Source organism: Ochotona princeps, chromosome 11, assembly GCF_030435755.1.
Source record: "Ochotona princeps isolate mOchPri1 chromosome 11, mOchPri1.hap1, whole genome shotgun sequence".
Taxonomy (NCBI): Eukaryota; Metazoa; Chordata; class Mammalia; order Lagomorpha; family Ochotonidae; genus Ochotona; species Ochotona princeps.
The window spans coordinates 49,011,314-49,133,209 of record NC_080842.1 but is presented as its reverse complement, the minus strand read 5'-3'; the positions used below and the strand labels follow the sequence as shown (position 1 = coordinate 49,133,209).

General features: G+C 42.5%; 1 protein-coding gene and 1 pseudogene across 6 annotated transcripts; one reads left to right on the top strand and one right to left on the bottom strand.

The window, feature by feature from the left end:
* Nucleotides 1-22,270: 22,270 nt before the first annotated feature.
* N4BP2 (NEDD4 binding protein 2) lies at nucleotides 22,271-104,512 on the top strand. Of its 6 annotated transcripts, none has more exons than XM_058670179.1 (19): nucleotides 22,271-22,420; nucleotides 38,769-38,827; nucleotides 42,873-42,966; nucleotides 51,740-52,081; nucleotides 56,546-57,701; nucleotides 61,126-61,250; nucleotides 63,480-63,568; nucleotides 66,796-66,872; nucleotides 71,912-72,067; nucleotides 76,106-78,462; nucleotides 79,164-79,249; nucleotides 79,799-79,844; nucleotides 81,943-82,139; nucleotides 86,230-86,348; nucleotides 90,650-90,785; nucleotides 91,726-91,914; nucleotides 93,215-93,383; nucleotides 100,879-101,002; nucleotides 102,246-104,512. In XM_058670179.1, the coding sequence occupies exons 4-19, from the start codon at nucleotides 51,853-51,855 to the stop codon at nucleotides 102,289-102,291; spliced, it is 5,301 nt and encodes a 1,766-aa protein (XP_058526162.1). In that variant the 5' UTR covers nucleotides 22,271-22,420; nucleotides 38,769-38,827; nucleotides 42,873-42,966; nucleotides 51,740-51,852; the 3' UTR covers nucleotides 102,292-104,512. The 6 variants fall into 6 exon arrangements, with proteins under 6 accessions (XP_058526162.1, XP_004579198.2, XP_058526164.1 ...); XM_004579141.2 differs by having other exon boundaries at nucleotides 38,766-38,827; XM_058670181.1 differs by lacking the exon at nucleotides 51,740-52,081 and having other exon boundaries at nucleotides 38,766-38,827.
* LOC105942697 (cytochrome c oxidase subunit 7A-related protein, mitochondrial-like) lies at nucleotides 95,870-96,173 on the bottom strand (annotated as a pseudogene).
* Nucleotides 104,513-121,896: the final 17,384 nt, after the last annotated feature.

The window sequence follows — 121,896 nt, the reverse complement described above, 5'->3', positions numbered from 1 at the left end:
TTCATGGGCTGCTCTGCTTCCCATCCAGCTCCCTGCTTGTGGCCTGGGGAAGCAGCAGAGCATGGCCTAAGTCCTGGGGAAATGCACCTGTTTGAAGGACCTGGACGAGACTCTTGGCTCATTTCTGGCTCTTGCAAGTCACCTTTTGGGAATGAACTAGTAGATGGAAGACTGCTTTCTCTGTAAAAGTCTGCCTTTGAAATAAAAATACATAAATAGTTAGGAACATGAAAATATAAAAGTATATAAAATACATAATAAATCTGTAATTCATGTGCAGGAAAATTTTTACTCAAGTGTGTAATTCACTGGTTTTACTACGCTCACAGCACTGTGCAACCAGTGCGACAATCTAAGTTTAGAATGTTTCCTTACTCTAAAAAGACACCCTTTACCGTTTAGCTGTAACTAGCTCCTGTACTCTGCCCTGGACTTAGTCATCAACCACTAATCAACATTCGGTCGCTATGGACTTTTCTCCTCTTGGTTCTCACAGCAATCCCTGCCACTTAGAGGTTATTTTTTTTTCACATTAAAAAAATTATTTACTTGAAAGAGAGCGTCACACAAATTATTTACTTGAAAGAGAGCGTTACACAAAGAGTGGAAGACAGAGAGATTTTTAATGCACCGGTTCACTCTCCAATTGCCAGAATGGTTTGAACTGAGCCAGTCTCAAGCCAGAAGTCAGGAAGTTCCTACTGCCCTCCCTCATGAGTGCAGGGGAACCCATGAATTTGGGCAATCCTCTACTGCTTTCACAAGCACATTAGCATGGAACTGGATTAGAAGTAGACCAGGGCCCGGCAGCCTGGCCTAGCAGCTAAAGTCCTCGCCTTGAACGCCCTGGGATCCCATATGGGCGCCGGTTCTAATCCCTGCAGATCCACTTCCCGTTCAGCTCCCTACTTGTGGCCTGGGAAGGCAGTCGAGGACGGCCCAAAGCTTTGGGACACTGTACCTGCGTGGGAGACCTGGAAGAGTTTCCTGGTTCCTGGCTTCGGATCGGCGCTCACCGGCCCGTTGTGGCTCACTTGGGGAGTGAAACATCGGATGGAAGATCTTCCTCTCTGTCTCTCCTCCTCTGTATATCCGGCTTTCCAATAATAAATCTTTAAAAAAAAAAAAAAAGAAGTAGACCAGTTGTGACGTGGACCAGCACCCACATGGGATTTCAGTGTTGCAGGTAACAGCTTTACCTACTATACCACAGTGTCAACTCCCAGGGGATTATTTTATGTCACCATATCATTTGTTTGAAACACTTTTTTTTTCCTTTTTAAGATTTCTTTATTTTTCGGGCCCAGCATGATGGCCTGGCGGCTAAAGTCCTCACCTCGAACACGCCCAGGATCCCATATGGACACCGGTTCTAATCCCGGCAGCTCCACTTCTCATCCAGCTCCCTGCTTGTGGCCTGGGAAGGCAGTCGAGGATGGCCCAAAGATTTGGGACCCTGCACCCGTGTGGGAGACCCGGAGGAGGTTCCAGGTTCCTGGCTTCGGATCGGCACAGCACCGGCCATTGCAGTCACTTGGGGAGTGAATCACCGGATGGGAGATCTTCCTCTCTGTCTATCCTCCTCTCTGCAAATCTGACATTGTAATAAAATAAAGAAATCTTAAAAAAAAAATTGCCTTGTATCTGCTGCCTTGATTCCATATGGACACCGGTTCTAATATTGGGTGCTCTACTTCCCATCCAGCTCCCTGCTTGTGGCCTGGGAAAGCAGGTGAGGACAGCCCAAAGCCTTGGGGCCCTGCACCCGCGTGGGAGACCTGGAGGATGCTCCTGACTTCTGGCTTTAGATTGGCTCAGCTCCGGCCATTGTGTCTATCTGGGGAGTGAATCAACAAATGGAACATCTTCCTCTCTCTCCTCTTCTATGTATATCTGTCTTTCCAATTAAAAAATTAAATAAATCTTCATAAAAAGATATATTGGGGCCAGTGTTAATGGTGTGGTAATTTGCATCTCTCCTGAGCCACGGCCATCCCATGTGGGCACCAGTCTGAATCCCAGCTGTTCCACTTCCAATCCAGCTACCTGGTGCTGTGCCTGGGAGGGCAGCAGAGGATAACCTCTTCGGGCCCCCACACCCATTTGGGAGTCCTGGAGGAGGCTTCTTGCTCCTTTCAAGGAGCAGTTTTGGCCATTTTTTAGAGGTGGACCAGCAGATGGAGGATCTCTCTCTCTTAGCTCTCCTCTCTCTATAGCTTGGGTTTTCAAATAAAAATTAATAAATCTGAAACAAGTAAAAGATGTGTTTATTTATTTGAAGAGAAATGAAAAAGATAGTGAAACCTCTTATCTACTAGTTCACCTTCCAAATAGCAGCAACAGCTTGAGCTGGCCAGGCTGAGAGGCTGGAAGCCAGAACTCCCATCCAGATCTTTCTTGTCGTGGCAATGACTTTAGGACTTGAGCAAGCATCTGCCGCTTCCCAGGCGCGTTAGTGGCAGCTGGATCAAACATGGAGGGGTCAACACTGCAACCTGAACCATCCAAAGTGGTAGCTTAACCCTCACCAGCCTCCTCAAATATTTACTTACAGTTTATTTTATGTCAGGCACTATGTGTACCTTGTCAGCAATGTACACAGTGAGGGGGTTGCTGGTGCTGGGTGTTGCAATGAGCTAAGCTCCTGTCTACGACACCTGCATCCTGTAATGGAGCACTGGTTGGAGTCCTGGTTATTCAGTTCTCATCCACCTGCCTGCTACCATTCCTGGGAAAGCAGAGGATTGCTCAAGTGCTTGGGCCCTTCTCATCCATGTGGGAGACTTACAGCTCTTGGCTCCTGGCTTTGGCCTGGACCTGGGCCAGTCCCCGCTATTATAGTCATTTGGCAGAGTAAGTGGATGGAAAATCTCTCTCCCACTTTCTCCTTCAAATAAATAAGCAAATCTTAAAAAGCAAAAACAGGATACACATGGTCCTATTTTACTGAAATTAGAGTTTGGTGTACTAGTCTTTTGTTTAATTATATTTATTTATGTTTATCAGAAAGCAGATTTTTACAAAAGATTCACTTAGTTTTTATTTGATAGATTTATAGAAAGAAGGAGATACAGAAAGAAATCTTTCTTCTATTGATTCACTCGCCAAGTGAACAGTCCAAGTTGAACTGATCTGAAGCCAGGAGTCAGGGGCTTCTTGTAGGTCTCCCTCATGGGTGCAGGGTCCCAAGGCTTTGGCCCATCCTCTACAACTTTCCCAGGCCACAGATAGGGAGCTGGAGGGAAGTGGATCAGCCAGGATACAAACCAGCACCCACATGGGATCCCAGGATGTGCAAGGCAAAGATTTAGTCATTGAACCATCACGCGGAGCCCTGTAGATTAGCCTTACTAAAAATACATTTAAATGCTATGATAACAAGTAGTAGGGATACCTAATCAGTAGTTAAGAAAACTAAAAAATGATTTTGGAAACCAATGATGAGTATGGTTTGGTGAGGTACCAATTTGACCATTGAGCCATTGCAGCAGGCCTAAGGTTAGTGAGGTAGGGTAAACATCTTGTGATATTTTGCTTAAATATAATGGGTAGTGTAATATACCGTATTACTTATTTTTTAAGTCTCTGAATTTAGTAGCTTAAAAAACAGATATTTAACATCTCAATTTCTTTTTTCCTGTTAAAAGATTTATTTTTTTAAGATTTATTTCTTTTTATTGCAAAGTCTGATATATAGAGAGAGGAGAGACAGAGAGGAAGATCTTCCATATGATGCTTCACTCCCCAAGTGACCACAACAACAAGATCTGTGCCGATCCAAAGCCAGGAGCCAGGAGCTCTTCAGGGTCTCCCATGCAGGTGCAGGTTCCCAAGGCTTTGGGCTATCCTCGACTGCTTTCCCAGGCCACAAGCAGGGAGCTAGATGGGAAGCGGGGCTGCCAGGATTAGAACCTGCTCCTTTATGGGATCCAGGTGCGTTCAAGGTGAGGACTTTAGCTACCAGGCCATCGTGCTGGGCCCAAGATATTTAATATCTCAATTTCTGTGGATGGTTGGGAAGTGGTTTAATTGTGTGGTTCTGTTTCAGTGTGTTTCATAAGATTTCTCTGAAGATCCTGAGCAGGGCAGCCATCATTTGGAGACTTGGCAAAGCTTTCCCTCTGTGTGCTTCCAAGATGGCTTGTCTGTGTGGCATCTGGCAGGAGTCCTCATCACTACAAGAATTTTATTCAGAGATTCTTGAGTGTTCTTGACATCTAGTAGTATCCCCAAGAACAAGCCATCCAAGAGAACAAGTAGGAAGCCATGGCGCCCATTATGACCTATGTAAGAAGTCATGTGTCACTGCTTCTACTACATTCTGCATGATAGCAGTGAGTCACTAGGTCCACCCATGCTTTAGAGGAGAATTAGGCTTCAACTTTTTAAAAGTGGGAATATCAAAGGATTCATCAACAAATTTTAAAGCCATCACATGCATGCAGGGAAATGACCAAAGATGTTCACCATGGTTAGACTTAGCATGGAAGCAGGCTGATGAAGACAAAGCGGTGAGTCATGTTGGGAAAATCAGAAGTCATTACTTACTGTCCTCTTCATCAGGACACAAAAAGCCATCGAAGAGTGTTGAGTTTCTTTTTGGTAATGGATTTATTGAGATATAATTCATAAATCAATTCAAGCATTTTTAGTGATAAATTCAGTGGATTTTAATATATTCTCAGGAGTTTGCCTCTAGGGGTAGCTGTTGGGTGAAGGGTTTGGAATGCTGGCATTCTATATCTGATGCCTGGCTTAGAGTCCTGCCTCTGCAATTTCAGCTTACTGCTAAAGTGTACTTTGGGAGGCAGAGGTGATGACTCAGAGTGTTTGGATTCCTGCCACCCACATGGGAGATGCAGATTGAGGGCCGGGCTCTGGCTTCAGCCTGTCCCAGTGATGATTATTATGGGCATTGGAGTGAACCAGGGGGGTGGAACATCATTTGCCATTTCTGTTTCTAAATAAATAAATAAATAAATGGTATAGAAGACAATTTTTTAAAGATTTATTTATTTTTATTGGAAAGGCATATTTATACAAAGATCTTTCAATCACTGTTGGTTCACTCCTCGAGCGGCTGCAATTGCCAGAGCTGACCTTCAGCCAGGAGCTTCTTACACCCTTATGGGTGCAGGGTTCCAAGTCTTTGGGCCATCCTCCACTGCTTTCCCAGGCCACAAGCACAGAACTGGAAAGGAAGTAAAACAGCCAGGATACGAACCAGCGCCCATATGGGATCCTGGCAGCGTCAGGCAAGGCAAGGATTTTAGCCACTGGGTTACAACTCTGGGCCCGATAATTTTTAAAAAAGATTTATTTGTTTTAATTGGAAAAGCAGACATGCAGAGAAGACAGAGAGGAAGCTATTCCATCTGATGATTCATTCCCCAAGTGGCTGCAACGGCTAGAACTGAGCTGATCTGAAACCAGAAGCCTGGAGCTTTTTCCAGGTCTCCCACGTGGGTGCAGGGTCTCAAGGTTTTGGGTTGTCCTTGACTGCTTTCCCAGGCCACACGCAGGGAGCTGGATGGGAAGCTGGGCTGCCGGGATTAAAAATGGCACCCATATGGATTCTTGGCGTGTGCAAGGCGAGGACTTTAGCTGCTAAACTACCATGCGGAGCCCCTAATAATTTATAATAATAAAAAGTACAGTGCTTCAATTTGTACAATTTTAGGCAATTTTCCTTATCTCCCAAAGAAACAATATGTGCTAGCTGTTACCCCTCATCTTCATCTTTTTTTTTTTTGAAGATTTATTTATTTTTATTGGAAAGGCGGATATACAGAGAGGAGGAGAGACAGAGAGGAAGATGTTTGGTCTGATGGTTCACTTCCCAAGCAGCCACAATGGCTGGAGCTGAGCCAATCCTAAGTCAGGAGCCAGGAGCTCTTCTGGGCCTCCCACGTGGGTACAGGGTCCCAAAGCTTTGGGCTGTCCTCCACTGATTTCCCAGGCCACAAGCAGGGAGCTGGATGGGAACCTGGGCCACCAGGATTAGAACCCGCGACCATATGGAATCCCGGCGCGTGCAAGGCGAGTACCTTAACCACTATGCTATCACGCTGGGCCCCCTCATCTTAATCCTTCCTGTCTCTAGCCAACCATCATTCTACTTTCTGTCTCTATGTATGGGCCTATTCCAGATCCTTCTTAGATAGTCATATAACATGTGGTTCTTGGTGACTAGGTTTTCTTTTTTCATTTAGCTCACTCTTTTTCATGCTTATCCATGTTGCGCCATGGATTAATACTTATTCCTTTTTATAACTGAATAATAATCTCTTACATAGGTTTGCCTACATTTTATCTATTTTGCAGGGGAAGAAAAACTTTTCCTCCGCCTTTCCCTCATAGGCTAGAGGTCCTGTGGATTAAACTGACAAGACGGAGATGAGCAGGAGAGAAGCACGCACATTTATTCCTTTGTAATGCTGCATGCGCAAGGGCACCACCGAAGTAAGTGAACACCCAAAGGAGAGGGGGCGACTTGCAAGTTTCTGTTCAGCTTAATAGAGGAAAGGGAGGAGAGGGAAGAGGAGAGCAAAGGAATTCTAGGAAATAGGGGGAGGTATGATAGTCGGTGACAATTTCAAGCAGTGATGCCAACTCTGAGAAGACAGTGCAGGTGTCCTGTTGAGGGGTTATGCCACTTGAATTCTGTCAGGAGGTTCTACTTTAAGGCAGGGCACTTCAGGGACTAAAATGGCTTCAGCTCAAAATAATTCTTATGGCAAAGAGGCGAATTTTGCGATGGCACATTTCCATTGCATTCGTATTAGCGCACCACTTGATCGATATTTGGTTGCTTCATGATGAATAAGGTTATTATAGACAAAATGTTTTTTTAAGATTTATTTTATTGTTATTTTTATTGGAAAGGTAGATGTACAGAGAGATTTTTAAAAAAGATTTATTTTTATTGCAAAGGCAGATATAAACAGAGAGTAGGAGAGAAAGAGAGGAAGATTTCCTGTCCATTGATTCACTCTGCAAGTGGCCGCAACAGCGGAGCTGAGTTCATCTGAAGCCAGGAGCCAAGAGCCTGTTCTGGGTCTCTCTCCCATGCAAGGGTCCCAAGGCTTAGGGCCATCTTTAACTGCTCTCTCAGGCCATAAGCAGGGAGCTGGATGGGAAGCAGGGCTGCCGGGATTAGAACCAGTACCCATATGGGATCCTGGCATGTGCAAGGCGAGAACTTTAGCAGCTAGGCTGTCACACTGGGCATGAGAGAAAGATTTTCTTTTCTTTTTTTTTTTTTTTTTTTTTTTTTTTGAGAAAGATTTTCCATCTGCTTGTTCACTCCTCAAGTGGCCACAATGGTCTGAGCTGAGCCGATCTAAGGTCAGGAGTCAGGAGCTTCTTCCGGGTCTCCCATAGGGGTGCAGGGTCCTAAGACTTTGGGCCATCCTCTTCCAAGGCCACAAGCAGTGAGCTGGAAGGGTAATGGAGCAGCCAAGACATGAACCTGCAACCATATGGAATCCCAGTATGTGCAAGGTGAGAACTTTAGTCACTAGACTATTGAACTGGGCCCACAAAGTATATTTTTGTATTTCCTGGATGTGTACCAAGGAGTAGATTCGAGGTCCTATGGTAACTCTGTGTTTAACTCTTTGTGGAACTGTTTTCCTTTTTTTTTTAAGATTTATTTTTTATTACAATGTCAGATATACAGAGAGGAGGAGAGACAGAGAGGAAGATCTTCCATCCGATGTTTCACTCCCCAAGTGAGCTGCAATGGCCGGTGCTGCGCTGATTCGAAGCCAGGAACCTGGAACCTCTTACAGGTCTCCCACGCGGGTGCAGGGTCCCAAAGCTTTGGGCCGTCCTCAACTGCTTTCCCAGGCCACAAGCAGGGAGCTGGATGGGAAGTGGAGCTGCCGGGATTAGAACCAGTGTCCATATGGGATCCTGGGCGTTCAAGGCGAGGACTTTAGCTGCTAGGCCACGCCGCCAGGCCCAGGGGAACTGTTTTCCAATTGACTGCATTTCACTTTTTTTTTTATTATTGTTTTATGACACAGTTCCATAGGTTTTGGGATTTCTCTACTCCCTCCCCAAAAATCCTTCCCCCCCCCGATTTCCCCTATATTAATGCAGTAGTATAGTTCTTCATAAATAGTCATAGATCCATCTTTGCGGGCAGGGACAATTGCAGAGAGTCCAGCATCCTATTGTCAAGATACAGTTAACAGTTTCATTGGAAACCCATCTTTGATATGGAAGTAGAGATGCATATTGCATTTTACATTTCTGCTAGTAACGAAGAGGATTCCAGTATCTACCACTGGTTAATTCACCAAATGCCTACAACAGCTAGGGTGGGGCCAGGCTATACCCAGAAGACCAGGTTTTTGGTTTCCTCTCTGGGTAACAGAGCCAGAGAAGTTGAGTCATTACCTGCTGTCTCCTTGAATATGCATTAGCAGGAAGCCGGAGTTGGGAACAGAGACAGATCTGAAACCGAAACACTTTGCTGTGAGATGTGGGAATCACATGCACTGGCTTCCTTGCTGCACCGAACTCCTGTCCTGACCGTCTTTTTAAAAAGTATAGCCATGGTTGTGAATGTAACATGATTTCTTACTGCGTTTTTGATGTGCATTTCTGTCTTAAAAAGTAAACGTTTGCACTAATCTAATGTGGAAAGATCAACAAATTTGAAGATGATTGGCATTCAAATGATAGTTGTTAAGTTACAGATCCCACGAGGAGGGGAGGTGTTTGCAGGGGAGCAAACATCCAGGGAATTCCACCTGGCTGTGGAAAGGCAGGGGTGGGAGTGGGGGAATGAGTGGGAGATGAACAAGAGTCTTTATTGTGGCTTGTATAGTAAGAAACAGGCAAGGCAGGGCAAACAGGTTCAGAATTGGGTTATCTGAGTCATTTCAGCAGGGCTGAGGGGTTGTTGCAGTTCCTGGCTTCTTGGTCTCTGGCCCTGGGGGTATACTTAAGGCAAGGGAATAGTTTTCTGAAGTATAAAAGCCCAATCAAAGAGATGATTGGGTTTATGGGCTCTGAATTTTTAGGGTGTGAAAGTTCTGTTCACATTCAAGTTCTTTACTATTTCTAGGAATTGACTAATCATGGGACTGATGACAAGGATCTGCAAGGCTCCAAAATTTCCAAGTCTCAGCAGCACATAGTTAATCCAGTTTTCATGATAGTCACTGATGCTGAACAACATCTCTTGGGCTTATTGTTCATCTGTGTATTTCATTTGCAGAAGTGTCTATTTAGAGCCTTGTGTACTTAAAAGCTAGATTGTGTTTTTATTATTGAGATGCCATGTTTCTTTATATATTCTACATATGCCTTATTAGTTATGTGGAATGTAATTTCTCCAATTTGCAAGTTTTTTTTACGTTTTTACTTTGTTGATGGTATGTTTTGAAGTTCGAAAGGGAGAGTTTCATTTGGGAAATGTCGTAACCAGATTCACGTTTTAGAAAGAATAATTATAGATAATTGTTCATGATCGAGTAAGACAGGAGGAGTAAGATCAATTACTATGCAACTGCAATGATCTAAGGAAAAGACATTGGTGGCCAAGGACAGAGTAGTAGCACAATAACAGAAAGACATGAGGTTTAGTAGGAGCCACATTTCTGGAATTTGGAAATTCATTGCCTCTCGGTGAATTCAAGGATTATAATAAAGAATCATGAATGAATCTTTGGCTTAGACAAATTAGCCTAAGGAAAAGTCACCTTCTGCGGTGAGTAAAACACCCCCAAAATGAAGCGCATTTTTAAATCCATCAAGTAGCACAGTAAGATCTAAAGACGTGACATCTTCCATCTCATTCTGAGCGACCACTATAGATGGTTACGGCCGACGATGCAGAAAGAAAACCTTGGTCCTGCGAAATTATGTGGGGCCCAAAAATAAATCTTTAAAAGAATTTGAAGGAGCCTGGTGTATATGTATATGTAGCCAGGTATATGTACACATATTTTTCATAGAAAAATTTCATAGAAATTTTGTTTTGTGGGCCTGGCACAGTAGCTTTTTGGCTAAATCCTCACCTTGCATGCACTGGGATACTATGTGGGCGCCGGTTCATATCCTGGCTGCTCCATTTCCCTTCCAGCTCCCTGACTGTGGCCTGGGAAGGCAGAAGATGGCACAAAGCTTTGGGAACCTGACCCATGCGGGAGACTCAGAAGAAGCTCCTGGCTTTGGATCAGCTCCGCTGTAGCTGTTGAAGCCATTTGGGGAGTGAACCAGTGGATGCAAGATCTTTTTCTCTGTCTCTGTTGCTCTCTAAATAACTGCGTTTCCAACGAAAATAAATAAATCTTAAAAAAAGAATTTTAAGTGTAGTTACTTTCTGAATCACATTGCTTTCACACTATCAGAAAGTGGAAAAAATATAATCAAGATATTGTAAGTCAGGGATTGTACTAATACTTATAAAAATATGAAGGTTAGAAAGGAGAATAAAAACCTGAGGATTTGATATAGATTGTAGGAAGACCAATGAGAAACAACAATGAAATGCATTGTGAGATTCTGGACTGGATGTTCTAACAAAAATGACTTTAGGAAAAAAAATGGTAACATTTCAATGAGGTATATAATTATTTCATAGTAGGGTAGCAATGTTAACTTCCTGATTTTAATAATTGTGTTGTGGTTATGAAAGTTGTTAACAATCGGAGGAATGTGGTGAAGGATGCAGTGAATTCAACTATTTTTGTAATTTTTTGATCAGCATAAAATTGTTTGAAATTGGGCCCGGCAGCGTGGCCTAGCGGCTAAAGTCCTCGCCTTGAACGCGCCGGGATCCCATATGGGCTGCCGGTTCTAATCCCGGCAGCTCCACTTCCCATCCAGCTCCCTGCTTGTGGCCTGGGAAAGCAGTTGAGGACGGCCCAATGCATTGGGACACTGCACCCGCGTGGAAGACCCGGCTTCGGATTGGCGCGCACCGGCCCGTTGCGGCTCACTTGGGGAGTGAATCATCGGACGGAAGATCTTCCTCTCTGTCTCTCCTCCTCTGTGTATATCTGGCTGTAATAAAAAAATGAATAAATCTTAAAAAAAAATTGTTTGAAATAAAAAAGTAAGCAACAACAACAAAAGGACGATGGTGTTTGGTGTCGTGTTAAGACCTGCTTCATCTATTGGCGTGCTGGGTTTGAGTTTGTGATTCTGCTTCTGATCTCAGATTTAGTTCCTTGCTCCTGGCCTGGCCTCAGCTGACCAGCCCCAGTGATTATATGAATTAAATACATACATATGTATATTACTTATGTATTTTTAAAATATAATTGGGGCCTGTCATGATAGCATAGTAGTTAAAGTCCTCGCCTTGCATGCACCTGGATCCCATATGGGCGCCAGTTCTAATCCCGGTGGTCCCGCTTCCCATCCAGTTCCCTGCCTGTGGCCTGGGAAAGCAGTCTAGGATGGCCCAAAGTTTTGGGACTCTGCACCTGCATGGGAGACCCGGAAAAGCTCCCTGCTCCTGGCTTTGGATTGGCGCAGCACCGGCCATTGTGACCACTTGGGGAGTGAACCATCAGATGGAAGATCTTCCTCTCTGTATATCTGACTTTCCAATAAAGATAAATAAAAATCTTAAAAAATAATTGAAAGGCTGATGTTAGGAGCCAGAGACTTAGGGACTTAGACTTGGCCTACCTGACAGCCTGTTGTATTGCAAAAGCCTGCAGGCAGGGCTACAGCAAGCAGGATATTAGGCCAAAACATCCTCTGTAGAGCAAGCAGAATAGAACCTCCACCCTTGTTCCTGTTCAAATAATTAGTTCCTCCCCTGTTTCAATATAGATGATTAGTTCCTTCCCTGCTTCAGTGAAGATAATTACTCCCAGGAAACCCCTCCCTTTCTCCCCCTCCCCTAGAGAAGAAGGTATATATATGAGGAGTAAAAATAAAGAGGAGGCACTCTTTTCCACCAAGTACGAGTGTCCATGTGTTTCTTGGGCCAGCAGCCCGGCATTCCCAGTCCACCCTCAGGGTTTGAGCGTCGTGTCCTGCAGGTCGGGACAGGCTGAGTTACATAGATAGAGAGATTTTCCATCTGGTTGCAATGGCCAGAGCTGAGCTGATCCAAAGCCAGGAGCTAGGAGCGTCTTCCTGGTCTCCTATGTTGGTGCAGGATCCCAAGAACTTGGGCCATCCTCGACTGCTATCCCAGGCCAGAAGCAGGGAGCTGGATGGGAAGTGAAGCAGTTGGAACTCAAAATTGGTACTCATGAGGCATGCTGGCACTACACATGGAGGTTTCGCCTGTATGCTGCTGTGCTGGCTCTGTTGGGGGAATTTGATGATTGTACCAGCAGGTGACAGCACTCTAGCACTCTGTTAGAAACAGTATAGAAAGAGGACAATAAGGAGAGGCGAGATCTAGAGGAGGAGACATAGAAACCTTCCTCAGGAGGAGTGGTGTCTCACATGGAACCAAAAGAGCAAAGCATTCCTGGTCAAGTGGGTACTTGCTAGCCTGGTGATGGGAAGCAGAGTTCTTCAGTGGCACAGTGTGGCTGCACCTTTGGTGCCAGTTCACTGAACAATGTTTAATCAATTGAACTGGCTTCAGTTTGAGTCTTACGTACATTACAATCAATACATGTTCTAGCTTGGTGACATTTGGCAAGTTACCAATTCTGCTTGTGTCTCATTGTCCTCTGAAAATGGAGATTATAATCCTTTTGTTGGGCAGAGATTAGTTTGTACTCACTGAAATTTGTTTAGTTTTCTTTTTGCGCTTACAATGCTTTTTAGTCTCTAATTATGTAGGCCATATAGCTTACCGTTACTTTATTAATCCCCAGGTATGTTTGATGAAAGAGTAAAACAGTTGACTTGCTCCATGACAAACTTTATTTTGTTGCCAGTTCTATTCTGTCTTAATCTAAGATGACATCTTGTATGGCCCTGGAAGTAGTTAAGACCAAATGAAATGACTGGTTTTTACCTAGAGCTAATTGCTAATGACTAATCCTTCCCTTTTTAGGATCCTTTGAGAAAAGTAACTTTCTTAAAGTCTTTTGTTGTTAATTTGCTGACATCGGGCAGAACTGAAAGACAAAGGCAGTTGTGGAAAATTTTGCTAGAGTGTTTCTGCCACTTTTGGCCTCCACTCCCTAGCAGGGTTATGAGAGGTATGCTGTGGTTAGAGAATGGGAAAACTAAACTGCAACTAACAAGAAAATTGTAGGCCACTTAGAGTGGTCTAGGGTTGTAATAACTTGGGTTACTTGGCTCAGATTCTGAATTTCAGTTTTCCCAGCACAGTTACAATACCTTATATTAATTGAATCGAACAAATATAATCAATTAGTGGACTTATTAAAGATTTTTTTAAAAATTTTTATTGCAAAGTCAGATATACAGAGAGGAGGAGAGACAGAGGAAGATTCTCCGTCTGATGGTTCACTCCCCAAGTGACTGCAACGGCCGGTGCTTCACCGATCTGAAGCCAGGAGCCAGGACCCTCTTCCAGGTCTCCCATGCGGGTGCAGGGTCCCAAAGCTTTGGGCCGTCCTCAACTGCTTTCCCAGGCCACAAGCAGGGAGCTGGATGGGAAGTGGAGCTGCCGGGATTAGAACCGGTGCCCATATGGGATCCCGAGGCGTTCAAGGCGAGGACTTTAGCTGCTAGGCCACTGTGCCGGCCCCGAAACAGCATTCTTAATGTGCATCAAACACCTGCATTTTCTTTCTTGCTTTCTACTTTCAGATTTATTTTATTTGGGGGAATAGCACCATGGCTTAAGAAGCTAATCCTCCACCTGTAAGTACCAACATCCCATATAGGTGCCGGTTCATGTTCCAGCTGCTCCATTTCCAATCCAGCTTCCTCTTAATAGCTTGGGAAGGCAGTAGAGGATACCAAAAAACCCCTAGATCCTGCACCCACACCAGAGACCTGAAAGAAGCTCCTGGCTCCTGGCTTCAGATTGACTCAATTTTTATCATTGTGGCCATTTTGGGAGTGAACCAGCAGATGGAAGGTCTTCCTGTTTCTCTTTCTCTCTGAAAATCTGCATTTCAAAATAAAAAACAAGTATGTTTAAAAATAATTTAAAAAAAAGATTCATTTGATTTGATTTGAAAAGCAGAGTTATGGGGTGGGGGAATGTGTCGGGTGGTTCATTTCTCAAATGGCTGCAACAGCCAGGGCTCGGCCAGGCTGAAGGCAGGAATCAGGAGCTTCATTGGATCTCCCACATGGGATAGAGGCCCAGGTACGTGGCCCATCTTTTGTTGCTTTCCAAGTGCAGTAGCAGGGATCTGGAATGAATGCAGAACAGCCTGGACTAGGATCGATGTTGGTTGAAATAGTGTCTTAATGTGTCATGCCATTTAGCTAGGTTTTCTTTAGCTGTTACTATGAAAATAACTCAAGGGCCTAGCACAGTAGCCTAGTGGCTAAAGTTCTTACCTTGCATGCTTCAGGATCTCATATGCACACTGGTTTATATCCCGGTTGTTCCACTTCCAGCTCCCTGCTTGTTGTCTGGGAAAGCAGACAGGGATGGTCTTAAGTCTTGGGGCCCTGCACCCACGTGGGAGGCCTGGAGGAGGCTCCTGGCTCCTGGCTTCAGATCAGCTCAACTCAGCTCAGCTTTGGCCGTTGTGGCCACTTGGGGAGTGAAACATCAGATGGAAGATCTTCCTCTATGTCTCTCCTTCTCTCTGTAAATCTAACTTTCCAAAAAAAAAAAAAAAAATTCCTTAAAAAAAAAAAGAAAAAACCTCAACTTAACTTAAGCAAAAAGAGGAATGAGTTATTATTACATAAATATATGAATGTTTTGATGAAACTGAGGAAAGACATACAATTGGCTGCATGAAAACCTGGAACCATATTGTTGAGAGCCTGGACAGTATTTTTTTCTCCATTTCTTCCCTCTCTTTGCTTGTCTATTTCATTCTTCTCTAGAACAGCTTCCCTAGCTTCTGAGGACATATTGTGAGTTAACTCCATTTGGGCTTAGTAGCTCGCTCTCTCTCTCTCTCTCTCTCTCACACACACACACGCACACATACATACACACACCCCAGAATGTCTTTAAAATCTCCAAGTTTATCCTAACTTAAATGTTCAAATAATTTTTTTTTTTTTGACTCAACATTGGTACAGTGAGAAGTCTCTCCTCCCTTTCTTCTGGCCACCTAGTTTGCTCTCTCATACACAATGACCAGAACAGTTTGTTCCGGCCTGGCACAGTAGCCTAGTAGCTAAAAGTCCTTACCCTTGGTGGATACTTCTCCAGGTCTGATGGAAAAGAGGTCAGGGTTGTAGTGAAAATATACAGCCACAGTCACCACTGCAGTTGGGTAAAGCAGGGTAGAGATGCCTTGCTGTGGGCAAAGAAGAAGAAGCAGTTCTGTTTGGGCACCTGGGAAAACTTCATAGGGGAAGGGCACTTGAGCTGGGTGTTATAAAGATACAGAGAAGGGAAGATGAATGACCAGGCGGACAAAGTTCAGCACTATTGGGAGCAGGAAACACAAGGCAGTCTCAAATGGAAAATGAAAGCCAGCGACTGGAAGACATTGACAGTATGCTCACAAACATCAAGTTCCCTTATTGGCAAACAACATGAGATATGGCTTTCTCTAATATTACTCACAAAGATCGAGAACTGTTGGTTGCCATCTTACTTATGGAAAGAGGCTTGTCTCAGAAATAGGGAAGTTATTCTATGCATTATTTAAACAAACAAAAAACCTGGCTTTGCCAATTCCGTCTGTACCCTTTCCAGTCAAATTTGGACACGGCTTCCGGCCGACTCTGATGCAACCCCTCCCCCCCAGGGAAATTGGGTAAAACCAAGTTTAATTTTCCTTCTTTTCTTTTTTTAAGATTTATTATTTTTATTGGAAAGACAGATATACAGAGAGGAGTAGAGACAGAGAGGAATGATCTTCTGTGTGTTGATTCACTCCCCAAGTGGCCACAATGGCTGGAGCTGAGCTGATCTGAAGCCAGGAGTTAGGATTTTTCTTTCAGTTGCAGGGTTCCAAAGGCTTTGGGCTGTCCTCTACTTCTTTCCCAGGCCACCAGCAGGAAGTGCATGCAAGGCGAGGGCGTTAGTCACTAGGATATGGCGCTGGGCCCTAAGGTTAATTTTTCAACACATCCCTCAGTTCACCTGATTGTGAGGTCCATGAGGTCCCTTTGTTGCAGGAACAGTGGCAGGATTTGGAAGCATGAACAGACAGGTCTGGATTTTATTTTCAGGTGTACAGACAAGGGCCTCCACCCAGAGGATGAAAATATTTTTTATATCCTAACAGTGGGCATTTGGCACAGCTGTTCAGTCACCACTTAGGATGCTGCATCTCATGTTGGAGTGCCAGCATGCCATTTCTGGCTCCACTTTCAAATCCAGCTTCCTGCTAACGTGCGTGATGGGGGACAACAGGACATGGCTCAAGCACTAGGGCACCTGTCATCCACACAGCGGAGTTGTAAATTGAATTTCAGGCTCCTGGCTTCAGCCTGTCTCAGGACTGACTGTTGTTGGCATTTGGGGAATGAACCAGCAGATAGTAAGTCATTTTGCCTCTCTGCTTTTCAAATAAATAAAAGGCTGGAGTTTGCCTCTTGGCCCAGGATGGCTCTAGTCTTTGGGCTCCTGTATCTACTTGGGAGACCTAGAAGAAGCTCCTGATTTTGGACCAATCTAGCTGTGATGATTGGGCTATTAGCAGAGTGAATCAGGACATGGAAGATTTCTCTTTTGCTAGGTCTATCCGCCTCTGTAACTCTGCTTTTCAAATAAAAATAAATAAAATATTTAAAACTAACTAAATAAAAGAAACACTGTTAAGCAAACAAACCACACATCCTGAGACAGTCTCCATGAATAGGGGGATTCTGGTCAAGTGTGTTTGGAAATATTTACTACTCTATTTCTCTTCAGCTTTATAAGCACTTTGCCAACTTAAAATCTCTGAGACTTTGTTCAAACAGAAACCAGAATATAATGAGAAATCATTTAGCTTAAATTAGTGTGCACCTTCCTTTTTTTTTTTTTTAAGATCTATTTACTTTTTGTTTTAATTGGAAAGTCAGATATAGAGAGGAGGAAAAGCAGTGAGGAAGGTCTTCCACACACTGGTTCACTCTCCAAGTGGCCACAATGGCCAGAACTGAGCCAATCCGAAGCCAGGAGCCAGGAGCTTCCTCCATGTCTTCCAAGTGGCTGCAGGGTTTCAAGGCTTTGGGCCATCCTCAAATGCTTTTCCAGGCCACAATCAAGGAGCAGGATGAGAAGCAGTGCCACTGGGATTAGAACCAGCACACATATGGGATCCTGGTGCCTGCAAGGTGAAGACTTTAAAAAAAATTTTTCTTTTATTGCAAAGTCAGATATATATAGAGGAGGAGAGACAGAGAGGAAGATCTGCCACCCAATGATTCACTCCCCAAGTGACTGCAATGGCTGGTGCTGCGCCAGTCTGAAGCCAGAAGCCAGGAACTTCCTCCAGGTCTCCCACGTGGGTGCAGGGTCCCAAGGCTTTGGGCCGTCCTCATTGCTTTCCCAGGCCACAGGCAGGAATCTCATTTTTCAGCCATCACTTTTTGCTCCCAGAATGTACATTATCAAGGTGCTAGATCCCTGAGTTAGAGCCAAAGTTGACTCAGGCACTGCAAGGTGGGACACGTGCATTTTATTTATTTATTTTTTTTAAAGATTTATTTTCATTACAAAGTCAGATATACTGAGAGGAGGAGAGACAGAGAGGAAGTGGAGCTGCCGGGATTAGAACCAGCGGCCACATGGGATCAAGGCGAGGACCTTAGCCACTAGACCACGCTGCCGAGCCCGGACACGTGCATTTTAAAAAAAGATTTATTTGTTGGAGAGGCAGAGTTACAGAGAAAGATGTGGGAGACAGAGATCTTCCATCCACTGCTTTACTTCCCAGATGGGAGAGGGGAATTTCTCCCAGACCTCCCTCATGGGTGCAGAGAACTTGGAGCATCCTCTCCCGATTTCCTGAGCGCATTTGGGAGCTGGATCAGAAGTGGAGCATCTAGGACTTTACCTGCTGCCTGTCTGCAAAGCTGACACATCCTCATCTCAGGCCCGCAGCATGGGCGTCTTCCTCACGAGGGTCACTACCACCTTTGAGCTCCTTAGTTCTTAAATTTTCACCTTTCTGGGAAGATGTTCTTAGTCTTCCACTCCTTCTGTCAGGTAATTTAATGGTTATTATTATTTTAAGATTCATTTATGTATTGGAAAGTCAGATACACAGAGGCGGAGAGACAGAGAGGAAGATCTTCCATCCTATGATTCATTCCCCAAGTGACACAACGGCCGAAGCTGAGCTGATCTGAAGCCAGGAGCCAGGCGCTTCTTCATGGTCTCCCACGCAGGTGCAGGGTCCCAAGGCTTTGTGCTATCCTCCAGTGCTTTCCCAGGCCGCAAGCAGGGAGCTGGATGGGAAGTGGAGCTGCCAGGATTAGAACGGGCACCCATATGGGATCCCGGGGCTTTCAAGGTGAGGACTTTAGCCGCTAGGCTACTGCACCAGGCCCAGAGTAGATTGTTAGAAATGCCACTTATGAGACATAAAAACTGAGTATTAAGAATGTAAGTAATTTTCCCATGGCCACAGAGCTTGTAGCACCTGTTGAATGTAGTCTATATAAAGTCATTGAAACTTACTCGTTTTGGATAACAGCAATATTAGCTACTATCGTTATCCCGATTTAAGAATGATGGGGGGCCAGGTACGGCAGCCTTGCGGCTAAAGTCCTTGCATTGCATGTGCTGGGATTCCATATGGGTGCCTGTTCTAATCTTGGCAGCCCTGCTTCCCATCCAGCTCCCTGCTTGTGGCCTGGGAAAGCAGTTGAAGATGACCCAAAGCCTTGGGACCCTGCACCCGCGCGAGAGATCTGGAGGTAGTTCCTGGCTCCTGGCTTCAGATTGGCGCATCATCGGCCGTTGCGGTTACTTGGGGAGTAAATGAACGGAGAGAAGATCTTTCCCTCTCTCTCCTCTCTGTGCATCTGACTTTCCAATAAAGATAAAATATGGGGGGAAGGGAATCCCAGATGATACAGAATTGTACGATAAATTTCAGAAACAAAAAGAAAATAAAATTAAATAAAAATCTTGAAAAAGAAAAGGACTGAAATACATTGGGATTCCAGCATATGTTGGTTCTACTTTCTTTCAGCAACAATGCTATTCTGAAGTTTAATTGAGAATGAAAACAATTTGTCAGCCATTATGCAGAGGAGGAAAAAAAAATCCCTGAGACAGATTTTCTTGTGGTTTGCCATATGCTGTGTCATAGAACACTGCTCACTCATCCTGTCACTTATTAAACCTCCACGAGTGTTGATGTTTGTACAAGCTTCTGAAGTTGGCAATGAGGGACACAAAGCTGAGTGGGAAACAAACCTGTGTTTAAGGAATTTATTACCTAGTAAGGGGGATTGCAAAATATGTAAATACTTAAGCAGAATGCATCAAGTCAAAATCAAAGTAAAAAATACAATGGTGGTATTGATTACTTTTGTAAGAAAATCACGCTTACGTACTAAACATAAATAAACACATTTAGAGTTTTGCCACTAAATTTAGCTATCTGTTGAAATGCTGGCTTTTTAAAAATTCTTTAATTTAAAATTTTTTAGAACATTAAAAACCTGTTTTAATAAATATTTACGAGATCAGATATAATTTTAAGAACAAAATGACATTCTCCTTCTCCCTTCTATCCATCCTCCCCAGCTAAAGATAGCTTTTGATAAATATAACAGGCTTATTTTTTATACTGTGGCAATTTTATTTAGAAAATTCCAAGACCTTTCCCAATATATATAAATATATCATTTCCTTGAAAGCCAGAGTAAAACGCCAGGATTCACCTTAAGGTATTTTACTTTTTGCCATTCCCCAGATTCAAACTGCAGATTTGTATTTTCAGAAAGTGCAGTATGGATACTGTCACATAAAGCATATCCAGTCGTTGGGTCACCAATTAGAAGACCAGAGAGCAGAGTGGGAGTGGAAACAGCATTCCTAGATCATAGTCAATAATTCAAAGATTCCAGCATTTCTTTGAAATGAAGACACATGACTTCGATGAGAATGAGCCCGATAAACAATACATTTATCCCTTGTGTTAACTTAAGGCGAGGTCTCTGGCTTTCAAAGATGTGTTGTGTGCTTTTCCCATTGGCTTAGAATTTGAACCAATAAGGAAGGAGGAAAGCTTGATAAATATTCACAAAAGTGGGCTGGCTTTGGGAATGGAAGGATTGCTTTGTTCTTCATTGGAGCTTAATTTTGAGAGCTTTATGGTATTGTTTTTTGTTTTAATTGAAATAGTAAGCCGGCTTTTTGATATTCAGCCTGGGCTTTGTGCCTTGAAATACGTTCTCCAATAGTAACAACACCTTATTTCCTAATGTTTAAAGAAAAACCAAGAATTTAAATGCAAGTTTTTACTATTTTGCTTACCATATTTCCTATGAACAAAGTTCATATTAATTTGCGAGGCTCGTTTGAAGTTTATAATTATTAGGGTTCTTTAATTTTGAAAGTGGCATATATTACAGTTATTAGTCTCTTAATGGATGTTTAGAGTCAGAGTTAATGTTAGGTTCTCAGCACCAGCTGTTTATGTATCTTGAATCTAGGTTATTACTTTTTTTTTATTTAATAAAAGCATTAGTAAAGGTGTTCGCTTCGTAATTTCTTAGCACTGGAACTCAGAGGTCCTATAAAAGACCAAAAATAATACAAAGGTAAATTTCTCTGCTTTTAAGTTTCTCTGGATTGGTAATTTCATCACAAAATTGACCATCTTTAAGTGCTTAAATATTACTGAATTTCACTAAGTATGAGTAGGTGTTCCAGTTAGAACTAAAGCTAGGAAAAAAAAATCCACGGGCACTTTTTAGAATTTACACTAAGTTTAAAGTAGGCACCACTACAATAGTGATAGCTAATTTTTTTTTTCCACACAAGGGAATATTTTGGTTTAAGGTTATTTGAAATTTCTAGGAATAAACACTGAAAGTGGAATGAAAATGAACTGCAAAGGGAGGGGGCAAAGGACAAACCTGGCACCACCCCTCCCTATCCCGGAAAGCAGTGGGGGGAAATTTTCTGCGTACTTTGGAAACACTATAAATATGTAAGAACATTCGAAACAATGAACCAGAGAAAGCCGAGTTACTGGGGAACAAAAACGGAGCAGGCGTGGGGGCAGGCGGTCTATTAACTCTGCGATGGCAAGAAGAACACTATGGCTTTTTCTCGGCACCCTGAACTCCCGCTCTGACGCCGGGCAAAGGCCGGTGCCGGCAGCCCCACGAGCAAACGCGCACACCTCGCGGTGTCTGGGCCAGCGCGTTCCGGCCGCACCGGGGGGCGAGGGGCAGCCGTGATCCGGGCCGCCACGGCGGACTGCCCCTTTGTCTCCCCGCCGTGGACTCGGGGGCCCCCGAGCCAGCAAGCTGCCGTGGGGGGCCCAAGAGCTGAGGCCGCCAGGCTCTGTCCGCCGTCCCGCCGCGCGCTGGGCGTGCCTCCACCCTCCCCTAGAGAGCGGCTACTACGACGTTGTGTGTGTTTGTTTTGATTTTCGGGTTTGGGAGAGCGCGAGGAGGGCCAGAAAGCCGCCGTGGTTTACCGCGCTGTTTATTTTGGCAGAAAATTCCGACCCCCCTCCCTCCGGATCGCTACGTTCACCAGCCACCAAACACCTCCTTTGCCTTTCCCCAGAACATGACCTAGAGAATGGGGGCTCACTGCTTCCGAGCCGACTGCGAGGGACGAGGCAACACACGACAGGCCCTCCAACGCTGGCGCGCGCGTGTGTGTGTGTGTGTGTGTGTGTGTGTGTGTGGAAGCGTGCGCGCGCGAGCCGGGGGAGCCATTGCCGCAGAACCGGTCAGGCCGGGACTCGCTTTCCTGAGGGCGCGGGGACGAGGTCGCCGCGCCGGAGGGCTCGAGTCGTCCCGGCCGGCCCCGCGGGGCGGGCCGACGCGCCCTGACGGATCCCGGGGACGAACCAGAGGTCGAGGCGGGAAGCCGGAGGGCGTGGGGCAGGCGCGGAGGGCGGCGAGCCACCTGGGCGACGTGGCAGCCATTGCCGACTCCCCCAGACCCTCCCCGCTCGGCCGCCCACCCGCCCTCTCGCGGCTGGCTCCTGTCAGGCTGCTCTTCCCCAGCCCGACGGAGAGCGGCAGTGTCTCCCCGCCGGCCGCTCTCGCCGCGCGTCTCTTTTCCCCCCACCACGTCCCACCTCGCGGCCGCCCCTGCTCGCCGCCAGCCCTGCGCCGCGCAGGAGAGTGCAGTGGCGGCGGCGGCGGGAAAGGGCTTGCGGAGCCGCGGTGCCCGCGTCGCACACTCGACGACGCGGCCCGGGGCCTCGACGCCCTCCGTCCGTTCCAGAAGCAGGTAAAGGCGGCGGGTCTGAGGGGAGGGGAGAGGGCGCCCGGGGTCGAGGGGTGCAAGGAACGGGTCCCGGGGCGACGAGCTAAAGCGGATGGCCCTGAGGCTGCGGAGGCCACCGAGGTCCAAACACCCGAGCGTGGGGCACGGGCACGGGCACGGGCACGGGGCGCCTTTCGTCCGACCCGTGGGCCCCAGCAGCCCGGGCGGAAGGGAAGTGAGGCGTCGGCGAGAGGCGGGTCCTGGCGCGCAGCCGGAGGCCGGGCGAAGGTGGGGGCCGCGTTGGCGGCCGCTTCCCGGGCGTCTCCGGCCCGTGGACCTGCAGGCCCCGACACACCCCTTTCGTGCTCCTCCACCCCCGGGGCCTCTTTCCCCCGTTTGTTCCCTCCGGGACTTGACCTTGCGTCTCTCCGAGCGCCTTTTGGTGTTTTGGTTCTTGAGCGCGGAGTCCGAGCAGAGCTGTCTATTTACTCCTTCAAGCATCCAATACACCGCCCTGAACTCCGCGCGATTGGGGTTTGAGTGCTGCGGGACGGGAGTAGTGGGGGAAGACTTTGTTTTCTTTTCTTTTTTAAGATTTATTCATTTTATTACAGCCAGATATACACAGAGGAGGAGAGACAGAGAGGAAGATCTTCCCTCCGATGATTCACTCCCCAAGTGAGCTGCAACGGGTCGATGCACGCCGATCCGATGCCGGGAACCAGGAACCTCTTCCGGGTCTCCCACGCGGGTGCAGTGTCCCAAAGCATTGGGCCGTCCTCAACTGCTTTCCCAGGCCACAAGCAGGGAGCTGGATGGGAAGTGGAGCTGCCGGGATTAGAACCGGCGCCCACATGGGATCCCGGGGCTTTCAAGGCGAGGACTTTAGCCGCTAGGCCACGCCGCGGGCCCGAAGACTTTGTTTTCTGCTTGGATTGGTATTTCTCTGACCCTGGCTCCCCCAACCCTTCGGCAAGTTTGATTCTGCCTGGGACCCTCCTGGCTCGCTCTGGAGAAGTGCTTTGCTTGGAGTGAGTCATTTTGCCCCGGGGAGGGGTGTGTGTAGGGGTGGGCACAACTTATTCCTCAGGCTCTTTTCATTTCAAAACAAAATAGTTTTCTCCAGGGGAGAGGAGCGGGAGCAATTTGAGCCATGTGGAGGGCAGGGCACGGTCAGCCCGAGCTTAGCCCTACCTGTCGGTGACCACCTTTAGAACTGGGCGCCAGGGACGGGTGTGTACACATTCCCGCCCTGCAGTGGTCGCATGGTCTCCAGGGCACAGTTGCGCCTGGAAGGCAGGATTGGCCGGTTTTTCTCCTCGGCTTCTTTAAGCCAATCGGGAGGCGCTGCTTGCCCGGAGACTGCTTCGCTCCGGAGAGGCAGCGGATTGGTCGAGCCGGAGCGTGGACTCCAGGCGCGGAACCTGGCCCCTGGCAAAACAACGACTGCGCCCTCCTGTTTTGTTGTTTTAATCCCAACATCTGCATTTTCCAGTTCAGAGTTGGAGCGGTCTCTGGTGTTTTTTTTTTTCTCCTCCTGCGCTTTGGCTCTGTTGTGACTCAGGTTAGCTTGCTCTTCCTCCGCTCCTGTCCTCCAAGAATCCTTTGAAGAGAGAGAGCATGCGTTTTGTGTTCACTTTTATCTCGTCGTAGTTCTGCGTTTTGCTTAAGGGTAGAAGTGAGGGGCGAGTTTTAGTGTCTGTGCCTCCATGTTTATTAAAGTGCTGTTCCTGGGATGGGGGCAGGGCTGCTTGATGGGCAGTGGGACTGGTGGCAAGAATGGGAAAGAAGTGGTTGTGTCCCTGGAAGAGGCTACAGTGCAGTGAATCAGAGTAACCACAGAACAACAACAATCAGAACCCCTACAGACAGGCTTCCTCTTTCAAACAATCGATAGAAAGGGGAAGAGAAGGCCTGGATTTTATGGAAAAGTGGGCTTTTTTTGTCTGTTTGTATCCCTTGATCATCTGTTCAGGCTGTTAATCTTAGTGTCTTTTTTCCCTTGAAAATATATTTCTATAGTTTGCTGGTTTTTCGTTATTTTTAATTAACAGACATTTGAAATCTGTATACCCATATCTTTTTTATCTTTCTTTTGATTTATCATTCAGCATACTTCCAAGTTGAGAAGCATCTTCATTGAACAGTTGTGATAATCATTTATTACCTATTTTTTTTTAAAGATTTTATTATTATTGGAAAGCCGGATATATAGAGAGGAGGAGAGACAGAGAGGAAGATCTTCCATCCGGTGTTTCACTCCCCAAGTGAGCCGTACGCGCCAATCCGATGCCGGGACCAGGAACCTCTTCCGGGTCTCCCACGCGGGTGCAGGGTCCCAAAGCTTTGGGCCGTCCTCGACTGCTTTCCCAGGCCACAAGCAGGGAGCTGGATAGGAAGCAGGGCTGCGGGGATTAGAACAGGCGCCCATATGGGATCCCGGGGCTTTCAAGGTGAGGACTTTAGCCCCTAGGCCATGCTGCCGGGCCCTATTACCTATTTTTAAACAAAGTCTACTTGTTTTTATTGGAAAGGCAGATTTACAGAGAAGGATACACAAAAATCTTCTATTCACTGGTTCATCCCATAAATGGCCACAGGGGCCAGAGCTGAGCTGATCTGAAGCCGGGAGCCAGGGCCCTCTTACAGGTCTCCCACACGGGTGCAGGGTTCCAGGGAGTTGGATGGAAGTGGAAGCAGCCAGGACACGAACTGACACCCGTATGGAATGCCACCTTCAAGGTGGGGAATAAGCCAATTGAACCATTGCACTGCCCTCTACTAGCTAATATTTCTAAGCTTAATTCTTCATCAGGATTTATTTCAGTATAAGGTATGAAGTTGCTTTGCTTTATAAACTGCTAGTAAATATTTGAAAAGAGTAAGAAATGACACATTCTTTTTTTTTTTAACATTATTTAATTTGCTTAGAAGTAATACAGAGATAGGGAGAGATCTTCTGCTGGTTCACTTCCCATATGGCTGCAACAGTAGCAGCTGGGACAGTCTGAAGCCAGGATCTAGAAGGTTCTTCTGTGTCTCCTTATGTGGGTGCTGGGGCCCAAGTACTTTGGCCATCTGCTGCTTTCCCTGGGATATTAGCAGGAAGCTGGATTGGAAGTGAAGCAGTAAGGACTGGAACATTACTTTCATAATATGCTTTAGTATTAGTAGGAGGAATCAGCATGTCTTTTTTTTCCCTTAGGACTTAAAAAAATATTTTATTGGAAAGTCTGATTTATAGAGGAGACAGAAAGATCTTGCATCTGCTGGTTTACTCCCCAAGTGGTTGTAATAGCTAGAACTGAGCCAATCCAAAGTCAGGAGCTTCTTCCCAGTCTTCATGCTAGTGCAAGGTGTCAAGGCTTTGGGCCTGTCCTATATTGCTTTCCCAGGCCACAGTCGGGGAGCTGGGTTGGAAGTGGAGCAGCCACATGCACAACGCATGCGAGGCGAGGATTTAGCCACTAGGCTGTTGCACCGGGCCCACATGTCTTGTTTTATAACAGATAAGTAAATTGAAGAGTTTGGAAGACTGACATGAATAACATTCAATTTTTCTGTTCCAAAGCAAGTCATCTGTTTTTGTTTTGCATTTTCAGTGCCTTTCTGTCTTTGAGTTACTGTTTCTGCTCTCTGGAGTCTCCTGCCTGTTCTCCCTGTCCTGTCTCACTCTGCTAACATGCTGTGAGATGCAGACAATATTTGCAGAAATCCTTTTTCCTTCCTTCCCCAAGCAGTGGTCATTATTTACTTTTTTTTTTAAAGATTTATGTATTTTTATTATAAAGTTAGATATACAGAGAGGAGGAGAGACAGAGAGGAAGATCTTCCGTCTGATGATCCACTCCCCAGGTGCCCGCAATGGCCTGTGCTGCGCTGATCTGAAGCCAGGAGCCAGGAACCTGCTCCAGGTCTCACGCGGGTGCAGGGTCTCAAGGCTTTGGGCCATCCTCAACTGCTTTCCCAGGCCATAAGCAGGGAGCTGGATGGGAAGTGGAACTTCCAGGATTAGAACCGGCGCCCATATGGGATCCTGGCGTGTCGAAGGCTTAGCTGTTAGGCCCCGCCCCTGCGCCAGGCCCGTTATTTACTTTTCAAACTGATAGGGCCTGGTGTGGTAGCCTAGAGGCTAAAATACTTACCTTACATGTGTCAGGATCCCATTTGGGCACCAATTCCTGTCCTGGTGTGTCCACTTCCTATCCAGCTCCCTGCTTGTGATCTGGGAAAGCAGTCGAGGATGACCCAAAATCTTGGGACCCTGCACCAGCTTGAGAGACCTCGAAGAAGCTCCTGCCCCTTCTTCGGATTCGCTCAGCTCTGGCTGTTGTGGCCACTTGGGGAGTGAATCATCGGATGGAAGATCTTTCTTCTGTCTCTTCTCTGTAAATCTCACTTTCAGTAAAAATAAATAAAACTTTAAAAAAACTGATAATTTCTTTTTTGTACTTCTCAATGCATTGAGACAGTTTTTAAAAATATTTGTGTACTTATTTGAAAGGTAGAGTTAGAGATCTTAAATCTACTTGTTCACTCCAAGTAGTTGCTGTGATTAGGGTTGTGCCAGTGCAAAACCAGCAGCCAGGAACTTCATCCCAGTCTCCCACATGGGTGGCAGGGACCACATGTTCTTGGTCCATCCTCCCCTGCTTTCCCAGGCACATAAGCAGAGTCAGAACTGGTACAACAGGGACATGAACTGGCGCCTGTATGGGATGAGTGTTTTTGTGCTGGCTTACCTTGCTATGCCACAACGTTGGCTCCAGGTTTGTAGCACTTACTCTGTGAACTCAGGGTCAGGGCTGTCTGGAGGTTGGGATTTAATTCTCTCCTTTCCCCCTCTATCTTTCCTTCCTTTCTGTGGTTTAGTACCATTGCCAACCCTCTGCAGATATACAGATATTAAATGAATGTTACACTAAGTAATAGGGATATTTTGCTATGAAAGTTTTTCCCCAGACCATCTGATATGGGATAGTAGGTTAAATTGTAGCCTGCAAAACTGGACTCCCAAATGGGTGCTGGTCCAAATCATGGCTGTTCCACTTCTTACTCAGCTCTCTGCTAATGAGCTTAGGAAAGCAGCAGAAGCTGCAGGTACCTGGGCTCCTGCGCACACCTGGGAGATCCAGATGAAGCTCCTGGCTTGCGACTTTGGCCCCGCTTTGGCTGCTGTGGGTGAGCTCTCTCTCTGTGCATGGCTGTCTGTCACTTGTTGCGGAAGCGAGAGAGATGGTGCTGGACATAAGTGTGGGATGTTCGAAGGCGTCTTCATTAGCCAAGCCAGGAACCACTGCCATGTTTGGAGTCTCACCTTCTTTTTTTTTTTTTTTTTTTAATTTTTTTTTTTTTAAATTTTTTTCTTTTTATTGTATTGTTGTTGACAATCTTTACATAGTTAATTACAGTTAAAGGAAAAAGAAGAAAAAAAAGAATAAAAGAAAAAAAAGGTTCAGGGGATAGGAAAGTGGGCAATGCCATTATGTCCATATTGTTTCCATCATGCATCTGAGGTAAAGGGGGACATTGAGGGAGAAGCCCCACCCGGTTTCCCGCCCACCCCAAGTCCCGGATGTGGGGCATGCTCTGAGATATGTGCCCAAGTGGTGTTAATAATTCTCCAGTTATGAATCGCTGCCAGTTTTGCTCGATGAGGTCGTCCACTGATTGACATGGTCCATCATAAAGTCTCCGTTTGCCCCATAATTTGCTGCCAACATATAGCTGAGATGAATGACTGTTCCGTTCTGTCTTCTGTCTTTTCTTGGTTAGAGTTCTGAGTCCAGCAGTTCGATTGGGGAGATCTCCAAAGATACTTTGAGGTATTCCCAGATTAGTTTTTTGTATGTTCTAGCAAGCACAGGGCCCGGCACAGTCCATCACTCCGATCAGCTGGTGGTTGCAACTGCTGGGTTGGTTCTGTTTTCAGTCCCGAGTTGCACTGGAACCAATGGGTGTTGCAGTCCAGTCTGGTTCTGCCCAGCACATACTCGGCCCTCGCATAAACCAGTGGGAGCTGCAGCCTAGTTGGGGCGACCCACAATAACCCCCATCAAGCCCACCCCCTACCCTGGTTTACCAGTATGTGTAGCAGAAGACCAGTCTGTCCCCCATCCCATTTGGCTCTGGTACTTGTCAATGGGTATTAAAGCTTAGTTCTATCTAATCAACTCAACCATCCAGCCCTCACAGATGTTGTTGAGTGCCTCTCTATCTAGCCATCCCAGCCCCTGTCCTAGTTTTCATGCCCTCCCACGGGAATAGTGATCCAGGAAGGGGGAACCCACTTTTCCCTCCCAGGTCTCTCTGTCCCGGTTTATGCACTCTTTAGGTGGTCCTGTGATTTGACTCGACAGAATTAGTCCCCAGTGCCAGCTTCTGCCAGCTGATGCTGCGGCCCTGATCTAGTCCACATGCAGCGCACAGGTGTTATAGCCTTGCTTTGTCGGGTCTGTCTCTATCCCAGCCAACACTCTCCAGTGGGAGTAGCTGAGCAGCGAGGGGACCAGCCCCTTAATCCCCCCGCCAGCTCTGCCCCTCCCTTCCTGGATCATTACATTGTTATGTGACACAGTTTCATAGGTACTTGGGCTCTCCCCACCCCTCCCCAAACCCTCCCACCATGGTGGATTCCTCCACCTTGTTGCATAACCACAGCTCAAGTTCAGTTGAGATTCCCCCATTGCAAGCGTATACCAAACATAGAGTCCAGCATCCTATTGTCCAGTCAAGTTCAGCGGCTTCTTAGGTATACCCTTTCTGGTCTGAAGACAGAGCCAGCAGAGTATCATCCCAGTCAATTAAAAGCTCCAACATACCATCAGCAAAGAGTCTCACCTTCTTAATACTAGCTACAGTTACTAGGCAACTGGTTAGCTGCTGATAATAGAAATCAGCAAATGATTGAAATCCTGAGAGGAAGAAATGGTCATTATTGTGAAATCCATCCATTAAACTGAAGACCTCTGTTCCAGCTTCCCCAGCGGTATAAATTATCACGTCTCCTAGACATGAAACAACTAATTCGGACACACTTAAAAAAAACCCAGCAAACATCCGCAAAGTTAATTCCCCTTTTCCTGGCTTCTCTGTCCACATTCTGTTAGTGTTAGTAGTCTGCTCAGGCCTCATTTCTCCTGCAACTCTTGAAAGCACACCAATTAGAAATAAAATGTCTTAGCATTTGCATCTGTGCTGACTCACCCAAGCAGTGAACGGAGAGTGAGGAATACATATGTAGGCCATGGTCAGGGGCCACCTCTGTCCTTGGAGTCTGTCGGCAGGAAGTAAGAGTGTTGGCAACGCCCACGTCACCGCCACCGTGTACCCTGAGCCGAGGGGAGGGACTAGGGTTACAAACAGACAACACACAAGACAACACACAGTGGGTCACTCTTGTAAACAGAAAGCCGTTTATTTGGGGTCAGCCTGCATCTTTTATAGTCTGCCTAGTCCCTCCCAGTATTATCCCAATGCTCAAGCAACTCCTAAGCTCCCCTGAGGGCATCTTAACAAAGAGGAAGCAGGGAAGAGGAACTTGCAGTCAAGCCAGGGGCTAAAATGCATTAGGCCAAGATTGCCCATTCTGTTACCCCTTAGAAACAAGCTAAGCTGTGGAGTTAACCCTTGGGAGACCGGGGCCTGCATGTCCCCCTTTTTTTGTTTTTAAAATGGACGCCTGTCTTAGGTTGTCCAGCAGTCAGTTGACGCCTTACCCGTCATGGGGAGCCCCACCCAGGGCACGTGGGATCCCTGTCTTAGGTTGGTCATCAGCTCTGCCAGATCTTACCCGTCTCTGGCTACCCATCACAATATGCTCAACCTGACTTGAGCACTAGGGTTTTCCACAGCTAAGGCCATCATGGTTTGTCAAATGATGACCTGCTCCCGGGCTTGTTGCCTGAGTAGGCGGCAGAGAAGAGGAAACTACTGCAATCATGGCTACGACCATCAGCCCCAAGGCTAAGACTCAGTTCCATTCCTTTAACATCCATGCTGCCAGTCTAATGCCATTAGAATAACTCCCTGACATGAGGGGTACCCAGGTCTTAACAATGTACAAGTATTGTTGAAGACGCTAACATTTAACAATCTCATAGTGCTAAGCATGTATACAAGACAGTTTTACCAGGAACCAGAGACCCTAAATGCCTATCATCCCATCTGGCTCCTACATTTCCAAACAGAGAAATGGACCCCAAAAGTTTTTAGGGAAAAGGGGTTGCGTCATCTGTTCTTAACTACTTCCCGCTGAGAGGGGGCGCCGTGGGGAAACAGCAGCAATAGGGGGGTCCATGTAGTAGTTCCTGATAGAAGGCAGAAGTCGTCAGGTGTTTGCTGTACATTATGGCACTTGAAAGGCTTCTCTGTTGAAGTCCTGAGTAGTAAGTCCATTTGAATACATTCGAAACTATTCAGCTGAACAGGCTTTGTAGGTCCTGAGAAAACAGAAACAGACATGCCTCTCCAAAAGCTTAATTGTGTATCCATACATTATTTTCAAAAGGAGTTATCTTAGCAATTCACATTTATGAATATTTTCATCTATAAGCCAATTAAGATAGACTACATAAACATGTACATCAGGTAACACATATTATAAAACAAAACCTGCTTTTGTAACAGCTACTTGAGAATTCTTTTAAGTGTGTTAAAGTTACCAATTGTTTAGAATTACATTTTGCTTTTAATAATCTGAATAAGCCATACCTATAGTTTACTATTAAACTTTAGCAATGCCCCCCCTTTTTTTTTTTTTTTACAGATCGAATCAGTTGTCTGTCCTGCAATTAACTTTACCAACTGAAAAATATATTCTTTGAAGCACATTCTTCTGAGTTTGAGGCTGCTAGGGACCCATCTAGAACTCTCAAAACCTATTAAATATGCCAAGAGGCCTTAAAATATCTGATCAAAGATTCTTCATTATAATCTCCATCCTTTTAGTCAAACTGATTCGAACAGTAACATATCAAAAACTTCTGTCACTTATAAATGATCACCCAAACATTTCAAAGTAAATACCTAACAGAAAATACTCTTGAAAACACAGCTCTTTTAGATCATGAGAATTAAACACAGGAATTAATGAATAAAATCATCTCATAACTTTTTAAGAATTTTAACAAATTCAAATGTTGGAACAAAAATAGAGCATACTGAAGCTGGATAGACATTTGATAAAGTCACCAATTAGACAAAGACTATCTAAAGTTCAATGCTTCAATTTTTTAACAACTTTCAAAATTAGAGATATTTTTTATTTTTAGATATTTACTAGCATTTTTATGTATGTGTTGTGCCAGTTTCTGAAATCCCCAGATAATCATCAAGCCTGAAGTCCGTGCTAAGGCAAAAAGGTGGTTTATTCAAACTAACCTAGGTCTCCCAGCCACCTACCCCAGCCCAGCATGGCTGGGCGGGGGAGGGGCAACCTGCAAGATCCACAGGGCTGGCAAACAGGGAGCGCACGAGCCAGAGAGAGCGCCCGAGAGAAACAGAGAGGGAGCCCCAGGGCCCAAGCCCCCCAGTTTTTATACATTTCAGGCTATTAACTATACAGTCATGATCTAGCAGGTTTATATTGGTGGGTTTGAAACTAGCAACTTTCAAAAAGTACAAATTGATGAGCTATAGGGCGGTGGATCTTACCAAACACCAGGTACTTCCTTCCTGAGGAGTGGTCTGCCTGGTGTCATGTAGACTATCAGGGCTGGAGTTCACACAGCCCCCAGCAAGCCATTAAGGCGGAATCACAAAAGGCAGAAACTTCAGGCTCTTCATATGCATACTTCAAAAACTTCAAAAACAATGGCTTTAAGCAAATTTCAACCATTTCTCCCAATTCATGGAAACACATTTTAACATGAACCCGCCTCAAAACCAGGAAAGAGAAGTTTTTTCAAACAACCTTCTAGCTGATTTGGGAATAAACCCCTTTTCAAATGCAGGCAGATGAGAATCACTACAACAGGGACAAGATCAAGGTCCCAAATTCTTCAAAGGGCAGACTCCATGTATGCCCCTCCCTTGTTTTATGTATGGCTTGAGGGCCTTGAGCTTCTCCTTAGCTTTTGTTTTGTTGAAGTCAAGAGAACTGGAAAAAAAATCAGTTTGGCTGTTGTCTTGGGAGATTACCTAGGAATTTACTGAAGTTAGTTAACAATTAAAAAGAGATGTTACAACACTGTTGTTTCTCACAAGTAATCAGACTCCAACTCCATTGTCTTAAAAGCAAAATTCAGAAATTATACACATCATAACCGATTTCACTATACAATTTAAAAGAATTTGTTGTTTTCCTGTAAGGCAAAAATCCCACATACTTCCTTGTAAGTAAGAACACAAGTAATTAACAATCTGGATTAATTTCATTATTAGGAAACATTTTGACCAATGAGCAAAAATACTCATCTATTCAATAGCATATATGATGCAACAAATTTAGCATAATCTTATAATATTGAATCCAAATTATTTTAAATGACAATTACACTATTCAAATTTTTGTCTCAATCTTTGAGAGTTCCAGGGATCCTACTAGAAACCTGAAAGTCATGAGACTTGGTTCAGAACTCTGAAGAATTTAGAGGTCTAAATGAGTTAAACAAAAAGTACCTTTGGCATTTAACTGCACATGTTAATGAATACTGTATGTTAGACTTGATCAATGCCAGAACAACACTGTAAGCTGAAGATCAAAAAGCAAGAAAACATTATATGAACCTTTAAATTTGTTAGACTCTCTAAAATTATTTATCAGGACAGAGAAAGGGGGTCAGTCATGGTCCGTCCCATCTTGTCAGTCAGTCACACACACACCCAATTCAGAACAAGAACAGCAACTTAACAATTCAAGACAAAGATAGAACTGGAGAAAGAATATTAATACAAAATCTAGTTTTTGTCCGGACAAAAATAATAGAACACCAACAATATGACTAAACAACATATGCACAAACACCAAACACATCAGAACAGAGACATATAACTCTTAAACCTTTTGCGACTTCTAACCTGTTCTTCGACATACTTTAACCTGGAGATATTTTGTAAAACAAGTATATAGGTTCACTTCATGCTTTAGGTTTAAGTTAAGTTACAGAACACGTTTCTTTCTTTCTCTCTTTTTTTTCTTTCTTTCTTTTTTTTTTTTTAATCAACCTTGCTTGAATTGCTTAATTTTCTGGTCATCCTGTTCTGACCAACAGCGTTCCCCATTTGATGTAGAAGTTCTTCAAGAGGGTGACCAGTTTATCCTGGGAGAAGGCTGAACCCATTTTATCGTCCTTTTCGCAGGATAAATTAAACACCAAGACCTAACTATACTTCAAAATAAATCTAAAACCTGACTATACTTCAAAATAAATCTAAACCCTAACTATATTTCAAAATAAAACTAAAACCTGACTTTATATCAAAATAAAACTCCCTCTCCTACCAGTTTAGGAGAGACTTACAATACGTCCCATTTACCTTAATCAGCTGGCCAGCCTCCCAGGACGACCCTTCGCCATATCCTCTCTTTCTCGATCTCGGTGGAACCTCCAGATGTTGGCAACGCCCGCGTCACCGCCACCGTGTACCCTGAGCCGAGGGGAGGGACTAGGGTTACAAACAGACAACACACAAGACAACACACAGTGGGTCACTCTTGTAAACAGAATGCCAAATTTATTTGGGGTCAGCCTGCATCTTTATAGTCTGCCTAGTCCCTCCCAGTATTATCCCAATGCTCAAGCAACTCCTAAGCTCCCCTGAGGGCATCTTAACAAAGAGGAAGCAGGGAAGAGGAACTTGCAGTCAAGCCAGGGGCTAAAATGCATTAGGCCAAGATTGCCCATTCTGTTACCCCTTAGAAACAAGCTAAGCTGTGGAGTTAACCCTTGGGAGACCAGGGCCTGCATAAGAGCCCAAGCAATGAAGCCTGCCACACAAGTGAGACAGCCAGCCTCCTTGCCAAGGCAGGCTTTGAGGGGCTTGGGAGGGTAGTGATCAGGCAGCAATGCAACACCGTCTGCTTCAGGTTCCAGGTGCAGCTGGGCAGGAGGGAGTACATAGGCCGGGGAGGTGTGGCTTCCAAATTTGGAACCCTGGACTAGTTTCCTAAGACCATATCAGAGTCGGCCTTTCAAGTAAATAAATCTTTTTTTTTTTTTTAAGATTTATTTATTTTATTACAAAGTCAGATATACAGAGAGGAGGAGAGACAGAGAGGAAGATCTTCCGTCCGATGATTCACTCCCCAAGTGAGCCGCAATGGGCCGATGTGCGCCAATCCGAAGCCGGGAACCTGGAACCTTTTACAGGTCTCCCACGTGGGTGCAGGGTCCCAAAGCATTGGGCCGTCCTCAACTGCTTTCCCAGGCCACAAGCAGGGAGCTGGATGGGAAGTGGAGCTTCCGGGATTAGAACCTGCGCCCATATGGGATCCTGGGGCGTTCAAGGCGAGGACTTTAGCCACTAGGCCACTGTGCCGGGCCCAAATAAATCTTTTTAAAAAATATGTCCATTGGGGCCTGGCACCATAGCCTAGTGGCTTAAGTTATCGCTTTGTAAGTACCAGGATCCAACATGGGTGCCGATTTGTGTCCCAGCGGTCCCGCTTCCCATCCTGTTCCCTGCTTGTGGTCTTCCTCTGTCCTACTCTCTGTATATCTGACTTTCCAATATAAATAAATAAATAAATCTTAAAAAACTTTCCCCTAGCTGGACTCTTAAAAAAAAAAGATTTATTTATTTATTTTTTAATTGAAAGGCAGATTAACAGAAAGACTGAGAGAAACATCTGTCATCCTCTGGTTCACTCCCCAGATAGTCACAGTGGTCAAAGCTGGGCCTGTCTGAAGCCAGCAGCCCCTTCTGGAGTTCTGTGTGCGTGCACTAGCTTAATGACTTGCCTCCAATGACAAGCAGAGAGCTGGATCAGAAGTAGATCCAGCCAGGACATGAACTGGTACCCAGATGGGGTGTTGGCACTTGCGAGTAGAGGATTATCTTGTTGAGCCACTGTGCTCTCTCTCCCTCCCCCACACCATTAGACTGTTGTCATCTAGCTTCATGGCATGTGTGTTGAGATGTTCCTGTAGGTTACCTTAAACTCAGCATATCCAAAACTATAGTTAGGTCAACCTTTCTGTCCCCAAAACAGAGAGAAGAACCAAATTCTAGCTCTCTTGTCTCTGGGGAGGATCAGATAAGCATGTGTGTTGAGAACTCAGTAAATCTGAAGATTCTTCACGACCTCTGTGGAAAAGTGGAATTGCAAAATAAATGTATTTTGGGCCCTCAAACCGTAAAATCCGTGTATAGTTGTATTTCCATGAATTTAAAAAAAAATGATGTTGATTAGTTTTAGGTTACTTGACTCAGGGGACTCTCTTGCCCCAGGAGACTGGAATTCAATCTGTTTCTGCCGTGTGGGAGCTGTCAGTGTGCACCCCAAGTCTGCATTCACAGGAATCTGGGGTCCTATGAGTCTCTGTGAAGTGAGAGGTGGGTACTGCAGCTGTCAGGCTGGACGTGTGCCCCTCCGTGGCCCCGTGTGGGCGGAGTGCCCCTGGAGCAGGCACGCTCACGGGCACTTGACAGACGAACTGGCAACCTGCTTTTCCTTCTCATATGTGCTGGTTAATCTCTAAACTCCGTGGGTTGTTTTTTAATTTCTCTTCAGTCTTCGTTTTCTCTGTCCCACTGCTACCATCCTACTGCATGCTCAGTGTCCTTGCTCACTGAATTGCAGAGTGATCTTTTCTTTCTTTCTTTTTTTTTTTTTTAGATTTATTTATTTTTATTGGGAAAGTCAGATATACAGAGAGGAGGCGAGACAGAGAGGAAGATCTTCCATCTGCTGACTCACTCCCCAAGAGGCTGCAACAGCCAGTGCTGCGCTGATCTGAAGCTAGGAGCCCCAGAGCCTCCTCTGGATTTCCCACATGGGTGCAGGGTCCCAAGGCTTTGGGCTGTCCTCCACTGCTTTCCCAGACCAAAGCCTTGGGGAAGTGGGACTGCCTGGATACAAACCCGTGCCCATATGGGATCTTGGCACGTGCAAGGTGAAGATTTAGTTCCTAGGCTACAGCACCGGGTCCAGCATCTTTGCTTTTTTTAAAGGAAAGATTTATTTATTTAAAAGACGAGTGTCACAGGGAGAGTCAGGGGAAGGAGAGCAAGAAAGAAATATTCCATCGGCTGATCGACTTCTCAGATGGCTGCATCAGCCAGGGACCAGGAACTCCCGTTCTTTCTGATGGGTAGCAGGGGCTCAAGTACTTGAGTTGTCACTTACTACTTCCTGGGTGCATTTGCAGTGGGCTGGATTGGAAGCTGAGAAGGCCTAGGAGTCATTTTTGCTTCTAATCCAATTTTTTAACTGTAACCACAGCGTGTTAACTCCTCTGCTTGAAATCTTTCCTTGGGTTTTCATTGCCTTTTTTTTTTTTTTAAATCTATTTTATTGTATTGTTGTTGACAATCTTTACATAGTTAATTACAGTTAAAGGAAAAAGAAGAAAAAAAGAATTCATTGCCTTTAAGATATAGTCTGGGGCCCAGCAAGTTGCCTAGTGAGTAAATCCTCACCTAGCAAGTGCCTGGATTCCACGTGGGTGCCAGTTCATGTCCTGGCTGCTCCACTCCCCTTCCAGCTCCCTCCTTGTGGCCTGGGAAAGCAGTGGAGGTCGGTCCAAAGCCTTGGGACCCTGCACCATTGTGGGCTTCCAGAAGCTCCTGGCCTCAGCTCAGCTCAGCTCTGGCTTTTGCGGCCTCTTAGGGAGTGAACCAACATTTGGAAGATCTTTCTGTATGTCTGTCCTTCTCGCTGTAAAATCTGACTTTGCAATAAAAAGATAAATAAATCTTTACCAAAAAAAAAAAAAAATCAAGTCTCAACTTGATGGTGAAGTTTTAAGGGTCCCATGACGAGGCTTGCTATTTAGCTTTTCATTGTCCCATCATTTTCTCCTGGAATAGAGAGGGACTCGATGTAGCTAGCTGCATTTCTCCCCTCAGGTGCCAAATTCAGTAAATCTAGGCCTTGCTGTGGAAGCTTTTGTTGGACTGGAATGGCCTCCCTGGTTTCTTCTTGAATTTACTGTTGTTAATTTCAGTCTGTACTTCTCAGGGGAAGCCCTCTCTGTTCCCTCAGGTCTGGACCTCTGGTTTGTTTCCCTAGCACTGTGTTCTCTTAGTCGTGTTGTAACTGCTTGCTGATTTGTGTTCTCACTGTGTTCTGGTCAGAGCATACTGAAGGACAGTACATTGGCCATCTTCACAGACAGGATCTGGACAGGGTGTCTTCAAAAGGCATTAGGGCATGAATACAGCACGGCTCTCCGCATTCCTGAACATGGCCCTTGTGTGTTTATGATCTGCTTACTCATTAAACAGACTATCTCTCTAGCTATCTACTTTGCTTTAAGGAGTTAGGAACCAGTGGTACAATACAGTAGTTTAAGCCACTGCTTAACCGCAGCACTGGCATCCTGTGTGGGCGCTGGTTGGAGTCCCAGCTGCCTTCACGTTCACTGTGCTGCTGACGGGCCTGGGAGGGCGGTAGAGGATGGGCCAAGTACTGGGGCCTCTGCCATTTGTGTGGGAGACTCGAGCTACCCTGGCGGCTTTGGCCCCACTGCCATGTGGCCATTTGGGGAGTGAACCTGTGGATAGAACTGTCTGCCTCTAGCTCTGCCTTTTACATAAATCTTTAAAAATGAAGGGAGGTGAGAAAAAAAATAAAAATGAGGGGAGGGAAAGTGTGAGTAGTTAATAGTAATTTTTTTTGAGATGTACCTAGTAGGAAAGTTAAAGAGACATTGTTTTGGACAAATAAATGCTTTCTGAGGAAAGGCCTGCGAGGTTCTTTTGCAGCCTGCCTAAGAAATCCTTTGACATCTAATTTCTGTCTGTTCACTTTCTCTGTTTATAGCTTAGGACTTTCTGAGGTACAAATAATAGAAATACAGCTTGCAATAGGAAAAGTTATTGATCATGTAACTGTGTAGCTATAGCTAGTTGGAGCTGGATGGGACTCCCCTAGTTGGGCCCATCCTATATTCAGCAGAAATGTGTCTATGGGCTCTAGCCCCCCTGCTGCAGATAGTTCTGTTCCTGGCTTCATTAGCTTAGCTACTAGAGCCTTATGTGGGAAGATGCTGATAGATTTAGTCACATCTTCATCCCATGATCAATTTCCGCAAGGACAAGGTACCATGCTTAGTTTAAATTAGGTCATGTGATGTGATTATTTATATTACTGAATGTTAGCAGAAAAAAGTTTGGTAAGAGAGGGAAAGTAGTTATGGGCAGATACAAAGAACATCTGTTGTAATTCTTAGCTACCCTTCTGATTGTGAATTTATTTTTCAAGCAGCTTTATTCATGGCAAAGAGGTGCTCTGTTACGGATCTGCGTATTACAGATGCTGAACTGGTAAGCCCAAAATTTGGAAAAAAGAAGTAGCTTTTTTTTTTTTGGTTTTTGTTTGTGCTAATATAACAAATACTGGGCCCTTACTTGCTGAAGAAGACACATACCTGTGTGATGCTTACAGAAGGATAGTCTAGACAACTAGCTATGAAGGTGTTAAAATAAATACATTCCTGGGAGCTGTGTCCAAATCAGATTTTGGGATAGTAAAATATTTTTCTGAAAGTAAAGTCAAGATAGGTTATGGGGCGTGATACAATGGCTCTTCTAGCTAATCCTTGCCTTGCAAACACTGGGATCCCAGGTGGTCGCTGGTTCCTGTTCCAGCTGCTCCACTTCCCTTTTATCTCTCTGTTATGGTTTGGGAAAGCAGCAGAGGATGGCCCAGTGCCTTGGGACCCTGTAGTTGTGTAGGAGACCCCAAAGAGTCTCCTGACTCCTGACTCTGGATTGGTACAGCTCTGGCTATTGCAGCTATGTGGGGAGTGAACAGTGGATGGAACATCTTTCTTTCTGTCTCTCCTCCCTGTAAATTTGACTTTCCAATAAAAAGTCCTTTTTTTTTCCTTTTTTTTTTTTAATTGGAAAGGCAGATCAGAGGAGGAGAGATAAGAAGGATCTTCCATCCACTGATTCATTCCCCAAATGGCTGCAACGGCTGGAGCTGAGTCCACCTGAAGCCAAGAGTCAGGAGCTTTTTCCAGGTCTCCCACGTGGGTGCAGGGTCCCAAGGCTTTGGGCCGTCTTCTTCTGCTTTCCAAGGCCAGTAGCAGGGAACTGGATGGGAAGTGGAACAGCTGGGATACTAACCCTCACCTACATGGTGAGGATTTAATTACTGATTGTGTTGGGCGCCAAAATAAAGTCTTAAAAATAAAAATAAGTCTTAAAAAAAAAGGAGGGGGAATAGGATTGGGTGGGATCTAGTACTGATACTCTTGGACAGAGAAGTGGAATTAGGTAGACTTTGGTAGATAAGCTTTGGGCAGGGCATACTTCAGACACAGAGATAAGAAATGGCCTTCATCGGGAAGGAAGCAAATGCTTAGTTATAGAATATAGAATAAAGAATACCTGGCCTTGGCCATAGAACTCACATTGGGACTTCATAGCGGAAGCTATAGAAGATCAATGAAGGAGTTTTAAGCTGGACTTCTCAGACTGAAAGTGCCTGTTGGCTAGCCAAGTAAATGTGTCTGTCAGGTAGGTGACTGTAGTGGAGTTTGGGAGAGAATTCTTGACTAAAGTGCTAGTTATAGGTATTGAAACCATGAGTTTAGCTGTATCTGGAGAATGTAAGTAGAGCAAAAGATTGGGGACAGAACCCAGGAGAAGCAGAGCGGAAGAGAAGACTGAACAAGGGTAGCCTGAGGAAAGTCATGACAGTAGGCTTAGCCCACTTACATGTAGGACATACGTTCCAAGGCCAATAGCAGAAGGGCTGCAGATTGTACCTTATAAATGTTGTGCTGTTTCTATATGGGAGTACCTCAAAAGTTCACAGAAAATGGAAATAATGTATTAAAAAAATGAGCTTTTTCAGCATAAGTTCCACCAAGTTTAAAACTTTATTTATTCTTATTGTTTGATTTGAAAACATTATTTATTTGTTTTGGAAAATCAGATTTACAGAGAGGAGAGACAGAAAGACCTTCTCTCCACTGGTTCACTCCCCAAATGTCCACCATAGCCAGAACTGAGCTGATCCAAAGCCAGGAGCTTCTTCTGGGTCTCCCATGTGGGTGCAGGGTCCTAAGGCTTTGGGCTGTCCTCGACCGTCTTCCCAGGCCACAAGCAGGGAGCTGGATGGAAAGTGCAGCATCTGCGACACGAACCTACACCCATGTGAGATCCTGGTGGTTGCAAGGCGAGGATTGAGCCATTAGGCTATGATACTGGGCCCCAAAACTTTATTTCTTATGATTTGTATGTTTTTGGGCCCAGCGCGGTAGCCTGGTCATGATGCCTCCCAGCCTGATCCATCTCCCCCCCCACCCCCCCAGGGCCACTCTCAATGTTCTTCTGTGGAAGCAATGGCCCAATGGGAGTCCTGTGGGTTCCCCGGCTAGGGCTGCTCTCAACCCTAGGTCTTGTGTGTCCCATTGTGTTTTGTGGCCCAGTCTGAGATGGCCCATCCCCAGACTTGGCAACAGGTGCTGCAACCTGGCTCAGCCCCACCCACTTCCAGGTCACCTCTCACTGACAGATGCAGCAGCCTAGCCTGGCCTGGCCCACTCCCAGCAGCAGCTCATCTGAACTGGCGGGTGTCTCAGTCTTGTGTTGGCTCCTACTCTTGCCAGTGTATGCTGTGGACTGACCGTGCCCAGCGACCCTGCATGCAGTCTCAGCTCTCGTGTTCACCAGCTTCCCAAGTCCTTACCAGGTCCATTCCCAATCCCAGATCTCTTTGTGCCCTTGAGTGCTGTGGCGCAGATTGACATGGCCTGCCTGCAGTGCTGGCATTCACTGGCAGGTACTGTAGCTCAGCCAACGGATGCTTACCCATTACAACTCTAACTGATGCGGTTGTAGCATGGCCTAGCCTGCCCACCCCTGACCAGGCTCTCATGTGAATCTGCTAGAAAAACACTGCGCTTGTATTTTAAGGACAAAAACAGATTAAGAAGGACGCCAGTGAGGCTTTCCTGGACAGTTTTCTGCCAGGAGCTTGAACCAGAGTTCCTTTCTGGGTGTAGGTGCCCAAGGATTTGGGCCATGTTCTGATGCTGGATTGGAGGTGGAGCAGCCAGCATATGAACCGGCGCCCATGTGGGATCCTGGTGCACACAAGGCCAGGACTTCAGCCACTAGGCTATAGCACTGGGCCCAAAATCTATTTTTTTTTTTTAAGGTTTATTCATTTATTTGAAAGGCAGAGTTACAGAGAGAATAGACAGGAGACATCTTCCATCTGCCGATTCATGTCCCAAATTGCTGCAACGCCCTATGCTAGGCCAAAACCAGCGGCCCAGAGTTTATTCCTGGTCTCTTGAGTGGGTACAGGGGCCCAAGGATACAGGCCATCTTCTGTTGCTTTCGCAGCAGTATTAGCAGGGTGATGGGTTGGAATTGGAGCAGCCAGAACTTACAGGATCCTAGCACAGTAGGCAGTAGGCAGCAGCTTTTATCTACCGCAGCACAGTGCTGGCTCCTAGTTAGCTGCCTAGACAAGGGTTTCCTAGGGTTTAATGTACACTTATTTATTAAAATTTATTTTTATTTGAAATGCTACCTTTTACAGAGCAAGAGAACTAGAAAATCTTTTATCCATTAGTTCAAACCTAAAAGGCTACATTGGCTGGAGCTGAGCCAATTCAAAGCCAGAAGCCTTGTGTTAACAGGGCACGAGGATCCAGGCCATAAGCTGGGAATTATATCAGCAGGGAACAGCCAGGATAGGAACCGGCACCCATATGGGATGCCAGTGCTGCAGTCGGAAGATTAACCTGACACACTGCTTCATCAGCCCAGTTCTTTTTTTTATGCACAGTTTCAATTATTTTTTTAAAAGATTTATTTATTTTTATTGGAAAGTCAGATTTATGGAGAGAAGGAGAGAAAGATCCCCTACCCACTGATTCACTGCACAAGTGGCTGCAATGTCTGGAGCTTAGCCAATCCAAAGCCAGGAGCCAGGAGCTTCCTGCAGGTTTCCCACACAGTGCAGAGTGCCAAAGCTTTGAGCCATCCTCCACTGTTCTCCCAGACCACAAGCAGAGAGCTGGTTGGGAAGTGGAGCAGCGGGGATACGAACCACTGCCTATATATAAGATCCTGGTGCATGTAAGGCAAGGACTTTAGCCACTAGGCAACTGCGCTAGATCCAGTTCTTTTCTTCCTTTTTTTTTTTCCCAGTTCTTTTATATAACTGTTTTTGGAATGCAATCGTTTCCTCCAGTGGAGGCAAATGATATCTTGTCTTGTATTTGATTTTCTGTTTGGAAAATTCTGTTTGTATTATAAATACTCTGTATTTTAAATTTAGATTTTATTTAGGATAGTAATTTGATATGAGCTTGCTTTTAAAATATATCACTGTATTTTATAGTAAGAAGATACATTGGATAAGAAGAACTGCAGACTTTGTAGATATCAACTGTGGCCTTGCTAAACACATTGATAGCATCAATGCCAGCCAGACAGTAAGTATCATTCAAGCTGTAGAGTGTGGATATTTTGTATATAGATTTTCAGAATTTATTTACATACTGGAGTGATTTAAAACTTCCATGAGAAGGAAGTGTAATGTTTCTTTTACTAGAATTGTGTGACAGATTATTGTGGTATAAAAGATTTAGATTCAGATCTACAGAACTGTATTATCTCGTTTTTCCCACTTAATGAGTGTTTTAGCTTCTCTACTTCTAAAATACCACTTTTCGTGAAGGCTTGTGGTACAGTGGGTTAAGCCATTGTTTGCGATGCCTGCATCCTGTACTGGAGGCCAGCTTGCACTTCTGGTCCAGCTTTCTGCTGCTGTGCCTGGGAGGTAGTAAGTGATGGCTCAGGCTTCCAGAGTAGCTGGAATCCAGCCAGCACTGTGGGGTGGGATGCAGGCTTCCCCAGGGCCAGCTTCACCTCTGTATTATATACTTCAAAAATGGAAGTCCAAGTGAGAGATGCTTCTGCTTTTGACTTAGATGTCGGAGTTGAAGATGGTGAGAAATGCTTGGATTACAAATGTGTTTTGATTGTAAAATTGGCAGGTTTGTTGAGTGGTTAAACATGAAAGATGAGAGAAAGAGAACGAAAGTTGTTTGACGGGCAGAGTGACACAGAGAGAGACAGACAGAGAGAAAGATTTTCCAGCCACTGGCCACTCCCCAGCTGCTCACAGCAGCCAGGCTGGAGCAGGCTGAAGGCAGAGCTGGAGCCCCATCCATTTCTCCCGCATGGCTGGCAGGGACAGGAGCAGGCAAGGATCCACGGCTTCTCAGGTGCTTTAGAAAGAAGCTGGAATTGCAAGCAATGTAGTCCAGACTCAGCCAGCATGTGGTGTCAGAGGTGGGCACCATTAGCACTGGTTTAACTTGTACCAGCATCCTTGCCCCATCACTTTTAGACGTGTCTGGTTAGAGAAGTTGTTGGAGACACAAGGTAGAAACCTTCCGTGGATAATGTCTGGGATTGGAGTAGCTGTTGGCTGAGCATGTAAATGTTACCAAGTCAGGAAACTTGAAATTATTAAAGGAGTCAGTAAGGCAGGGGTAGAAGAGCTCCCAGAACTTTCCTGCAGCAGACTGTTCCCAGGTTTGGATGGAGTGATAATATCCTTGGGAAAACTCAGGAAATAGGGTGGAAATGGGCAAAAGCTGCTCGCAGATCTAGAGAGATGGAGACTAGAAATGACCAGTTTTAATTTTGCTTCCCAATCATTGCTGAAATAAGGAAATATAATGTGTAACTCTTACTAAACTAACTGATTAATCCAGTAGTTAATCTGTAAATTGTTTTGGATCTTGGTTGCACATAAAATCTGTGAATGATGATAGTTCTGCATTTTCTGGGTGCTTCTATTCTTTCAGTTCTTCTTTCTTATTTTCAAATATTTATTTATTTTCATTGGAAAGGCAGATATACAGAGGAGGAGAGACAGAGAGGAAGATCCTCCATCCAATGGTTCGCTCCCCAAGCGGCCGCAATTTCCAGAGCCGAGCCAATCCGACGCCAGGAGCCAGGAGCCTCCTCTGGGTCTCCCACACGGGTGCAGGGTCCTAAAGCTTTGGGCTGTCCTCGACTGCCTTCCCAGGGCACAATCAGGGAGCTGGATGGGAAGCAGGGCCCCTGGGATTAAAACCGGCACCCATATGGGATCCTGGTGCGTTCAAGACGAGGACTCCAACCACTATGTTATCGTGCCAGGCCCTATTCTTTCAGTTCTTAATGCATTGTGACCTAGTGCAGTGTAATATGGAAGTGATGATAGCTGGAATTTTTGTCTCCTTTTTTTTTTTTTTGGTAAAACTTTATGTGCTCTTTTTGTGTGAGTGTTGATATTTTTCAAATGCCTTTTCTGAATAGATTGTGCTGATTTTGTGAATTTTTTTCATATTTTGTTTATTTCAAGAATGACAAGTTTTGATTTTCAAATACTAAAATAACATTCTTTGAATTCAGGTTAATTGTGAAATATTCATCTTTATTTTGAATTATTTTATTTGAAGGAGAGAGGGCTGGGCTTGGTAGCCTAGTGGCTAAATCCTCGCCTTGCATGCTCTGGGGTCTCAAATAGGTGCCAATTCGAGTCCTGACTGTTCTGCTTCCTATCCAGCTCCCTGCTTGTGGCCTGGGAAAGCAGTCGAGGACGGGCCAAAGCTTGGGGAGCCTGCACCTGTATGAGAGACCCGGAAGAAACTCCAGGCTTCTGACTTCAAATCAGCCCTGGCTGTTGAGGCCGCTTGGGGAGTGAACCAGTGGATGAAGGCTCTTTCTGTCCTTATCTCTTTCTCTCTGTAAATCTGACTTCCCAATGAAAATAAATAAATATTTATTTAAAAAAACAGTAGAGAGAAAAGGTGGGAGGGGTGTTTTCCTATAAACCAGTTTGCTTTCCAAATGTCCTCAACGAGATATAGGAAGAAAAAGAGAGGGCCTGGTGGCGTGGCCTAGCGGCTAAAGTCCTCGCCTTGAACGCCCCGGGATCCCTTATGGATGCCGGTTCTAATCCCGGCAGCTCCACTTCCCATCTAGCTCCCTGCTTGTGGCCTGGGAAAGCAGTTGAGGACGGCCCAATGCATTGGGACCCTGCACCCGCGTGGGAGACCCGGAAGAGGTTCCGGGTTCCCAGCTTCGGATTGGCGCACCGGCCCATTGCGGCTCACTTGGGGAGTGAATCATCGGACGGAAGATCTTCCTCTCTGTCTCTCCTCCTCTCTGTATATCTGACATTGTAATAAAATAAATCTTTAAAAAAAAAAAAAAGATTTATTTACTTGAAAGGCCGACTCTGATATGGTCTTAGGAGACTTTCCTGTAGCCCTTGACCCTTTGATCCCTAATCAACTATGTAAAGATCATCAAAATTAAAAAAAAAAATAAAGTAAAAAAAAAAATGTCCTCACTAGCTGTTGCAGCTTAGCCAGGCTGGAGCCAGAAGCTTTTTTTGTTTTCCCATGTGTGTGGCAGGTGCCCAGGTGCTTGGGCCATCCCCTGCTGCTTTACTGAGGTCATTATCAGGGAGCTGGAATAAAAATGGGAGCATCCAGGACTCAGCTTGGCTCCCATGTGGAATGCTAATCCTGACAGTGGTAGTTTAAGCTACAACGCCACAGCACTGGCCCCAACATTATTTTATAAATCATTTGATACATTTTTATATAACGTAGTACTCTATCACTTACATATTTTATGTAGGAACATTGCATTTATTTTCATGAATGATGTGAGTGTGTACTTTTTTCTTTTAATATCTTTGTATGGTTTTGATATCAGGGTTAGGCTAGCGTCATAAAGTGAGTTAGGAAGTATTTTCTTTTTTCTATTCTCTGAAAATTTGTATAAGATTGGCAGAAGATTGTTGTGGTTTTCACTGAAGGAAAGTTTTTGGTTTTGGATTTTGTTGTAGGTATTTTTCTGTTGCTATGCTTTTATATTTATATATTTGAATAGAAGATCTCTTTCTTGCTTAATTGAAGATTTTTTTTTTAAAGATTAGAGGTGGAACAACTGGGCTTGAATTGGTCTCAGGATGTTGACAACTCAGGCAGTGGTTTTTACATGCAATGCCATAATACTAGTTTTTTCTGCTAATTTTTTCCTAATTCCTGAAGCAGCTGGGGTTGGGTCATTCTATAGCTAGGAACCAGGAATTCAGTTCAGCTCTTCCACCTAGACCCAGCTACATGAACTTTTTTTTTTTTTTTAAGATTTATTTAATGGAAAGTCAGATTTATAGTGAGGAGAGACAGAGAAAGATCTTTTGTGTGCTGATCCAAAGCCAGGAGCCAGGAGCTTCCGGGTCTCCCACACAGGTACAGAGTCCCACAGCTTTGGGCTGTTCTCGACCGCTTTCCCAGACAACAAGCAGGGAGTTGGATGGGATGTAGAGCAACCGGTACTAGAACCGGCGCCCATATGGGATCCTTGTTGCAAGATGAGGATTTAGCAACTAGGCTATCTTTTGTGATTTCATGTTTTTATTTTTACTGTTTTTGCTCAAAAACTTTTCATTTTCTTAAGCTGGCTGTTTCCTTCTCCTGTCACTTAGGTTCTAGAACATTCTAATAAACTTTAATAAACTTTCTTACACTAATGCGGAAGGTTTTGCGTGGTGTGTTTGTGTTAAATATGACAGTTAACCATACCTATGTCCTGTGTTTTGAGTGTGTCAAAACGTGACTAGCATGATTATGGCTGTTCTTTTTTTTTAGATTTATTTTTATTTGGAAGACAGTTACACAGAGAGATCACAAACTGGGTCTTTCATCTGCTTATTTTCTCCTAAGTGACAGCAGTAGCCATTTAGTTGAGTTGGTCTGAAGGCAGGAGACTGGAGTTTCCTCCTGGTCTACTACCGCATCCGTGCAGGAACCCACGCCTTTAGGCCTTCTTGCAGTGGTTGCCCAGGTCACCACTAGGGAGCTGTATGGGAAGTGGAACAGACAATGTGATGTATTTTTGAGTAAAGAAAATATGTTGTGGGCCTGGTGCGGTGGCCTAGCAGCTAAAGTCCTCGCCTTGAATGTGTGCCAGGATCCCATATGGGCGCCGGTTCTAATCCCAGCAGCTCCACTTCCCACCCAGCTCCTTGCTTGTGGCCTGGGAAAGCAGTCAAGGATAGCCCAAAGCCTTGGAACCCTGCACCCGCATGGGAGAACTGAAGGAAGTTCCTGGCTCCTGGCACCAGCTGTTGGGTCACTTGGGGAGTGAATCATCTGATGGAAGATCTTCCTCTCTGTCTCTCCTCCTCTCTGTATATCTGACTTTGCAATTAAAATAAATATAAATCTTTAAAAATAAAAGAAAGAGAAAATATGTTGTATGTCTTTCAGCCTCATTTTCCCTTTCTTTTTTTTCAAGATTAATTTTTTTGGAAAGGCAGATTTAGAGAAAAGGAGAGGCAGAGAGAGCAATCTCTGATTTGCTAGTTTACTCCCCAAATGGCCACAAAGGCTGGGGTTGAGCTGGACTGGAGCCAGGACCTTTTCCTGTATCTCCCAGTCACTTAAGCCATGCTCCCCTGTTTTTCCAGGCAACAGACAGGGAGCTGGTTCAGAACAGGAGCAGTAGGAAGTAGAAGCAGTGCCCATATGGGATGCTGGCGCCTTAGGCAGAGGCCTGGCCCACTGTGCCAAGGCACTGGCCCCGAGGGACAGACTTTAATTTTGCATTTGGCCATGCATGATTTATTGATGGTAAATAAGTTTTGGAACATGGATCGTTAAGCGATTTTGTTGTTTTACAGAGATAAACTGTAAGTACACTATGATATTTGGTAGTAGCAGTTTAAATATATATGTGCTCTGGGGCCCGGCGGCGTGGCCTAGCGGCTAAAGTCCTCGCCTTGAATGCCCCAGGATCCCATATGGGCGCCGGTTCTAATCCCGGCAGCTCCACTTCCCATCTAGCTCCCTGCTTGTGGCCTGGGAAAGCAGTCGAGGACGGCCCAATGCATTGGGACCCTGCACCCGTGTGGGAGACCCAGAAGAGGTTCGAGGTTCCCGGCTTCGGATCGGCGCGCAACGGCCCGTTGCGGCTCACTTGGGGAGTGAAACATCGGATGGAAGATCTTCCTCTCTGTCTCTCCTCCTCTCTCTATATCCGGCTTTCCAATAATAATAAATCGTTAAAAAAAAAAAATATATATATATATATGCTCTGTTGTTGACCAAGGTGTCATTATGCATACATAACTGTACCTTTTTTTAATTTAGTTTTTTATTTTGAGATTGTATGAATTCACACGTTTAATAAAGAATACAGAGATCTGTGCTCTGCGCTCAGTTTCACTGTGTCCACAACTTTGTAAATATATAGCATGAAATAACCAACCAAACCAAAAACCCCCAAAATATAGCATGACATCACAACCAGGGTATTGACATTAATTCAGATGCTATATAGATCATTTCTGTTACCACGATGATCCTTCAAATCACCTTTTTGGGGTATGCCTCCTCCTCTCCTTCCTCGAGGCTCGACACCATAATCTGGTCTCCATTTCTGTAATTTTGTGATGATTCAAGAGTGTTACACAAGTTATTAAATAACTTCTCATGAGTGGCTTCTCAGCCCTCCCTTCAGGACTGGCTTTTTTTGGCAAATATACTCTTTGGAATTTCATTCAGGTTGTTGTATATATTAATTTTATGTTTTTTATTATCAACTAGTATCAGGTTTAAATGCCAAAAGTATTGTTGCTAAATTGTACGGTAATTGCAGATTTAGTTTTTAAAGAAACTGTCATATGTTTTCTAGAATGACTGTTACCACTGTACATTTCCATCAGCAATGTGAGTAGTTTAGTTTCTGGAAAACCTTGCTGTCATTTCATGTTGTTGCTATTTTAAATTTTAGTCAATTTGGTAGGTAAGTAATTTCTCATTGTAGTTTTAATTTGTATTTACTTAATGCCTAATGGTGCTGAGCATCTTTTATTTGCCATTTATATGTATTTGTGTAATTTTTCTTTTTTGCTGATTTCCTAATTGCATTGTTTGGGCATGGTTTTTGGACATAGTAATTATGCATATTTGTAGTAGTGTAACAAGTATATCCTTTCTTCCTGTTGGGAACATTCGAAATCTCTCCTAGCTATTTTGAAATATTTAATTAATGCTTGCCAACCAAATTTCTGTTGAGTTGTGATGAACTCTAAATAGTTTAGATTCTGGTTCTTAGTTGTGTGTGATATGCAGATATATCTTCCCAGTTTAAAGCCTGTCTTTTCCTTCACTTATCAGGGTTTTTCATGGAACAAAAGTTTTAATTTTGATGAAGTTCTGTTTATCAGTTTTTCCTTTCCCAAATTGTGCTTTGTATATTTTTGCATAACCCTAGATATTGAAGATGTTCTTTTTTTCCCCTAAATTTTGCAGTTATAGTACATTAAAATCTGCAGTTTTGTTTTAAGTGACCACACTTGGGCTGTCCTCAGCCGCTTCCCTAGTCACAGGAGCAGGGAGCTAAATTGTAGTGGAGCAGCCAGGACCCAAACCATTGTTAACATGCCAGCACCAGGCAGCAGCGTAAAACAGTGTACTACAGTACTAACTTCTGCCATTCATTTTGAGTAAAAATTTCTGTATAATGTGAAATTGAGGTCAAGGTTTCTTTTTCTTCTCCTCCTTAGTCTCCTCCTTTCTCCTTTCTCTTTTTTAACCCATGTGTGCTTACTTGCTCCAATGACTGATTGGTATTGTTTAATTCTTCCTTTTTTAGACATTTATTTATTTTTGAAAAATTACAGGTAGAGAGAGAGAGAGATCTTCTATATGCTGGCTGACTTTCCAAATGCCTGCAACAGCTGGGACTGGGATAGGTGAAGGCCCAGAGCCAGGAACTCCGCCCAGATCTCCCCCCTGGACGGCAGGCATCGCCTGTTGTCTCCAGGATGATAGTAGCAGGACATTGGATCAGCTGTGAAGTCAGGATTGGAACCATGCACGCTGAAAAGAAATGTGGGCATCTCAAGTGGCATTTCAAGTTCTGGGATGAACCACCCAACCAGACATTTAATTTTGAATGTGCTAAGTTTAAAATGTTTGTCAGTCATGTAGAAGTGATACAACAAGTAGAGTGTAGTTCTCTGAATAGGAGTCCCTGCTGTTGTGGGGCTTACACTTCACTGGAGTATGGGTAATAAGTACAGTAAATCAGTAAAGACATGCTCTGTTAGAAGGCTGTAGGTCCTATGGGGAAAATTCAGGTAGGCACGTAAATGATGTTAGGTACCTGAGTTCCTGAGAAAGCAGTAACATGTGAGTATTCAAGACAAGGTGCTGAGGACTTGTGTTCTACAGATACTTAGGAGAGAGAGATGCCAGGAAGAGAGGACCAGATCGAAAACATTTGCAGGTAAGAAGATGGCTGGTGTTGCTTAGGAAAAGCAAGAAGGGTAAATGTCAACTGTGGCTTGAGTTGTCCAAGTGAGGGAAAGGAGATTCAGGGAAGAGAATAGAGTCAAAACTTGTGTTTGCATCATGGGGCGTCTTTTGTCCTGAGCGAGATGGGCAGCTAGTGAGTAGTGTAGCTGAAAAGAGGCATGATTGAACCAGTAGCTTACCTGAGTCACTCTGGCTTCTGTGCTAAGGGACTGAAATGGCAAGGCTGCAGGGAGCTTGGCTGGCCTGTTAGAACTACTGGGCATCGCTTCTCGGCCTTTTGGCTAAGATCAAGTGTAGAACTACTGGGCAAAAGGATGTGGTAGATACATCCAGGGTGGTAGCAGTAGAGATGGCGAAGAATGGTCATATTCTGGATACATTTTGAAGTTGTGCTGGCAAAATTGGCTCACCAGTTGAATGTGGGAAGAGAAATCATGGTTCGTGAATCATTGGAAGGAAAGAAAGTGATGAAGATGGGAAAGACTAGGAAGAGCAGGGTTGAAGAGAGTGACCAGGAGCTCAGTTTTGGACATGTAAATTCATGATGCATCGTAGATATCCTGGTCTAGGTGTTCAGTGGGTGTAATTATAATTTTACCATAGATACTATTTTGTGTTGTAAATAAATGAATAATGATATTGAAACAGTGTACTCACTGGTCTGAAATTTATTGCATTATGTTAGTATCTTCATTGCTATCTTGTTCAATCCTGGTAAAGCCCGAATATTTTAGAGAGAGAAACTGTTTGACTGCTTTGTGGCTTTGATACCACAGTTGGTGGTACTTTCTTAGAGTTAAGTTCCTTTCCAATTTTAGAAATGGAAGTATAATTCTAGAATCTGAGTATTTTTACTTGCTTTCTATTTTAGGTCCTATTGCTACTGGATTGTGCAAGATACTTAACCCTGTTTTCTTTGAATTATGACTTAAGTGTCAAACATCTTATGTAAAAAAGGGAACCATTTTAGTTTTCGAATTCAGAATGCCAAGGAGAAGGAGGAATGTTGGGGGAAATCCTTTTCGGAAGACTGCGAATCCTAAGGAAGTTGTCGTGTCTCGCGTTGCTAGTGGTGGGAGGCCAAGCACTGCGCCCCCTCCGGTGGGGGAGACCAAAGCTGACGAGGAAGAGCTCTTCACCAGTATGTCAGAGATGTTTGCTGACCTGGATCCTGATGTAGTGTATTTGATGCTTTCTGAATGTGATTTCAAAGGTGAGAAAAAGTTTAGTTTGAACCCTTTGCATCTTATAAGAAGACTTGATCAATCCATTTTTGTAACTTATTAAGCCTCTTCTGTGATAAGGTCCTAAGTTTGGTACTTATGAGGGCTGTTTCTGGTTTTAATAATTTCACAGTTTTACATCTAGGTATGTTCTGTACTTTACTTTGGTCTTTCCTCTGGGACAGGTGGCGTTCTTAGTGTTAATTCTTGGTTGTAAACAGCCCTGCCTTGTGTTGTAGGGTGTTTGGTAGCACCTGGCCCATAACCAGTAGCTGCCAGCAGTTCTGTCCCTTACCTTTCCCATTGTGGCAATCAAAAAATTAAAAAATGCCTTTATGTATTGTCATTTGTTCCCTGGGAGATAAATTGCACAGTTTTGACAACCTGTGTCCTAGAATGTAAGCTACATAAAGACTGTGGTTTGAAAAAGCCTTTTATTTTATTGCCATACTTCCATTCCTTCAAATAGCATGAAAGCCATAGTGGGAGTTTAGTAATTACTTGCCAAGTGAATAAATAATTAGTTATGGAAATAGTTGATTAAGAAATGAGGATAATAGAGTAATATGGCTTCAAAACATTGGCTTTGGAGTCAAGAAAACTGGGCTGGATTTTCAGCTCTGCCACTTAGCTAAGTATTTTCTAATCTGTTAATGAGAAAATGAGTAGTTTGTACTTTTTAGAACTTTTTTTAAAGGTTTTTTAAATTGGAAATTCAGATATACAGAGAGAAGGAGAGACAGAGAGGAAGATCTTCCATCTGCTGATTCACTTCTCAAGTGGCTGCAACGGCTGGAGCTGCGCCTATCCAAAGGCAGAAGCCCAGAGTTTCTTCTGGATTTCCAATGTGGTTGCAGGGTCCCAAGGCTTTGGGCCATCCTCGACTGCTTTCCCAGGCCACAAGCAGAGAGCTGGATGGGAATCAGTGCCACCAGGACATGACCTGGTGCTCATGGAATCCTGGTGCATACAAGGCATGGATTTATCCACTAGGCTACTGTGCTGGGCCCTTATAGAACTTTTGGGTGAGGATTGAAGTATCTATTTGGTTTTTGTTTTGGTAAAGCCTTTAGTCTAGCAAGTTATGGGTAACTTGTCTTTTTTTTTATTTTTAAGATTTATTTTTATTGGAAAGGCAGATATACAGAGAGGAGGAGAGACAGAGAGGAAGATCTTCCTTCTGATGCTTCACTCCCCAAGCAGCTGCAACGGCTGGAGCTGAGCCAATCCGAAGCCAGGAGCTTCTTCCGGGTTTCCCATGTGGGTGCAGGCTCCCAAGGCTTTGGACTGTCTTTGACTGCATTTCCAGGCCACAGGCAGGGAGCTGGATGGGAAGCAGGGCTGCCGGAATTAGAACTGGCACCCATATAGGATCCCGGGGCATTCAAGGCAAGGACTTTACCCACTAAGCTATTGTGCTGGTCCTGTAACTTGTAATAAATTATTTAAGAAGTATGTTTACAGATAGACAAGAATCGAAGTCCACTGAGTAAACTAAATGTTTATGCTTGATATTTTTCTTTACCATGATTAGCGTTAGATCTGTAGCATTTTGGTAACGCATAATGAGCTTCTGATTTTAGGCATTGTGTGATCTGTGGTGTGAGCATCTTATCCGTCTGGTCAGCATAGGAAGTAAACGAGGTTTCAACAGTGCTCATGATACCCAGAAGTGATAGTATGTGGAGTTTTATGATTTCAGCCTTTTTCCCCAGTAATTTAATTTCTTTGAAATTCTTTTGTTGCATATAAACTAGCACAGCAATGGGGAATTTAAGGAAAGTGTGTTATCCCACATCTTAACCAAAAACTTGTTTTTCCTAGGATATTCCATAGATCTTATAAAGGTTTGATATTGTGAGCAGTTTGAATAATAGAATTGGTGAAATTACATTGAATAATAATTGATTTCATGTTCTGCCTTAATTTAACAAGTTAACAAACATTTTTTCAGTTTAACCGCCGCAGTCTGTATGGACTTTGGAGAGCTTTGTGGTATTCAAGAGTTGTACTTCGATTCATTATGTCTAAATTTTTCATGGATAGCAAATATGGTAGAGAATATTCTGGTACAGTTAATCTTATTTTGGCTTTTCTTTTTTAGTCTGAAAGTCTTATTTCTTACTTCATGGAATGAGCACAGTTTCCAGCTTTTGATAAGATACTGCCTACATTGCCTTCTGACATGTGTTCTGATTTATAATGCCATCAGTACTGGATAAATTTAGTAGTTTCACTACAACATTTTCATCATTGTGTAGTGTTTGAAGATTTTGATATGAATAGAATTGTACCTTTATATGTATTTTTCTAAAGAGATATGAAATGTTTTTGTGCATGATTAGTAATTCTTAAATTCTTATATAAGTTCTTAATTTTGATTTGTTTTCATATAATAGTTATAGGTTTCTCAACAGTCTGTATAAAGATTTTTCTTTTCATGTTATCCTAATCTTTTATTTTTACTTAATTTTGTTTTTTATTTACACACATTAATTTTTTAATTTGATCACTTGTTTTTTCTATCATGAAGTTATTTTTAATTGAAAGACTTCTTACATTTCTTTCGCTTTCTTTTTATTTTTCTCCTTTTTTTCCATTTGTATGGCATCTAGCCTTTGTAGTATTGCTAAGATTTCCTAATTGGTCTGTCTACCAGGCTTGCCCCCTCCAATCCCTCTTTGTTTTTCTTCTTAAGGGAACATTAATTGGGTGCTTACTAGGTGCCAGTCCTTGTGCACAACAATTTTCATGGATTAACTCATGTAATCCTCACAACAGCCTCTGAGGTAGGTACTTTTATCATCCCCATAGTATAAATGGGAGATTTGAGGCTTAGAAAAGTTAACTGATTTATTCAACATGTCATAGCCAGCAAGTAGGGATTTAAATCCTGGTATTCTGACTCCAGGCCAGAGCTGTTACTGTGCTGTACTGTTTCTAGACCTGGCTTCTTAAACAAAACAGAACAAGTAAACAAACCTTACAGAACACACACACACACACACACACAAATTCCCAAATTTTAAGTGTTTAAAAATTCTAGCGGCTGTCTCTTTGTGTCCTGGCAGAATGAGCTCAGCATTGGAGTCAGACACACCAGTTCTGGCTCTGTCACTTAGTGCTTGTGTGATTTGGCCAAGTGCATGTCTATTTGAACTTGATTTTCTTCATATATTTGCTAGGATTAATGTACCTCATAGTATTAGTTGAGGATTCAGTGAGGTGATTTGTATAATACTTCTGGCACAAATGATATGACTGGTGGTTTCCTTTCAAAATTTCTTAATAAGATTAACATTCTTTAGCATGACTTGTGTAGGACCCTTCTCAATTTCACCCAGTTTCCTTCTCCAGTTTTACCTCCTCTTATCTACCATACATACTCTGTTTCTCCTTACTCCAGCCAGTTTCTCTTAACATGTTAAAATATGCTTTTTATTTTTCAAATCCCAATTTACATATCATGTGAAATCTTTCTCTATTATGCTATATGCTGGTATGGCATTTGTATGTTATCAAAATGTATGCTATTTAAAATTTAATATTTCATGATGTGATTGTCTTCTCACGTGTGATCAGCCCTCTGTATCCATGGGTTCTGCATCCATGAATTCAAGTAATTACATTGAATATACTCAGAAAAAAATTTGCATCTATACTGAACATGTATGGATTTTGTTCTGGTCAACATTCCCTAAAGCAATACGATTTAAACAATTGTTTTTATGGCATTTATTTTCTGTTAGATTTTATACATAATTAGAGATGATCTCAAGTAAACAGGAATATGTTATGTAGGTAATATGCAAATGTTTTGCCATGATGTAGAGGGGATTTGAGCATTTGTGGATTATGGTGTCTCATGGTGTGGTGCTGGAAACTATCACCCACAGATACCTAGGGGTGACTGTCATCTATAATCTCTTTCTTTAGATTTGAAATATCTCTCAGTACAATAAAGTTATATCAATCATTTTGTGCAAAGTATTTATGGTAATGTAGTACATGGTAAGATACCTTTTGTGTTAAATGAAATTGCTAGCATTGATTATATAAACAACTTTACTAGGAGGATACCTAAAAGGATGTACAGTAGGTAAGTACTTTGTGAATAAATTAACTGACTTTAGAACTTTTGTAAATAACCCCAGTATGTTTCGTTACAGAAATTTATGCATTGATCCAACAAATTCATCAGAGAATATGTACATAATGATGGTTTACTATACTTTGTCTTAAAGAACAGCATTGTATATTTCCATCATTGAAGTTTCTTACAATGTAGATTTGATGTATTGTAAAATATTAATTTTTAAATAGTGATGTAACATTTACTGATTTCTTTGTGTTTCATTCAATGCAAAATCCAGTATAATTTTATGTACTACAGTAGAATTGTGTGTGTTCTCCTAGCTCTCTTTCTGTTTTTTTTTGTTGTTACTGTTACACAGTCGAAAATGCCATGGATTGTCTGTTAGAGCTATCAGCCACTGATGCCAAGATAGAAGAATCAACTTCACAAAGCTTTCGTGTTTCTGAGAACCAAAAAAGTGCAGCAGAAAGTGAAATAATGGAAAAATATCCTCTCGAAGAAGAGACTGAAGATTCGAAAATGGATTCTTTTTTAGACATGCAGCTAACTGAAGACCTGGACTCCTTGATACAGAATGCTTTTGAGAAATTAAACTCGTCTGATGACCAAGTTTACTCATTTTTGCCTTTGCAAGATGTGAACGGTGTTAGTGACCCGAGGGAATTTACAAGTTCAGATTCAAATAGTATGACTCCCATTCTTTGTACACAAAATGTGGAATTGGACAGGGAAAATCTAGAGAATTCTGACTCTACTTTAAGTTCAAACCCTTTGTCTTCATATTCATCTTTGAATGAGCCAAAAAATTTTACAAAGGATGGCACATTGGCATTGGAAAATAATTACCCAGAAGATTCTGTTCCTAATAGTTCTTTAAATCCAGCAAATGACTCCCCAGTGGAATGTGGCACTGTCAGTCAAAGACAGAATGAGCTTTTACAATCTGAGTGTGAGACTCAGTTCTCTCAAAACCCTGAAAAGTTTGATGCCAGTGAACCTCAACCCACTTTAAATCTTTCTGTGCAGAATTCAGGGCCTAATATTCCAGGTACAGGCGGGGATCAGAAATCTACCCCGGTCTCAGATGTGTTTGTGTCTTCTGAAGGGTTCAGTTTCAAGCCACACAAGCATGCTGACCTGCCACCAAAGGGGAAGGATGTCAGTTACTGTCCAGTACTTACCCCTCTCCCTCTGCTGCTACCACCTCCTCCACCTCCACCCATCTGGAATCCAATGATTCCTGCTTTTGACCTCTTCCAAGGCAACCATGGCTTTGTAGCCCCTGTGGTCCCCACAGCTGCACACTGGAGACCTGTCAACTACACTTCATTTCCACCCTCGGTTATTTCTCATTCTTCCCCAACGAAAGTATGGAGAAGTAAAGAGGGAACAGGTGCTTATCAAGTGCAAGAAGCTCCAGTTTCTCAGGTTGCGAGAAAGAAGACATCTTACGTTGGACTAGTTCTCGTTCTTCTCAGAGGGCTTCCAGGATCAGGAAAATCTTACTTGGCCAGGTATGAGGTTTTGAGTTCCAAAAAAGAGAGTATAATGTATAATAATGCATGAATCTGGGTGGATAGTGTGCAGATGAATACCTTGCTTAATACAGATGCTGAATAACTTCTCAAATCTTTTCTGCTTACTAATTGTCTCTATAAGTGTAGCAAATGACACTGTTTTCCTTAGAGATTTTATTGAAATTTTTTTTATCTCAGAATGTCTTTTGGAGAGGGAGAATAGAAGACCAAACATTAAAATTATTCCAAGATTATGAGATAATTTGTTTTTTATTAAAACTTTCTAAAAATTTATTTTTATTTTAATGGCAGATTCACAGAAGAAGAGACAGAATATCTTTTGATCAGATAAATGACTAAGCTTACACTTCCTATACAGTTATCCTTGTATATTATACAAACATCCAGTATTTGTGTATTTTTTTTTTTAATTTTCTTTTTTTATGCTACAATTCTGAATTCTCTGGGATTTCCCTTATCCCCTCCCCAAATCTCCTCTCCCTGAGGGCAAGAATTTTTGAACACTGGTGTATATTCAATGCTGAAACTAGAACCTGGGGCTTCGTAGGTGCCGATAGATAATGTAAAATCAAAGGATATATTTTAACTTTAGCATTTATATGTAAGGAAGAAAAGAGCAAGTGATGATATTTTATTTTTTTTTTTAAAGATTTATTATTCATTTTATTACAGCCAGATATACACAGAGGAGGAGAGACAGAGAGGAAGATCTTCCGTCCGATGATTCACTCCCCAAGTGAGCTGCAACAGGCTGATGCATGCCGATCCGAAGCCGGGAACCTGGAACCTCTTCTGGGTCTCCCATGCGGGTGCAGGGTCCCAAAGCATTGGGCCGTCCTCAACTGCTTTCCCAGGCCACAAGCAGGGAGCTAGATGGGAAGTGGAGCTGCCGGGATTAGAACCGGCGCCCATATGGGATCCCGGGGCTTTCAAGGTGCGGACTTTAGCCACTAGGCCACGCCGCCGGGCCCAAAGTGATGATATTTTAAAATTTTTTTAGAACGAGGGCAATGCAGTATCTGGATTTTTTTGTTTTTGTTTTTGTTTTTTTTTTGCTTGTATGTATTCCACAGCTACAGAAGGTAAATTTTAGAATCAAGAAAGAAAAGTATCAAGGTGAAAAATAAAAAACAAAGAATAGACCACAGAATGATCTTAAATTTGTAAATTGTTGTCAGTAATTGATTAATCTGTTATTAACGTTCTATTACTCTGTTTTTAAGTTAGCTATGAAATATGTAAGTCTCTTAAGCTTTGCTTGCTTTTCAGTGACATTCTACTTAGAGTGAATTAAGTAGATCAATGTTTTTAGACTTATTTATTTTTTTGGACAGTCAGTTATTCAGAGAAGAGGAGAGACAGAGAGGAAGGTCTTCCGTCCAATGATTCACTCCCCAAGCTACCACAACAGCCGGAGCTGAGCCAATCTGAAGCCAGGAGTCAGGAGCTTCCTCTGTGTCTCCCATGTAGATGCAGGATCCCAAGATTTTGGGCCGTCCTTGACTGCTTTCTCGGCCACAAGCAGGGTGCTGTATGTGCAGTGGGGCCGCTGGGATTAAAACCTTTGCCCATATGGGATCCTGGCACCTGTAAGGCGAGGCTTTAGCTGCTAGGCTACTACACTAGGCCCGATCAGTGTATTTTGAAGTGATCTGGTAAGAGGAATGCGTGTGACTGATAAAAGCTCTGAGATATTTTTCATTACTAGGTTTTCCTGATAAATAATGATTTAATAATATTGGAATTTATATAGTTAATGAAGATCTTTGTTGCATTGGAAAGCTTTCTGAGTAATTGATCTAAAGATAGACCTGCCTTAGTTGTTTCTTTCGGTGGGGAGTAATTAAATTTCTTAGAGGACTTTCTGAATAATTTGTATGAGCTTCACAGTATTCTCATTTTAAAAAAAATTTAATAAAATTTATTTATTTATTTTTTTAAGATTTATTTTTATTACAGTCAGATATACAGAGAGCAGGAGAGACAGAGAGGAAGATCTTCCGTCCGATGATTCACTCCCCAAGTGAGCCGCAACGGGCCGGTGCGCGCCGATCTGATGCCAGGAACCAGGCACCTCTTCCAGGTCTCCCACGCGGGTGCAGTGTCCCAATGCATTGGGCCGTCCTCGACTGCTCTCCCAGGCCACAAGCAGGGAGCTGGATGGGAAGTGGAGCTGCCAGGATTAGAACCGGCGCCCATATGGGATCCCGGGGCGTTCAAGGCGAGGACTTTAGCCGCCAGGCCACGCCGCCGGGCCCAAAATTTATTTTTTAATAATGATTACATGGTTGATCAGGGTGGGAAGGATCGAGGCTTAGGGAAAATTGGGTGAACTCATTGCCTCCAAATTTGCTATTTCTTCTTGTTGTTCCTGGGGGAAGAGGAGAGACAAAGAGGGAAACCACTGATAACTTTCCACACGTCCCAGTACCCATGATGAGGAAGTGCCACCTAACATGAACCCAGAGTCTCAATATGGACATATTCCAAGGGTTCTGTCCAGGTGGTGTGGATAGTTGTGAGATGCTGCCAATTTCACTGATCCAAGGATGATGTCACCCTCGCAATGTCCATTGGCTCCATTCATCAAGATTTTTTTCTGTCATTGTTTGAGGTAGTTGTGCAGTTAGTTCTGTTCTAATGCCACAGCACACCAAGTGAGCTACCATATTCTCCTTTTACAACAGAGCCTGTGTCCACTGCTTCACCTTTTTCATTAAATAGGACATGTTCTTGCAAGCGAGTCCATGGACCCAGGCCAGGCATCCCAGACATTGCCAGATCCCCACTCCTGGGGCCTTTGAACCCAATACCCACCTAGTAGGCGGGGCCAGCACCTGGCCAGGCAATCTGAGCCCTGCTGAATCCCCTACCCTGTGGCTCATGAACCTGACATCCTTACAGGCGGGCCCCCAGACCCAAGCCCGGCTGGTCCACCCACCACTGGGGATTATAGGCCTGGAACCCACCTCGTAGGAAGGCACCAGGACCCATGACAGGCGACCAGAATCCTGCCAGATTACCCCCTGGGTCTCATGAACCTGATACCACCTAAAAGGCGGGCCCCAGGATCTGTACTGGCTGACCCAAACCCCACCAGTTCCCTCGTTTCCGGGACTCAGAAACCCGGCCCCCAACACGCAGGTGGGTCCCAGAACCTACGCAAGCCCTGTCAGATCCCCTGTCCCTGGGACTCACAAACCCAGCCCCCACTGGGCTTGGGCTAGCTTGGCTCACCTCATCTCAGAGTCTGCTGTCTTACTACGCAGACTGGACTGGTCTAGTCTGACCCCTGTTCCAGCTACTATTCTCATTTTTGAATGACAGTACTTGAACATTTTATTTGAGTTGTATGTATAATGCTCAGGAAACTTAAAGCAGTTTCATTTGTCATTTACAGGACTTTACAAGAAGATAATCCAAATGGAGTCATTCTTAGTACTGATGATTATTTTTACATAAATGGACAGTACCAGTTTGATGTAAAATACTTAGGAGAAGCACATGAATGGAACCAAAATCGTGGTAAGATGCTAGATTCTGGGTGATATTGCAGGATATTTCAAGAGAAGAATTCAGAGCACCTGTTGAGCCTAGGGGCTTAGATGCCCATGCCCCACATTAGAGCAACTCTGTTATTTTCTAAGCTCTGCCTGAGAGTTCAGTATTCCCCCCTGCAGACGGGAGGCAGCAGTGTTGACTTAACTGGGTTCTTGCCACCCGTGGGGGAAACCTGTATTGTGTTCTCTGCCCCCATCTCTGGCTTTTTCTGATCCTGGATATTGGGGGAGTGAAATATCAGATGGGTATTTTGTCTCTGCATTTTCACTTTCCCATGTGTGTCTAAAAAATTTTGTTTTAAGGTTTACTTTTTTGTTGTTGTTTTTGGAAAGTCAGTTTTATAGAGAAGGGCATACTGAGAGAAAGATCTTGAATCCACTGTTTGCTCCATAAGTGGCCACAATGGCTGAAACTGTGCTGATCCGAAGCCAGGAGCCTCTTCCAGGTCTCCCGTGCAAGCGCAGAGTCCCATGGCTTTGGCTTGTCCTCGACTGCTTTCCCAGGCCAGAAGCAGGGAGCTGGATGCAAAGTGGAGCAGCTAGGACATGAACTGTCACACTAATGAGATCCTGGTGCATACAAGGCAAGGATTTAGTCACTGAGCCACTGCTCTAGGCATCAAAAATTTATTTAAAAAAATTTGCTTAACATTTGTATTTGGTAGGCATACAGCTTTCAAAAGCATAACTCTATTCTTATATCTGTGGATACATATGAAGTTAAAACCACAAGATTCTTACGTTGCATAGCAAGAGATAAACAGGATAATCTTATTTCACAGGGTTGCTATGGGGAGTAAAAGGTTTTGTAAGATGTTCACACCATTGTATAACATTTTTAATTAATGAATGGGAATCTCGTCAGAACTAAATCTGATTTTCTGCCTGGGTCTCAGAATAGCTCAGGGAGATTACTGTTGTTTCGTATATTCTCCCTGATTTCTAAAGTGGAATTTGTGTTGTTAACTACTGATTTCTCTAGGTTGGTTTAATTTTTATAGAGGATAATGTGAGAATAGCAATGGTCTCTTCAAAATGAACCTGAAGGAAGTTCTTAGATAACACTTTGCGGTCTGTGATACATTAGCTGTCTGTTTACCAAAGATGACTTTATCATTCCATGTGAAATAATTTGCATGGGTGTTGGCATGTGACTACCGCAGGTCAAGCCTTGGTCTTCGATGCTGGTATCTCGTGTGAGTTTCATTTCTAGACCTGACACAGCAATGGCTGGCTGGTTCTGCTTTTAACTCAACTTGCTGTAAAGGCAGCTAGGAAGGTGGTGGAGGATGGTGCTGATGCTGTGTGGGAGATGCGGATGGAGCTCTGGGTTCCTGTCTTCAAAGTGGCCTAGCCCTGGCTGTTGTAGCCGTTTAGGGAGTAAACCATTGGATAAAAGATCTTTTTCTCTCTCTGTCTTCACCTTTCTGTGTGTCCTGTGTCTTTAAAATGAGTAAATTTTAATTTTTTCAAAGATTCATTTGTTTGAATGAGAGATTTTCCATCTGCTGGTTTACTTACCAAATGGTCACAAGAAACCAGGAACTTCTTCCAGGCCTCTCAGGGCTTGCAGGAGCCCAAAACCTTATCCTCCACTGGTTTTTCCAAATGCAGTAGCAGGCAGTAGGATAGGAAATGGGATAGCCAGGTCGCAAACCAGGGCCCCTATGAGCTGCTGGTGTCTCGAGTGTTGTCTAAATGATGATCCCTGAAATAAATAAATCTTTAAAAAATAATTTACATAATGTTTTTTAAAGTGAAAGTTTATTAATACAATATCAGAGAATATTTTCTTTAGTGTGTTTTCCCCCCCAAGATTTATTGATTTGAAAGGCCAGTTGGTAGAGGAACAGATTGGGGCAGGGAAGGACAGCAGCGAAGATCTCCTGTCTCCTGAGTCGCTCCTTAAATGGCCTCAGTGGCTGGGGCTGGCCAGGTGATGCCAGAGGCTAAGCTTCAGACTTTATTTAAACTTGAGTTTTTCTGCTGAAGTCGCTTGCGTGCAGGATCTCATCTCATCTAATGATACCATTATTATTTTAGTACTTGTTATTCAAATTTTACCTGTGTCTTCATGTTTTTTATTTTCATATAGTAAATAATGTTCAAATTATGAAAACAAGATCAAATGTTAAAAACAATGAAGGCAATACTTTATTATTATTATAAATAATGTCTTCTTTGTGTCTTTCAGCAAAAGAAGCATTTGAAAAGAAAGTATCTCCTGTTATAATAGATAATACAAATCTACAGGCATGGGAAATGAAGCCATATGTTGCTTTGGTTTGTACCATAGATTTTCCTCAGTAGATTTGGAATTATTGGGGAACATTTAATTACTTAAGAAATTTGGGATGATATCAGTGTAGTTTTCTGTAAATGTGAATTTATCGGGTTCTTAGACTTATTTTAAGCTCCAAGATTGTTCTTGTGAACTTAAATTTCATGAAATTCCATTCACTCACACACGGTGATAGGGAGCTGAGTAGTTGGGTTGTCACCTGCTGTCTCCCAGGGTGCACATAGCAGCAAGCTGGAATAGGTCCAGGACAGGACCTGAACACAGGTACTCCAGTTTAGGATGGAGGTGTTCCAAGCAGTGTCCTAACCACTGTGCCAAATGCCCATTCCAAGCCCTGGTATCTGCCTAGTTTTGGCTGAGTAATCTCGAGTGGATTTAAGAGAAGCTAGGGAGAGGAAGTGGAGATAGACTATAGGAATAATTTTGAAACATTTTTTAAAAGAAGAAAATGCTATTTTTAATTTTTTTTAGGGTCTATTTATTTTTGTTGGAAAGTCAGATTTACAGAGAGGAGGAGAGAGAGAAAGATTGTCCCTCTGCTAGTTACTTCCCAAATAGCCACAATAACCAGAGCTGAGCCAATCTGAAGCCAGGAGTCAGGAGCTTCTAGCAGCCAGGAGCGTCTTCCAAGTCTGCCACATGGGTACAGGGTCTCAAGGCTTTGGGCCATCCTCGACTGCTTTCCCAGGCCACAGCAGGGAGCTGGATGGGAAGCAGGGTCACCAGAATTAGAGCTGGATGCCCATATGGGATCCCAGCACACGCAGGATGAGGACTGTAGCTGCTAGGCTATCGCACTGGGCCCAAAACATTTTCTTTACAGAGGAGCAGGGAAATAGAGATGACTGGAAGGGGGTGTGGCATGTAGAGTAAGATAAGAGAACTAACTGGATGAGTGCTCATCTGTTGATTAGATTGACTAAGGAGGGAGAGAAATAGTAATGACGCCTTAGGGACAGAATTGCTAAGCTCAGTTACTCTGAGAAGAGCAGGGATGTGCACAAATGTAGGTGTTGACTGTTAAATAATAGGCATGTGATTGATTATTAGAACTTTGAAAAATCTGAGTTATTATTTAAAAGACTGTTAAAATGATAAAACTTTTGGGGCCTGGTACAATGTCTCACTAGTTAAATCCTCACCTTGCACACACTGAGATCCCATATGGGTTTCAGTTGTGTCCCGGCTGCTATACTTCCCATCCAGGCTTGTGGCCTGGGAAAGCAGTCGAGGATGGCCCAAGACTTGGGACCCTGCGCCTGCGTGGGATACCTGGAAGAAGCTCCTGACTCTTGGCTTCAGATCTGCTCAGCTCCAGCTATTGCGACCACTTGGGGAGTGAACCAGCAGATGGAAAGTCTCTCTGTCTCTCCTTCTCTCTGTAAAACTGACCTTCCAATAGAAATAACTAAAGCTTGAAAAAAAATGGTGAAACTTACGCATGTACATGGTAAATATTAAAACTGTAAGGATGAAAATAGAGGTTTAGTGTACGTATGTCTCATATTTCTTAAGACCTTTGCAGGAAGTTTTTTATTTTTTAAGATTTATTTATTTTTATTGGAAAGGTGGATATACATAGAGCAGGAGAGACAGAGAGGAAGATCTTCCTTCCGATGATTCACTCCCCAAGTGAGCGCAGCGGCCGATACTGCGCCAATCCGATGCTGGGAACCTGGAACCTCTTTCGGGTCTCCCACGCGGGTGCAGTGTCCCAAAGCTTTGGGCCGTCCTCAACTGCTTTCCCAGGCCACAAGCAGGGAGCTGGACGGGAAGTGGAGCTGCCGGGATTAGAACCGGCGCCCATATGGGATCCCGGGGCTTTCAAGGCGAGGACTTTAGCCGCTAGGCCACGCCGCCGAGCCCTGCAGGAAGTTTATATGCATCTCCAGATGTGTGAACATTCCTTTTCTGTCCAAGTAAAATAATTTTTTTCCCTTAATTTGAGAGGCTGGTCAAGACTAAGATAGGGGGCCCGGAGTGATGGCGTAGAGGTTAAGGTCCTCGCTTTGAATGCGCCGGAATCCCATATGGCTGCCGATTCTAATCCTGGCAGCTCCACTTCCCATCCAGCTCCATGCCTTTGGCCTGGGGAAGTAGTCGAGGACGGCCCAAAGCCTTGGGACCCAGCACCCGCGTGGGAGACCTGGAAGAGGCTCCTGGCTTTGGATTGGCTCAGCTTCAGCCGTTGCGGCCCCTTGGGAAGTAAAACATCGGAAGGAAGATCTTCCTCTCTGTCTCTCCTCTCTGTATATCAGCCTTTCCAATAATAATAATAAAAAAAGACTAAGACAGGGACAGATAGAGCTCCCATCTGCTCGTTCACCCCGCAGATGACCGCAGTGACCCCAGGAATGGAACTCAGTCCGGGTCGGCCTGTGAGTGGCTGTGACCCAGCTGCTCGAGCCATCACCTGCTGTCTCCTGAGTGCATGTCAGCAGGGATCTGGAATGGGGAGTGGAACCAGGAACCACAACGAGTCACTCTAACGGTGGTATATAGGTGTCGCTAGTGCCATGTTAACAACTAGACTCACTGCCTACCTCCACATGAAAATTCTTTGACTTTTTTTTAAAAGTTTATGTTCTGAAGGATTAATATGCAGTAATATTGCACAGAGCAGAAACAAGATGCAGGTATTTTAATAATGTACACTTCTAGTCATATTTATGCTGATGATTCTATATAGTTTGTGTTGATTAATTCACAGTTGTATGCTTCCCGCTGTCAGTGATTTGTCATGTTTTCAAACTCCTATGAATGCTATTTAGATTTTAATTTATTCCAGTTGATTAATAAAAACTGGTTTAAGAAATAAAAAAAAGTTTATGTTCTGCCTTCTTTCATTAATGTATACAGAATTAAGGAATTACTGTGTAATACTTCTGTTTTGTGGCTTTATTTAGCTAGTTTAGTGACTTTGTTTAGCTAGTTCCATGTTAATAGTGCTGAAGCTATTTTTATTTTTTCGCTATTGTAAATGTGAACTGGGTATCTTGATACATGTATTGATCTTTGCATTCTAATAAGTCTTTGTCAGTAAATGTCTGCAAATTCCTGAATCAAAGAGATTGTGTATTTTGTCACTTTAACACATTGTGAATATTAGATAATTGAAATTTTTTTCACTTTTAATGTGTTACGAGTTTGAAAGCAATCTAATTTTATATAAGTAACTATTTTTTAAATGTTTTTGTCATTTTTGTAGTGTCAGAAACATAAATATAAGGTCCTTTTCCGGGAACCAGACACATGGTGGAAGTTCAAGCCGAAAGAACTTGCAAGGTAAAAACAACTGAAGGTCTGACTAGAGTTTTTTTTTCCTTTCAAATGATGAATGAAACAAAATGGATTAGATAAGGGCATTTAAAAACTGCTAATAAATTTTGTATTAGTTATGAAGAGTTTGTATCTTTGTGTGGCCTTGGGAGAATTTATAATTTTTCATTTCTAAAGTTAAGTAACCAAAATTTCCAGTTGTCTTATATAATCAGCACTTTATTACCTATTAATAATATGTTAATATCTGAAACTGGAAGAGACCCTATGATTGGGCACACGTTAGCAACGTGCATTGGGAATGAGAGGTTTTTGTAGCTGCAGAGTGGCTTAGAATATTGGCAGGTGGTACGGTGGTAGAAATGAAAAATGTAGCACATATGCAGATGTCCAAGAGTCTTACCCTCTTTCCCCAAGGCTATACTTTTTCCTTTGTTGTTTGGACTTGAATAAAAATGTTACTCAGGACACAGACTCAGTGTGTTTTGTATGTCCTTAGATATAGCCCTAATTTTAGCTGGGTTATTTTCCTTAGTAATTTTAAGTATACTTAAATATACTTAACTAAGGGATAAACCAATATTTTTTGAGCTTTTTTTTTTTTATTGGAAAGATTTACAGAGAGAAGTAGAGACAGAAAGATCTTCTGTCCACTGGTTTACTCCCCAAGTGGCTGCAACGGCCGGAGCTCAGCCAGTCTGAAGTTAGGAAACTCCTCCAGGCCTCCCTTGCGGGTTCAGGGTCTAAAGGCTTTGGGCTGGCCTCAACTGCTGTCCCAGGGTACAAGCAAAGAGCTGGATGGGAAGTGGAGCAGCTGGGACACAAACTAGCACCCATATGGGATCCTGGTGCGTGTAAGATGAGGATTTAACCACTAGGCTATTGCTCTGGGCCCAGGACAACCCAATTTTAGTATATTCTTGAAATATGACCACCACTACTGTCTAATTTGGTACATTCACATCTGTTCAAAAAGCAGCTCCATACTGGGCTAGTACATATAATTTTCTATCTTCTACCCCCAACTTGACAGTCATTAATCTATTTTGTGCCTTTATGGAGTTTTGAATTTTGAGCATTGCCTATAAATGGAATCATATGTGACTTTTCGTGTGTGGCATCTTTGATTAGAACATTCATATTCTCAATACTCAATCCTTTTTTATAATCATTTTGTGACATTGCTGGATTCATTTTATGTTTAGGATTTTTGCAAATTTGTGGGTAAGTGAGATTGACCTGTAGTTTTTTCCTGATTTTACCTTTTGGTATTCTAGTTCCAATGGAGAAAGCTAATTGGCAAGTTATTTTTTCTTTTCTGGTTATGTAAGTTTGGATGTTTTATGTAAAGTAGTCTGAATTTGATGTTTGCTTTGGGAGGTTTGCAGTTTTCTCATCGCAGCGTAGTTTTCAATTATTAAGACTTTAGTAAAACAACCCTACTATTCTCTTTTTACATCCCTGTTAAGTTAAAATGTAAGTTCCTCTTTCTATTCCTAATATGTTTACATAGTCTTCCTTTAAAATTTTGTTCAAATGGTCTCCAGTAATCAGAAGAAATTAGCCCTTTCAAGTAATTCTTGGCTTGGTTGAGCTTCTCGATTTTAAATTTGTTTTTGTTTAATTCTCTTATGCTTCTCTGTGTTCTCCCATCTTTGCTTTTTAAAAATCACCTTTGCTTTTTGTTTGTTTTTGTTTTAACTTCTTTACATAAGGGTTTAGATAATTTTCTACCATGAGTATTTGATGATGTAAGTTTCCCTAGGACTGTCTTCGCTGCTCTCAGAATGTTAATGTATGATATGTTCATTTTCATTTTATTATTACTTCTTCAATTTTTACTTAATTAATTTTGTTCTTTAACTTGGATGGCTTTTAAAAATCTTGAGCAGATAGATATTTTATTCACAGTGACTTTCAAATTCACTGAAGCAGGTCAGATCATGTGACTCACATGATACTAATTATGTGATATTTTTAAAGGCATTTATGCCCCGATTTATTTTCCGCTTTTTGTAAATGTTCCATGTTTGTTATATAGAACTTCATACTGACTATAGCATGTGGATGTGTCTATTGAATCATGTCTGTTAGTGTCACTGCTCACATTTCCTATCATATCTGCTTTCCTATCTTTTTGGTTTGTTTTTTTACTCGGCCTGATGGATTAATATTCCTGAGAGGGATGGTGAAAGCTCCCGCTGTGAGGCAAGTTGTTGAAATATCCCTCTTTTATGTTGACCATGTCAGTTTCTCCTTATAGGTCTACCATGTTTGCTTTATGTATTCTGAGTGTATTTGTTGAAGCGCTTACAAGCTTAGATTTTTTTTTTAAAGATTTATTTATTCGAAAGTCAGAGTTAGAGAGAGAGGCTGGCAGAGACAGAGCCTGCATTCACTGGTTTACTCTCGAAATGTCTGTAATGGCCAGGACTGGACCAGGCCAAAGCCAGGAGCCAAGAGCTTCATCTGGGTCCCTCACGTGGTTGTAGGAGCCCAAGGACTTGGACCATCCTCTGCCGCTGTCCCAGGCACATCAGCAAGGAAGCAGCCAGGCTTTGGGTCTGCATCTACATGGACTGTCCTCATTGCAGGTCGTAGCTCAGTATGCTGTGCCACAGTACCGGCCCCAAGCTTAAGATTTTTATATCACTCTAATTGAACCCTTTATTTCATCATTATCCAATGATTTTGTTTTATCTTTCAGGGTGAATTTTATTGTAATGCCTTAATTTGTCTGATTGTTACAGAACTGGCAGCTTTCTCATTATTAGTTATTTGAGTGTTACTTCTTTCTTCACACTTTTGCGTTTGAACTTTGAATGTCTTTATGTTGAGGTGTGTCTCTTGTAACGCTATGGCCAGAGTTTAAAAAAAACTTCTCTGTATCCATCTTAGTTTTATATGAAACTAACTTTTTGATTATTTTGGTTCTTCTTATAATTAAACATATTCCTTTCTGTCTCATTCTATACTTTCTACTTATCTTACCTTTTAAATAATTGTTCTGTTTCAGAAAATCACATAATTAGATTTTCCCCTCCTCCATGTTGCCTAAATTTCGGCTTTTAAAATTGATTGAGTCCAAATTTTCTTACTCATTTTTTCTTCCATTTAATTTATAAACTACATATGGTTTCAGTAATTACCTTGCAATTGTAAGTTATGCAAACTTTATAAACCTGAAGTTGTGCCATTTTCTTAGCTTTCCTCCTCATGCGTATGAGGATGTTAAAGCATTTTGACTGTGATCATTAACTGACTTCCAGTTTATATATGTCATTGGCCACAATGTCCAGATAGTATTTGTTTTTACTTATGTGATTATTGCTTTATGCCTCATTTTTTTTTTCATCTAGGCATTTCATCTGGGAATTTCCTTCTGCTTAACATTTGTCTTTAAAAGTTTTCTTTATAATGAAGGCCTACTTGGGGGTCACACACTTTCTCCTTTTTAACTTGAAAATCCTTGGATTGCCTTAATTCTTTCAAGATACTTGTGCTATGTTTATATATTCTTGGTTGACAGTTATTTTCTTTTATTGACAATAACAACCCTCTTCTGACCTCCACTGTTGTTAAGTCAGCTGCCATTCTAATTGTCCCCTCTGTAGATGACTAATTGTTTTTTTAAATTTTTAGTTGTTTTTAATGTCATCTCTTTGTCTTGATGAATGACAGTTTCAGTACTATGTTTCCAGTTGTTGAACTTCTGATTGAGAGGTTTAGTCTTTCATCAGTTCCAGAAATTTCTTGACATTTTTCTCTCAATGACTTTTGCCCCGTGCACTCTCTTCTTCTTGGGACTTGGATTATTGCATATTGGAACTTTTGCTCTGTCCTCCGTTTCTATGTCTCTTAACCTCTCTTTCATATTTTCTGTCTCTTTGCTTCTCTGTGATCTGAAACCAGACAAGATCGAGGTAGGTAAATATGAAAGCCAGATTTGTCCAAGTGGCAAACACAAAATGTTAGCTTTAGGATCCAGACAAGAATCCTTGAATCCAACCTAAGATAGGAGAGTTGCAAATAAGATAGGACCCTGGAAGAACTAAAGCATATCATCTGGTCTCCTGGCAGGTACACATTCTAAGGTTATATGAATAGAAGCTACCTCCATTTAAGGCCTCCAGAGTTCTTTTATTAAGTTGGTCAAAATATAAGCTCATAAATACACAAAGAAATAAGTACCATAAGTACAACTACAAGTATCAGGCTTTGGTTTTGGATATCCAGAGACTTCAAATACTAGGAAGTTTCTTCTTTGAATTTAAAATGTAATAAGAGTTTTGGTTTAATTCACTTGGGACCTAGTTTTATTGTGACAGGAGGGCCCGTTGTGACATCTAGTCTGTCGTACTGGCTTAAGTGGAAGCCTATATAGTGGGATATATTTTTTAAAGATTTATTTGTTTTCCTTGGAAAGGCAAATTTGCAGAGAGAAGGAGTGACGGAAAGATCTTCCATCTGATGGTTCATTTCCCAAATGGCAGCAATGGCTGGAGCTGAGCCGATCCAAAGCCAGGAGCAAGGTTCTTTCATGTGATCTCCCACATGGGTGCAGGGTCCCCAAGGCTTTGGGCTGTTCTCCACTGCTTTCCCAAGTCACAAGCAGGGAGCTGGAAGGAAATTGGAGCAAGATTGGCCAGTTGAGCCATTGCACTGGCCCCTATAGTGGGATTTTGTTAGTTTGTTAATTAATTAAAGGTTTGAAATGATTGTCTTATTTTTAGATTTTTAATTATTTTTGCAAAGCTTCAAAGCAGCTTTTAAAACGTTACCATGTCTTGATGGTTGTCTCAGAATTGATAGAGGATGTTTGGAAAAGATTGGGTGGGATGATTAAGAGTGGTAGTTTAAAAAGTTCTGGCTAAAATAATAGAATCAATAGTATATTTTGTATCACACTAAAGTAGCTTTGATATTGTTATGTTTTTAGAAATATGTTATTGTCCTGGATGTTTTCTGTTTTTTTTTTTTTTTTTTTTTTTTTTAAAGTTAATTACCAGTAGTCTTCCTACCCTTTTCTCCCTTGGAATTTTCAGGCGTAATATTCATGGAGTAAGCAAAGAGAAAATAACAAGAATGTTGGAACATTATCAGCGTTTTGTTTCTGTGCCAATAATCATGAATTCTTCGGCTCCAGCAAAATTTGAACGTGTTGAATTATGTGCATATTCTTCTGAGGATTCAAGTCCCAGGTAAGTTAAAATGCCTTGATTAAAAAATTGGGGAAAACAAAAATTCAATTTGAAACAATGTATTTTTAAAATTAAATTTATTTTATTTTTTGATGATGATTACATAATTACATGGTTGACCAGGGTGGGAAGGATTGAGAGTTAGGGCAAAGTGGGTGAAATCATTGTGTTCTAATTCTCCATTTCATCTTGTCTCTGCTGGAAAGGAGGACATAAAGGGGGAAGCCAATCCAGCCTGCTAAATGTCCCAGTACCGAGGGATGGGCAACCGCCACTCAGTATCAACCCAGGGTCCCACTGTAGCGCGTCTCCTGAGGGTTCTGAGCAAGTGGTTTGGATAATTCTGAAATACTGTCCATTTCGCCGATCCAGGGGTGAAGCAACCCTCCCAGTGTCCATTAGCCGCCAAAGTTGAGCTCCCGTCTCCACTCACCCAGATTTTTGCTGTCATCATTTGCTGGGGTGGTTGTCCAAATTGCTCTGTTCTCCTTCCTTTGCGACCTTACCAAACAGGCTGCCATATTCTCCGTGTGCATCAGTGCCTGCGTCTGCTAGTATGCCTTTTAAGTTATTTATTGTTTTAATTTTATGTGAGAGGCAGAGGGACAGGTGAAGAGATGTCCTCCGTCTCTGATTCAGCCTCCAAATGTTAGCAGCAGTTTAGGGTTGAGCTGGATCCAGATGCCTGAAACTCAGTCTAGGTGGCAGGGACTCACACACTGGAGCTCACCAGCTGCATGTCAGGGTATACATTAGCAAGAAACAGAATTGTAAGTGGAGATGATATTGAGCACAGGCACACTGAAAGGCAGTTGAGGATATTTATTACTGCACACAAATATATATGTATTTTAAATTTGAAGCTTGGGAAATCATTGTCATTTAGCTTTTTTTTTTTTTTTTTTTTTAAGATTTGTTTATTTTAATGGGAAAGTCAGATTACAGAGAAAAAGAGAGAAAGAGAAAGAGAGAGAGTGAAAGATCTTCCATCTATTGGTTCATACCCTAAGTGGCCAAAATGGCCAGGGCCAATCTGAAGCCAGGAGCTGCTTCTGGGTCTGCCACGCGAATGCTAGGTCCCAAGGCTTTGGGCCATCCTTGATTGCTTTTCCAGGCCATAAGCAGGGAACTGTAAGGGAAGTGGAGCAATTGGGACACGAATTGCTGCCCATATGTTATCCCAATTGTTGCAAGGCGAGGACTTTAGCCACTAGGCTATTGCGTCAGACCCGTCATTTAGCTTTAAAAATCAGTTATATTTCTGTTAGTTGTAAGGTTTTATTTCAGGGGCGGGAGGTACTACGTGATAGCATAGTGGTTAAAGTCCTCGCCTTGCACGCCCCGGGATCCCATATGGGCGCTGGTTCTAATCCTGGCGGCCCTGCTTCCCATCCAGCTCCCTGCTTGTGGCCTGGGAAAGCAGTTGAGGATGGCCCAAAGCCTTAGGACCCTACACCCACGTGGGAGACCCGGAAGAGCTCCTGGCTCCTGGCTTCAGATTGGCTCAGCTTCAGCCATTGTGGCTGCTTGGGGAGTGAACCATCGGATGGAAGATCTTCCTCTCTGTCTCTTCTTTCTGTATATCCACCTTTCCAATTAAAAAAAAAAAAAAGGTTTTATTACAGGGAATGGGGCTCCCAAATTTTGTTATGGGAAATGAGAACACTCGGCTGGCTTCTGAAAGACTCCCAGCTAGATTGAGTCCAGATTTGTGTCTTCCTCCATGCAAGAATATAACAGGGAATCATGAATAGAGGTGAGAAGAATGACAGGGTTATTGAAAGGTAGAGGGACTGAGTACGCTCAGACGTGAGTGTGGCCAATTACCCCACTGGGATGGTCCTCGTTCGGGGTAGCAGTGGTGTTCAGGATAAGGCCTGATTAAAAATTCAGAGATGACAGGGATTGGCGTGAGACTTCAGGATGCAAGGTGATCTCCAGGAAAGTGTTGTGGTTTCTAAATGTGTGTATTGGATCTTCATCCATGGTGAGTTGGCATAGAATTTGAGATTTAGGCAGTGTACACAGATTAGGAATTGGCAGTCCTTATCTCCATGTCCCTGACTGGTTGCCTGCTTCTCCCAAAACCTTGTGATCCTGTACCCATATGGGAGACCAGGAAGAAGCTCTTAGCTCCTGGCTCTTGACTTTGAACCAGCTAAGCCAATTGTGGCCAATTAGGGAGTGAACCAGTGGATGGAAGATCTTTGTCTCTCCTTCCCTGTGTAAATCTACCTTTTCAATAAAAATAAATGAATCTTTAAAAAAAGAGTTCAAATGGGGCCCAGTACAGTAGCCTAGCAGCTTAAAGCCCTCACCTTGCACATGCTGGGCTCTCATCTGGGTACCAGTTCTAATCTTAGCAGCCCTGTTTCCTTTCCAACTCCCTGCTTGTGGCCTGGGAAAGCAGCCCAGGACGGCCCAAAGCCTTGGGACTCTGCAGCCGTGTAGGAGATCCAGAAGAAGCTCTGGGCTCCTGGCTTTGGATCGGTATAGCTCTGGCCGCTATTGTGGCTGCTTGGGGAGTGAATCAGTGAATGGAAGATCTTCCTGTCTGTATATCTGACTTTCCAATAAAAAATAAAATAAATCTTTTAAAAATAAATTCAAATGGAGTTAGTGGAGTAGAAGACAAATTCCATGAATGCCTTTTTGTTGGGAACCATTGTGGCAAAGACTTCCTGTGTGAAGTTTCTAAAGCTTTGTAATCTTTGACAGATGACCAGGTTTCTTTGTTGCTAGGAAAGCAATAATTACACTGTACTCCTAAGGATCTTGAGATTAGGAATTCATGTATGCAGAGGATTGAGATAGCATCTGGCCTGTAGAAGTCTTCAATTAATGTTAGCTATGATTGCATGTAGAGAAGCTTCCTGGGAAATTTGGAACTTGAAGAGCTCCTGGAATAAAGAAAGGGAAATGAGTTGACAAATTGAATCAGAAAATATCACTGAAGTTGCTATAGGCAGAATTACTTGAATCTGAAATTAACACTTGGATGGTTCTAAAGCTTTTAGCAAATGACATCTCAAATGAGAGTTCTCTTTCTCTGATTTCCCTTACTCATGCAAATCATGCTGGTTAACTTAAGATTCCTACGTAACAAATAACTGGAAGATATAGAGGCATGCCTAGTTTTGTTTTTTGAAGACTTATGTAATTGAAATAATGGCTATAGCTGAACTGACCTGAAGCCAGGAGTTTCTTCAGGGTCTCCAATGTGGGCATAAGGCCCCAAGAACTAGGGATTTCATTGCTCCACCTTTTTCAATAAGTAGGACATGTTCTTGCAGGCTAATCCAAGTGCCCAGCCAGGCATCCCAAACATCACCAGATCCCCCATCCCTGGAGCTCACAAACCCAGCATCCACCTCACAGGTAGGCCCCAGGACAACTACCCCAAACAAATAATGACAGAAAAAAATCTTGATGAATAGAGCCAATGGACATTGGGAGGGTGACATCATCCTTGGATCGGTGAAAATGGTAGCATCTCAGAACTATCCAAACCACTTGGACAGAACCCTCGGAATATGTACACATTGAGACTCTGGGTTGATGTGAGGTGGCACTTTCTCATCATGAGTACTGGGACGTGTGGAAAGTTATCAGTGGTTTCCCTCTCTGTCTCTCCTCTTCCCCCAGGAACAACAAGAAGAAATAGCAAATTTGGAAGCAATGAGTTCACCCAATTTTCCCTAAGCCTCAATCCTTCCCACCCTGATCAACCATGTAATCATTATTAAAAAATAAAATTTATTAAGAAAAAAAGTACTAGGGATTTCCACTATTGCCTTTTCAGGCTATAAGCAGGAAGCTGGATTGAAAGTGGAGTAGCAGCTGGGACATGAACTGGCACGCATATGGGATTCTGGCACTTTCAAGTGGACGATTAGCTTGTTGAGCCACTATGTTGGCTCTGAGCTTTTATAATTTTTTTGTAGTTTAATAGGGTAAATGCTGAATGCCTTAAGTTGAATCAGAGTACTTATAACATTAAACGACTTTTCTTACGATTCTTTGAAAAAAATCTTACAGCTCAAGAATCAATGAGGACATTACCTCTGAGAAAGAAGAACATGGTTCATCCTCATCTTTGCAGCACGTAGAATCAACTGAACGGAAGCCTCTTGAAACGACTAGAGGAACTCTGCTGCCCGAGGATGCTCCCTGTCTCCCTAACGCAGATTTACACAGAGGAAGAAAAGAAGTCAGTGTGATAAATCCTAACCCCCAGAGTGCTTTCATTGAGGAAGCTTCACGCATACAGTTTTCTGACTCTGAAAACAAACTTGGAGCAGCAGACAAAAGTGAAAATAAAGATCAAGTAGAAAAAGAGTGTAGTAAAACTGATAAAAGTGACTCTGTGGAAGGAGTATTGCCCAATACTGGCTATGTTGAAAGTAATCCAGAATACTGTGACCCTGCAAATAGTGTACCTCTTCAAAATGAGAAATGCTCACCTTGTGAAATATTAGAAGAAAGAACAACAGTAAAGAAAAAGACGTTTGGGAAACAAAAAAGCAAAACAACTGTGGAAAAATTCCCAAGACAGGAACTTCCAGATTTTGTTGGTGACTGGCCAGTTGATAAAGCCATGGGTCAGAGAACAAAAAGGAACCGAAAAACTGAAAAACCTTCATGTGTACAAAGCGACAGAAAGTTCAGTCGCCCCCCGTCACGCAAAGTGTCTGATAGTAGTGTGTGTGTGAGTATAGATTCCAGCCAGCGAGGAGGCTCTCCACATGAATGCACAGAGGATGGCAGAAAGTCACAGAGTGATGATGCTTTAGAATCCTTCCCTAGCTGTAAATATGAAACTTACAAAAATAGTGAAAACATCTCCTTCAACATTGTGGGCGACTGGCCTTCCACTGAGTCACTAGCTCAGAGGGAGCACAGAACGAGGACGCCAAAGGCTAGTTTCAGTGAACTCAATCCAAACTTTGGAACTAGTAATGATGTGAATAAAACATCCTTCTACACAGCACATGAAGCCTGTTGGGGCACAAGCCCTGAAGAGCTAAAAACCTTAGGTGGCTCCGCTCTAAGGAGTGCAGAAATGTTACCCAGTGATGTGATCTGTGAAACTCAGACTTGTCTGAGTAAAAATATCCTGGGAGAACACACATCGCCTTTTGCTTTTACCAGTAGTGTACCAAGTATTCCCGGAGTAGTAGTATCACAAACTTTAGCAGAATTTTCTGAGGAGGTGCTTAAAGGAGTCCGTGGAATAGAAGTTGGCCAGTGTACCCAGACTGAACCTCAGGATTTTGCTCTGTTATGGAAAATAGAAAAGAATAAAATTGGTGTTTCAGATTCTATCAGAGTACTAACAGGACGATTAGATGGGTTCAGACCTAAAGCTTTCAGTATTAACACAAGATCCGATGCTCAGGAAACAATCCCGTATAGGGTCATGTATGATAAAAGTACGTACGTTGAAGAAAGTGAGCTCACCAATGCTGATGAATCTGAGAATCTTAACATTCTTTGTAAACTGTTCGGATCTTATTCATTAGAAGCCTTAAAAGATTTATATGAGAGGTGTAATAAAGATATTATTTGGGCCACAAGCCTTTTATTGGATTCTGAAACTAAATTGTGTGAGGACACTGAATATGAGAATGTCCAAAAATCATGTGACGAATCACAAATTGGGCCATTTTCTCTGGGTTTGAATTTGAAGGAAATTATTAGCCAAAGAGGAACCGAAGAAGATTCCAATTCTGTGCTGGAGTTCAGCCATGACACCGGTGTCGGTCATGTCAATGCGCAATCTCCCTACGATGCTGAAAGGGAAAACGCCGAGCGGGCAGACCTAAACAGTATCACTCCTGAGAAATACGGGTTAGCCATGGGTGCGTTGCCCAGTGCTGCTGTCGATCCAGAGAATCATGATGGAGTGTTTACAGACAGTCGGGCAGAGCTGTCACGTTTATACAGCTTCAAGCCATCTTTACCAGCTGTCCTAAAAACTGCTTCCCCTGAAGATGTGAGTGAAACAGACAGTGGTCCAGTAGCCACAGAGCCTGTAGAAAGTATCTTTTCCTCTTTAAATCTGTCTGACGTTTGTCCTTCGCACCTTGAACTGAATGAAGAAATTGGCTTTACTGACTCTTTTGAGGTGAAGAGAGATGAAAATGTTGCAAAAGATTACGTGAAATTTGCAAACATGGAAGAATTTATGAATGAAGAAGAACAGGAAATGCATAAAATTCTAATGGCAGGCAGTAACTTGTCAACTGGAGTTAGTGAGGAAGATAAAATTGAGCTGTTGAATCCCACCCCAGGGCTGGCTAAATCTCTGACTATAGACTGTCTGGAACTTGCACTACCCCCTGAACTGGCTTTTCAACTCAGTGAATTGTTTGGTCCTGTTGGTATTGATTCAGGTAAGGGAAAGTAGATTACGTATGTGTGTATGTTTGAGTGAATAGGGTATGGAGCCATCTATTTTGATTACAAAATTATTCCATAAATTAACCAAAATGCAAAAATAATTAGTATTGCCTGAGCATGTTGTTTATTTTTGACATAACCTGTTTCTAGAGGGTTTAAAAATATGATTCAAAGAAGTAGAAAATATTTAAAATATTATAAAAATATTTAAAATACTATAAAATATTTATTTTTAATTTTTTAAAAATTATTTTCCTAGGAAAGATACTTTTTCTTTTCTTTTTTTTTTTTTTTAAAGATGCATCTATCTTTATTACAAAGGTAGATTTACATATGGAAGGAGACCGGAGACCAAGAAAAGAAAAAGATCTTTCATCCATTGGTTTACTCCCCAGATAGCCACAGTGGCCGAAAGTGAGCTGATCTAAAGTCAGGAGCCAGGAGCTTCCTCTTGGTCTCCTGTGTGGGTACAGGGTCCCAAGGCCAATGGAAATGAGTAACTTAAATAAATTTATTGTGAAACTTTGTATAATTACACATTGAGAAATGTGAAAATAATGCAATATAATATAAAAAATTCCAAATTGGTTAGTAAATAGAAAGATAAGTTAGAAGTTAAGAATACAGATGAGGTTATATGATGTGCACTGTGGTTGAGTATGCTTTCTGCTGTGTTTTCTCTCTCGTTCCTAAGGGTCTCTAACAGTGGAGGATTGTGTGGTCCACATAGATCTGAATCTGGCTAAAGTGCTCCATGAGAAATGGAAGGAGTCTGTAATGGTCGGTAGGCTTCTTTCCCTAAAGAGCTTTTGTTTCCTTTGTATCACCTTTTCATTTCAATAAAATCTACCAAGTTACATGGATTAAATCCATTGGATTTTGCCTTTGAGGGAAAGTGAACTTTTATATAATTAGGTATAGAACTCAATGTGGTTGCTGATTTTTTTCCCGGCTTGAAAGGCAAGATTTATTAAAGATACTGAGGATGGAGACCTGCTGCAGCATCAGGAGGGCTCCGAGAGAGCAAAGACCCCGGGATTTTATAGATGAATTTATCTTGTTCCCCGAAAGACTGTAGAGCTGGATGATTAAACTTCATAAAAGTTTTTTAGGAGAATGCTGCAAATAGCACTAAAATCAGAGAGAGCTATGCAGGTACAGCTGTACATTATCGTTTACTTTGTTCTGTTTTTATTAGATTGTAGTAGGAATGATTCACAGTCACACAAGCAGCAGTATTTATCTTCTAGAGAAAAATAGGATACCCTGTAGCCTTGTTTGTTTAGGTAGCCTTCCTACACCGATCCTCTGTTCTGCGTTTGTGCTTAGGAGCGACAAAGACAGGAAGAGGTATCTTCTGGCAGATTGATGCAAGGTAAGATGCATTATCTTCTAATGTTTGTAGAATTTTGAGACTTGGGCGGAAGGGTGTGTCTTTGATTTCAACTCATTTCCAAATACTTTCCATAGAATAATTACCTATGGATTTTGATTTGCAAATAGAAGTTCTTCAAAAAATATATAACGTCAATTTTTTAAAAGATTTATTTTTTTGAAAGTTGGCGTTAGAATGAGAGTAGCAGAGTGGTCTTCCATTCACAGAGGCACACACCGGGCCAAAGCTAGGAGCCAAGGGCTGGCAAGGAAGTAAAGGGTTCAAGAACTTGGGCTTTCCCAAGGCACATTAGCTGGGAGCTGGTTTGAAAGTGGGGCAGCCAGGACTGGAGCTGACACCCATATGGGATGCCAGTGCTGTTGGAGCTGGCTTGGTGTGCTGTGTAACAGCACTCACCCTAACATTGATTACTGATGTAGAATCAAGCTAAAAGAAGAGAAGCTTTTATAGTATGTACTTGGCTTCCCAAGTGCTTTGAAACAACTAAAGCTGTGCTCTACCACATATGGCCACAGTGATGTTAAGGTTTTATATCACATTAAAGACTGTCATTTTGGTTCAAGGGCAGTGAATGATCATGTGTTTGTTTAGGTTCATCACTGAAATGTCACATGGTTATTCAGAAGTATTATGGATATTCATATTATTAGCGCACAGAAATAATCTGCTGTTTTGGTACCTTGTGAAAATTTGAAAATATTTGATTTCAGATGACTTCTTACGTAGTATTGATAATCAGAGATTATTACAGATTGAGTGGCAGACCTTTTAATATGGTCTTCAGCTCATTTATATTTGGGGTCAGTACTGTGGCATTGTGGGTAAAGCTGCCTTTTGACAGTGCCAGCATCCCATTTGAGCACCAGTTCAAGTCCCAGCTGCTTCCTTCTGATCCAGGTCCTTGTTAATGTGCCTGGGATAGCAAGCAAGGGAAGATGGCTCAGGTGCTTTGGAGACATAGAAGAAGCTCCTGGCTCCGGGCTTCAGACTAGCCCAGCTCCAGATATTTCAGTATGGAATATTCATTCTCTCTTTCTCCCTCACTCTCCTTCCTTTCTTCTTTCACTCCCTCCCTCCTTCCCTCTCTTCTCACTTCTTTCATTTTTCTCTCTTTACTTCTACCTTTCTGATAAATAAACCTTAACAAACAAACAGAACATTTTAAAAAGTCAGGAACTTTGAACTCCATTTTGGTCTCCCATATGGATGACAGGAGCTCGGGTAGTTTGGTTGTCCGTTGCTGATTTCCCAGACATATTAGTAGCGAGCCAGATTGGAAATGGAAGAGCCAGGGCATAAGCTTGTATGTACTCCTGTGAGCACCTTAGCGGGGGGTCAGCGTGCTGTGCCACATCAGCCCCCTAAGGCCTTCGCTTTGTGCTTAAGGTTCTGCAGATACTCGTCTTACCTTCTTCACACTGGGACCAAGGTAGGAAGCTGCAGGCCGAACACTGTTGGGATGTGCTTTATTCAGACTCGAGCTCCTGCTGTTCCTGTTGTAGCCCCAGTAGCTAAAGCTGTTGAGCAGAGAGCTGTCAAAGGGCTGTTGTGGTTGTATGAATTCTGGTGTCTGGTTTCTTTTCATTCCCCAGGAAAGCAAAAGAAGACAGCAGAATGTGGTGATGTCTGTCAGAGAGTCAGAATGTTACACGTTATATTCTGTGTCGTGAACTCCCTATTTTGAGTATTGTTGTTCAGTATTTATTGTATGCTTCCAGGAAGTTAGCAGGCTTGCCAAAAGTTTTAGTCCTCTCAGCCCCTGGAGTGTCTGGGCAGAGCTGGCTAGTTCTGTTCTAGTTATTTCCAGCTGAGTGTAACTTGTTTACCAGTGTCCTGTATACATTTTTGTATTGATGTGATTTGACTCAGTGTGAACAACTGAGTCAAATAATTGTAACATCCAGATCCTGTTGATTTGAAGCAGTCCTTAGTTTGGAATTTCGGAGTTACTCTTACAAATTAAAAAGGAAAGAACTGTGGTTCTTTAGTCTCTCTGAGCTGGCAGAAATAGAATGAATAATGTTTTATTTGTAACTTAGTTGTTGAGGGTATGACACTGTTCATACTTCTTTTATAGATCCTTCCCTTCTGGGACAACTTAGTCCTGATAATCCTGAACAAAAATCATCTCAGAGAACAGGCAAAAAATTACTGAGGACTTTAGCAGCATCTGAAATGTTACCCTTGTTGGATCATTGGAATACTCAGACTAAAAAAGTATCTCTCAGAGAAATAATGTCAGAAGAAATTGCCTTACAGGAAAAACACGACTTGGTATGTGTTGATATGAACATGAAGCCTTTGCCTCTGATTGAGTGTGTTTCCTTTGTGATTGTCATTTTGTTCTGTGTTTCCGAGTCTAGAATTTATATTTAGCATGACTGAAGTTAGTGTTAAAATTGAAATGCATTTTGAATGTAATTTGAAGCTGGAGATTTTTGCTTCAGGGAAATGAGTGGCTATTTTCTTTTCTTTTCTTTTCTTTTTTTTTTTTAAAGATTTATTTTATTACAAAGTCAGATATACAGAGAGGAGGAGAGACAGAGAGGAAGATCTTCCGTCCGATGTTTCACTCCCCAAGTGAGCCGCAACGGCCGGTGCACGCCGATCCGAAGCCGGGAACCCGGAACCTCTTCCGGGTCTCCCACGCGGGTGCAGTGTCCCAATGCATTGGGCCGTCCTCGACTGCTTTCCCAGGCCACAAGCGGGGAGCTGGATGGGAAGTGGAGCTGCCGGGATTAGAACCGGCGCCCATATGGGATCCTGGGGCTTTCAAGGCGAGGACTTTAGTTGCTAGACCACGCCGCCGGGCCCGAGTGGCTATTTTCTAACAATAAGGAATCTGTTAAATTTGTGTTGCTTTGGATTTTAACTTGCAGGTGATGACCCTGGATCATTTTGTAGTTTTTCACATTTATCTCTGACTTTTTTTCTAGAGAAACATAAAAGAAAATTCATGCTCAAAGATAATTTCATATATAAATTGGTATTAAGACATGTCTATCTTGCTATTAAAAATATACCCATCTTTGAAACAAAATTTTTAGAGGAAAATTTTAGAAATGTACACATTGCAGTGCAGCATGATCGCCTAGAGGCCGAATCCTAGCCTCGCATCCCCTGAGATCCCATGATAGCCTAGAGGCCGAATCCTAGCCTCGCATCCCCTGAGATCCCATGATAGCCTAGTGGCCAAATCCTAGCCTCGCATCCACTGAGATCCCATGATAGCCTAGAGGCCAAATCCTAGCCTCGCATCCACTGAGATCCCATGATAGCCTAGAGGCCGAATCCTAGCCTCGCATCCACTGAGATCCCATGATCGCCTAGTGGCCGAATCCTAGCCTCGCATCCACTGAGATCCCATGATAGCCTAGTGGCCAAATCCTAGCCTCGCATCCACTGAGATCCCATGATAGCCTAGTGGCCAAATCCTAGCCTCGCATCCACTGAGATCCCATGATAGCCTAGTGGCCAAATCCTAGCCTCGCATCCACTGAGATCCCATGATAGCCTAGTGGCCAAATCCTAGCCTCGCATCCATTGAGATCCCATGAGAGTGCGGGTTCATAGCCCGGCTGTTCCTCTTCCCATCCAGCTTCCTGCTTATGGCCTGGGAAAGCAGTGGAGGATAAACCAAAACCTTGGACCCTGCACTTGTGCGTGAGACCCGGAACCAATGTGGGAGACCTGGAAATAGCTCCAGGCTCCTGGCTTTGGATTGGCTATGCTCAGGCCGTTTTGGCCACTTTGGGAGTGAACAAACAGCCCAAAGATCTTTCTCTCTGTCTGTCCTTCTCTCTGTATATCTGTCTTTCAGACAAACAAAAAACAATAAATCTTAAAAAATAGAAATATACACATTTGAATTTAAAATGCAAATAATTAGGGCCTCTGCCGTGGCGTATAGGCTAAGCCTCTGCCTGTGATGCTGGCATCGCACATGTGGCTGCTTGGAGTCCCAGCTGCTCTCCTTACAGTCTAGCTCCTTGCTATGTCTTGGGAAGGCAGCGGAGCGTGGCAGAGGTCCTGGGCCCGTGTGCTCTGTGGGAGTCCCAGAGAAGCTCCTGGTTTTTGGCTTCAAATAGTCTTGGCTCTGGCTGCTATGGCCACTTTGGGGGATGAGCAGGCAGATGGAACACATCTTTATTTTGCTCTTTGTGTCTCCTGTCTAAGTATTCCTTTAAAATAAAAGTAAAAAATATTTTAAAAATAAATTAATTAAAATTCCTTTTTAATCTAACCTATTAAATAAGTTCTGAACAGAAACTTCATTTTTTTCTTTCTCTCTCTTTTTTTTTTTAAGATTTCTTTTTGGAAAGTCAGATTCACAGAGAGTAAGATATAAAGAGCCTATTTCTGCTGGTTTACTCCCCAAATGGCCACAAGGGCTAGAGCTGAGCTGATCTGAAGCCAGGAGCCAGGAACTTCTTCCACGTTTCCCACATGGGTGCAGGACCCCAAGGCTTTGGGCCATCCTCTACTGGTTTCCCAGGCCACAAGTAGGAAGTTGGATGGGAAATGGAACAGCCGGGACACGAATCATATGGGATCCTGGCATGTGCAAGGCGAGTATTTAGCTACTACTAGGCCATCATGCAGTATCCAAAAGTTTTTAAAGATTTGTTTTTAAAGATTTGTTTGTTTGTTTTTGAAAATGTTAAGGAGAGGGAAAGAGACAGTTTTATCTTCTGGTTAATTCTTAGATGGTAGGAATGAAGCCAGGAGCCAGGAATTTCATCCAAGTCTTTCCCCTCAACTTCTTCCTCCTTGTTTATTTGTATTTATTTATTTGAGAGACAGAGAGAGGGAGAAATTAGAGGTCTTTCATCTGCTGGCTTATTCCCCAAATATCTAGAATCTCTGGATCCTGGGCCAGGCTGTGGCTAGGAGCCTGGCACTCAATTTACCTCTCCCAGGTTGGTTGCAGGGACCAAAAAACTTGAGCCCTTAGGCGGTTCTCAGGGTACAAAGCTGGAGTGAAGATGAGAACTAGGACTCAAAACCTTGCACTCTGATATAGGATACAGGCGTTACAATCAGTCAAGTGGTATCCCGACTGATGTGCCAAATGCCTACCTTGGAAATTATTTTTCAAGTTTTAGGATCTTCTTAGAAAACAAATTATTTAATCACATCCCAAGACTGACAGAGTTAGGAATTACTATGAGCCACTATAAGAATGTTTACCACAGGTTTAGATTAGAATTAAAATGATCACATTTTACGAATGCTTTTGCTTGGTAGTTTGAGCAGGAAGAAATGAGTGGTAAAAAGTAACTGCAAAAATTCACGTTCGGTTATTTTCGAGTAAATATGCTTGTGAAAAATTGCATAGTAATTGTGGATTCTAAGAATTTCTGTCAACCTCAATTTTCCACTTATTGGTACATTGTAGTTTCTGCCCAAATGAGGGGAATCTGTTGTTGAGGATATTGTTCACAGCATCATGCAGTGTTCCTTTTCTGAGAACTCAAGGGGGAAATTTCTCTCAGGTGTTGGTACCAGAAAAGGCTGTGCTTCTCTGCGTCACTGGTTCGTTTTCATTGTATGGATGCTGAGAATCTTGGTTTCCTCCGTTGCTTTGGGCACTAAGAGACTCAGAAATGAATTTGTGCCCCAATTTAGCAATTGTGTTAAAATTTTATGGCATCCATTAACAAACTAATTTTGCTTGCTAGCTTTACTCCAAATTCTTATTTTTGGGTTCTCTGACTTCTGCATGTTTATATCATGTTTATTAGGATATCTTCATCCTTTTTAAATAGTATGATTGAATTTGTTGTATATATACAAAGGTATTTAAGAAAGTTCATGAAGACATATGACAGTTTATGAAGAACTATACTATAGTAATAACATAGGGGAACTCAGTGAGGGGCGAGGCACTTGGGGAGGGCATAAGGGAAATCTCAAAACCTATGGAAATGTATCATAAAATGATAATAATAAAAAGTAAAAAAAAATCAGTGGAAGAAAAGTTCATGGAAGTTGAATTAAAAATTATTTTAGCGTGAAAAAATTGAAATCCATGCATAGTATTTTCATAATACATATTATGTGTGTGAATAGTATACTATTATATATATATTATACCATTATATATAATGTGTGTGAATAGTATATATTTATATGCATATGCACATGCTTGAATATGTGATTTCCTGGGTGTGTATGAATATATACACATATGTTATGTGTAAATAAATACTGCACGAATACTTACTAATTTTAGACTTTAAGCTTTGAAGAAATTTTGATTACTTTTCAATAATTAGTCTTTTTCGATGCCATAACATGCTTTTGGTCAATCTTGTTACGATTATAAATTTAGTCTTACAGGTGATTTTGTGTTTTGTTTTAGAAAAAGGAGGCATTTATGTTTGAGAAAGATTGTGCCACCAAGCTAAAGGAGAAGCAGCTCTTTAAGATATTTCCAGCCATTAACCAAAACTTTCTGGCAGACATCTTCAAGGACCACAAGTGAGTGTTGGGGATTGTCTGTATTCTCTGTTCTGCTATTACTGAAAGCATTTGCATATATTGAAACCTCTTGTGTTTATTTTTCTGATAGCAAAATAATTAGGGAATTTATAACCAAAATGCAATGTGCATAATATAGAAAGTATATTCCTCTCTAATTCTTTTTCTTAGGGATATGCTAATGAGTGTGCGTGCTTGTGTGCTTCTGTGGTTTTGTGTGTGTGTGTGTGTATATATTCATATATACTTGCATGTTACCAAAAAAAAAGAGGTTATATGTTGTGTATTTTGTAGTTTTACTGGTATTTTTTCTGCTCTTTTTATAGTCTCTGGAGTATTCCATAATAGGAAAGCGTTCTAATTTATTTAAATGTGTCTATTTGTGAACGTTTGGCTCTCTGAAAAATTGTTATAGAAAATTTATAAATATGCATTTTCGTTTACTCAGTACATGCTATTATAGGATAATTTCTGAAAATGAAACTGCTGGTTTAGACTGTGTGCGTTTAAAACGTTTACAGATAATGACAAATTTCCTTTAAGAAAGGCTGTCTGAGTCAGCTATATGCTGGTATTACAACCTTAAATATTAGGACTTTAAAATTTCTTTTTGGCGGGCCCAGTGGCATGGCCTGGCAGCTAAAGTCCTCGCCTTGAAAGCCCCGGAATCCCATATGGGCGCCGGTTCTAATCCCGGCAGCTCCACTTCCCATCCAGCTCCCTGCTTGTGGCCTGGGAAAGCAGTTGAGGACGGCCCAAAGCTTTGGGACACTGCACCCGTGTGGGAGACCCGGAAGAGGTTCCTGGTTCCCGGCATCGGATCGGCGCGCATCGGCCCGTTGCAGCTCACTTGGGGAGTGAATCATCGGATGGAAGATCTTCCTCTCTGTCTCTCCTCCTCTGTGTATATCTGGCTGTAATAAAATGAATAAATCTTTAAAAAAAATAAAATAAAATAAAATTTGTTTTTGGCGGGCCCAGTGGCATGGCCTGGCGGCTAAAGTCCTCGCCTTGAAAGCCCCGGGATCCCATATGGGTGCCGGTTCTAATCCTGGCAGTTCCACTTCCCATCCAGCTCCCTGCTTGTGGCCTGGGAAAGCAGTCGGGGACTGCCCAATGCTTTCGGATCCTGCACCGGTGTGGGAGACCTGGAGGAGGTTCCTGGCTCCTGGCTTTGGATTGGTGTGGCGCTGGCCATTGAGCTCACTTAGGGAGTGACTCATCGGACAGAAGATCTTCCTCTCTGTCTCTCCTCCTCTCTGTATATCTCACTTTGTAATAAACATAAATAAATCTTTTAAAAAATGTGTTTTTGGCATTGTAGTGGGAAAAATATTGTATCAGTATTTGTTCATATTTTTATTTTTCTGATAACTAGAAAACTTCCATTTTTAATTTTCTTAGTTATTGTTGCCTATTTTTATTCTTTTTTCTATTTATTTCTAGATTTCTCAGAGCTCTTTATATAATATGTGCATTAATCTTCAGATTGCATCTGTTTTCTTCTGATGTTCAACCTTTATATTATTGTATGAGACCACAGAAATAGATTCCTGTAATAAAAACCTTTATCTTCAGATGCTTGCTGTTTTTCCTTTAAAATAGTATGGGAATGGGTTTACTCATTTGTTAGGAGTTTTTAAATAGTAATTATTAGATTGTTCTGGATTTTTCTGTTTCTCGCTATTGTATCAGATTTTGATTTCAGAGGGTTTTTTTTTTTTTAGTATTTTAGTCTTAATAAAATATGCTGGTGAGACTGTCATTTTTCTTTGCCGTGGCAAGCTTAAATAACTTACTGTCTTTTGTACTTATTCAGGGAAGGGGTCTTCAGAATATGTCACTCTTTTTAAAGTAAAAATAGCTCCCCTTGCTGCATGGGCTTTCCATGGTTTCAGTTACCCACTGTCAAGCACTGTCTGAAGATACACGAACAATCCATGAGTGTTAAATTACATTCTGTTCTGTGTAGCGTGATCAAGTCCTGTATTGTCCCACTCAACCCTGCTGTGTGTGTGTGTGTGTGTGTGGTTTTTTTAAGATTTATTTTTTTTATTGGAAGTCAGATTTACAAAGAGAAGGAGAGACAGATAGAAAGATCTATGTGTTCACTCGCCAAGTGGCCACAGTGGCTGGAGCTGAGCTGATCCAAAGCTAGGAGCTTCTTCCAGGTCTCCCACATGGGTGCAGGGTCCCAAGGCTTTGGGCCGTCCTCTACTGTTTTCCCAGGCCACAAGCAGGGAGCTGGATGGGAAGTGGAGCACCTGGGATTAGAACCAGTGCCCAGTGCATGCAAGGCAGTGACTTTAGTTGCTAGGCTACCATACCGGGGGCTTTCCTGCTCTGTTTGCTGGGCAGTAAAACGTTTCTTTTCTCAGTATATCCAGGCCATTTATATTACCTACTCCTTAGTCACTTAATTACCTTATTTATCAGATTTACTGTTACAGCATTGCAGCACTTAAATTCAGGTAATCTTTGTTTACTTACTTAATAATGCCCCCCAATACAGGAATAGCTGTGTTGGCAGTTCAGACATGCTGGACGGAAGCCCGAAAGTGCCTCCTTTCAGTGAGGACCTAGAATTATAGTTAAGTGGGGAGGGAGACTGAATTGTTTTGTTTTTTTTTTAATTATTTATTATTTAACTTCATTAATTACATTGTATTATGTGACACAGTTACATAGATACTTGGGTTCTCCCCACCCTAGACTGAATTGTTTTAACTACTGTTATATTACAGTATTATTGTTATTAATATTATTAACCTCTATGTCTAATTTGTTTTTCATTTGTTAAAGATTTATTCTTATTTGAAAGGCATATTTGCAGAGAGAGAGAAAGACCTTCCATCTGCTGGCTTATTCTCTAAATAGCCAGAATGGCCAGAGCTGGGCTGGTTTGAAGCTGGGAACCAGGAGCTTCCTCAGGCCATCTTCTGTTGCTTTCCCAGACACATTAGTAATTAGCTGGATTGAAACCACAGCAGCCAGGACTCAAACCAGTGTTCATGTACAATGCTGGCACTGCATGTGTAGACTTAACCTATTTTACCATGGTACTGATCCCTAATTGAGCCTAATTTATATATTAAATTTTATCATGCATATGTATGCATAAGAGAAAACAGTGTACAAGTATATGTATGTATGCATGAATTTCAGAATTTTTCTACATTGTAATAGATGTATGTTTTTGCTTTTCCACAATTTTGTTTTAAAGACATTTATTTTTATTGGAAAGTCAGATTTAAAGAGGAGAGACAGAGAGATCCTCATCCACCGATTCACTCCCCAAGTGGCTGTAATGGCTGGAGCTGGGCTGATCCGAAAACAGGAGCCTGCTCCAAGTCTCCCACACAGGAGCAGGGTCCCAAGACTTTGAGCCGTCCTATACTGCCTTCCCAGGCCTCAATTAAGGAGCTGGAAGGGAAGCGGAGCAGCTGGAACACAAGCCAGTGCCCATATGGGATCGTGGTTCTTACAAGGCGAAGACTTCAGACACTAGGTGACAGCGCCAAGCCCATGGACAAATTTTTGAAGTAGAATCTGTTTGTTTGCTTTTTTTTTAAATCTCAGTTTAAAGATCTGTCGTCTGTGCTTGATATTTGAAGGAAAGAAGCCATTGGGTAAATTCAACAAAGAATTTTAAAATTAAAGATTTGTGAATAATCTGCCTGGAATAGAAAGCTGGATGTTGAATTTTCTTTTTTTTTTTTTAAGATTTATTTTTTATTACAAAATTAGATATACAGAGAGGAGGAGAGACAGAGAGGAAGATCTTCTGTCTGATGAGTCACTCCCCAAGTGAGCTAAACGACCGGTGCTGTGCCAATCCAAAGCCAGGAGCCAGGAACTTCTTTCGGGTCTCCCACGCGGGTGCAGGGTCCCAAAGCTTTGGGCCGTCCTCTACTGTTTTCCCAGGCCACAAGCAGGGAACTGGATGGGAAGTGGAGCTGCCGGGATTAGAACCGGCACCCAGATGGAATCCTGGCGCATTCAAGGCGAGGACTTTAGCCGCTAGGCCTCACTGCTGGGCCAGGATGTTGAATTTTCAATGTTACCTTTTGTGTTGAATTTTAGAACATTATATTTGAGAATCTGTTACTTGTCCCTTTATTATAGTTTCCTCTAATCATTTTTGGCCCTTTGAGATATACTATGAACGTCTAATTTCAGTGTTGAATATTTGAAAGTAAGCCAGTTTTCCATATTTTTATAAAATGCTTGAAGATTGCTTATGCTAATACCCCCACATTTTTTTTTTCACTTTCTGGCATTTGTTATTAAACTCTCTACAGCTATTCATTAGAACACACAGTGCAGTTTCTAAATTGTGTGCTTGAAGGAGACCCTGTGAAAACAGTTGTAGCACAGGAGTTTGTTCATCAAAATGACGTCGCTGCTCATACTGCACAGAAGACTAAAGAAAAAAAGGTATAAAGTTGCATTTTTACCATTATGATAGATGAATATATCTATATGTAAGTGATTCTTTGGTAATAATAATTTAATAATTATTTCTCACCATTTTGACTAATTGGAAATGTGTTTTAAAATATCCGCACTCAAAATAGTGATTTTATAGCTGATTTTTTTTCTTTGTAGACACAGTAGAGTATGGGTCTTAATTGAATATAGCAGTGGGTTTGTATAATATGATGGATCTTAAGAGTATAAATACGTGGGCAGAAATATTTAATTGTTACAGAAATGCCAGTCTTGTCCCAAAGTGACTTCATCATTTGATACAGGAGGATTTTTTTTAAAGATTTACTTATTTTGATTGGATTTTTTAAAAATGTTTAAAATGTCTTTACCTTCATTTTACTCGAAGGCAGAGAGGTGTAGAGGGACAAAAGGGGAAGATTTTAACTTGTAGCTTCACTCCCTGAATGCCCCGCAACAGTCAGGGTGGGGCGAGGCCAGACGCAGGAGGCCAGAGTTGAGGCCAGGTAGCATGAGCATCAGAGACCCACCTGCTTGGACCACCTTCCATGTCTTGGGTGGCCTGGCAGGAAGCTAGCTCAGTGTGGTGCCACTGGGACTGAACAGGCACTCTGGTATGAGATGCTGGTGTTGCCATGGTAGATCATCCTGCGTGCCACAGTGTGTGCTGTTTTTGGTCTTGATTGGCTTTCATTTTGATAATTTTCAAGACGTTTTGAATTAATAGTGGTTAATGGGTAGGAAACCTTATTGGCATGAGAAAGCCAGTAGTACTGGTGCCAACTGAGGAGACAGACAGTGGGGAGAATCTTTTCTGGCAAGAAAGATGAAAACTATAAGAGCTGTATATTCATCGTGTGTTTTCTGAAGGTAAGGGCATGCACATTTGATTTTCATTGTGTATTACTTAACAAGTAACATCTTCCAGGTAAAGAAAACAAAAGAGACTGAAGATGCTCCCAGCGAAGCATCGTTCCAGGACTTTGAGTACCCGGAGTACGATGACTACCGGGCAGAGGCTTTCCTGCACCAACAGAAGAGGACAGAGTGTTACAGCAAAGCCAAGGAGGCCTATCGGATGGGGAAGAAACATGTGGCCACTTTCTATGCCCAACAGGTAGATTGGAAAGCTGATTATAATGTTTTCTCTTGTCAGTTGTGGTATTTAAATGATCTTAAAGCAGACTACCTCACACTGTATTAAGAGATCATAAATGTGACGAAATAAGGTGCCCCAGCCTAAGATAAATCTGTGGTCTTGAGAATTTCACCTCCTTTGAATGGTAAGTTTGGTGGTTGCTTTTGTCTTTATAGCTTACATGAATTACAGTTTATTCTGACAGTCCGCATTTCCTTTTAGTTGGATTCTTTCAATGCTGCTTCTTAATAGATTCAGGTTTTCTGGAAAAAGAATAGAGTGTTAATATCCATCATCTCCGAGTGGGAGTACACGGTTCTCACACTTTCTTTTTTCTTTCTTTTTTTTTTTTAAGATTTATTTATTTTTATTACAAAGTCAGATATACAGAGAGGAGGAGAGACAGAGAGGAAGATCTTCCGTCTGATAATTTATTCCCTAAGTGAGCTCAACGACTGGTGCTGTGCCGATCTGAAGCCGGGAGCCAGAAAACTCTTCCAGGTCTCCCACACGGGTGTAGGGTCCCAAGGCTTTGGGCCGTCCTCGACTGCTTTCCCAGGCCACAAGCAGGGAACTGGATGGGAAGTGGAACTGCCAGGATTAGAACTAGTGCCCATATGAGATCCCAGCATGTTCAAGGCGAGCACTTTAGTCACTAAGCCACTGTGCCGGTCCTGGGTCTCACGCTTTCTTTCATGGTTGAATTTTTCCTAAAATAGCAGAGAAAGAAAAGGACATTATTACTTTTTGAGGAAGTTTAATTTCTACCTGACCTCATTTGTTGTGATATGTAATAACCCTCGTTTGATTTATTTTTTATTTTTGGACCTTCATATGGCTTACTTTTTCATGATGAGCCAGAAAAATGTATAAACTGGTGTAGGCCCAGGAGCTCTGACAGCAGACCCTGGGCACAGACTGTGGGCCTAACTACAAATGTCAGAAGGAAACGCTTGGTGGTGGTTGGGCTCATCAAAGGTACTGAAATAAAACAAAACAACACACAAAAAAACAGTGGATTCTTCTTGAGATGGGTAATGCTTAGATAAGTTTTCCTTGTTTATGATTTGTAATTCAGGAAATATGTTAGAAACAGGGATTCAGTAGTTTCAACAATACATTATTAATTCACTTGAAATGCATCAGAGTTTTGATGTGGTTTTATTTTAGCTCTTAGCATCATTTAGTTTTAGGTTTATTGTTCCTCTTCTGGCTGGGTTTTTCATCTCCCAGGTAGGGACTATCAGAAGAGATGCTGATGATATGCTTTTGATTAAAGGGTAGTCTTCATGAGCGGAAGATGAAAGAAGCCAATCACTTGGCCGCTGTGGAGATCTTTGAGAAAGTCAATGCTTCCCTGCTGCCACAGAATGTTTTAGACCTCCATGGGCTGCATGTCGACGAAGCTATAGAACACTTGATGACAGTTTTACAGCAGAAAACTGAAGGTAAGATATCAAAGGAAAATGGTCATTGCTTGTATTATGTAACTTACAAATTCAGGGAAGTCTGGGGCCCGGCGGCATGGCCTGGCGGCTAAAGTCCTCGCCTTGAAAGCCCTGGGATCCCATATGGGCGCCGGTTCTAATCCCGGCAGCTCCACTTCCCATCCAGCTCCCTGCTTGTGGCCTGGGAAAGCAGTCGAAGGTGGCCCAAAGCTTTGGGAACCTGCACTCGTGTGGGAGACCCGGAGGAGGTTCCAGGTTCCCGGCATCGGATTGGCGCGTACCGGCCCGTTGCGGCTCACTTGGGGAGTGAAACATCGGATGGAAGATCTTCCTCTCTGTCTCTCCTCCTCTCTGTATATCCGGCTTTCCAATAATAATAAAATCTTTTAAAAAAAAATTAAAAAAAAAAAAAAAAACAAATTCAGGGAAGTCTGAATGTGGAGCTGAGAACATGTGTGCGACATTTCTTGATGGTTGTTGTATCAATCATTCGTCAGGAAAGGATTCGCATCAACATGACATTACCTTTTTCCTTTTCATTTCCCTGTTTTAGTTAGTTGCATCTTTTTAAAAGAATTTTTAAAATTTTATTTATTTTTATTGGGAAAACAGATTTACAGAGACAAGAGAAAAAAATCTTCCATACACTGATTCACTCCCCAAGTGGCTGCAAGGGCCTAAGCTGAGCCAATCTGAAACCAGAAACTTCTAAGTCTCTCACGTGGGTGCAGGGTCCCAAGCTTATGGGCCAGCCTCTATTGCTTTCCCAGGCCAGAAGCCGGGAGTTGGATGGAAAGTTGAACAGCCAGGACAAACTGGTGCCCACTTGGGATCCTGGTGCATTCAAGGCTAGTATTTAGCCACTGGGCCACTGTGCCAGGGCCAGTTGCATCGTTTTTTGTATTAATCAACTAACTTTAAACTTTATTTGAAAGATAGCATTATATAAAGAGGGGATGAGCAGAAAGAGATCTTCTATTTGCTGGCTCATTCCCCTGATGGCTGCAACCACCAGGAACTTTATCTTAGATCTCTCACGTTGGTGCAGGGGACCAAACACTTGGAGCATCTTGTACTACTTTCCCAGGGACATTAGTAGGGAGTGGACTGGAACTAGCACCCAAATGGCATACAGGCATTACAAGGAGCAGCTTTACCCGTTATACCACAGCACTGCCCTAATTGTGGTATTTTAAAAGGAAAGCATGGGGTATTCAAAGACTCCTTTGTGACTTATGGATTGGTGCTTTCAAGATAGTAAATACGTATTTAATAGATATTCATTTAACAAATATATATTAATTGGGTAACAATACTTCATAGAGTTTGCAATTAAATACAGAAATAAATGGTATAATGGGACTTTGTTGAAAGGCAGAGAGAGCTAGAAATAGACATCTGGTTTACTGCCTAAGTAGCTGGTGCTGGAACAGGCTGTGACTAGCACCTGGGACCTCGGCCTAGGTCTCTTAATAGGAATGGTTAAGAGCCCAACTAATCAAGCCATCATTCATTGCTGCTTCTCAGGATCTGCATTAGCAGGAAGCTGAAACAGGAAAGGGAACCAGGCCTTGACCCAGGCACTGAGATTTGGGCCATGGGCATTCCAAGTAGTAGATGCTGACAGCCCAGATGCTGTTTTGGTCATGTTAGAGTGAATCAGCAGATGGAAGATCAATCAATTTCTCTCTCTCTGTCTCTCTCTTTTTTTTTTTCTTTTTTAAAGATTTGTTTATTTTTCTTGGAAAGCCAGATTTACAGAGAGAAGGAGAGACAGAAAGATTTTCATTTTCTGGTTCACTCTTTAAGTGGCTGAGGTGGCCAGAGCTGAACTGATCCGAAGCCAGGAGCCAGAAGCTTCTTCTAAATGTCCATGTGGATGCAGGTCCCAAGGCTTTGGGCTGTCATCTACTGCATTTCCAGGCCACAAGCAGGGAGCTGGACGGGAAGTGGTGCATCAGGTTATGAACCGGCATCCTTATGGGATCCCAGTGCATGCAAGGCAAGGACTTTAGCTGCTAGGCTATCATGCTGGGGTCATTCTCTCTCTCTTTCTTCCCCACTCCTTCTCCTTCTCTCTCTCTGTAACTATATAATAATAAGTACATCTTTTTCTTTTTTAAGTATTTATTTTTATTGGAAAGGCAGATATGCAGAGAGGAGGCGAAACAGAGAGGAAGATCTTCCGTGTGTTGTTTCACTCCCCAAGTGACCACAACGGCCAGAACTATGCTGTTCCGAAGCCAGGACCCTCCTCTGGGTCTCCCATGCAGGTGTAGGGTCCCAAGGCTTTGGGCCGTCATTGACTGCTTTCCCAGGCCACTAGCAGGATGGGAAGTGGAGCTGCCGGCATTAGACCTGCGCCCAATGGGATCCTGGCATGTGCAAGGGGAGGACTTTAGCCATTAGGCTACTGCGCTGCCCCTCCCCCCTTTTAGGTCAAAGGATTTAATGCCAAAAATCAAACCAGTTCCATGCAGCCTATTTCATTTGTTTTTGGGCTGTGAAGCCATGTAGAGGCAATCAGGCAATAGATGGGTCACTCCCAGAGTCAGTGCCGTGGTGGTCTGGTACAGCATTTGGTCAGGCAAGCCTCGCCTCAGGTGGATAGGCATGCCATCTGATCTGGAAGAACTTCTGCAGCTCTAGAACTTTACTTTTCCCAGCATGATGGTTTGTGGGAGAACTGGAGGTCAATTTAGTAGCAAATACAGTTGGTGATGCTTTTGTGGATACCCCAGGCTCTAATCCCTGTAGGAAATAGGCACCTGAAGCCCATGCTACCGCCATTGTTGCGTAAAGCCATTCGTAGTACTTGATGCCCGGAATCCAGCTTCCTGCAGCCATTGCCTGTGTGACCGCACTGGAGAAGGCATAAATAAGTAAATCTTAAATAAATTTATCTGTTCATCATGGAATATTGCAACAGTGTTGAAGGTATTAGAGTAGTACTTTAGTTACCTGTGAATTACAGTGCATTTCTCTTTCTCCCTCTTGGTTTTACTCTCACATCGTCTATACTGTGCAGTTTGGTCTACATCTTTATTGCCCGCTTGTTTTACACACTTCCATGTATCCTCACATCCATATTTAATATGTAGTGTTCGTAGTCATTTGATAGATTGTCCTGCAACTCAATAAGTAGTCTGATTTTTTTCCCTCATTACTAGATTCAGATTAAAATGTTTTTTTGGTAAAAATACTATGGAGAAATAATAAGATAATATATGGAGATTATGTTAAATTATTTGTGGTAAATGCATTAATGGACATATATTGTCCCATTTGTCCCATTATTGATGACAGATTTTATTTCTTAACTAAGGTAGGATGTGATCATATTTTTCTGTGTAAATGTGTCTTTTCCCCATTTGTAGGTAGTCAGCACTCTGTTAAAGTCAATACTCTGAGTTTCTGGGAATCCCTGTTTCACTATGATTTTTCACCTAGTGATTTTAATATCCATTCTTGGCAGAATCAGTATGTTTGTGTCTGCAAAATGGTGTTTAAGAAAGTTAGTATGGGCTTATGAATATTTGTTTTATAGTTTGGGCTATAATCCAAAAGTGCATTAAAATTTTTTCACTGTGATTGTATGTACTTTGCAGCTTTACATTTTAATATGTGTATGCAGTGTGTACTAAAGTAAAGAATCATCAGCATTTCCCCCTTCATTGACGTTACTATACGATTGGCACCTTGGCACACCTTTCTTGTGTCTTCCTGTAGGCTGTTTTGAACTATAGCCACTTCATTGGTAGCAGCTTCTTACTTCCCTCTGACTGTAATGGAGTGCTCAGTTAGCCAGACTCCCACTCCCCCTGCCCCTCCAGCCTCCAGCGATCTCTTCTGTGTTCAGATACATTCAGTATTTATCTTGTGTGTTTCTTTGTTGTTTGCTTACTACCTGCCTTCAAGGAGTGTATCATGCAGAGATGGTGAAAACACAGTTACTAAGGTAATCAGGATTATGATAAAATATAGGTTGCCATGTTGTGTTGAGGGTTAACTTCGAAAATCCCTAGGTACTGTGTTCTCGCTTAACCTTCATGCTCTTCTCTGGTGGTGGTCTTCCTCTTTCTGGACGCTTGCCCACTGCCATTCCTGAAGCTCACGCTAGTTAGGGCCCCACCTCAGGAGCTTCGACTGGAACACCTGCTTGTCACAGTGTTTATTAAAAGCCTGTGTTCCACCTTTTTTGGTCAAGAATTGAGACAGTGGTGACTATTGAATCATTGTGTATAGTGCTTTTTATTCAATATTCTAAATACTTGATAGAAGATAAAGTTTTGTTTTTTGTTTTTTTTTTAAAGATTTATTCATTTTATTACAGCCAGATATACACAGAGGAGGAGAGACAGAGAGGAAGATCTTCCGTCCGATAATTCACTCCCCAAGTGAGCCGCAACGGGCCGATGCACGCCAAACCGAAGCCAGGAACCTGGAACCTCTTCCAGGTCTCCCATGTGGGTGCAGGGTCCCAATGCATTGGGCCGTCCTCAACTGCTTTCCCAGGCCACAAGCAAGGAGCTGGATGGGAAGTGGAGCTGCTGGGATTAGAACCGGCGCCCATATGGGATCCTGGGGCTTTCAAGGCGAGGACTTTAGCCGCTACGCCACGCCGCCGGGCCCGATAAAGTTTTTTTTTTTTAAGATTTATTTAGTTTTATTGGAAAGGCAGATATATACAGAGAGGAGCAGAGACAGAGAGAAATATCTTCCGTCCGATGATTCACTCCCCAAGTGACCGCAATAGCCGGTGCTATGCTGATCCAAAGCCAGGAGCCCAGATCCTCTTCCGATTCTCCCATGCGGGTGCAGGGTCCCAAAGCTTTGGGCCGTCCTCGACTGCTTTCCCAGGCCACAAGCAGGGAGCTGGATTAGAACCGGCACCCATATGGGATCCCAACGTGTTCAAGGCGAGGACTTTAGCCGCTAGGCCACCGTGCCAGGCCTGGAGATAAAGTATTCTTTATTTTTTCTACAAATAAAAATTGCATATATTTACAGTGAACAGTGTGGTGATTTGATACACATGAAATTATACTGGTGATACAAGTAGTAGCTTAACCCACTGTGCCACTCTTATCAGCCCAAGTTTTTTTTTTTTTCTTTTTTTTCTTCTTAAAAAAGATTTATTTATCTTTACTGGAAAGAGAAAGTTACAGAGAGAGAGACAGTCAAAGTTCCAGATTTCAACTCTACACCTTTATGTAATAACCGTATCATGTAGTATAAAGTAACCATCTTTTGCATATAAAAATAGTTGTACCATCTCTCCTAAAAGGAAAAACATAAAGCATTTTTTTTAAAGATTTATTCATTTTTTAATTACAGCCAGATATACACAGAGGAGGAGAGACAGAGAGGAAGATCTTCCGTCCGATGATTCACTCCCCAAGTGAGCTGCAACGGGCCGATGCGCGCCGATCTGATGCTGGGAACCTAGAACCTCTTCTGGGTCTCCCACGCGGGTGCAGTGTCCCAATGCATTGGGCCGTCCTCAACTGCTTTCCCAGGCCACAAGCAGGGAGCTGGATGGGAAGTGGAGCTGCTGGGATTAGAACCGGCGTCCATATGGGATCCCGGGGCTTTCAAAGTGAGGACTTTAACCGCTAGGCCACGCTGCCGGGCCCCATAAAGCATTTTTGAAGATGCTCTACTTTTTTCTTTTTTTTTGTTTTTTTTTTTTTTAGATTTATTTATTTTAATTGGAAACAGATCAAATTTACAGGGAAAAGGAGAGACAGTGAGAAAGATCTTTGGTTCACTGGTCCACTCCCCAAGTGGCCAGAGCTGAACTGATCCAAAGCCAGGAGCCAGGCTTCTTCCAGGTTTCCTACACAGGTGCAGGCTTCCAACACTTTGGGATTTCCTCTGGCCTGCTTTCCCAGGCCACAAGCAGGGAGCTGGATGGGAAGTGCAGCAGCTGGGACACGAACCGGCTCCCATATGGGATCCTGGTGTGTGCAAGGTGAGGATTTTAGTCACTGAGCCATCATGTCGGTTCCAGCCAAATTCATTGTTGCAGTCTGACTCAAACAAATAATGGTAAAAAAAAAAATGTCTGTGGAAATTCTTAGAAATTGATTGTATTAAGAAACTGTTGTTAATTTTAAAAGATTTGGCCATGACATTTTGGTTGTGTTGTTATAAGAGCCCTATCTTTTCCTAGAGATATGAGATTTGAAATACTGTGAATTTGTGATTCTGTTGTAACAGTAAGGCAAGTTAATGAACAGAATAGAATTCTTATTAAATTATCCACTGAAAGGTATAGTTCATTGGTTAATTTTTAAGATTTGTCTATTTTACTCATTTGAAAGACTGAGTTACAGAGAGACACACAGAGAGATCTTCTGTTCACTGGTTCTCTCTACAAATGGCCTGAATGGCCAGGACTATGGCAGGCTGAAGCCAGGAGGAGTCCACAGCTCCATCTGGGTGTCCGCTGTGAGTGGCAGGAGCCTCAGTGCTCAGGTCCTCTTCTGCCTTCCCAGGCATGTGAGCAGAGAGCAGAATCAGGCTGTGGTCGCCTGGCCTCCTGCTGGAGCTCGCATGGGACACTGGTGCTGCAGGTAGCTGCTTGCTGCTTTGCTCTGCAGTGGCTGCCACGGATTGTGTTTAGCGGTACAATTAGTCCTCATGTTGGTGCTGCTAGAGGCCTACTTTGAGGGACAGTCTACTAGCTGCTAGCCTGTATTACCTTATTTACTTTATTTTCTTTATGAAGGCAACAGGCACGGAGAACTGAACTGAACTGTTCCATGGTCTCACAGTACTACTGTAGCAGAACCGTGGCTCAGTCCAAAGCTTGCTGGTTTAACTGTAATTTTTTTCTAAGATTCATTTATTTTTATTTGAAAGGCAGAGTTACAGAGAGAAGGAGAGACAGACATCTTGCAACCATTGGTTTACTATGGCTACCAGGGCTAGAGCATAAGTCAGGAGCTTCTGGGACTCCTGTGTGGATACAGGTGTTGAAGCACTTGAGCCATCCTTAGTTACTTTCCCAGGACATCGGAGGGAGCTGTATCTAAAGTGCAGCAGCCAAGTCTTGAACCTGTGCCGATTTGGGGTTGTTGGTGCTGCAACTAGAGGGTTATTGCACTACGCCACAGTGCTGCCCTCTCATACACCTCCATATATTTTTAATTAATGAGGTCATTTATTATCATTATTTCAGAGGAGAATCCTAGTGGTAAATGGAGATTTTCCTCTCCATCCAGGAAGAAGTGTCCTTTAAGTGGATGGATTAGGGCACTCATTGCTCACATACCATATAAGTAATTGCTTTGAGTCTTGACGGCTCCACTTCTCATCCAGATGAACGGATTGTTCTGAGGTTGTTGATAAAAGCATCGCAGTTGGGGGTTTCTTGGCATAATGTCTGAATCCTCCTGAAAACACTTTCAGGCATGGTTGATTATTTGAGGTTTGGTTTATTGTGAAGGCAGGAAATGAAGTTTAATGCTTCCAACTCCTGTTGTGACAGAGTGCAAGCAGGGCGGTGGGAAGCCTTATCTCTCTGTGATCACGGGCAGAGGAAACCACAGCCAGGGAGGGGTTGCTCGCATCAAACCAGCCGTAATGAAATACCTCACAAGCCACAACTACAGGTGAGTGGATGGCCGCAGCCCGTAGACTGCTGGGCAAGCATGTGTGCAGTTAACGTTAGCCATCTTATTTTAGCCACAGGTTCTTGCTTAAAGTGTGACATAACTTTCCTTGCTGGATTTATGTTGTCCAGTAAGCTAGAAATTAAGAGAAAAAGTGTGTTTGTTGTTATTGTTATGATAAAACTTTATTTCATACATTTAAATTCTAAAGGAAACATGTATTTTTCCACAATGATGTATTATTTAATTATGTTACAGATATCATAGTTTAACACTTGCTGATAATTCTTTTGAAAAGAAATGTATATTTGTGTGCTTTGAATAGAATGGGCAGCTTCTGCTGAAGTGTAACTTGGATGTTTATACTTTTACAGAAACTTTCCAGTTAAGAGGAATTTATGTCTTCAAAAATTAAAATGTCATTCATGATTTTTACTTTAATTCATGTTTGCTTACCAGCATAAAGTATTCTTTTTTTCATTAAAATGATTATTATTCAATAACAGAAAAATTTAAGAGAAGTCCACTCCTGTGTGGATGCAGGGGTTGAAGCACTTGAGCCATCCTTAAGATACATTAAACAGATGCTGATAAATAATAGTTCCCTGGAGACTTACATCATCTTGTTGACCCCCTCTTTCCAGTTTCAGTAGTGTAGCACGCGTTGCTCAGGCCATGTGATAAGATGCTATTTGGTTATAAATACTATAGAAAGTGGTAGCATGAAGACAGATGACATTTCAGGATTTCGTCTTACAGAAGCAGTGGATGAATCAGAACATTATCATGTTGAAATTAGTGATCTATGCTGGGGACTTGTGTTCCTTGAAATCTCATGCTGAGGGGTTGAAAGCATTGCATGGCCACCTGAGTTGGTCTGAACTGCTGCATCCGGGATTTCTGCTTGGAGTTTTTCTCTGGATACACAGAAATGATCCTCATGCAGACACCAGCTTACCCTTCCTGCACTCACTCATTGTCGTGCGGGTAGACCTCTGCCTTGAGGTTGTATCAACTGCTAGGTTGGAAGTAGTCCCTAGCTTTAAGATAATATTTACTAGGCATTATTTATGAGACATTAAACGGAACATAAATTCAGGTATCAGTTTTAGGTATTGACTGAAAAAAAGAGCACTTTGATAGAAAATATTGTATTAAGTTTGGGTACTTGGAATTGATTACAAGATGCATTTCTCAGTTTGGAATATGTTTGTTTACAATAATTCTTTTCTCATCTTTGCAGGTTCTCTGAAATTAAACCAGGGTGCTTGAAAGTCATGCTAAAGTAAAATAAATGTCCTTGTTTTAGAAGAGTGAAGATTTATAGGTTAAAGTTAGTTTTATTTGCAGTAATTCAATCAGTTCTACTCTAAATAGTATTTATTAGGAGTTATATCCAGTTATAGAGTAAAAAAAATGGATGTTTTTCAAAACTCAAGAGAAATTTAATTTTTTACTGAATCCAAATGCCAAATATTACCTGTTTAAAATATTAAAGGGAATTTTTATTGAATCAGAACTTTTTAAAAAGTTACCAGCTGCAGTTTTTAAAGTCTGAAGTGCTCTGAATATTTGTCAGAGAGAAAATGTTGCTTTTATATTAATTGTTTGACCTTTAGTGAAGTCCTAAAGGTCCGACTGGGAGGTCATGAAGTGCTGTGAATCCTGGTCTGACACCTGGTTCATGTTCTTCAAAGGCAGCAGAAGTTAAAGAAATACTGACAGTGGTAGTAGAAGTAAAGGAAGAAAGAATTTCTAACAAAACACTTGAATACTTCTTGCTTCCGAAACTCAATGCGTAAGCTCATTTCATTTTGCCGTATCCTGCGGGAAGGAAGACCTGCTGTGTACTTCTGCTTTGTATTTGAGCTTGATCTCTTTTCCTTTGTTCTGTATGTGTGCATCTTCTGGGAGGAAGGTTGGGTCTGAGATGATTGCAGTTTTATATCTTCAGTAGGCAGAAAAATGTTCAGAGAAAGAGAAATGGCTAGATATTTACCAAGTGTTACTGCCTTATAGAAACACTTCTAGAACTGTCTTGTTAAGTGCTGTTTCAGATGGTACTAAATAGCTCTATTTTATAGTTGAGACAAATAGTTTGTAAACTGTAGATCAAAACAATATGAGCTAAAAACTAATGTAGAGAAAGCATTTTGTTACAATCATAAAAGTAATCCTTATCATTTCAAAAATTTTTACCTTTATTTTGAAACAGATCCAACTTTCTGGATGGAAGCTTTCACTGACTTCTGTTGTTTTGAGTAGCTAGCTAGTCCAGTTAGTCTATAAATTATAATTTCCTTTATACAGGTTTAATGTGGTAAAAATGTCATTATTCACAGAAGACAGTGACTTCAATAAATTTGACTTTGACTAGAGAATATTTTCAGCATATATAAAACTTTAGTAGATACTTTTGTTACTCTTTGTTAGGCTTTAAAAAATCATTTGGACCAGGAATTACAGAAGTCTGTGGTTAGTGAACAAATCCGGAAATACAGAATGCTTTCCAAAAAGAGCAAACATCTTAAAGTAAGACTCAAATATACGTGATTTTACATATCATGAATGCATGCTTTTGAAAGAGGAGCCTCATTGAATTTTATTTCAAAGATAGGAATCTTTGTTTATTTTTAGAGATGGTCGATGGCTGGTGTTGAAGTATTATTCACACTCTTACAGCTGTAATAATTTATTTAGAAAATTACAGCAGTACAGCACACTTTTTTGTGATGTCTAGAACTGTTGTGTACATTAAAAATACAGCAGTTCATTTCAATGACTTCATATAAAGCTAATATTGTTAGTTAATAAAGTATTACTATGTGTAAATCAGTATTTCAGAGACATTAAGAACCTGGTGTTGTTGAGTGTGTACAACTGCACACTCATTTTCCATGCTTCTGTGTTCATCTGGTTTAAAAAAAAAACGCTTTTGAGAACTTGCACTAGACTTATTTCAATTTGGTTAATGAAGGAGTAGTCATACTGATCAGAGCAAAAGACGGTGTTCTCTGCTCTACAGCTTTAATTCTATGCCTGATTTTGGCAATTCTAGTCACGTTTCTCAAACTTCATTCATCAATATACAGGCAAAATTTGAACATTATATGTAGTTTCATAAAATTGCTGAATCATAAACTGGCTCCTATCCCTACTAATGAAAATAGTTTAACCAATGTGTAGTTATGAAAGAAAATTTGTAATCCCTCCTTTTGCCCATTTCTAAATCCTTTATGTCACAAGGAAAGATAGTTTTAAGATCATCCTAGTTTCCTTGTACTGTTATACTTATGGAAATACATGGACATTAGAATGGTTCCTTTGTAAGTTTAAACTTTTAAAAATGTTTTAAAAATACAGCACTTCTGTAGTTTGGAAGGTTTTAGTAACACTTATATCCACTCAGTGGTCTCTCCCCAATGTGATCTGCCAGAGGGAAAAGGAGAACTGAGGTGGTACCTGGAGGGTGAGGATTGGCCGGGGGAGTCCTGACGGCGTTGTTCACACCTGGGAGGCGTGGAAGCATGTTTTCTTACATCTGTTGGCTATTCATGTCTATATTATTTCCAGAGTGAAGTATTTTTAGTTTGCTAGTATTTCCATATTATTTGCAAGTATTTAATCTTTCTAGGTAGACTCTATTAAATGGTAGAAGCTGTGACTTTATAAAGTATTTTAGGTATTCAATTACATTTTGAGAAGGAAAGTTTATACTTGTTTTGCATAGCTTCCTGTCTCTTGTTTTTTCAGTCTTTTAAAATCCAAGTGTTTTATATGCTTAGAAAAAGGACATGAATAAAACCAGATTGGTTATTTCTGAGCTGGAAATTGGAAACTTTTGAAACTCAGGAAATTGCTCTGACAATGTTTTTAACTGCTCTCAACTTAAAAAATCACAAATATATAAAAATCACAAAAATAATGTGTGCTGTTTTTTCCAAGTGCTTTTTCTAAGTGCTTTTCCTTTGTGCAATGAGGTGAAGTTTGATAATGTTCCTGTGTAGTGGTTAAATATTGCTTATTTTATTTACATGTGAAGAAAACATTTAAACGTTTGTGCTGTCAAAAATTGTGTTGTTTAAAAGATGAATAGGTTTATGTAGAATGTATGTCAATGGTGCTTATTTTTAAAATGTAATTCAAGTTTACAGTATTAATGCCTCTTTATAGAATTTAATAAAGAACAAGTCTAGAACACATTACATGCTGAAGAGCCTTTTATACATAACTTCGCAATATATGATGACAAAGTTTATTATTTTCCTTGAAGTTCAACAATTGACTTTTATGGTCCAAATAACAAGCCTGTTATTAATAGATGGCCAAATTAATCATGAGACTTCTTGTTGAGGTACAATATTGCAGCTGTCAGTTGGAGAATATATTCTGGGTTTCTCAGACAGTATATTAGAGACAAATGTTTTTATTTGTACTATAAAGAAAATGTAATTTTGCTGTTAACTCTGTATTTTTTTTATTGAAAAATGTTTATAACTTTGATTTTAATATTTCTTATGAAATGTTTGCAAATTACATGCTTAATTTAATAAAGTACTTTAGCCACAGTCCAGTGTGAGGAAATCCTTTGTTTGATGTAAAAGAATCAGTGATTTAAATATTTAAAAAAATTTTAATATAACTAATTTCATATGAGATGGGATATAAAATTTTCATTTCTGTACAATGGGCTTTCTTGTAGTTTAAAGTGCTGTTGCTACAGCAAATAGCTATAATTTTCCTTTTCACACTACTTGTATCTTGACTGACACCCAAATTAATAATTAGACTTCTAAGAAACTCAAGTAATATGTATTTTAAATAACATTAAAAACCTTTGAACTTTCTTTAACCAGAACAGAAAATTTTACTCATTTAACAAGAACTTAAAGATTTATTCAGCAGCCACTTAGTGGGGATCAGTGTGAGCCAGGTCAGGCTTCTCTGCACAGCTGTCTTCTGACTGCTGTTGTGAACTGTCATGTATGTGATGGCTTATACTATGGAATATTACATAAGAGGATCGTATTACACTGTTTAATGAATAAAGGCCTGGGCTAGAGAAGCTAACTAGTACATTAATTGGTACCAGTCAAAAAAGAAGTTCCATTTCCTAGTCCAAAGCAGCTGAGCCAGGCCACAGCCAAAGAGCCATGAGCTGCTTTCAAGTCCAGGGGTCCAAATTTTTGGGCCATCCTCTGCTGCTTTTTCCCAGTCATTTACAGGGAGCTGGATGGGAACTCCAGGACTCGAACTAGCACTCATATGGAATTCTAGCTAGCTAGGAACTAGCTAGGACTCAAACTAGCACTCATATAGGATTCTAGCACCTCAGGTGGTGGCTTTACTCCTTATGCCACAATGCCTTAGTTACATGAGACAGCACCCCTGCTGACTTTGCTGCCAGATGCAACCCCACAGCAGGTGGCCATGAGAGTCAGCTCTTTGTGAATCAGTCATCTTCATCCAAAGAAAGCTGGTATTTTGGAAAAACACCAGTGACACAATGAAAAGATCTGTTTCTCTCTGAAGTCATAGAAACAAATTGTCTAGGACTGTTTCCATGGAATTTTGCGGATCTAGGATGTATGGCCCAGGGTGTGACCCTTGTTTTCCTGGGCCAGAGTGTGTGGCAAGACTCTTAGCTCTCATGTTTACAACTTTCTGATGGAAGCACAAAGAAAGGAGAATAGGCCTGAGTGGCCAGCACTGTGGCTCAACAGGGTAATCCTCCGCTTTCAAATGCAAGCATCCATATCCTGCATTTCCGATTCAATTTCCTGCTCAGGTTCCAGAATGTCCTCTCATGAAGTTTTGAGAAACTTGGAATGCCCATTAACAAAAACAAAAAGGCAGGAGTAGCTTTTAATATTGGAATTGGAACAGCCAGGGAAAGCTAACTCGGGTAAGACCACTCTGTAGAATCAGGCAGTGCTGTATCAGCCTGTTATTATGGGATGTATGTATTTCTGATCTCACCAAAGAAAGTGGTGAAACTAAAAATTCTGGATGCCAGTATTTAAAAACACCCTAAAAGCACTGCACGATTGGTAAGGGACTTAGGTCAGAGATCCAAGCGAGTGCATTTACAGGCAGAGGTTCCTGTGATCCTAGCTCACCTTGGGTTGAGTTACAAGGACATCAGACTTGGGGACTAATGAGACACCCCATAAAACTAGCACCCTTAGAGGCTGTCACTCTTGGTGGACTTTAAGATGAGTAAAATAATTTTACCCTCTTTCCCACTTTCAGAAGACTACAAGAAATGTTGCTTTGGCTCAGAGCAGAGTAGATTAAAACAGATAAGCAAACAGATGTAATGACCATCTTCCCTCACAGAATAACAACCGAAAGTCACATACCATGGTTAATCAAGAGAAGTTCAGCCACAGTTGAGTCTAAAGAAGTCCTGTCCTGATAATGCCACCTGTAGCTGCCTGCCAGAGGCCAACGCAGATCTTTTTCTGGGAGAATGCAGCCCTGCCATGGAAAATTCTGATCAAACATACAGAGCCAACGACCAATTTGTAGAATCACAGAAGAAGATGTCTAACACCACTGTCGTGGTGTGGTCACTGAAATATCTGTCTGTGGACCACTCTAACAGCACAGCTTCTTCAAGAAAAAACCACGCAGATGGAAGAATTTAAGAAGCATATATCAACCAGTTGTAATGACTGCATCTTACGTGGGTACTGGTCAGCAAATATGTGAAGAAACAAAATCCTTTGTCAATGTGAATATTGGTTGGATACTTAATTATATTAAAGAAATACTGTTGGTGTTTTGTTTTTGTTTTTTGTTTGGTTTTTACTGGAAAGGCAGATCAGATTTACAGAGAGAAGGAAAGACAGAAATATCTTCCATCCTCTGGTTCACTCCCACATAGCCTCAGTTGCTGGAGCTAAGCCGATTAGGAACCAGGAGCTTCTTCCTTGTTTTGTAAGTGCAGGATCCCAAGGCTATGGCTGTCCTCCACTGCTTTCCCAGGCCACAAGCAGGGAGCTGGATGGGAAGTGGAGCAGTCGGGACATGAACTAGTACTTATATGGGATCCTGGGGCATGCAGGGTGAGGATCTAGCCGCTGAGCCATTGTCCTGCAACTTCTCTCCCCTCCCCCACATATATAACCTTGAGGGCTGGACCATGTTGAAGGCGGGAGCTCAGAACTCCATCTGGGTCTCCCACATTGGTGGCAAGATCTCAGCTATTGGGTCATAATTTGTCACCTCCCAGAGTGCAATAACAGGAAGTTGGTTTGGAAGCAGAACAGCTGAAACTGCCCCAGGCATTTCCTTGTGTGTTGTGGGCATCCCAAGCAGGCACCTAATACCTTCCCCAGCCATAATCTTAAAAACAGTGGGGTTCAATGAGTTAGTCTCTTGGCTGCGTGCCTGAAGTTCCTTCCCCAAAAGTTCTGATTTTTCAGCTGCAGTGAACATGAAAATCATCTACAAAATGTTAATGTACAAATATTCAGTCTCTCAGACTTTGAATCAATCTCAGGAGACTGAGCCCTGTGTTTCAAAGTCATATCCCAGATGACTAAATGCCACTTGCAGATGTAGCCCATCATAAAGTCTCTTATCATTTTTCCTTTTTTAAATTTCACTTCTTTTTATTATTATCATTTTATCATACAGTTGCATAGGCCCTGGGATTTTCCTTATCCCCACCCCAATTCCCTCCCCATCACTGAGTTCCTCTGTATGAATACTATAGTATAGTTCTTCATACTCAGTCATATGTCCATCATTGTGGGCATGGACAATGGCAGAGTCCAGCATCCTATTGTCAAGATGTAGTAAAGAGTTTCATTGGGAGTCCATGCTTATCTGGAAGTAGAGCTGCATACTGGATTGTGTCCTCACATCTGGGTGTGATAGTCTCCATTACGCATCCCCTTAAATGAAAAGCCACAAAATAAAATCAACAACCGGAAGGAAAAAAAGAAATTAACACCATGAAGTTAAATAACATGCTTCCGAATGACTAATGTGTCGCTGAAGAAATGAAAAAGAAAATCTTGAATCTTCTTGAAGAAAATGATGCTACTGTATGATCTATGAGTCTTTGAAGAATTTAATGAGAAGAAAGTGTTTTGAAGAGATGAAACTAACAAAAATTTTAAAATCCATGAGGTACGGTTTTTGCTCATCTTGGTGAAATGTGTCTCCTGTAGGCAATAAATTGATGGGTTTTGTTTTAAAAAACAAAAATCCAGTCTACTAATCTATGACATTTGATGGATGAGTTTAAGCCATTTACATTCAGAGTTAATACAAATAGGTGGTAATTTGGTCCGGTCATTTTAGCAATGGGTTGCTCATTGATTTAGTCTTCTGTTGTCATTTTACTGGGGTGTTCTTCTCATTTGCCTTTGGTTTTGGTGGGCGCTATTCCTTTTCTCTGTCAAGAGAACATCCTTTTTTTTAAAGATTTATTTATTTTTATTACAAAGTCAGATATACAGAGAGGAGGAGAGACAGAGAGGAAGAACTTTCGTCCGATGACTCACTCTCCAAGTGAGCGCAGCGGCCAGTTTTGTGCCAATCCGAAGCCAGGAACCAGGAACCTCTACCGGATCTCCCACATGGGTGCAGGGTCCCAAAGCCTTGGGCCATCCTCGACTGCTTTCCCAGGCCACAAGCAGGGAGCTGGATGGGAAGTGGAGCTGCCGGGATTAGAACCGGCACCCACAAGGGATCCTGGCATGTTCAAGGCAAGGACTTTAGCCACTAGGCCACGCCACTGGGCCCAAGAGAACATCTTTAAGTGTCGTTTGTAGGGCAGGTTTGGAAGAGGCATATTCTTTTTTTTTTTTTAATCTATTTTTAAAAATATTTTTATTTTGAATTTTTGACATATGTGGTACAATTTTGTATAGACTAGGATTTCCCCCCAAACTCCCAACCCCGTGACAAATTTTCCCCGTTTTACTACAGTGGTATAATCCTTCCTAAGGAAGAGGCAACTTCTTTTAACTTTTCTTTACTGTGGAAGAATTTTATTTCATTTTCAAGGACAAAGGAAGGTTTTGCTAGGTATATTATCCTGGGCCGAAAATCTTTTGCTGTTAGAATCGCTCCATTCTCTTCTGGCTTGCAGAGTTTCCTGTGAGAGACCTCCTGTGAGTTTAATTGGCATTCCTTTATATGTCAGTTGATTTTTTTCATGTGCATATTTAAGGATCTTATGTTCGATTGAAGAGAGCTTGATGATCATGTGTCTTGGTGAAGATTGCTGTGCCCCTCCTGGCTGCTGTTTCCCAGTTCTTTCTCCAGATTAGGGAAATTTTCCCTTATTATTTCATTAAATACATTTATAAACCCAGCTTCTCTTTCTGCACCTTCTGGGACTCCCGTAATTCTTATATTTGGCCTTTTATTAGTGTCTTTCAATTCCTGAGTACATTTTTTAGCCTGATCCAGCTTTGCTTCCAGCTTTCTGTTTGTTTCCCCCTAGTGACAGGAAATATCTTCTAATTTTGGGAATCTTTTTTCTGTCTCCTTTATTCTATTTTGGAGACTCTCCACTGTACTTTGAATTTGTTCTACTGTATTCTTCATTTCTGATATATCAGCTTTCATTTGATTCATTTCCAGTGTAACATATTCCTTGAATTCCTTGAATGCCTGCTTAAATGCTTCTGGTTGTTAAGAAGTTTTATAACAAGTGTTTTGAATTCTGTATCCCCCATTTTCTTCATGTCTTCCTCAGTGAACTCTGAGCTTGGCAAAGGCTTTTGATCCTTTGCAGGGGAGTCTTCAGTAATATTCATTGTGCCTCTGTCTCTTTTGCTCTTGGTCATTGTACTTCTGGTTATGAGAGTCTTCTCCTTGGGGCAGGTTTCTAAGCTCTGTCGCCCGCAGATCTACAATTCGATTTTATTTATTGCAGTTGGTCCACGGCTCTTTGTTTACAGTCACTTGTGCCGCTTCCCTCAGCGATTTCCAGGTCTGGGTTCTTATGTTGGATTTCCACCATGGTCTCCATAGCCCCAGCTTCTGGCTCACCAGTTTCTACCTCCTGTGATCCCATGTTGAGGCTACACCATTGTCTGTACAACCTTTCTCCCACTTGTAGTTGGAGAAGGTCCCAGGATTAAGGAGACACCAGGTATGTTATAAAGCTGGATTGTTGGTGCTGATCTTGCAGGAACCTGTTAGCCATTAGGTCTGAGGGCCACACAACCCTAATTTGACCTATGTGATGCCATAGTCAATATTATTTTCTAGTGGGATCAGTGCAATGCGCTGAGCTCAGTAAGTTCTCGCCTAGCTCAGCACATGCGCAGCTCACTGTTGTCTCCTACAGTCTTACATTCGTTGCCACACTGTACAAAATGGTGCCTGATGTGCCACTACTAGAGTTCTTGATCTGCTGGCTGTCAGTTCTGAGGGCTACCCTGGCCTGTCTTGGGTGGAACCTGTAGGATGCCACGTTGTTGCAGTTCACTGAGTCAGAAATGAGTTCATTCCCAGCTCTGTACATACACAGTCCTGCCCCATAGCCTTCGCTTCTTAAACAAAATGGCACCTAATTCATCTCTAGAAAGCAGACTGGGCTGTGAAATCCATCCTGTTCCCACAGCACCTGTCTGGGACCTACTGCTCTGTCTCTGCTCCTGGTCAAATCAAACAGACCAGCAGGACGGGCAGTTCTCTGTCTGGATTCACCTCTGGAGCTCCCGGTAAACATGCCTTCCCACCTTGTTACTGGTGCAGTTCAGAATGATATTTGCTGAATGTTGCTGGGGTATCAGTCACTGCAACACCACACTGTTGTCTCCACTGCTTTGCTGTATCTGTTAGTCTCCAGGTGCCCCTCTGCTGTCATCTGTCCTCTCCTATTTCCTGGAATGTGCCCTCTCTGCTTCACACTGGCTAATATTTCTCCGTCTGTTCAAACATGTCTTTACCTTATTCTGCCATCTTGATTCTTCCTCTTACCCTTTTCTGAACCACTCAGAGTAGTAGTATTCCTTGGCTTCTTCCACCATCTGCATTTGCATATTATAATCGACGGTCGGGCCCGGCGGCATGGCCTAGCGGCCAAAGTCCTAGCCTTGAAAGCCCCGGGATCCCATATGGGCGCCGGTTCTGGTCCCGGCAGCTCCACTTCCCATCCAGCTCCCTGCTTGTGGCCTGGGAAAGCAGTTGAGGACGGCCCAATGCATTGGGACCCTGCACCCGCGTGGGAGACCCGGAAGAGGGTCCTGGTCCTGGCATCGGATTGGCGCACATCGGCCCGTTGCAGCTCACTTGGGGAGTGAATCATCGGATGGAAGATCTTCCTCTCTGTCTCTCCTCCTCTGTGTATATCTGGCTGTAATAAAATGAATAACTCTTTAAAAAAAATAATCGACGGTCATGGGACACAAATTTCTCAAAAAATTTTTTATTAATTTGAAAAACAGAACAAGAGACACAGAAATCCTCCTGATTTACTCTCCAAATGGCTACAAGAGCCAGATCTTAGCCAGGTTGAAGCCAGGAGCCTAGCACTCTATCTAGTTCTCAAATGTCCAATACTTGAGCCATCTTCAGCTGCTTTCCCATGCACTTTAGCAGGAAGCTGGCTAGGAAATAGAACAGCTGGAAGTTGAAGAAAGAGTTGTAAGAATTGTTCTATCTTTGCACCAACTGGAGAGATGAGATGGATAGGTCCCCTGGGGAGAGCCAAGAGCATTGAAGCAATGGTCTATTTCCCAAGTCTTTCTAAGATAGTTTGCAGTGGAACCTCACTGTGCATTTGAAGTCATTTCTTTTTTATCCATTTGTATTTATGGAAACCAGTAAGGTGTGTGTTTTTTAGAAATGATAACTAGTATGGGTTATTACAGTTTCAGTGTTTATAGAAACAGTTGAGGGTAACTTGCAATTCTGCTAATTCTCTGAAGTGGATGGGACTGTGTGGGAAGAAGGGCTTACTGTCTTTTTAAGTTCTGGGCTGGGTTTTCTCACATTGTTCTCTGTTAGGTGAAATTAATTTCTTTTCGAAATCATGTCTGGCAGTCGGTTTCTTAGGAACCTATTTTTAAAACATCTTATTAATTTTACATTACACTCATGAAGTGATTAGTTAGAATGTCTGCATATAGTCATTTTCTCTCTTGGCCCTTCTGTATCTTAGTTCCTGTTCTTGGAGTCATGTTAAAAATTTTAGGTTATATATCTATGATTTTTGTTATAAATCAACTCAAATTGTTTTCAGACTATATATATTTTTTTAAAGATTTATTCATTTTATTACAGCCAGATATACACAGAGGAGGAGAGACAGAGAGGAAGATCTTCCGTCCGATGATTCACTCCCCAAGTGAGCTGCAACGGGCCGATGTGCGCCAATCCGATGCCGGGACCAGGACCCTCTTCCTGGTCTCCCACGCGGGTGCAGGGTCCCAATGCATTGGGCCGTCCTCAACTGCTTTCCCAGGCCACAAGCAGGGAGCTGGATGGGAAGTGGAGCTGCTGGGATTAGAACCGGCGCCCATATGGGATCCCGGGGCTTTCAAGGCGAGGACTTTAGCCGCTAGGCCACGCCGCCGGGCCTCAGAGTATATTTTAAAGGGAAGAAGAAGTAAGGTACAAAAGGGTACTTATAGTAGAGTCCCATTTTTGTGTTTTTAAAAGGATATGTGTATATAAGTATATTAACCTGTATTTGATACCCCGCTTTCTGTGTACAAAGCTCAGGTTTGTGTGATTGCAAGCACACACAGTACTACATATCCAGTAAATTCTGACCCCCTCATGATGCAAACCCAGTGGATGTCATGTCCAGAAGACAAAGTAATTCTAATATGTATTTATATCCTTCAGAGAACTTCAACAAGGCACTTGCTTTTTATGGAATGTGAGTCATGTAGCTGTAGCTTGCCTTCCCGACATATTGTGTCTCTCCCTCCAGCACTGTAGGCTCACCAGTCTCCCTATGTCCTCCTCTCCCCCTGTTACCACTCTTTGGGTATCTCTGCCAGTTCCAGGCCTTTGCTTTTTCTGTGCAGTTTTCTCTAGTGGTGAAGAGCTCAGGGCCTTCTGGGTCTCCAGGTCTTCGGTTCTTTGAATACGCCTCTTCCCACTTCTGTCTGTATCCAGAAGCAGGAGGATGGTGGGGAGGTGAGAGGTGGGAGTGGGCAGGTGTCAGAACTGTTATGTTGGGAGGTAAAAATGAAGTTATGAGTACTCCCAGAGTAGTCATTTTGCCCCTGTTACAATGAATTTTTGAGATTCAATAAGAAAGAACTTCAAGTTAGCCTGGGGAATCAGGGCCAGGAGAGTGCACTCCTTGTCATATCTGTGGATCGGAATGGGATGACTACAAATATAGTGTCAAATGAAGTGTTGAACGTGTTAAATGAAAACTTACCCGTTGAGACCCTGGTGGCAAAAGCTGCAAAATTTCTCAGCAAAACCCAAGAGGAGTGATTACAGGAAGAGAAGTAAGAAGGAAAAAGATTCTGAAAGTATTATGGGGTTGAGAAGAAGAATCAGGGAGTAAGATTGGTGGGATGTAATTGTGTTTCCACATGGTAGAATGGAATATGCCTTTGATGATGCAGATCATAAAGGAAGAGAACAGTTAGTGGAATAGAAAGACATAATTTTGAATGTGGGTGGGGAGGAAATTAACTGAATCAGACTAGTAAAGACAAAGAAAAGGAAAAAGGAAAATTAATGAAATAAGTTCAATAGTAAGAATAAGCAAGACAAAAGAAAATAATATCAGTGACTATATTAGAATAAATGAGCTCAGTTTTCCAAGACTTTCAGTGATTATATTAAATGCAAGTGAGCTAAATTTTCTTATAAAAGAGAAGCTTATTTGGATTAAAAAGGAAATTAATTGTAGTCTACAAGAAGCAAAGTTATATTTAAAAAACCACTGGAATTGGAAAAGGGTAGAGTAGATTTAGCTATACCTCTTTCAGAACTAGATAGATCTAATAGACAAAAAATAAGTATCATAGAAAAACTAATCAATCAGTGCATTTGCTTTAAAAAAATAAGTCCAGAATCACATTTTTCAGTCAGAATAAGCATGTATTTCCAAATAATTATTGACTTTTAAACAAGTTAATTAAAAAAATGTGTGTGACCATGAGAAAGCAATTATAAGAACTTAAAGGAGATCATTTCAGATCACATATTCTGATGAAATTCAAATGCATTGACATTAGAAGCAAGTGCTCAAAAGATTTTTTTAAAAAGCCAATTATTTGACATTTAAGACTACCTTTCTAAATAATCTTTGGGTCAAATGAAAAATGAAATTGTAAACTCTGGGCCTGCCGTGGTGGCCTAGTGGCTAAAGTCCTTACCTGAATGTGCCAGGATCCCATATGGGTGCCGGTTCTGATCCTGGCAGCCCTGCTTCCCATCCAGCTCCCTGCTTGTGGCCTGGGAAAGCAGTCGAGGACAGCCCAAAGCTTTGCGATCCTGCACCTGTGTGGGAGACCTGGACAAAGTTCCTGGCTCCTGGCTTTAGATCAGCACAGCACCAGCAGTTTCGGTCACTTTAGGAGTGACCCATCAGATGGAAGATCTTCCTCTCTGTCTCTCCTCCTCTCTGTATATCTGACTCTGTGATAAAAATAAATCTTTTAAAAAATTGTAAACTCCATAAATAAGGAAAACCATTTGTAATCAAAGCTGTAAGACTTAGCAGAGGCTGTTCAGAAATATAAGAACTCAGTACTTACCTTAAAAACAAAACAAAACAAAACTAGAAAAACAGCCAGGAAAGAAAATGGCGCAGAGAATTGAAACAGGAGAAAGGCTCAATTTAGGCATGAAATAGCGCAAGAGTCAAACACGTCTCCTCTCAGAAAAGATAGAGCATGAGCTTCTGAATAAAAAATAAGAAACCATGAAAATTAAAGTACATTTTAGCTCAGTAATTCTTCTCTACAGTTCTCACAGAAATGAAAACATGAGTCTCGAGATGCATATTGCAGGTATCTATTGTAGTAACACAGAACCAAAGTGAATGCCATTGCCAAGGAAGCACGCACAAGCTGTGCCATGGCTGGACTGAACCCTTGGACAGACCTTCGAAAGGTGGAGTTACCTTCAATCCCAGCTGGCAATTGTCATGTAACCTAACTCCCCACAGCTTGCTTGAAGGCAACAACTTTTTGATGCTTATAGAGTCTGTGGGAAGTGTTTTTTTTCTTTTTTACAAGGGGGTGGGAAGCTTTGTAAGACTATAGAATAGGATGGGTGGTTTTGGCTACTTTCAGAGAATATAGCCATCCCATGAAATATTACTGTTAAGAAATACTTGTTGTCATTTTGTAAAACTTCATGGCAATTCTGATATATGTGTTTATGATTCTGTGAACAGAAAGTTTTGTAAATGGCAGGTATTTAACTTTGGTTGAGGGTAGTGGAGCAGAGCGAGGTCAGAATTTAACAAGGAGGCAGGCGGGGGCCCAAGCAGCTTGGCCCCGGGCCGCCATGCGGCCCGGGTGCGAGGGTCCCTGCCACGATTCCAGCCTAACACAGCCAAGCTTTCCACCACCTGCGCAGGTACATGGGGTGCGAGGCTCTCGGGCGGCCAGTGCGCCATTTGGCACCAGGCTTCGCCTGCTGGCCGCCCGGCCAGGAAGTTCTGGAATTTGGTTTCTCTGATATGCTGCATGAGACGCTCCGTGCTGAACCCACAGTACTCTGAGAATATGTATTAGTCCTTAAGCTTTTCAAAGGCATTTAATCTTCCTCTGAAGAACCTGTAGTCACTTTATAGTGCCGATCGCCAACATCAGCTCACTTAAAAGGCAAAATTCCGGGCTTTTCCAGCAGGATGCCCCATTACCTGATAGGATGAGGGATCAGCAGAGGGGTCACAGAAGGCATTACTATGACACTGACTGGCATTCAAGAACCATACTCGGGGCTAGAATGTGTAAGGCATACGTGGACCAATGCCCTGACACTCTGACCCCATTGGACCTTTTAGAAGGGCCGGTGGAGTCTATGCAGGAGGCATGACAGTCTATAGGACGCTCTGGGCTGACCAGAGCAACCTCTGGCATAGTTAACACTGGCTGGCAACAGGCCTGGTTGGAGAGCGTGGTGGAGGCCTTGGCTGCGTGGAGCCTACCACTAAGGGGCACAGGAACTGGAGGGAGGCTGAGTTCTGGTCGGGTCACAGTTGTAATCCCTTGGCACAAATATCAATTCGGCTTTGACGCACCATGCCGGATTAGACCACAGCACAGTTTGGTGCTCTGGAGGACCAGGATAGACGTTGGACGGGCTCGGCTAGGCCTCAACCCCATCTGAGCCATATATGAGATATGCGTGGGTATGGACGAGCCGTGGCTGGGCTGAAACTCTCAACAGCAGGAATCAGAATGGATTGAAGAGCGGAGCTGGCCGAAGGACCTGCTGGAATGTGTGAAGCCCGACACCATGAAGGAGTCGGAGGGAGGAACCTGAACAGATCCTCTGACAGGACACTGACTCTGCAAATAAACGCAAGAAGCATGGAGGTAAATAACCCAGAAGAGGCTTTGGAATGTGACCCACTGGAATACACTTGGCTCGGGTGGGGCAGACCAGGCTGAGTCAGTTCACGTCATCCACTGGCAAGCCCAAGTGCTGAAACTGTGTGGGGGCCTGGCCGTGTTTGGTTGCGATAAAAAAAAAAAAAAAAAAAAAAAACAGTACAAAACACAAAATGCCAAGGTAAAATGGCCTGTGCTAGCAGGGAATGCAACACCCGACCAGCACTCCTCCCACTGGTTTAGGTGAGGGACAAGAGTGTGATGGGCAGAGCCGGGGAGAGATGCGATACTCATTGGTTCCAATAGAGGTCGGGGCTCAGAAGAGAACCAACCCAGGGGTTAAAACCATCAGCTGATCGGAGTGATGGACGGTGGCGGGCACTGTGCTTACTAGTAGTACATGTAGGAGCCTGGACTGGGAATGCCTCAAAGTTTTTTTTAGGGGGATTCCCCTGAACAAAATGGAGGAATCAAAGCATTAATCAAAAAAAGATGGAAAATGGAGTAGATGAATCAACCACCTCAGCTTTATGCTTGCAGCGGAAAACTGGACAAGGGGAAACCCTAAGACGGACTATGTCAATCAGTGGACTCTGCACCAGCCTCATCATACCTGGACTGTTGCTGATGATATGTTGGTGCTTCTAATTGATCGAGGTGACGCTCTGCTGGCTCTGCCTACAAACCTGAGAGGGCCTCCCTAAGAGGCGGTTGAACTTGAACTGGACAAGTGGGATGCTGGACTCTGTATGGTGTAAACTTTTAATTAGGGAATCTCAACGGAACTTGAGCTGTGGTTATGCATCAAGGTGAAGTAATTCATGATGGGGGAAGGGTTTGGGGTGAAGGGGGGGGGAATCCCAGTACCTATGAAATTGTGTCATGTAATGCAATGTAATTAATGAATAAATGAATATTTAAAAAAAAAATAAAAAAATAAAATAAAAAAATAAAACTTAAGGGGCAGGCCCAGCACAATGGTCAAAAAAAAAAAAAAAAAAAAAAAAAAAGAATTTAACAAGGAGCTAGAAGTATGTGCGTTTCTATTTACTGGCGTAACAAGTGTTGACAGGAGAGAAGTGTGAGTGGGTGTGACAAAGTTGTGTGGTGTGTGTGTTTTGAAAAGCAAAATGTGAAGCAATGGAAAGGACTGTGCGATGAGCCGGACAATGAGCTTTTTACAAGCAGTATTTTCTCTAGGTTACTGTTGTAATTAAGATTGGGGCAATATGGGCCTGGCGCAGTAGCCTAGCGGCTAAGTACTTGCCTTGCACGCACTGGGATCCCACATGGGCGCCGGTTCCTTGGGTCTGGGCTAGGCTAAAGCCAGGAGTCTGGAACTTCGTCTGGATCTCCCTCCCACATGGGTGCAGGAGCCCAAGCACTAGAGTCATTTTCTGCTGCATTCCCAGGCCCATTTTTTCACAGAATCAGCATTGTATCAGCCAGGACTGGTACCCAGCATTCATATGGGATGCCAGCATTGCAGGCAGTAGCTTAATGTGCAGTACCACAAGGTTGGCCCCACTTTGCCGACATTTTCAACAGAAACTTATGTTGGCAGGCTTTTGCTTTAGTTGTATACTTGTAGCCTGTGAGGCCAGTGTCTGAATGGGTGACATACACGTTGTGATTTCAGTTTCTAGTCCAAGCAGTTGTAATGGATAATGCAAGGAGGGCTGCTGGTGTGTCAGTATTGTGTCACACTGTTATGTGTGCCAGACATATCTACACGTGTGAGCACTGACATGGGAACTAGTTATCCACAGCTTTATTCCTTCCCTGCTTACTTTGGGGATTTTCTCTTCTGAAAAGGTTGTGGGGAGAAAGGCAAAAGAAGTCTCCATATCAACCCAGGAATCATTGCTTTGTCTTGGGTTTCTGCATGACTTGCTTCATAAGGCTTGAAGTTAACATTTAAGCAGACATCAACCAATGAGATCTCTGATCTCCACATCTAGGGTCAGAGACCAATTTCCTTTAAGACTAGGGAGAACCGTTTTTCTTGTAATCTATACAGATTGGTTCTCCAAGGATAGCAACAATTCATGATTGAGAACGCTGTATTTGGGGGCCTTGTTGTAACCTTACCACTAGAGGTCAGAGATTAGCCCATGAGACTGCACTATTTCCACCCAGGACATGGGTGCAGGTGGATACTGCTTGATGGGATTCCTCCATCTGATGAGGCTCGGAGTACTTATCAGATAAGACTGGGGTTTCAAAGGATCACCTGTGTCTTGTTGAATGCCAATTTGTAAAAGTGGGATTACTTGGACTTGTCATTGTTAACTGCTCTCTGTCGTCAACTCAGTGTTGGTTTTTTGCTTGCTTACTGCTCAGGTGGGTCATTCAACTGAAGTATTTTTGTTATTTTGATGGTACTATATTTAAGGATTACAGATAAAAAAATGAGCGGGGTAGACTTCTAGTGAGGACACTTGCAACAGCTCAATAGATTTCATCCATTTTGGTGTTCTCACTGCACATTGTTGACTATATATATATACACATATATATATACATGTATCTCAGTTATTTTATCATACCAGAAAAGATAATTTCTTCTTCAACAGCTTTTTCAGCCTACTCATTATCTTAAATGACTGACTGCACATGTCATACACCATTTAAGACAATGCAGTTGTATTTTCAAATTTCATTATTTTGCTCAGTGCTGTCTTCTTGAGTGCCCCTTTGTGTATTGAAACTAGGGAAAATGTGATGTGAAAAATGGTTTGGGAATGTTCACAGTTGAGAGACGTATTGACTTTCCTGGGAGTTTCGCATTTAATGTTTCGATGAAAATCAACTGACTTACATAATGGTGTTCTAGTTTGATTTTATCAGTTATAGTAGGGTTTGGTAGAGGCATTTATCTTGCAGGTTGTGTAACTGAAGGACTGGACTTCCCCTTTTCTCATGGCATCATCTTCATGGCTTGCCATGGGCCCATCCTGGGGTCAGAAACCCCGTAAGAAGAGGGAACTGGGCCCAGAAGGCTGCAAAGCTGCTTGGCAGGATGACTGCCATGTTGTTCCTTACCTCTCTCTGTTGTACCTGGTGTCCCTGCTCCCATTCCTCCCAGGAATGGTACCTCTGAGACTGCTTCCATTGATCCATCCTGGAGGTTGACATTTGCTCGCCCCTCTTGCCTTCTTTTGCTCAGCCTTCCTCCCAGCCTAGAACAGCTCCACTCTCCCCAGCACTAGAGGGCATCCCATGCACTTCAGGTCAACTTCTCGTTGAGCCTCTGGTCTCCTCTGAGAGGCCACTTTAGGAAAACTGTTCTCTTGCCTCTGTGAATTGCTCAGCTCCTCACTGACAGTCCCAAGTTACAAGGACTTGTACTGCCCTATCCTGCACCTGTGTGGGAGACATGGAAGAAGTTCCTGGCTCCTGGCTTTGGATCAGCACAGCACCGGCAGTTTCGGTCACTTGGGGAGTGACCCATCAGATGGAAGATCTTCTTCCCTGTCTCTCCTCCTCTCTGTTGATAAATGTTGATAAATCTGACTTTGCAATAAAAATAAATAAATCTTTAAAAAAAGAAAAGGAAAGAGAACTGCACTGTTAAGTCAATGACGCTGAGAAGAAATTACAAAGTCAGGAATCATCATGAAGGCTCTAATAACCGATTCGCTCCATGACCAGCCTGGTCTGGGGGCAAGGCCCAGCCAAAGCTCAGCACTGAAAACAGAATGTACCTTGTGTTTGTTGTGAGAGAACCCAGCTAAGGAGGTTTTTGGAGTGGTATCAGATGATCAGGTACCAGGAAGACAGGAGGAAGAAAGGGACAGGGAGTTCTTCACTGCATTTTTTTTTAAAGATTTCATGCCAACCCCAGGCACAGGACCAGTGTGGGGCTCTCTGACTCTACTGTTAGCCTCCTGAGCTTATTCTGAGGTGTTCCTGCCCTTCTTTGTAGGGCATAGGACTCTGTGTTCCTGGTCTTCAGGCTTGGCCATTTTCTCTGTGACCATCTTGCCTGCAAACTATTTGTGAGCTAGTACCTTCATTGTTATGAATCATAGCATGTAGGCGTCTGTTGGGGTCATCCTGTCCTTTGGAATTCACATATAGTTGCTGCAAATGAATGCTTTTGTAAAGAAGCAAGAACAACAGAAGAGAGGCTTCAGTTCTTGGCCAGAAAACCCACACCAAAATAATTCAAAGGAAGTAATGGGGGACATGAATGTGTACAGTCTGAAAACAACCTTTCCCTTTCTCTCTCACCTGTCAGAATCAACATAAACGACACAGAATCAGACACGAATGAATAAGAAAAGAATTAATACAGCCAAATGTTGATAAGTAAAGCCAAAAAGCTCTTACCCACCAAGGAAAAAAGAAAGGACAGAAAATGTAAAAATTGAATTC

What these genes read in the sequence shown, in the direction of transcription:
- N4BP2 (XM_058670179.1), top strand. Translation starts at nt 51,853, where the DNA reads ATGCCAAGGAGAAGGAGGAATGTTGGGGGAAATCCTTTTCGGAAGACT. An exon ending in TTCTGAATGTGATTTCAAAG is followed by an intron (nt 52,082 to 56,545) that starts GTGAGAAAAAGT and finishes ACTGTTACACAG; the next exon opens with TCGAAAATGCCATGGATTGT. An exon ending in TCTGAGGATTCAAGTCCCAG is followed by an intron (nt 72,068 to 76,105) that starts GTAAGTTAAAAT and finishes AAAATCTTACAG; the next exon opens with CTCAAGAATCAATGAGGACA.